Source organism: Onychomys torridus, chromosome 5 (genome assembly GCF_903995425.1).
Source record: "Onychomys torridus chromosome 5, mOncTor1.1, whole genome shotgun sequence".
NCBI lineage: Eukaryota > Metazoa > Chordata > Mammalia > Rodentia > Cricetidae > Onychomys > Onychomys torridus.
Window position 1 is genome coordinate 69,821,522 of NC_050447.1, and position 144,179 is coordinate 69,965,700.

Sequence of the window (144,179 nt, forward strand, 5' to 3'; positions counted from 1 at the left end):
TTAACCACCTGCACAGTTGTGCACCTTGAGCCATTTATTTCTGGAAACCTTGGATTCCTGCTAGAGAATAGGAATTGAGCTGTCTACTTCATCAAATTATTAAGAACATTAAATGGGACAATCTGTGAGAAAGAACTTAATACATGCTGGGGTGCTTTCATGTTTTTAGGAGTGAGATGTGGGTCATGGTCTTGCTACACAGCCCAGACTGGCCTCAAACTGATGATTCTCCTGCTTCTGCCTCCCAAGTGTAGGATTACAGGTGTGTGACACCATAGCAGTTAGGGTGCTTGATTTTGGTTAAAAAAAAAAACAAAACAAAAAAACAAAAAACAAAACAAACAAAAAAAAAAAACCACCATAGACTATGAATTGTTGTTGATCCTGCCATTTGAATGAAAGTCATTGTGATTTGACTTTATAATCTGTCTCTTCATAACTAGATAAGTCCTGTGCTCCAGATGCATGAATTCCAGTAATTTCTACCAAGTAGGGGTCATAATGTGTGTGCAATATAGCCTGGTGTTTAAAACAAGTGTTTTAAAAGGGAGTAAACAGTACAGCATAGTGTCCTGAATGGGAAGCCACCAAAGACGTTGACATTCAACATCCTGTGGGGCTAATGAAGCCTCATTCCTATACTCAACACTGTCCACACTTCATCAGTGGAACATTCCTGGGGACTGTCGTTTGAAGATTTGAGAGTCTACCTGCTTCTTGCTCACTGTGCCATTTTGCAACAGTTTGTCTCCTGGTGCCTTGAAGGGAAACAAGTAGCCTGAATTTCACAGAAGGTTCTAGAACAGACTGAAGAAAGTGTGTCATATCATGAGTGATGCTTGGAGTCAGCTCTTTATGGAACATTAAGCATGTCATTCATATGAGTGATAGGTGGCAAGATAACAAGGCAGAGGATGATGGGACCCAGGAATTCTCCTTTAGCAAGATTTCAGTAATGTCTGAAGACACTGATTAATGATACCTCCTGTCCCCCATGAGCGGAAGAGCAGGAGCACAGGTGTGCTGAGAGATGGGAACCCAGAAGGAGGGAGACTAGGGCCACATCCATCAGGGAATGGCAGGAGAGCAGGCTTGAACAGTCCTCAGGGTCCCAGGGTCACTCCCAGATGTCTCTCCAAAGGCTCTAAATCACTTTTCCAGGCTGAAGCTGGAAATCATGAAACCTCCCTGATTCAAAGACACACTTATTGTCTCACAGCTGTTGGAATCACTGCTCATGTTTATTGGAAAAGCAGAACAAAACGCATCTCGGCCTCCACATTTCTCTAAGTCCCAGCTCTGTCACCTCTAAGCCTGCCATTCTCTTGGGCGGTAACAAAACCACTCTAATTAAATGTTCCCAGGGAGAATTAACGAGAAGGCTCATCTATGTAGCAACTTAGGAATAGCTAAAGGGGCTGTGGGGTGAGAGTGGAGGAAAATTGGTCCCCGATAGAACTTCCCATCATCCCCAGCGCAGCGAAGGGCAGAATACTCACACATGATACTTCTCAGGGAGGTGCCTGGACTTCCTAAAAGCAGAAAGGTGGCAGCGTGACAGTAACGGCCATTTGATCAGCCTCGTGTGTCTGGTGTGGACTTTGGGTGGTTGACACTGCAAAGCCAAAGGATTCTTTCTATGGAAGGGACAGCATGGAAGGACGTTTGGTCTGGAGGGCCGTCTACAGGGGAGATGAAGCAGCAGACACACAGCTGACTTCTGAATACTAGAGCTGAGACGTGATCAACCTTGGCAGTAGTAAGGACAGTGAGAGCGCTCTATTGAACTGCCTTGAAGTTTTCTTTCCAAAGAAAACTTTTTGTTAAGGAATTGATTAAAGGAGCGTGCACTGTTATGCAAATATTTCTATCAGGCTATGCACAGACCTTTTGTAGGGAGCCTAGGCAGAGAGCATTGTATGTTTCTGGGATAGGAGTTTGGGTTATGTGTAGAAGCTTGGGTTGGAATACCTGGACAAAGCCCTTTGTGAGTCCGGGTGAGAACCCAGCCCTTACTGAATCCCACCAGGGAGGGAGATGTATTTGCAGAGCAGGTGATCTCAGTGTGTTGGGGTCATTGACCTTGAACTCGAAGATGTGATAGGCTGAGCAAACAGAGTTAAGACTCCACAGTGTCTGAGCTGAACTCCAAGTTGGGAACAAGGGTTGAAAACATCTTGAAATGTCCATCAAAAGAGATCTGGTTCAAAAGTATCGTAGGGCTGAGAGTGCAGCTCCGCGGCAGAGATTTGCCAAGCAAGCAGGGGACAGACACTAGTGTGACTCTCGGCCTCATGAAACAAGGTGTGTCCACAAAAACAATTACTCTCTAGATTAAAACAGCCTGTGAGTATCATGTCAGCCCTGGGGAGCTGGGGTTGGAAAACTGATATAATTTATCTTTACCTATTACCAGCTGCCTCAGCTCCCTGCTCAGTTCCTTTACCTGTGACGAACTCATTAAGTCTTAACATGCTTCGGCTGTGAGGGAAATACTGCCTTGACCTATGGGTGCCCTGCACATTTGCATGTAGGTGCCCTGCTTCTAAAACCATGGGCAAAAGCAGCGGAACATTCCAGAACGTTCTCTAGAACAGCGGCTCTCCCGAATGCCTGCTTGTTCCAGTTCTGGTTGCTGAGACTCCTGCTGACTCTCTTCTGAAATTAAAAACAGAGTCCCGTGATAACTTCGTGTATGATCTTTTCTAGAATGATCTCTCCACAATGAAGAGATCCCCTAGAGGCTGAGGACCAGACCTGGGATGGGCCAGAACCCAGGGATCCCACTGCCTCTGAGCTTTAAGGTATTTGGGTGGCACCAAGACAGAAAAAGGGCATGCCACTCATAGGGTCTGAAGCCGAGTGGCCAGTAAGGCCAGCACCCGATGGGAAAGCAACTAAGACTTGCCATTTTACCCTGTTAGACTACCAAATGTCTAATGGGTATCTCCTATAATGTTTGAAGTAAGTGCGTGTTACAGAACCCACTTTTATTCTCTCCTCCTCTGGGACAGCCAAGGCAGGCCTGCATCCACCTGCACCTGCTACCCGTGCAGGTAGGGGGCGCGCGCGGGCTCCCGGTCCAGGGCGTTGATGTGTTGTTGAGCACCTGTGCCCACCAGCTTCTCGTTGAGTTTTTGGTTCACCAGCTCCAGGTGGCGGCTGTTCTTCCGCGCCTGCCTCAGAGACCTCTTGACCTTCTTCATCCGCTCACGGAGCTGCCTGTTGCGCTTCTCCAGGGTGGCCACCTTCTGCTGCAGCTTCTTGACATGGTCCTCCTCCTCAAACAGGGCCTTCTGCACCGAGGAGCACATGAGCTGGGGGCAGAAACACCACAGAGGGAGAGGTAGGTGAATCTCAGAAGCTACAACACAGGCAATGGCCTTCATCATGACCTTCTCCCTTCAACCAGGAGTCCCACATGACCTCAGATACAAACCGAAGCCTCACTTGGCTCTTCCTTGTAAGATTTTACATTTAAAATATATTCTAAATATTTATCACTGGCGGCAGAAAGGAATGAACTTCCCGTAGCAAAGATAAAAGCAGTTTAAAGCCATGACAGGTTGTTAGTTTCTACATATCGGCGGATGGGAGGGAATAATAAGGATTATTAGGTCTAGGCAAGTGTTCTGCCTTCAAGCTGTATCCTAACCCAACACCCACCCCCCCTTTTCACATATTAGACTGGGTCAGGATTTGGGGCAACAGGACTCTACTGGACAATGTGCAGACCCCTGTGAAGAGCAGTTGGATTCTCTCAAATTAAAAACTGTGTATCCTTTGGCCTAGTAATTCTGAGACTTCATGTCACAGCAATGCACTCACATGTACAAACTGATAGGTATACAAACATATTCTAGCATTGTTTGTTATTTACCTCCTTTTGGGGGTGTTGAGAGTTAAACTCTATGGTCTCAGAGCATGCTAAACGTGTGCTTGGCCACTTGGCCATGTGGTTGCTGGGAATTGAACTCAGGATTTCTGGAAGAACTTCCGGTGCTCTTAACCTCTGAGCCATCTCTCCAGCCCCAAAAACAGCTGGGCAGAGTAACACAAGTCTGTGATCCCAGCATTTGGGAGGCTGAAACAGGAGGGATGTCATCAGTTTGAGGCAAAGACTGGGGCTATACAGGAGACTTTGTCTCCAAAATGTACCTTTTAAAATGTAGAATCAAATAAAAGTTCTTTCAGGGTTGAAAACATCTGAAAATGATCTGGTCTAAAGCATAGTACAGTTGAGCGTTTAACTTAATGATACTTGACTCGCAAGCACAAGATACCCAGTCTGACTCCCAGTGTTATGAAAAAGAACAAAAAGGTAAATCATTATATGATGGGAAAGCTTTGTATCTTGTGTCTTTAAGGGAATAATGTGGCTCCATAGGAACTTCGCTGCAGCAAGGTCTAAGGCATGGTGTTAATCTGGAAAGCACAGTGCAGAATAATGTGGATATTGTGATAATGAGAACCAGGGATCTGATCCCCGTGTGTGCCTATGCTTACACATGTGTATGCTCTCTCTGAGGTGACAATGGCTATATCCTGGGAGCAAAGGGGACAAGAGAGTGTGGAGATTGAGCTTTCTCTTTCTGTGTACTTCTTGAGTCTTATGCTCTAAGCTAGATTGCACTCTTACAAGGAAACAAGAGGTCTTCTTGCCACTCTGAGCTGTCTGCTCCCCCCTCCATTATCAAGAGCTGTGCTAGCAAACAGAGGTTTGAACATCACTGTCTTCTGATTAGAAACAGTCTCCCATATCTGCAGGATATGTGTCTGTGGGATCCCCCCATCAGATTCAACCAATCGTGTATCAAAAATAGAAAAAAAAAAAAATCCAGAAAGTTCCCAGAATAGAAATTTGCATTTGCCACATGCTAAGCACTCCCCTGGATCCACACGAATGGGGTACAAGCTTCCCCGGCTGTAGCCTGACACCCTCTCTCAGACCCTTAGTCTATCTCTAACAGCTGTCATGTAAGATGTGTTCCCCTTGCTCCATCTGTGTACTTTGTAAGGAGATTTCTGTAGGTGCTTCTGTACTGGAGCAGTACAGACTGTTTATCTGCTGTCACTCGAAACCAATGGAGTACAGCAACTATCTATACCTATTGTGTTCGGTATTCTACACAGATGTGGTCATATGCAAATACTGTGGCCATATGCAAACTACTGTGCCACTTTTCATTATACATAAGGAACTTGAGCATCTGCATATTTTGGGATCTGAGGAAGGATCTCAGGACCAGTGTCCTTTACATGCTGAGAGGGGACTGTGTTCATCTAGCACCAGCCACCTGCACTGCAGTACACCAATGCAGTTAAATGCATAGTCTTACAGCCAGCTGCCCTAGTTTCTAACCTTGCCTTTTCTGTTTCTAAGTGTTCTCACATTGGGCAAGCTTCCTGAACTCAGTGTAGTGGACTCTACATTGCACCAGCCACACTGGCTTTGGGACTGGAAGGTCTGTGCCCAGCTTCTTGGAGTGTTACAAGTGGATAGTCCTCAGCTGAGTTTTCTGGAACCTGCCCTGGTTTACCTCCCCTTTGCTGGGGCATTTGTAGTTAATGACTAGACATGACCCAGGATTAGTAAATCCAGGGCCCCTCATCCTATCTTGGAACATCTCTGAAGGGACATCTTAGCTTCATAGTGTCCCATGAGCAAGACTAGAACCCCAGTGAAGTTGGAATTATAGTTGGTTTCACCTTTGCCCGGTCCTCCATCCTCTCTGGCCCTCATGTGCCTACGTATGCCTTGAATGCCAGGAGCATTCTCTGAAAATTCTCTCAGATGTTCCTCTCCTCTCAGAGTCCCCCTTTCAGGAAGCCTGACTGGCCACACATAGTTTCCTCATGTGTAACATAAGATTGACCACAGGGTGGGAAGACGTAATGAGTTCTGTCCAGACATTTCTTAGACTCATGCTTAATACATAGTAAAAGTTCATCGACAGCCAGTAGTGCACGGTCAAACCCACCTACACATCTCCAGTCCTGCTTAGTTTATGCACCATAGGCTTGATCACAAAGTATGCTGGCTCCTGGTTCTTCCTCCAGCACATATCTCCTTCTCATCTCAAAGTCTGTGCCATGGTCTCTCTTCTACTAGAGTGTCATTCTCTCACAGCTCTCTCTGGACTTTTTTTTTTTAAGACATGTATCGTAAGCTGGCTTCAAATGTACAACGTAGCCCAGGCTGGCCTTGAATTCCTGATCTGCTGCCTCAGTGCCTGAGTGCTGGGATTCTAAGCATGTGTCACCATGTCCAGCAGTCTGGCAACCTCATAAGCCTTCTATGGGTCCACTTTCATGTTGCCAGCTATATCATACCCTCCTGTAGTTATTTATACATAGGGTAATAGGTTTGAGTGCCCTTGGCAGATCACAAGTTCTTCAAGACTTAACCCAACATTGGCCTTTGGCATTCTTGTTGCCTGGCAATTTTGGACATGTTAACAAAAAAAGAAGAAGAAGAAGAAGAAGAAGAAGAAGAAGAAGAAGAAGAAGAAGAAGAAATTGAACCAATGTTCAAAAATTACTTGTCATAGTTTGGGGCTCCTGGAATGTCACTGATTCATAGAGACCACATATGCCATTCTGCCCTCTTCTGGCCAAAATGAGACACACACACACACACACACACACACACACACACACACACACACAAGATAAAGATAAACAGTAGAGGAACTCCTTGAGGAACTCATTATTTCTATCATATATGTGTGAGTAAGTAAGAAAGATCTATGTATTTTGCCCTTTTCCAAGACTGCAGGCAGACCCTACAGTCCCAACACCCTGCCCCCACACCCATTTGCGTGAGACCCCAGCCACTTCCTGAGACTCAGAGAACAGCCCCCAGCTCCCATCCACCCCGGAACTCCCATCTGGACCAAAGCTTCCATCCTGTCCCGGAACTCCCATCTGGACAAGAGGAGCTCCCATCTGCACAAGATAAAAAAAACTCCAGGGACTTCCTGAGACTCAGAGTCCAGCCTCCCAGCTCCTATCCGGCCAGCACTCTCATCTGGACCAGAGCTCCCATCCAGCCCAGAGCTTCCATCTGGACCAGAAAGAGGCTCCCTAAATCTGTCAGTTCTGTCTGGACCAAGTACACTGATAAGACCAAGAATGAACACAAGAGGAGATGGGCAGACGTCAAGGCAGAAGTACATACAAAATAAAGAGCAATACAGCATCACCAGAACCTAGCCCTTCTCCAACAGCTAGACCTGAACATCACGGAATGGAAGAAGAAGAAGGAAACAACCTTATAAGTTACATCATGAAGAGGCTAGAGCATTATATAAAAGAAATCAAAAATAAAGTGGAGGAACAGACAAACAAAAAATGGGAAGAATGCTATAAAAAAAAACTAGAGGAAAGGACAATTAAAGCAGAAGAAAACAATAAGTCCCTGAAAGAAAATCATGAAAAAGCAAGGGAAACAGTCCAAGACCTGAAGAGGGAAATAGAAAAAATGAAGAAGACACTAGCAGAAGGAATGCTGGAAATAGAAAATCTGAGTAAACAAACAGAAACTTCAGATGCAAGTATAACCAACAGAATGCAAGAGATGGAAGAGAGGATCTCTGGTGTTGAAGACACGGTAGAAGAAATAGATTCATCAGTCAAAGAAAACACTAAAACCAACAAAGTCATGACCCAAAATTTCCAAGAAATTTGGGACACCATGAAAAGACCAAACCTATGAATAATAGGGATAGAGGAAGGAGAAGAATACCAACTCAAAGGCACAGAAAATATATTTAACAAGATCATAGAAGAAAACGTTCCCAACTTAAAGAAGGAAATGCCTATGAAGATACAGGAAGCCTATAGAACACCAAACAGACTAGACCCCCCCCAAAAAAAAGTCCCCTCACCACATAATAATTAAACAACTAAACATATAGAATAAAGAAAGAATATTAATGGCAGCAAAGGAAAAAGGCCAAGTGACTTATAAAGGCAAACCCATCAGAATAACACCTGATTTCTCAATGGAGACTTTGAAAGCCAGAAGGACCTGGACAGATATAATGCAGACACTAAGAGACCATGGATGCCAGCCTAGACTAATATACCCAGCAAAACTTTCAATCTTCATAGATGGAGTGAACAAGACCTTCCAAGACAAAACCAGATTTAAACAATACTTATCCACAAACCCAGCCCTACAGAAAGCACTAGAAGGAAAATTCCAACCTAAGGAAGGCAAATGCACCCATGAAAACACAGGCAATAGATAACATCACAGCAGTAAACCCCAAAGAAGAGAAGTACACACACACACTACCACCAAAAACTAAAAATAATAGGAATGAACAATCACTGGTCATTAATATCCTTTAATATCAATGGACTTAATTCACCTATAAAAAGACACAGACTAACAGAATGGATACGAAAACAGGACCCATCTTTCTGCTGCATACAAGAAACACACCTCAAATTCAAAGACGGATACCTCCTAAGAATAAAAGGCTGGGAAAAGATTTTCCAATCAAATGGTCTTAAGAAGCAAGCTGGTGTAGTCATCCTAATATCCAGCAAAATAGACTTCAAACTAAAATCAATCAAAAGAGACGATGAAGGACATTACATACTCATTGCAGGAAAGATCCACCAAGATGAAGTCTCAAATGTGAACAAGGGCACCAACATAGTAAAAGAAACATTACTAAAGCTTAAATCACATATAAAACCCCACACATTAATAGTGGAAGACTTCAACACCCCACTTTCACCTCTGGACAGATCGGCAAAATTGAAACTTAACAGAGACATAATGGTCTTAACTGATGTTATGGCTCAAATGGACTTAATCGATATCTACAGAACATTCCACCTGAACAAAAAAGAATATACCTTCTTCTCAGCACCCCATGGAACCTTCTCTAAAATCGACCACATACTTGGCCACAAAGCTAATCTCAACAGACACAAAACAATTGGAATAACCTCCTGTGTTCTATCGGACCACCATAGTTTAAAGTTAGATTTCAACTACAAAGAAAAAAAAAAAAACTACAGAAAACCTACAATCTCATGGAAACTGAATAATGCTCAACTGAATCAGCAATGGGTTAAGGAAGAAATAAAGAAATTAAAGACTTCCTAGAGATCAATGAAAATGAATACACCACATACCTGAACTTATGGAACACTATGAAAGCAGTGCTAAGAGGGAAATGCATAGCACTAAATGCCCACATAAAGAAGCTGGAGAAATCTCACACTAGTGACTTGACAGCACACCTGAAAGCCCTTGAACAGGAAGAAGCAAAGTCTCCCAGTAGGAACAGACGCCAGGAAATTATTAAATTGAGAGCTAAAATCAATAAAATAGAAATAAAGAGAACAATACAAAGGATTAATGAAACAAAGAGTTGGTTCTTTGAGAAGATCAACAAGATAGACAAGCCCTTATCCAAACTAACCAAAAGACAGAGAGAAAGCATCCAAATTAACAAAATCAGAAATGAAAAGGGGGACATAACAACAGACAATGAGGAAATCCAGAGAATTATCAGGTCATACTTCAAAAACTCTACTCCACAAAACTGGAAAATCTAAAAGAAATGGATAATTTTCTGGATAGGTACCACATACCTAAGTTAAATCAAGACTAGATAAACCATTTAAATAGTCCAATAACCCCTAAGGAAATAGAATCAGTCATTAAAAGTCTCCCAAACAAAAGAAAGCCCAGGACCAGATGGTTTCACTGCAGAATTCTACCAGATCTTCAAAGAAGACTTAATACCAATACTCTTTAAATTGTTCCACACAATAGAAGCAGAAGGTATATTACCAAATTCCTTCTATGAGGCTATAATCACCCTGATTCCTAAACCAAACAAAGATGCAACAAAGAAAGAGAACTATAGACCAATCTCCCTCATGAACATTGATGCAAAAATACTCAATAAAATACTGGCAAACAGACTCCAAGAGCACATCAAAACAATTATCCACCATGATCAAGTAGGCTTCATCCCAGGGATGCAAGGGTGGTTCAACATACAAAAGTCTGTCAATGTAATACACCATATAAACAAACTCAAAGAACAAAACCACATGATCATCTCACTAGATACGGAAAAGGCATTTGACAAAATCCAACACCCCTTCATGATAAAGGTCTTGGAGCGATCAGGAATACAGGGATAATACCTAAACATAATAAAGGCACTCTACAGTAAGCCAACAGCCAACATCAAATTAAATGGAGAGAAACTCAAAGCAATACCACTAAAATCAGGAACAAGGCAAGGCTGTCCCCTCTCCCCATACTTATCAGTATAGTACTTATCAGAGCTATAAGACAACATAAGGAGATTAAGGGGATACAAATTGGAAAGGAAGAAGTCAAGCTTTCCCTATTTGCAGATGACATGAAAGTATACATGAGTGACCCCAAAAATTCAACCAAGGAACTGATACAGCTAATAAAAACCTTCAGCAACATAGCACGATACAAGATCAACTCAAAAAAAATCAGTAGCCCTCCTATATACAATGGACAATCAGGCTGAGAAGGAAATCAGAGATACATCACCCTTTACAATAGCCACAAACGATATAAAATACCTTGGGGTTACTCTAACTATGTATGTGAAAGACCTATATGCCAAGAACTTTAAGTCCCTGAAAAAAGAAATTGAAGAAGATGTCAGAAAATGGAAAGATCTCCCATGCTCATGGATAGGCAGGATTAACATAGTTAAAATGGCGATCTTACCAAAAGCAATCTACAGATTCAACGCAATCCCCATCAAATTACCAACACAATTCTTCACAGATCTGGAAAGATCTCAACTTCATATGGAAAAACAAAAAACCCAGGATAGCCAAAAGATTCCTGTACAATAAAACAACCTCTGGAGGCATCATGATCCCCAACCTCAAGCTATACTGTAGAACTTCCATAATAAAAACAGCTTGGTACTGGTATAAAAACCGACATGTGGACCAATGGAATAGAATTGAAGCCCCTGACATTAACTAGCACACCTATGAACACATAATTTTTGACAAAGAAGCCAAAAATGTACAATGGAAAAAAGAAAGCATCTTCAATAAATGGTGCTGGCATAACTGGATGTCAATGTGTAGAAGGCTGCAAATAGATCCATATCTGTCACTGTGCACAAAACTTAAGTCCAAGTGGATCAAACACCTCAACATAAATCCAGTTACTCTGAACCTGATAGAAGAGAAAGTAGGAAGTAGTCTTGAATGCATTGACACCAGAGATCACTTTCTAAATATAACACCAGTAGCACAGACACTGAGAGAAACAATCAATCAATGGGACCTGTTGAAACTGAAAAGCTTTTGTAGAGCAAAAGACATGGTCAACAAGACAAAGTGACAGCCTACAGAATGAGAAAATGTCTTCACCAACCCTACATCTGACAGAGGGCTGATATCCAGAATATATAAAGAACTCAAGAAATTAGACATCAAAATGCCCAACCGTCCAATTAAGAAATGGGCAATAGACCTAAACAGAGAATTCTCAACAGAGGAAGTTCAAATGGCTGAAAGACATTTAAGGAATTGCTCAACATCCCTAATTATCCGGGAAATGCAAATCAAAACGACTCTGAGATACCACCTTACACCTGTCAGAATGGCTAAGATCAAAAACACAGAACACAGCTTATTCTGGAGAGGATGTGGAGCAAGGGGAACTCTCCTCCACTGCTGGTGGGAATGCAAGCTTGTACAGCCACTTTGGAAATCAATATGGCACTTCCTTAGAAAATTGGGAATCCATCTCCCCCAAGACCCAGCTGTAGCAGTCTTGGGCATACAAGGAATGCTCAATCATACCACAAGGGCATTTGCTCAGCTATGTTCACATCAGCATTGTTTGTAATAGCCAGAACCTGGAAACAACCTAGATGCCCTTCAACTGAAGAATGGATAAAGAAAATAGGGTACATATACACAATGGAGTACTACTCAGCAGAGAAAAACAATGACATCGTGAGGTTTGCAGGCAAATGGATGGATCTAGAAAAAATCATCCTGAGTGAGGTAACCCAGACTCAGAAGGACAAACATGGTATGTACTCACTCATAGGAGGATAATAGATGTAAAACAAAGATGACTAGACTGCTACACAACTCCAGGGAGGCTACCTAGAAAATGGGACCCTAGGAAAGACACAGGGATCACCCAATGACAGAGAAATGGATGAGATCTACATGAGCAACCTGGACGACAGTGTGAGTAATGAAGGGCAAGATTTGAGGGAAAGAAAGCTAAGGGGAGCAGGAGATCCCAGCTGGATCAAGAACAGAAAGGGAGAACAAGGAATAACAGACCATGATAAATGAAGACCACATGAGAACAGGAATAGGCAGAGTGCTGGAGAGGTCCCCAGAAATCCACAATGATACATCCTCTGTAGACTGCTGGCAGTGGTCCAGGGAGGGCCTGATCTGACCTAGTCTGGTGATCAGATGACTAAACACCCTAGCAGTCGTCTTGGAACTCTCACACAATAACTGATGGAAGTGGATGCAGAGATCCTCAGCCAGGCCCCAGGTGGAGCTCCAGGTGTCCAATTGATGAGAAAGAGGAGGGACTGTAAGAGCGTGAATTGTTGAGACCAAGATTGCAAAAAGCACAGGGACAAATAGCCAAATGAATGTAAGCACATGAATTATGAACCAAAGGCTGTGGAGGCCCCAGCTGGATCAGGCCCTCTGGATAAGTGAGACAATTGAATAGCTTGATCTGTTTGGGAGGCTCCCAGGCTGTGGGACCCAGACCTGTCCTTGGTGCATGAGCTGGCTGTTTGAAACCTTGGGCTTACACAGGGACACATGCTCAGCCTGGAAGGAGGGGACAGGACCTGCCTGTACTGAATCCACCAGGTTTAAAATAATCCCCAGGGGAGTCTTGGCGCTGGAGGAAATGGGAATGGATGGGAGGGGATGGGGGAAAGGTGGGGGTAGGGGCGGGAGGGGGGGAGGACAGGGGAACCCATGGCTGATGTGTAAAATTAAAACACAAATATAATAATAATAAAAAAGGGAAAAAAGATCTATGTATTTTGAAATTCCATATGTTCAAGTAGCTAGAATAAGCACTTTCGATCCACTCTCCTTATATCACAGTCTATGAGTTACGGTAGATTCTTCAAGAACAGAATAAAAGAAGATAAGCAACATATACCAAAACAAGAGACCCAAGTATTTCCTTTTAAATGGAATCCATTAGTACGTGCTTGACTATGACATCAGAAGGTGTTGGAGGAAAGGGGGTATGAACAATCACCATGGACAAAGCTTTTCCTAGGTCACCAACATTCCTGGTAGGCATCCCTGTGACCAAAGGGCAATGAACTCCCTGTTCTGGAGAATCCAGGGCAAGAAGAGCTACAGCTCTAGCAAAGTAACACAGCCACAGACGCCTTGACAATGGCCTGAAGAAACCAAGACGAGGCCAAGAGGCACCGAGACGTGGCCAGGGCAGTGGTGTATCATGAGATAGAAATGATACATTCCAAAAAAGGTTAAATGTGTTCCTTAGTGAGTGCATCACTGTGGTCCTCACAGCTTCTCCTTCCCCTGATAGGAACAAAGGAAGACATCACAGGACTCGCAGAACTTTTCCAGTGTCGCCAGTAGCAAAGCCATAATCCAAGGCTACTATCAAGGTCTCTCCTCTTCAGCAAAGATGCCATGTGCATCAGGACAGTACCATGAAACAATGAAGCTACTGCCCATAAAACCTAAAGTGGACCTTCTGGATTCTGACTATCACCCCCCCCCACACACACACACACACACACACACACACACACACACACACACACACACAGTGGTGCTTTTTTTTTCTCCCCCATTAAGAAATAAGAACTACTAGAGGAGAACTCTGCTTTTCAAACACATGTTTCTTTAAGAAACTCCTGTTTGGGAAATGCTTTCCAAATGAAATCAATCTCTTAAAATTTGCTGGAAAAAAAAAAAAAAAAAAAAGCTAAGCCATGCCATTTGCTCATTTAGCTTTGAGGTATTTTTCAGTAATCTGAGCTGCAGAGGGGAAAGGCTGGGCTGGGCGGCAGCAGGTACTGCACATTCTCTTGGAAGAACTAGAAAGAAGGATCTTAGGAGGAGCCCTGAAGCCACAGATTCCCCAGATCATCCGTGCAGAACTCCTGCACCTCCCCCAGGCTAACCTGGAGAAATGACTCTTTCGATGATGCCTAAGCAATTCCATTTGCCTGCAGCAGAGCTTTATCTGGAAGTTTCCATGTGGCAGAGAGGATGTCTGCTTCTGGGCAAATGGGCAAACTGCCATGAGATAGAGACTGCTTTCTTATGTTTATAACTTAGGCTGAGGTACTCAGGCTTCCTTATCTTTTAAGATGTCATTTTCTAAAGCTAAAGAAGCAACGAGTTGATTGTAGATCAAGTTTTTTAAAGATAAGCAAGGGACCAAGCCTGGGCAGACAGTTTAGTTGGCACATCTCAAGCATGAGGACCTGAGTTCAGGTCCTCAGACCCCACGTAAAAACCTAGGGGCAAGCACACTTATAACCTTGTCACTGGAGAGCCAGAGATAGGATCATCCCTGAGTCTGCTAGCCAGCTAGCCTAGTCTAATTGGCAAGCCCCAGGTCCCACTGAGAGATCCTGTCTCGAAAAAGGCATGGGACTGGCCAGATGGCTCAGCAGGTAAAGGTGCCTGCCACTGCAAGCCTGGCAACCTGAGTTCTATGTCCAGGACCCACATGGCAGAAGCAGAGAACCGATCCTGCAAATTGTCCTCTGAGCACTACATGTGCACTACAGTATGCACAGTGTGCACACACACACGTTGTACAAATGTAATAGACACAGAAAATACAGTAAGACAGAGAATAACTGAGAAAGGCACCTAATGTTGACCTCTGACCTCCACACACGTACACACTTGTGCACACACCTCCCTCAAAAAACATGTATACATATATACTCACACACACAAAGGAATAAAAATGTGGAACATTTCAATTATGTGTAATTGCATATAGAAAAAGTTCTGTTGATGTTTTACTGTATGTATTCCTAGGGTCAGGTTTATGGGTCTAGGTAAGTTCATAAGTACTTTAAACAAAATTGAAATCATGCTGTTATTAGACTGTCTATTGTAATTTTTCCCCTGGAATTTTATCAGGAGTATTTTATGGAGATTGGTCTGGATAATTTTTCATTGAACACCTCAACAAAAAACAATGTAGAAAGCATCACAAGGTCCCTAGGAACTAGTCAGGGACCCTTTCTCCTTGTAACCACAGGCTGAGCAGAGGACGATGCAATTGCTGTTGTTACATCCTTGAGGCCATGTGACCTTAACACGGCCATTTGGGTCACATGCCACCATTGACAAGGCAAACACAGAAGGGTTCCTTGTCTGTACCTTAGTCAGGTGTCTTCCTGTCTGATTGCCTCTCCCCCAGGAAGCTCAGGTTCTGTGAGAAGGTTTCACAGCCAAGATCTTGAGAGGTTAAGGCAATATATTCATGTTATAGCTAGAAGTACCCATCATTTCCAAAGTTGTTCAGCTTAATTACATTCTTCTTCCCTCTCCTTCCCTCTCTCCTCCAGTCCCCCCTTTTCTTCTTTCTCTCCCTCCTTCCCCTCACCTCTTTCTTTTTTATCTCCAGCAAAAAACACTTGCCATTCTGTGTCTGGTCAGTGTGAGGTGCAGAACATTTTCCTGAGTTACTTGGCAGCACACCGGTAAGCTTTATGTCTAGCTAAACAAAAACAGTACATTTAAAAATCACTACTTCATACTAGTGGGCATAACAAATGTGCCCCGAGAGTTCTTTTCTTCACAGCTGCTTTCAATTTAAGTAACCACCTACAAGGACAAGACAACATGTACTTTCTGAAGTATAAAAAAAAAAAAAAACAAGAGTGCTATCCAAAAGTAACAAGACAAATAGCTTGCCTTTTAAACACCTCATTCATATTCTTGGGATTCAAAATGAAAAGGAAGTAGGGGAGGATTTTTTTAAAAAAGTGGAGAGTAGTGGTAATCCAACTATGGCCTATCACAAAATCTGGCCCCACATCAATAAAGTTTTTTTTACCACACAGCTACAATGGTATGTTTGCATATTATCAGTGGCATGTATTGTGCTACAATGACAAAGTTGAGTAGTTGCCACAAAGACCTTATAGTCCACAGGCTTAAGATGTTTACTATCTGACTCTTCATAAGGCAGATGACAGGGGACATCTGAAACTTGACCTCAGGAGAGACAAATGGAGGTGAAAATGTGATAGTTAACTACTGGATGGGGTTGGAGGGAAGGTGGTCCTCAGCCAAGGCACAAGGGAAGGACAAAGAACAGATGAACATCTGAATCAGAGCCTGCCACAGACCCTGTATGCCCACATCTCACCTCACGGTCATTTTCATACTGCTCTGGAACACTGACGCAAGATATCAGCAGTCTTTGTCAAAAAGGTCATTTCATTCCATCCCAACGGATTGTGGCCAATTTTCAAAGTCCAGATGGAAAAGTAAACTTTATATGACTTTAAACTGTAGAAGGTCTAGAAACAGTAGACAGTAAAGGCCAGGATTGCTTCACCATGTGTGATCCAGGACCTCAGGTGCCTCAGCCCAAATGCCCACAGTTCTCTTTGGCCCTTTGGAAATTCAGTTGGAAATTTAGCCTTGTTGTAGTATCAGTCAACTCCCTTTAGAAAGAGAGAGAGGTGTGTGGAGGCAAGCAGGAGAGTCACATTAGTACAGAGTGGTCCCCAAGCTGGGTGAACCCACAGCTACTAGGGAAACACCCAAACCTCAGAAGTAACAAGCAGGGACGATCTGAGATGCCGATGGAAGCATTTGACTTGGCTGCTGTGAGATGTTCTGTATGTCAAATGTGTTGCTCTGATTGGTTAATAAATAAAACACTGACTGGCCAGTAGCCAGGCAGGAAGTATAGGTAGGACAAGCAGAGAAGAGAATTCTGGGAAGTGGAAGGCTGACACAGAGAGATACTCCCAGCCGCCGCCATGACAAGCGAGATGTAAGGTACCAGTAAGCCACGAGCTACGTGGCAACATATAGACTAATAGAAATGGGTTAATCTAAGATATAAGAACTAGATAACAAGAAGCCTGAGCCATTAGGCCAAACAGTTTAAATAATATAAGCATCTGAGTGATTATTTTATAAGTGGGCTGTCGGACTGCCAGGCATGGTAGAACCCAGAGAGAAAACTCTAGTTACACTTGGCAGTGGGTCCTTTTCTCTTTTTCTGATCCCTGCACCCTCCCTCTTACTTGGCTGGATTATTTGTACATCCTCATGTCAAATCCTATAGAAGTGGAGCATGTTGGAAATGAGAAAAGTGTTTCAGGGGAAGATGCTGGATTGCACAAGACTCAATGTACTAGTTAGCTTCAGCAGGCAACTTGACATATACAAGGGTCTTCTGAAGGAGCCTTCCATTGAGGAACTGGCCAGATCACACTGGCTTCTGGCCATGTCTGTGAAGGATTATCTTGACTGGTGATTGATGTGGAAGGGTCTAGCCCACTGTGTGAGGCACCATCCCTAGGCATCTCTAGGGCTTGCTCTGTATAAGGAACCTAGCTGAGCATGAGTGAGCAAGTCAATAAGTGAGCTAGTAAACAGCATCCCTCCATGGTTCCTGCTTGAATTCCTGCCCTGATTTCCCTCAGTGGTGGACTATGATCTGGAAATATGAGCTGAAAGAAACCATTTCCTCCATTAAGTTGCTTTTGGGCACAGTGTTTATCATAGCAACAGAAATCAAACCATTCAGGATCATGTTGGGGAAGATAGGGCCTATAGCCAGCCCTGCCATGAACTAGGCAACAGGAGTGCCTGGGAATGAAGAGGATGGGGACAAACCCTTAAATGGTCAGGGCTTGAATGTAGAATTGCTGAGACGAAGAGAGGCTGGGCTGCCACGGGTGAATTCTCTGTCGGAAGAGGCACAGGCCTACTAGCTATGGCAATTATGGGGACATTAGAGCAGTGTCTTTGTTCATATAAATCCACTATGAAGTTTTTCCCAAAACAGAGTCCACAGAATCCTCATGGGGAGGCTGCATGGTCAAATACAGTTCAGACATGACGTATCGCATGTCTTCCTCTTCGATACAATAGTTATGCACTATCTGTAGCTTTGTTTTATGACAAGGGTAAGCAACCTTCTATGTGTTCCCCAGGGAGGTGAGTATATTTTCTCTTGGCTGTGATACAAAGAGGACTGGGAAGTCCTGGGTTGTGGAATGCTGCTTTTGACCCCAGCTCCTTTTCTAGACCCAGAAGGGGAAGGAAGTGCTGAAATCACAATTCTTGGGAAAGAAAGCCACTGGGCTCTTGGTGCTGACCCCTTTCCACTGTGAGTGCAGAGAAGGATCCCACCTGAACTGAGAAGGGGAGGGATTTTACATTGTTAATCTCTTTCCAAGAATTCACTCCAAAAATTCAGCATTACAGTAGATGGGACATGAACTTAGTTACAGGAAGCCATCTAGATGACGGCCTGGGGCATTTGTGGTCTTCTCAGTGACAGTTTCAGAAAGACATCTTCCAATTCTTGTTGCCTCCTGAAGTATCATAATCCGCTCTTAACCAGTCATGCCAGCTAATGCTCCTTTCTGTGGCAGCTACAGAGAGTGCTCTGTGCTACAGACTGGCTGATGTGGTGCACCCTTGAGAGGCATAGTGTCATCCACAGTCCTGGAATCTCAGGTTTGTAAAGACTTGATGGTGGTTCTAGTGTACATGCATGTGTGCGTGCATGCATGCTCGCACTATGCTACCTTGCATTGCATGGGTGAATGGATGTGATGTAGCTTCTTTAAGACCACCAGATGACCTTGCTGCTATTGGTGTAAGAGAGTCTTCGTTCATTCCTGCCCTGAACTTTGGTGTACAGACCCTGCATGAATACACTACACTGAACCACCAGTGGACTCTTTAAGCTCCACATCTTGAACCACTGTTGATGCCCCAAATGATGCTCATGCTCCGATCTCAGTGCAGAAAACACTCATGGCAGACCTCCCTGATGCCAGGGTGTAGCAACAAGGCTATGGAGAGAGTCAGGCCAACTACATGCAGACCAAGTGTCTGTAGCACCAGCTCCACTGAGGAGGAGATCCCCAGGGCAGAACCACTACTCCTGCTCCCTCCCACTAATGCCATTGACCCAACCCACCTTTGATCTGACACTGGTAGCTAGCATTCAGTCTCCAGCTCTTCCACTGAGAGAGGCAGCAGACTCTGCTTTTCCTCCTGTGGCTCCTGTATTTGCCTGGCATCCTCCTGGTTGGCTGGAAACCCCAAGAGCTCCTGCCACCCTCCCTACTGGGGAATGTGATGAGAATGTATGAGCTAAGAGCCTGATTGTGTTTACTTCTCAGAGAACGATGACTTTGTCCACATGGCCACATCCAGGGCCAGACTCAGCTGAGACTGTTTATCTGGGAGAATTTATCAACTTAGATGCAAGTTTTTATGCTCCTGAATTAAGACAGGTGGCCCTGGAGCTGAAAGGGGCAAAGAGCTATGTCTGCTTTGGTTGGAAAGAGCAGGGGGTGGAATTTGTAAGACTTAGCTTCAAATGTCGCTTGGGTACTTGCTGACTTCCTTAGTGTTTTTCCTTTTCCCCTTTCCTCTCCTCCCCCGCCCCTTTCTGTCTTCCCTTCCCCTTCCTCCTTCCCTCCTTTACCCCTCCCTCTCCTCCTACCTCTCTCTAGCATATGCATGCATTTTGAGGGGTTGGTATTTCCCCATATGTGGGCATATAGACGTCAAAGGTCAATATTGCTCTCTACCTTACATTTGAGACAGGCTCTCTCATTGAACTGAAGCTCAATGATTCAGCTAGACTGGCTGCCAGCAAATCTCAGAGATCCTCCTGTCTTCAGCTCCCCAGTGCTAGGATCAGAGTGTGCCCATCATGCTAGGTGTCCTCATGCCTGCATGACAGTTTACAGATGGAGTTATTACCCAGCCTTCCCTGCCTTTCTTAAGTCTGAGACTGTTGTGTGTGGGGGGGGGGGGGTGCAGAGCTGCATCTGGAGGCCTCAAGGTCACTACATGTTGATGTGGCTATTGTAACACACTGCCAGATTCAGTCAATAATTTTATATCCCAGAATGAAATCTCAATTGATAATTTAGTAAAAATGTGATTGGAAAAGTTACAAATAACAGATGACTGAGGGAGAGTGATAAATACCACTGCCAATTCAAGGGTTGTCTTTCCTGGCATGTGTTGGAGTCAGTCTTGGTAAATTGGAAAGCTTTAATAACAGGGCAAAATTTCCATGTGGAAAGCATTAGATAAAAGGATTTTATAACCAGTGCACAGCTTTGGACAGATCCTATGATGTGTAAAAAGTGGGTATTGTCTGTCAGAGAAAAGTTAAAATGTAAATAAGTTTTAAAATGCCTTAGTTCACCTTCCTTTACATAAAAATTCTAAGTTATTCCGTGTACGTCTTTAAGTTGCTGTTGTATCTTCCTTACTGGATAAAAAGATCAATTATCAAAGTATTGGAAACTACTAGAAAACAGGGGGAATAACTCACCTTACCATTCAAAGACACCTTCCATTTCTCTTTTAGTGTGATTTTTTTTAAAAACCTGGTTATAAATCAATTAGTATTTAATTTTTTATTTTTTTAAAAGGATCAAGGGTATATCTCAGTCATAAATAACTTGCCCAGAATATGAAAAACCCTGGGTATGATCCCCAGCACTGCCAAAAATATAAACTTTTATTACCAAACAAAACCATAAATATTTATGAATATTTGAAATATGTACATATTATAGAATGGCTATTGAGTTAATTAACATGCACGATCTCACTTAATTTTAGTAATGACACCATAAAACTTTGCAGCAATTTTTTCTTTAAAGATTTCTTCTAGTTGTTTTCAATTATGTGTACATATGTGGGTATGTAGCCATGAGTGCAGGTGCCCACAAAGGCTAAAGGCATTAGACTGATTTGGAGCTAGAGTTATGGGTGGTTGTGAGCCACCCAATGTGGGTGCTGGGAACCAAACTCAGATCATCCAGGAAGAGCAGTAGAAGGTCTTACTCTTAACTTCTGATTCCAGTCCCACTTGTAGCAATTTTCAAATATTTAATATACATTTATAACTTATATAACATATGTGGTATATTGTGATTAGGCGTATTATATAATGTTTAGTAGAATCACTAAACGTATTCTTCCTATGTAGCTGAAATTTTGTATCCTCTGAACAAAGATCCCACCTTCCTCACTACTCGGCCACCATCCTAGTCTCTGTTTCCATGAGATCACTCTTTTTTATTTTATTTTATGTGTCACATGGTCTCTCCACATAGCCCTGGCTATCCTGGGACTTACCATGTAGATCAGACTCACCTTGAACTCACAGAGATTCACCCACCTCTGCCTCCCACGTGCTGGAATTAAAGGCATGTGCCACCACATCCAGTGAGATTATTCCTTTTAGATTTTGCTTATAAGTAAGGCCACATGCCTGTTTTATTTCACTTTACATACTGTCCTTAGGCACTTAGCTTGATTTCATAGCTTGGTGATTATAACTAATGGATCAGTGAACATGGCATAGAGATCCTCATTGACACATTTATTCCACGTCCTTCATATTCATACCCATTTCATTTCAGATATTTTTCTTTCTTTCCTTTTTATTTATTTATTTGCTTGCTTGTTTGAATCTCCACATACTTTTCTACAACCTCGGTATTAATTTATAGCTAATTCTCACTAAGGGCACAAGGGCTCTTTTCCCACCAACACTTACTACAGTACTTAAGCTTCATTATTAACTTGACTGAGTTTCAAATTCTCTAGGAGACACACATGTGACTTTGTCTGTAAGGGCATGTCCAGATCCAGCGTATTAACTGAGGAAGGACTATTCTCCCTGATTGCCCGGCACCCCCTAACAAGAATATCACCATCCCATGGGATGGAGGCCCAGCCCAAAGCAAAGGAGCAAGCCAGATGAGTGATAGTATTCCCAGTTCTCTGATTCCTGGTCCATCCTGATGTGAGCAAGTGGACTTTCACTCCTGCTCTCCCTAACCACCATGACTTCCACACCATGGTGGACTGTACCCCAAACTATCAGCCAAAATAAACTCTCCCTCCTTTAACTTGCTTTCTGTTGGGTATTTGGTCATAATAATGAGCTTATCATCCACCTTTTAAATTGTAGCCATTCTAGGAGGTACAAGGTAATATAATCATGGTGGCTCTAATTAGCATTTCTCTGATGACTAGTGCTGAGATTTTTTTTTTTTTTTGACAATGAGAGAGGTGCCTCAGCTTTTACCAATCTATTCCTCATTCCCTTGGGATGGAATTTCTGTAGAAACAATTCCTGGAATTTTGCTAAGGCTTGCCTTGAATCTGCAGGTCACCTCAGGTAGTGGGAACATTTTAATGGTGTCCTTCCTTCTACTGTATGAGCCTGGGATATCTCTATTTACCTGCACCATCTTCAATTTCTTTTATCAGTGCTGTAAGTAGTTTTCATAGTAGAGAACTTTTACGTCTTTGGTAAATTTATTCCTCAGAATTTTATTATTTCTTGTAGCTTTTTTAAATGGGATTATTTTTTTCAATTTATTTTCAGGTAAGTTGTTGGTGTATAGAGACACTACTGATTTATATAGAGTGACTTCAGACCCTCCAGCTTCATTGAATTTACTTATTAGTTCAAATAGACTTTTTTTGGTGCCTTCAGGGCTTTATATATCTGAAATGTTATTGCAACACAGACAATTTAATGTCTTCCTGTAGACAAATTTCTAAACAGTCTTATTAAATAAGAAACACATAGCCAAATACAGAGGTGCAAGCCATAGAGATCAGAGCAATAGCCTCAACTAACCATAGCTTACCACCTCGCTGTAGCTTCCCAAAAGAGCCTCTTCCTGTCTAACCTGTACCTTTATGGCCTTCCTGTTCTGCCTTCTCATTGGCTCTAAACCCAGCCATATGACTTCCTTATCACTGCCTGTCTATACAGACCTCCAGGTCTCTATGGTTGGTACTGGGATTAAAGGCGTGTGTCACGGTCAACAAGACAAAGCGACAGCCTACAGAATGAGAAAAGGTCTTCACCAACCCCACATCTGACAGAGGGCTGATATCCAGAATATATAAAGAACTCAAGAAATTAGACATCAAAATGCCCAACAGTCCAATTAAGAAATGGGCTATAGAACTAAACAGAGATTTCTCCACAGAGAAAGTTCAAATGGCTGAAAGACATTTAAGGAATTGTTCAACATCCCTAATTATCCAGGAAATGCAAATCAAAACGACTCTGAGATACCACCTTACACCTGTCAGAATGGCTAAGATCAAAAATACAGAACACAGCTTATTCTGGAGAGGATGTGGAGCAAGGGGAACTCTCCTCCACTGCTGGTGGGAATGCAAGCTTGTACAGCTTCTTTGGAAATCAATATGGCACTTCCTTAGAAAATTGGGAATCCATCTCCCCCAAGACCCAGCTATAGCACTCTTGGGCATATACCCAAGGAATGCTCAATCATACCACAAGGGCATTTGCTCAGCTATGTTCATATCAGCATTGTTTGTAATAGCCAGATCCTGGAAACAACCTAGATGCCCTTCAACTGAAGAATGGATAAAGAAAATAGGGTATATATACACAATGGAGTACTACTCAGCAGAGAAAAACAATGACATCGTGAGGTTTGCAGGCAAATGGATGGATCTAGAAAAAATCATCCTGAGTGAGGTAACCCAGACTCAGAAGGACAAGCATGGTATGTACTCACTCATAGGAGGATACTAGATGTAAAACAAAGATGACTAGACTGCTACACAACTCCAGGGAGGCTACCTAGAAAATGGGACCCTAGGAAAGACACAGGGATCACCCAATGACAGAGAGGTGGATGGGATCTACATGAACAACCTGGACGACAGTGTGAGTAATGAAGGGCAAGATTTGAGGGAAAGAAAGCTAAGGGGAGCAGGAGATCCCAGCTGGATCAAGAACAGAAAGGGAGAACAAGGAATAACAGACCATGATAAATGAAGACCACATGAGAACAGGAATAGGCAGAGTGCTGGAGAGGTCCCCAGAAATCCACAATGATACATCCTCTGTAGACTGCTGGCAGTGGTCGAGGGAGGGCCTGATCTGACCTAGTCTGGTGATCAGATGACTAAACACCCTAGCAGTCGTCTTGGAACTCTCACACAATAACTGATGGAAGTGGATGCAGAGATCCTCAACCAGGCCCCAGGTGGAGCTCCAGGTGTCCAACTGTCGAGGAGGAGGAGGGACTGCAAGAGCATGAATTGTTGAAACCAAGATTGCAAAAAGCACAGGGACAAATAGCCAAATGAATGTAAGCACATGAATTATGAACCAAAGGCTGTGGAGGCCCCAGCTGGATCAGGCCCTCTGGATAAGTGAGACAATTGAATAGCTTGATCTGTTTGGGAGGCTCCCAGGCTGTGGGACCCAGACCTGTCCTTGGTGCATGAGCTGGCTGTTTGGAAACTTGGGCTTACACAGGGACACATGCTCATCCTGGAAGGAGGGGACTGGACCTGCCTGTACTGAATCCACCAGGTTTAAATGAGTCCCTGGGGTGTCTTGGTCCTGGAGGACATGGGAATGGAGGGGAGGGGCTGGGGAGAAGGTGGGGGTGGAGGCAGGAGGGGGGAGGACAGGGGAATCCATGGCTGATGTGTAAAATTAAAACACAAAATAATAATAATAATAAAAAAAGAAAGACAACCTAAGAAATAAAACATAAAAAAAAAGGCATGTGTCACTATGCTTGGCTGTGTCCTTGAATACACAGAGACTCTGACTGCCATGTGATCAGATTAAGGGTTTGTGCTACCACCTCCTGACTTCTGTTTATGACTGACTACGACCTCTGATCTCCAGGCAAACTTTATTTATTAACATACAAATAAAATATCACATTTCAGCACAAATAAAATATCACCACATCTTCATTTCCTGTGTCTTTTATTTCTTCTTTTGCCTGACTGTTGTAGCTGTGACTTCAGTTCTATGCTGAATAGAAGTGGTGAGAATTATTTTTGTATATCTTTATTGGTCTCAAAGGAAAAGCTTTGACCATTTCACCAATGAGTGTAGCAGGAATCTTAACAGGTCTTATTAATAAGAGCAAACCTGAGGCTAGTTATTGGGGTGAACACTGGAAGATCAGAGACACAGAACAAGCCACAGTTTCCTCACCTCGCCAGTTCCTCAGCTGGTCTTGTTTCCTTAGACTGGATGCCTCTGTGTCCTCATCCAGAATAGATCTCAGCTGAACTGTGCTGTTCCAAAGCCTGAATGCTAAGCCAGCCAAATGCCTAACTAACTTAGTTCCTGGTCCTTAGGCCTTTCTGTTTTCTGCTATCTCTCCCTGGGATTAAAGGCTGTGTCACCATGCCTAGCTGTTTCTAAAGTGGCCTTGACCTCAGAGATCCGGCTAGCTCTGCCTCCCAAGTACTGGGATTAAAGGTGTAAGGTGTGTACCACACCACCCAACTTCTGCTATGGCTTGCTCTGACCAATTTTCTAGCCACCATTTCTGGCTCTGTTCTAGTGGCTGTCTGTTCTCTGACCCCAGATAAATTTATTAGGGCACACAATATATTGGGGAATACAATACCACCACAAATGAGCATTTGATGTTAGCTGTGGGTATGTTGTACAGACACACAGAAACACACACACACACACACACTTATATGTAATGTAGCATGCAAAATAGTAGGTTTTCAAACATACTTGTTATGGCTGACTCTCCCCACTCCCACATAAATACATATGTAAAAACTAGAAGCTATTATCCCCATATACAAGAGAGAAACATACCATGTTTGTCTTTCTGAGCCTAAGTTAACTCACTGAATATTTTTTCTAGTTCCATCCATTTTTCTGCAAATTGCACAGTTTCATTTTTTATGATTAAATAAAATTTCATTGTATCTATATACAACATTTTCATTCTCCATCTGTTGATGGACATCTAGGCTGGTTCCATTTCTTTCCTCTAGTATGAGACCTTTTTTGTGTTGGGGTATGTTCTTACTTTGCTGATTTGTTGAAAATTTTCATCATGAAAAGATACTGATCTTGTCAAATTCCTTTCTGTACCTACTGAGATGCCTTTCACTGTTTTAACGTCCTATATCTTGCTTATGGATTTTGATATGTTAAACCATAATTGCATCTCTGTGGCAAATCATACTTGATCATGGTCAGTTTCTTCCTGGACATTTTGCATATTCAAGAGCATCCAAATTTGATTTTATGTTCTTACAATTGGTTGGAAATTATTCCTGATCGATACCATTGTGGACAGAAACAAATTACTTGCTATTATTTCAGTCTTCCAGAACAGTTAAACTTTTTACTTAGCTTATTAGTTCTACAGAATATGCTACGGGTAGTTGTCACATTCTATATGTATTTAGCTGCTTTTAGGTAGAATTTTCTATATATTTCAGTTTGGCCCCTTTGGTCTCAAATGAACTTTAAGTCTGTTTCCTTATTGGCTTCCTGTGGTGGTGGTGGGGCAGTTCCTAATTTATAGAATGATTTGCTATTTTTATCTGGAAAAGCCCTTCATCAGCCAGTCCAGAGATTCTGGGAAAGCGCATCATGTCTGGATCTACTAGGGTAAATCAGTTAATTAGGTCCTTTGGAGATGATCTGAAGCCTAAGTCCGTATGCGCTAAACTGCCCCTGTGGTAGCAGTAAGCCTGGGTCTGTAGAGGCCAGTGTGGTGCTGAGATAGAGGCCTGCCTGGTGTGCTGGACATAGCTGGGACCCAAGTTCATGGAGGTGGATCCTTTAACCATGAAGACTGTCATGGAGCCTGAGTCTTCAGGTATACTGCATCCACATCCATAAGGGCTGGCTTGGCACCTACAGCCTAAGGCTTTAAGGGATGGCCTAGCAGTGGGACATTCTAGTGTGTGAGTTACTTCCTCATTGCTGTAGCAGAACACCTGGCAGCACCTCCAGGGAGGAAGGTTTTATTTGGCTCACAGTTTTGAGAACACGGTCCATTGTGGCAGGACTATCTTCTGACTGGAGTGACAGGGGTTTGGGGGTGGTTGGTATAGCACCACAGCAGCCAGGAGATGAGTCTGGCCTAGAACTCTTGAGATATGTTGCACAGCCTCCTAAAACAACGCCACCAGCTGGGGACCAAGTATTCAAACACACACCTGTGGGAGACATTTCACATTCAAATCAGAACAACTTGGATGAGCCGAGGTGTGGTGGACGTGCCAGTAGGCACCCCTTCCCAGTGTTTACAAGTGTCACACTGCACTAGGGCAGGCTTGAAGCCTGGGGCTGTGTAGGCTGAGCCTCAGGTCTGATATGAAACCGAGGCAGGGTCCCAAGGACTAGCCTGATGGTTGAATTTACAGGTAATAGCTACTGGGAACACAACAGTGGTACTGGGCCTGGTGACAAGATCGGCTCTAGGAGACTGGGGCTTCAGGGCTTTTCACGAACTGGCTCTTGTTGTGGAAGGCCTCTTGTCAGGGTCTGAGGCAACACTCATTTCCCTCATCTTGCCCCAAGTAGAAAGGGGTCCCTCTTGTGTGTGCCTCAGGCTGGGGAAGTAACATTGAGAAGAGTCTAAAAACATACTTTCTTCCCCATTCAGAATGCCTCTTCTTGTTTCTATACCATGCCCAAGCATCCTTGGTTTGGTCTGCTTTTTGTTTCCTGGAGATGGTGTCTCAAATAGTAGACCATGCTGGCCTCATAGTCATGGCAATCCCCTTGCCTCAGCTTCCCAAATGTTATAATTAGACACATGAGCCACCATGTCTGACTCCATTTAGGTACTGTTATCTCTCAGTAGGTTTCCTTGGCTCTTGTGAAATTATGTATTTTTGTTTGTTTTTGAGGCTGTGTTTCTCTATAGAAGCCAGTCTAACTCTGACTGTCCTGGAACTCTTTGTAGACCAGGCTGGCCTTGAACTCAGAGATCCACCTGCCTCTGCCTCCCATGTGCTGGGATTAAAGGCGTGCACCACTACACCCAGTGTGAAATTATATTTTGTACACAAAGAGTTATTCAAATTGATAATTCTATGAGAAAGTCATATTTTTCTGTCTTATTTTTAACATGCTCACCTCTCTGTCTCTCTTTCTGTGTGTGGGGGGAGAGGGGTACCTACCATTGTCTGGATACTGGTCCTTGCCTCACAGTTTGTTTGAGGCAAAGTCTCTCCTATTTGTTTTAGCACTGTGCACTCCAGGCTACCTGGCCCATGAGCTTTTATATGGGTTCTAAGAATCCAAACTCAGGTTATCAGGCTTGGGTGGCAAGCACTTTGTTCACACTAAGCCATAACCCTAAAAACACATATATTCCTAAAAATACAATGATGTCTTATTTGGGGAGTGGTAATTTTGCTTTTTGGAGCTTTTGTGTGAAAACATTATAACCCAATAGTTTGGATAGCCAAATGGCTATAATTATTTTATTTAAGATTAAGATTCCTTAATTTACTTAATCATATTATCTATACTAGATTCTCAAGTTGTTTCTGCCTTCTTTATTGTTTTAAGTGGTGTGAAAAAATTTAACCTACTACATTTTTCTTTATGAGAATTATGTCTTTAAAACTGATACTTGAGTTTAGACGTAGTGGCACACACTTTTAATCACAGCACTTGGGAGGCAGAAGCAAGTGGATCTCTGTGAGTTTCAGGAAAGTCTGGACTGCATAATGAGATCATATCTCCAAAAATCCAAAAGTTGGTGAACCAATTAAAAAAAAATAACATTAGTTTTTCAAGTGAAATGACTAGAAATAAAGGGCATTTCTTCAAGTTTTGTTTTATGTTACCAAAGTGTTTCCAGCAAATGTCATTCTCATAAAAGGTTGAGTTTGTGTGTGCTTACTTCTTTGTGTGTTTGTTGGGCTATGGGGGTGAAGCACATCTACAAGGAAATAGCAAACCAGTTACTTGCCTTCATTTTTTTTTCAACCTGCATAGTTTCCCTGCCACCTTGCATTGCCTCCTTCTTTAGGATTTCCACTTGCATGTTCCTACTAAGGCCTGATTGGACCTACTTTGTCCTATGTAGCTATGGGTTCATCTGCCAACACCATGTGGCTTTTATTAGTTATATAATATATCTTGTGATAGGAATTTCCGAAAGTTTTTTGGCGAAAAGACTTTAAATACAGAAGGATTCTATAAAGATCTTAAAATATAATATGAAACTTACATGGTTCCACTCATATTTTGAATGATATGGTTCCACACATATTTTGAATGTATGAAAACCCACAGACTAATATTTGACTAGTACAAAGTTTTGCTCGGGAATTTAATTCATAGTATATGCAACCTCACTCAGTCCCCCTGATCATAATGTTTTCCTAAATATTCTTTTGATTCTGTCTTTCTCTTAACACCAGTTAGGGACTAAAAGCATGGCATTTTATGTTCCATTGTGGATTTCACCTAAAGATGTTGTGGTTTCATTCTTCTTGTTATCTTTATAGAAAATATGCACAGATGTTTATAAAAGTGATAGTCAAGGATGAGCCCTGCAAATTGGAAAAGGGAAAAATTTAATTCTCATCGATATGGAGACAGATGAATCATATGTACCAGGCTGCATAATACCTTGTTCAGTTTAAAAGATGAAGGAGAAAATAGCTCCATGTGTCTTACCAAGTGAACAAAAAAAGCCCTTATCAATTTTCAGAATCATTCATGCGATATGCCATTCATAAAAATAAAATACATATGTAACTATATTGGGGTGAGTGGGTGTGGGTGTCCAGAGTGGTATAGTAATTTCTTTCCTTTCAATATGGCTCTCTCAGTGGAGGGGACCCAGACTGCAGAAGGAACTATTGAGAAGGGTCTTAGGACTTAGTCTCGGAGCTAACAACACTGTGATTTCACTTGTAAAGCTTACATCTTAATATACATGGTACGTTCACCCCGGCCTCACTCGTGTAGGTAGAAATGAGTATTATTTTCAGAGTTGTGGTCTTGTGAGGGGTGCTGTCCCTTGGGTTACACTTCTGTTGCATTCACCCTGATGCCTTAGTGCCTCTTGATTCCTTAAGTGCGTGCACAGGAAAGACTTGCCACTCTTGCATTGTGCCAGGGCACACGCATGAGACAGCATTCAGCCCAGAGGGACAGGCACTGTGGCCAAGTCCTCACCCAGCAGGGATAACAAACTTTGCTGTTGTCATTTTTTGTTAGAAAAGCCATGCTCAAGTAAGAGAGGAGGCTTGACCAGAAATGGACAGTGACTGATTGATCAAGAAATGAGGTCTAGGTTTCCTAACCACAAGTCACAAGCTCTATCCAGCAGGTTAGGTTGGGTCCAGAACAGTATGTCTTCTCAAGTGATAAAGGATCATTTTGCTAAGCAAGCTGGGACTTTTGGACAGCAAATGCACACAGTTCAAAGCCAGCTGGAGAAGTAGGAGGATGTATTAATAGTTATTGAGAACTGGCAAGATGAATCAGTGCTTAAGAGGGCATTCTGTTCTTGTGAAGGATCCAGGTTCAATTCCTAGCCGCACATTGGGCAGCTCAGAACTACCTGTAACTCCAGCTCCAGGGTTTCCGACAACCTCTTCTAGATTCCTTAGACACTTGCATACACACACACACACACACACACACACACACACACACACACACACATTATCTTTAAAAACAAACAAGCAAACAAAGTTACTGGCCTGGGGCAGGAAGCTCCCCAGACTTGGGGCTTTCTCTTCACAACCTTCTAATGCCAGAGATGTAATTTAATGAACATAAACTATGCCCCAGGCACTGTGCAAGAAATTTGGGTAATATTTTTTCATTAAATTTTGACATCAAACCACACCACAGTTTGGGCTATGTTTCCTTATTTCATGGGTTAGACAGATACAGCTCTGAGAGCTTCTAGCACTTACATAGTGGGGTCCTGTGATGTGGGAGGGAACTCGAACTTGAATTCAGACCATCTGTCATAGAAAGATTGTGTCCTCATGCTTGTAAACTCCACAGGAGGCTGACTATCTGAGAATACTCAGGATAATAAATACAATTTCATTTCTAAACCAGGGACTGGGGGAGGGGGCAGTCCTAGTGACCTCAGCACTCCCTGGCCCTCAGCAGTGCACACAAACATTCTCCTTGGGAACCAACTCCCCTTCCAACTACTCTCAAGAAAAACACTCGGAAACTACACATTGTGAACTTGGCCGGGGACGTAGTGGTTTTACTCTCCCAACATAAAAACTGAAAACCATCATTCCAGATGACTGACTTCTCATCTATTTGTATAATCCCACTTGCAAGCAGTCTGGGTTTTGAGTTTAAAATGAATTAAGGAAGCAACTTAAGTGTGGAAGGATGTCAGTCAGGGCTTTTAAAACCTCAGAGTTAATGAACATCAAATTCCACTGCAGTCTGACTGAGGGTGACCTTTTGACTCCAAAATGTGTATGTCCTCTGGCTGGAGCCTGCCTCTGTGTTGTGTTTCTGCCCCCAAGGTTGCCTAAGCATGACTGCAGGAAGGGGCGGCTCCAGCCCCAGACTCCTCTGAATTTGAACTAGGAAGCCCTGCCCAAAGCCAGGCTCCACTGACTGATGGGAAAGCCCGAGTTTATCTTTTTGTTGTTACTATTGTTGGTTGTTTTTACCACGAGAAAGCATCCATAGTAGAAAGTTTATCTTCTTAAGCATATAGTGTTAAATACATCCATCCTGCTTGTATAATCAACCTCTGTAACTCTTCACCTTGCAAACCTTCACTGATTTTATGTGGTAAAATAAGCAGGCCAGAAAGTGGACTGTCTTAACCATGCTTAAGTGGACAATTAAATGGCATTCAGGACTCTGTGCTGTCTGTCACACAGCCGTAGTTGCCATCCACCTCCCAGGCTTCGTTTTTTACTTCCCGAGTATTACCACACTGTTCTAATGAGTCCTAGTGCCTGCTCAGCTTCTCCTTTCTTACAAACTGACTTTTTCCTCCAGACTTGCTTTCTTATAAAAGTGCTGGGCTGTCCACTGGAGTTTGACCTCTGTCCACGGAGCAAGCATAGGCTCCCAAGTTGCCTCAGTCCTCCTGGTCTCCTTTGAGACTTAGGTGAGATCTTCCTCCCCAGCAGGATCATGAACTACCCACCCATGCTGGCTAGCAAGCCTCTTCCTACCTTTGATTTCTTAGTGCCAGGACCCCATGCCAGGGTTAGAACTCCCTTTGTACCCTTCTTAGTAGCTGTGTGTCCTTGGGCAGCTGACTTCCTGAAGCCTATTCTGTTTGCCACAGAATGGAGTCACCAATAATCTTCAGTGTGATTGCAAGAACCAAATAATTTGTGGACTGCAAAGATGGCTCAGTTAATAAAGATTTGCCTCACCAGCATGAGGAATCTTGTTCTGACCCCCAGAACCCATGCAAAAAGCCAGGCAAGTTAGGAGGCAAGATAGAGGGATCTCTGGAGTTCACAAGCCAGTTAGCAAAGTTCAGGGCCAGTGAGAGACCCTGTATGAACAGAAGGCAGAAGGCACCTGAGAACTCATACTGGACATTGTCTGTGACCTCCACATTTACCCACACCCACATGTATACACACAAATGAACATGCATGCACACACGTGTGCGCGTGCACACACACACACACACACACACACACACACACACACACACACACACACCACATGCATATACACATAGGCACACAATGGTTTACAAAACCATTGCTCCGCATTCTGGAAGCTGTCCTGGCCTGAGGCCCTCCCTGCCAGGTCCTTATTTTCTCAGTTCCTTTGCTCTCTAACGACCTCTTCTACCCTTCCCCAGCCCCTGTAAGCATTGCCTTCGGTGGGAAACTGGAATGCTTAAGTTATCCCAGGATGTGGTACAAAGCTGGAGCCAGGCTCGCTGCTGTCTGAGTCCTAATGAGCTTTGGTGTCTACCCTCTTCCCTGTGGCTGGATCTGGCAGAAAGTGCTGACTTCGCTGTCATGTCTCATAGTTTGGAATGTGCAGAAGATGCTTCCCCAAATGCCAATTTACAGGATGGAAAGCAGCCTGGGGCCTTCAGGACTTGCGAAAACAGTCTCTTGTTCAAAGATTTGCCAAGTAAGTCAGTTTACAAACTTACAACAACAGCCTTTTCCTTCCCTCTCCACTTGTGTGTGATTTTAAAAAAAGAAAAAGAAAGAGAAGAAAAAATACAATCCCTTGATGGATTTGAAGAATAAGTCCCTCATTTTCAAAAGTTGGTCATGGAGGGAAGCAAACCATGTGTATGCTCTGAAAGCCTCACAATACAGGAAAGCCGCTGGGTAGACAAAACCAAGCTGGGCTAACCTTCTCCAGACTCCTCAGGGCTTACTGTCTGTAAGGTTAATGTTCCGGAAGGGAAAATTGTATCCACGATGCTCCCTGCCTGGGAACACATGCCAGTATCCTCACATGACATCATGTCTCTGTCAGATCCTCAAAGGGAACTGGAGATGTCCCCACTTTGCTCTGTCACTTCTGTGTCATCACTTTGTCCAAAGCACCTAAGTTACAGCCAGACGGAACTGTTGTCACATTCCAGCACATGTCTGCCTCTTTATTCAGATGCTTCTTCCTAGCAAGTCTTCCTCACTACCATTAGCCAAGTGATCCCCTCTCTAAGGCCAGCACGATGCCACCTTCATATAGCTATACCCAGATCCCTTGATGACATGTGACACACCGCCTCTAGCCTCCTCTACCCCACTCCATGGTTCATAGACCCTCCTTTCTTGAATCTATCCAGCAGGAGAAAAATGGAAACCACCTGTGTTATATTTTGCTGTAGGCAGCACATGGGGTTCCCTTTGGGATATGCACTGTGGCCATTGGCATCTTATTTTCACCTCCATGTACCACCGACAGTTCTGTGAAGGCAGCAACTGTGAGTAATGGCCATCATTAGCACCTTACCTCTATGTCTGAAGCTTTCTGGGTGCTCAGTGAGCTTAGTTTGTGCTTTACAAGCCAACAGTGCCATTCCAAGCATACAGTCTTGGGATGGACATTACCGCCCCTGCTCTATCCCCACAAAAGTTGATGAAGATACTTCAGTTCAGCAATCCTCCAACCGCTGCTCTGTGCAGTGGATGCACTTGGCAGTAATTCCAGGAGGAAAAGAATTAATGAACCACCAGGGTGAACATTTATACACTCAGTTTTACACATTGAAAGACACAGTTTTGATGCTTAGAATCACCATGGCCTCTATTTATGCGTTAAGCACTAGTATCATTAGCATAAGCTATATATGCAACCTTCTGGTTGAAGACCTAAGATTTTAAGTTTTGAATTTCCTGGTAAGTTGTAAAGAAGATAAAGAATGGGACATTTCACATTCCCAAGTCTGTCTTTACACTGCCACATGCAATGGTTTAAGACTCACAGTGCATAGTGCTGGTATGGATGCCATTTGCTGCTTTTGAGGAGCAATGAACTTGCTATATTCTTCTGTTAGGTTCTGGGAAACGCTGTGTCCCTGCATTGAAGGAAAAATCCTAGAAAGCTCTGATGTGAAAACTCACTGCCAGAACAGAATTTATAACTGTGTTGCCGTGGCAACCAATCTGTCACATTTCACTTACCCTAAGAATATCAAAACCCTGGTGAGTCTGAGAATAGCCAAAGTGAAGTAACCAGGTGCAGACTCCATGAGGGGCCTGGGTTTTACACTGTCAGCTCCCGAGCCACTGCCTGTCTGTGGAGCTCTCCAAATCCCCAACTTCTCCTCCTGGGAGCATGAGCTTTCATACGATAGCACCCTCACCACAGCTTCTGCTGGGCAAGAATATGTATTTGGTGCTCCAGAATATGCGGTCATTGCAAGTCTAAGAGCTATGGGGATGGTGAAGACTTCGGGAACCTAACATGAGAGCAGCTGGAATTTTTCAGTGATGACTTGTAGTGCTTCAGTGGTGAGCATCCCTTGGGTCATAAAGCTGAAATTAGTCTAAAGTTATAGAAAAATCTTTGTGCTGAGGAGAGGGACCACAGTTGCTATTCATGGGTAAACACAGCTTTGTAAGGCAGAGGGATTCAAAGTGAAGCACAAGGTGCCAGGAGAATCCAGGTGGAGACAGAAAGCCTGGGTATTTTAGAGAGGAATGTGAAGCCAAGAACTTTACAAAATAAGGTTCTGGCCAATAAGTCTCTGATTTTCCTGTATTTAGCAATTAAAAAACACAAAAGGACTAGGGAGCTAGCTCAGCTGGTAAAATGCATGTCCTGCAAGCATGTGGCCTGCGTTTGGATCCCTAGCCCTCCTGTCGAAAGCAGGGCATGGCAGCACAATTGCTTGTAATCCCAGCACTGGGGAGGTGGAGACAAGGGGATCTCCAGGGGCTCACTGAGCAGCCAGAGTAGCTGAAATGGGGAGCTGCTGGCCCCAGTGAGGGACCATGACTCAAAAAGTAAGGTTAATCACTAGCTTCTACATACATATGAACCCACATGCTTGCACAGAAGTGTGATCACACAAAAATAAAAACAAAAACATAATGAAGATCTCATTATCCCTCTTTACAAACTTGTGGTCCATTATTAAGAGCAATTTCAAACTCAGAACCATGGACTTCATTCAACATTGTGGGAATTAGCATGATGAGCAAAACAGTCACCATACCCAAACAATACCTATCTTGTGAAAAGGGTATTGTATGATTTTTAGAAGCTACCACAACTGGCAAACCAAACTGTGGGAACTCATGAAAGTTGGATCAATGGCTGTGGAGCCTGCATGGGACTGGACTAGGTCCTCTGCATGGCGAGACAACTGTGTAGTTTGATCTTTTGAAGCAGGGGGGGGGGGGGGGCAGTAGAATCAGAATCCATCCCTGGTGCATGAGGGGGCGTTTTGGAGCCCACTACCTATGATGGGACACTTCATGTAGCCTTGAGGCAGGGGGAAAGGCTTGGACTTGCCTCTACTGGATGTGCCTCCCCATGGGAGGCCTATGCCTTCTTGTTGTGGGGAGAGAGTGGTGAATTGGAAGGTGGCTGGGGGAGCGGGAAGGGGGGTATCTTTGATGTGTAAAATGAATGAAAAATTTTTCTTAACAAAAAAGATTTTTAGAAGCAAAGAATCCACAAGGTTCTGTTGCTCATATCAGCGGATATGAGATGTTCTCAGTCCTGTTTTCTACTTTGACCAAGAAAATTAGTCTCTCATTTATTTGTTTGCTTAGTGTATGTGCATGCACCCATGGTGCACATGTGGAGATCAAAATACAGCTTTCGGAATTGGTTCTGTCTTTCTAATACACACTCAGATGGGCACCAAGTGCCCTTATCCATTGAGCCTTCTTGCTGACCCAGGTAGACTCTTTACAAAAACCTTGCAAGTTAGTAAAATTAACTTCTTATAGTCACCACTATGATCTTTAAGAACTCTCAGCAGTTAGCCTTTCTTGCTTTGTCTAAGAACTGGCATATTTTTTGCTATGGTATTCCAAGGAAATCCCAGCTATCATCTGTAAGTACTTTACTGTGCATCTCTAGGCAATACATTTTTAAGGCATAACCACCATACTGGTCTCACATACAAATTAATAATCACTCAATATTAGCTAATACCCAAACAGTTGTTCCACAGATGTTTTAATGCAGTTACCCTTTGGAATCCATTGGTTCTGAACCAGTCCCCTATAGATGCCTAAGTCTGCAGATGTTCAAATCCCTTAGGTAAAATGTTGAAGTATTTGCATATAACCTATGTATGTCCTCATGTGTCCAGTCAGTCATCTACAATACATTACTTATGATACAATGGCACAACATAAGTGCTATGTAAATAGTGGTGTTGTTTAGGGAATCATAAACATAATCAAAAGAGCCTGCCCATGTTCAGTCCAGACTGGGTATTATATTTCTGATCTGCGAGGGATGAATCTGCAGATGTATAGCCCTGTCATCATAGTGTGGGTCCTGCACATGGTTTATTGAAATCATGATTGAAGTCATGCCATGGCTTGTACTCATACCTCAGCTCCCAAGTCTCCTTCTTCCTTTTTTAAAATTTCAACTGACTGCTTAGGAGAAACTGGGTCTTTCATGCTACAAGATGACCAAAAAAAAAAAAGAAAAGCGAGCCCGTTTTTTGACTCAGAACAGATCTCTCCACAAATGATTATAACTTGCACACAAGTAAAGAACAATAACTTAGAAGCTTAGGAGTGGATTCTCTAATACACACTCTTGTTTCAAAAATGCTCTGAAGGGATTCAAAATCACTTTGAAGGGATTTCTAATGAATACATGGAACCTGTTCAGGCCAACTTGAACCACACAGAACCCATGGGGCCTGTTAGAATCATCTTGAGCAGAAACTTTTTTTTTTTTCAATTTCAAGTGAAATTCAATCTACATTTCAAAAGCACTAACAAGATGTGTAGGTTTTATCCATCTCAGACTGCAGGGCCCAATCCACAAAACTAACTACAATGGAGAAGGGACTTCAGAGCCCCTTCCTAGGTCTCTGAGAGATGAACATTGCCAAGTCATAAGCAACTCATGCAACTTTCTTCTAACCTGGAGGCATGTTAGGGCATATGGGAGATGTTAAGGAATGCAGGTGTGTACACACAGGGCTTCGGTGTGTTGAGACACAGCCAAGCAGATGGCATAGCAACATTGTCCAAACAGAAGTGAATGTAGATGTGCTGCATGTTTTGAGAAGGTACTTGTGACAGCTATGGTTGAGGACTTGGAAGCCTAGTCAGATGGCAGCACATGGAACTCTTGATAAGAAACACAAACTCTGATCTCTCAGAGCTTAGAAAGCCCAAGCTGTGGAAAGGAAAAGTCTACAAGGGCCCAGGCACAGGAGAGATCACCATGGAGAGTGTGAAATAAGTGAAGCAAGGATGAGGTGCTTTTTCTTAGTAGTTTTCTATTAAGTCCTTCCCAGCCCTCTTTCTGAATTGTAGCTCTTGATATCTTGAGGTGTACCTCAGTGTGTGGTCCTAGTTTGCTTTCTGTTGCTATGAGACGCACCACACCTGAAAGCAGTTTGGGGTAGCAAGGTTTATTTGGCTTACAGGTTACAGTCCAGCATTGAAGGAAGTCAGGGCAGGAACCCCGAGACAGGAATTGAAGCTGAGACTGGCAAGGGATGCTCCTTACTGGCTTGTTCTCAGGCTCATGTTGAGCTGCCTTCTTAAATAGGCCAGGCCCACCTTCCTAGGGATAGTACCATCCAAAGTAGGTTTGGCATCAATCAACTATGAAGAAAATACCCCCACAGACGTGCCCCCGGGCCAGTCTGATGTTCCCCTTTCCAGGTGTTCAAGTTGACAACCAAGATTAGCTATCACATGCACTGAAGGAATGAACACAAACCAGTTCATCACTAGTGAGCCATCCCATCTCTTGACAGAGCTGCATTCAGCTATTAAAGCCATGATCTCAGGAACCTCCTTTCTATGACTTTCTGTAGAGATGACTATTTCAGCATCTAAGTTATCACCTGTCCTAGGTGCCAGCCTGACTGAGACCTTGCAACGATAGGGTTTTGCAGAGGCCTCTGTTGAAGTAAGATGTGAAGTGCCCAGGTCTTCTGTTCTCATTATTCCATCCCCCCAGCAACTGTGAAGTGCTAGAGTGGGTCATTCTGCCAAGAGGATCTTGCCCCATGGAAGACACAAAATCTTCCAGAACCCACAGTGATGGGACAAACATATTTCAATCCCATGACCACTACTGTGAAAGGGGTACTCCCAGGGGAGTATAGCTCTGCCAGTCCTGGAGGAGAAGATTGAAGCCCATTGGGACCGTCTGGCAGAAAGACAATTCTGAAGGACAATAGCAGATTTGGCTTTCTGCTGAATTTTACCTTTGTCCCTGACACGTTAGCACCTGTGCTCTGACAGCCTGCCTCTGACTTTTCCTTAAGGTCAAAACGACTTTAAAGAGCCAAGGACTGCTGTCTCTGAGGAGCTGTGGGGATTCTGTAACACTCCCCATGAAGTCCTGGCATTGATGGATGACAACACTCTTTGAAGACACCAGCTAAGGCTCCTGGGGAACGGAGTCCTTTCTGCCCCCTCTCTGCCATAGATTTTCTTTAACTCTCAGCCATATGTTACTGATCCCCAGAGTGGCTCCCTAGATCCAGTTTTTATGCCTTCTCTAGTGGTCCATCAGGGTCCAAGTTGCTTAAGGTTAAGTTCTTATAAAATAACCTAACACTATTGGGTACCAAGCAATCCTTAACTTCTTGGTCATGCTTCTTATATTTATATGCAGTGATGTCAGTCTAATAGAATGAGAATATTATATGTGGAAATATAAAGGTCAGGCCTTTGAAACTTGTAAAATGCCATGAAAGTAAATGAAGAGGCTGATGCTATGGCTCTGCCGTTAAGAACACTTGCTGCTCTTACAAAGGACCCAGGTTCAGTTTCCACATGGCAGCTCACAACCACCAGCAACTGTATCTTCAGGGGATCTGACACCCTCTTCTGCCTTCCTCAGGCACTCACACACACGGCATACACTCACAGACACTCATACATACACATGAGTACAATTAAATTAGAAATGAGGAAATTAAGTGGCTGTGGGGAGAAGTAGTATTCTCAGGGATACAATGAGAAAGAGGTTTCTAGTTTTGAAGTGGACAGTGGAAAAAATAGAATCAGGGTCTTAGATTCCATTCCAGGTATCCTAGAACAGGCCTCAAGCTCTCTATGTAGCTGAAGATGACCATGGTTTTGAACTTCTGATCCTCCTGCCTCTACCTCTCTAGGTATTGGAAATTGAGCATGTGTCACAGTATCCAGGGCTAGGAATGGAACTCCGGGTGCTGACATGCTACACAAGCACTCTACCAACCAAGCTACATTTCCAATTCTGAAATTCCTGTGGCTGGATGAATGAACATGAGAAAGCAGCTGGCAAGCAGAATGTGGGAAATGACATTATTCATACTTACCTTGCATACTGAAATGACAGCTCTTGAACTAATATAATAATAGAAGAGAACTTCAGATTTTCCCAGTTTCCCCTTGTAGCAGAAGTCAAATCTGATGTCAGCCAGTCCTCACACTACACTTAATTTCCGCCAACCCATTCTTACCACATAGGTCTCTAATTGTTTTAGGAAGCAGCTCAGGGCAAGAAATTATAAGGGTTTTCTGTGGAATGATGTAACATTTTTCAGTTTCTCTTCTGTTTGGTGATAAGAGGTCATTGACTTTCAATGGATGTTGCTCAGAAATCTCATATGTGTTTTCTAAGAGCAATTTGTAGGCATTTAACAGAGTAATGAGTACAACCACATAGTGTTTTTCAGGGAGGTGTTATCTGATTTCTATTGAGGAACATTGTGAACTCGGAGAAATGCTCTTCTCTGATCATTGGCATGCAAGTTCTCTGTTAACGGTTCTCTGCATTAGTAGTAGGATGCTAATATGGCATTTGGGGATGGGATGTGTGCAGTTGACATCTTCTTGTGCATTTGACAACTGCCATGGCAGAGGGTGGTTGCTACTGCTTAACTCATACTATGTGCTAGAGCAATGGCTCCCAGTTGGTGGATTCTGTTCCCCAGGGGACATCTGACAGTCTGGAGATTGCTAGGCATGTCTTGGAGATTATGTTCCTGGCATCAGAAGGTAAAGGTGTTGTTTACCTTATGAAGTGCCAGGCAGCCTCCCACAACAAAGAATCCTCCATCCTGAGATCTTACTAGTTTTACTTTTTCTTTTAAGCCAGTGTCTCATGTAAGCCAGGTTACTCTGGACCTTGATTTGTAGCCAAGACTGGCCTTTAATTCTCAATCCTCCTGCCTCCACCTTGCAGTACAAGGATTACCACATCTACTACCAAACTGGGCTCATCTTTCTTGAGATATCAATAGTCCTGAGGGTGAGAAACCTATTCTGAAGAACAAAGCAAGGCAGAGAGAGGCCTTGAGGATGATGCATGCATCAGTAACAGGACTTGTGTAAGATGTATCTAGCTCATTCATGGAGAATCATAAATCCACATTCTAAGAGTTAGGTCCTATGTGAGTGTTTTCTCTATGCAAGAATCCTTAATATGGAATCTTTATCACTCAAGAGATTTGTAGACAGCTTTCAGAGGCTGTTATTGAGCTACTATATATTTTTAAAATATCAGTAAACTTTCTTTTCTAGAGCAGTTTCTGGGTTCATAGAAAAACTGAACAAAAACAAGTAGAGACAATTCTCATATATGCCTTCTGCATGTATGCACAAAGTCCCCCTCCATAGACCTCCACTGACTCAGCATCACCCAACATCCATCACTTGTGTTTGGGTTCACTCTGGGTTTTGTATGTTGTGTGAGTTTTGGCAGATGTATAGGGATGGCTACCTAACCATTGAGGATCATGCTGCATATTTTTACTGACCTGAAAATCCTCCATACACTACCTATTCAACCCTCCTCCCCACTAATCCTGGAAACTAATAACCTTTGGTCTTTTCTAAGGTGTCAAATAGGATGGCTCAGGTTTTAACAGTTATGAATATTAGATACCAAGGAGCATGTTGCTAGATCATCCAGCAAGAGTATGTTGATTTTTATAATTAACAGCTGCCAAAGCAGTTGTACCATTTTGTGTTCCCACCAACAATCATTTAGAGTGTGTGTTGCTCACTACCTTCACCAGCTGTCCATGATAACAAGATGCTGACCGTCTTTATACAGGTTTATTGTCTCTGGTATGTTTTCTTGATATGTTGTACCCTCAGGTCTTCTATTTTTAAATCAGATCATTTTCTTGTTAATGTTTCAAGGGTTGTGTCTTCTAGAAAATTCTTTCTCAGGTATGTGGCACAAGTATTTCCTGTCAGTTTGTGGCTCATCTTATTTTTTTGACATCTTTTGAAAATAACTTATTTTAATTTTAAAGAAGTCCAGCTTATCAACTGTTTCTTTCATGAATCACTTATCTGTGTATCTTTTATTTCCTTTTCTTATGGCATCAGCTAGCCCTTTATTATTTTAGTGTATATCATGGTGCAAAATAATGGGTTTCATTTTAACCCAACACTGTGTACTTTTATTCTGTCTCCTGTTATGCCATCACACTGGTCCTGTTTTTCCTCCCTCTGATCTTTAAGTCTTATCTTTTTAAAGGGTAGATTCCGCATATGAGGGGAAATACATTGTTTGTGGTTTTGAGCCTGGTTTAATTCATTTAACATGATGATCTGTTATCCCATCCATTTTCCTGAAAATGAATGAGAAATACCTTGGGGTGTGTGTGTGTGTGTGTGTGTGTGTGTGTGTGTGTGTGTGTGTGTGTGTTTATGTATTTCTCTCATATATATGAGAAATAACAAGGTATTTCTCACCCATAAATATATGTATACACATATACACCATATATATGTGTGTATGTATGTATATATATAATATTTTCTTTATCTTTTACTGGTATCCATTAGCTAATTCAAAACTTGCCTACTGTGGGAAACTGCTACAATAAATATGGATGTACATCTGTTATGTGCTGCTGCCTAGGTTCCTTCAGATATATAGGAATGTCATGGCTACACCAGTTTGTTTTTACTAGCAGTATGTAAAGGTTCTTCCCTATCATGCAGTACTCCCACATGCTTATGAACATTTGTTGTTGTTCTCTTGATGATTTCTTGGTGCTCATCATTCATTCTGACTGGGATAAGATGTAATTTTGATTTACAATTACTTCATTGATGACTAAGGACACTGAACATTTTCATATGTTTATTGGCCATATGTATTTTTAATAACTGCCTGATTCATGTACCTACTTATTGGGTTATTTGGGGGCTGTGGTGTTTTGACTAGGAATGACTCTCGTAGGCTCATAGACTTGAATGTTTGGTTGTTAGGGAGTGGCGCTACTTGACAGGGTTGAGGAGGTGTGGCCTTGTTGGAGGAAGTGTGTCACTGGGGTTGGGCTTTGAGGTTTCAGAAGTCCAAGTCAGGCCCAGTGGCTCACACTCTGCCCCGGCTCCAAATTTGGAACTCTCAGCTGCCTCTCCAGGCCCATGTCTGCCTGCACGCTACCATGCTTCCTGCCATGATGATAATGGACTAAACCTCTAAACTGTAAGCCAGCCCTAATGAAATGTTTTCCTTTGTAAGAGTTGCCATGGACATGGTGTCCCTTCACAGCAATAGAAACCCTAAGTAAGACACAGGGGCTGGGATTAAAGACATCTACCACCAGGCCAGGTCCTATGTGTCACTTCCATTCTTTTATTCAGCTTAATCTGAGCATGTGATATGATTTCATTTTCTTTCTTCACATGTCAATTTTAAGTTCACAGGTATGAGGCCTTCAGAACAAAATAATGTGCAGATCCATATCTTGTATTATTGCCATTATTAATTTCACTATACATAGCGTGTGTGTGTGTGTGTGTGTGTGTGTGTGTGTGTGTGTGTGTGTGTCCCTGTCCATCCACGTAACAGAGCACATTAAGAACAGGACCAAAGCTTTTATTTTACCCCCACTTACTTGTTCTCTGATATGGGTCCTTACTTCATCAAGATGCAAGTTTCTTCCCTACGTATGCTGAGAAAGCCTATTTCTCCTTCATTTTTGAAGGCTGATTCCACAAGGTAGAGAATTCTAACTTGGTTATTTCTTTCATCTCTTTAATATTTCACCCCACCCTCTTCTTCCTTGCTCCCATATTGATAAGGCGATGTCCTTTGTGGGGAGAGAGAAAGTCTGGCTAGCTTTAAGATATCTTACTTGATTTTCTAAAAGGTGAATATGATATGCCCAGGTGTGGTGTTTTGGCATTCATCTGATCTGATTCTGCCCACACTTCCAGTGTCTGTGGCTTGCTGGTTAATTTGGTAAATTCTCTGTGGTAATTGCTTCAACTATTTCTCTGGATTCCTTCTGATGTCCCCTTGCTTACTACGTTACACATATTGTAGTAGTTCATGGGAACTGTGCTTCTCTACAACCTCCAGTCTCCTTTCTCTTTGCTTTTCGGTTTTGGGAGAACCTATTGTCTTCTTTCCTTACTTGTGAACAGTCTACCAATGATTGCATAAAAGACATCCTTTATTTCCATTAGTGATCTTCATCTCTTTTGTTTTGAGACAGGTTGCATTCTGTGCCTTTAGCTGACCTGGAGCTCACAACACTCCTACCTCATCCTGGGAACACACTTCATCTGCCTTAGTTGCTTACAATTTAATGTTTCTCTCCCTCTGTTTACATTATTCATCTATTCATATGTACCATCTGATTTTCCACTAAAGCATTAATTATAGTTATTAAAAATGCCTGTTCTCGCTGGGTGGTGGTGGCGCACGCCTTTAATCCCAGCACTCAGGAGGCAGAGGCAGGTGGATCTCTGTGAGTTCGAGGCCAGCCTGGGCTACCAAGTGAGTTCCAGGAAAGGCACAAAGCTACACAGAGAATCCCTGTCTCAAAAAACAAAAAATAAAACAAAAAAACAAAAACAACAACAACAAATTCCTGTTCTGAAGTCAACGTTCCTGCCATATCAGATCCCCCTTGTGATGTATGCTGACCTTTTCAAATTGTATTTTTTTTAGCTTTTGTTAGGCTAGGCAGGCTGGCATAAGTTAAAGAAACTGTGGCACTACATTGGCCTTACTAACTGGAGCAGGTCAGGTGACACCTTATGAGAAGCAATATTGGGCCTCAGGCTTTTAGAGAGCTTGTGACCTTCACACATACTCCTTAGTGGCTCCTTCCCCTTAGATGGACCAGGATATCTTGAATGAGATAGAACTAGATATTTTATGTAGAATATACAGAATATTATAGCCCAGTGGATTTTTTTTTCTTTTCTCCTAGGTTGGCTAGGCTCTGGTTATATAATTTCTCCTGATTGAAGACATTCTGGTCTTTTTCAAAATGTTGCCTTTGGGGCTGGAGAGATGGCTGAGTGGTTATGAGTTCTTGTTGCTCTCCCAGAGGACCCAGGTTTGTTTCCAAGCTTCTATGTTGAGCAGACTTGTGTGTTCTGAATCCATGGCACTTCGCCAACCAGAGTGCAGTCATTCTGACCCCAATGCTGGCTTCTGTGGACATCTGTGCTCTAGTGAGTTATGAATCTTGCACCCAGCTTATCACTTTCACCAACTGGGGATGCAATAGTTTGGCCTGTGATCTTCTCAAGCAGATTTCAGAAGAGTTCTTGAATTTAAGGCTTTCCCCCCAGTCCGTTATTTGTTGTTTGAATGTGATTTCTATGTAAAGATGCATGGTAACTAAGTGTGGGTTACCTCCCAATTAAACTCTTAAGTTGAAGATGTGTTTTATAGACATCCTAGAATGCTCACATTGTCTTTGGAGACATTTTCTCATTTGAGATTCCCTCTTCTCAGGGGACTTTAGATTGTGTCAAGTAGACATAAAATTAGCCAGCACATAATCTATAATTATTCTGAAAAGGGACCCATAGTTTCACCAGACTCTGGAAGAGCTCCAGTGTAGAGGAAATGGTAAAAAGCCAATGTGATGGGGACAGAGCATGGTACCCATCTGACAGGTGGCCGCCATGCTGAGGGAGGACATGTTTATTTTCCTTATGCGAATGAAGGACCACCTCTGTCCCCTTGGATTGGGTACCTTTCTGAGATCCTTGCAACTTTGCCTCCAGGATTTCAGGGAAGCTGTGGCATCAGTAGTTCATCATCTGTGGTTATTATTCACATGGTCGCTCCTGCGGCTCATCCTTTTCCTTCCTTCCCATCCAGATATTCTCTTATGTTCTCATACTTTTACTCGGTCTCCCCAAATTCCTGGAACTCTGTAGTACACAAAGTGAGTCTCCAAACATCTTCAACTTTGTGTGGCACATGCTCCTTCCATCTACCTCCTTGAGGTATGCTGGCTCTTTGCCAAGAACAAAACCCATCAGGATTAGGGCTGGGAGGAAGAGTTAACAGTTTCTTTCTCCAACAACAGCATTTTCACTTCAATCCTCCTCCACCCACATAAGCTTGAGCTTTGGGACCTAGTCCATCTGCTTGCATGACAAGCTACACCTCTTCATTTTGTCACGTACTGGCTTTCTGATTAGTAGCCCACACTTGTGAATTTTCTTATCACCCAGGCCCCATGTTTTTCTCCCAAGCCTTTTTGTCCTGCTGACCCTGACATAGCAACCATATGGATGGTGTTCCCAGAAATCTCATCTCCAGGACCTCCATGCACATCTTGCTTTAGGTCCTTTCTTCAGATAATACCATTACTGTTTAAGATGGAGTAGCCACAGGCAATGAAACATTTTATCCACTCTACCAATGGCCTTCTAGAGGCAGTGTGGTATAAAATGAAGAGCTGGGGTTATGATGCCAAAACACTTAGGTACAAAAATCCAAGCTCTATCATGGACCAGCTAGAAAACCATGAATAGGTTTACTTGGTTGTTCTATGCCCCTAAATTTTGAGTCTCCACATTGTCCTAAGAGTTAGTTGAGCTGATATGTGCAAAGCATTCAGCAGAGTGTTTGAACATAAAGCTAGTCAATATTCCAATACCATCTTTCCATATCTCTTTCATTGCTGCATTAATGTCTGATGATTCTAGTCTCCTGATGATAGGTTTTCTCTAGAAGTCTCCATGTGCTCATGTCTTCACCTCCTTCTATGTTCAGCCAAAATGTCTTTTATGGTGTCTGTTAGGAGAATGAATCGATGATATGTTTTCAATTACTCTATCTTCTTGCCTTCTTGTTCTGCTAATATGCCAAGCCACACCTAACTAGAGCTCTATCTCTGCCCTACACTCCGGTGTTCATTGCTGCCACTGCTCAGTCAGCATTTCTGGTGTTACCTCTGCCCAGGCATCCCTTTGCTTATCTCAAGTCAATTCTTCATCCCCTTCCTTACAACAGTGGTGTCTGCCCTTTAACATACCCCTCTCCTACTACCATCTTTCTTATAAGATGACCTTGATTCTTATAGTATACAAAAATAAAGAGGCTCCCAAGTAGAAATGTCCAACTTCACTTTCTATTCCTTAGATAGATCTGCACTCTGCATTCTGATGGAAAAGAAGTCCCTCTTTTGAGTTAGGGAGATCCTTGCTCTGTGCTCTGACTTAAATCCAACTTGAAGCTGCATGAAAAGGAAGCCCTGTGTTTTGTAATAGGTATTGCATTTAATCATTGGTAGAGGTGGGTTGAGGTTGCCTAGATGTCAGCTGACCTGTATGATTAAAGTAGGTACTCGGAGAAGGTCAGTCCCACTCCCATGAGGACTGGATAGAAGCCGGGCACAGTGATTCTGAAACAGTCATCGAAACATCTTAAAGGGTGATGAAGTCAAAGCCTAGTCAGTCCTTTCAAGACAAAAAAACAAACCACCCAAGCCTGCTGATGCACCCCTTGACCCCAGCTCTAGAGTGGCTGAAGCAGGATACCTCCTGTGAGTTCAAAGCTAGCCTCAGCTACATAGCAAGATCTTCATTTTTAAAATCCTTTTTATAACCAAGTATCTACTAGAAATAATTTCTTGACTAGTTCTAAAATTTTCCTAGACATAAAATTGTTAAGTATTTATTCATCAAGGTGGTTAGAGGACTGTAAAGGAGGCACAGTTGGCCAAATGGATGGATGGAATGGCCACTCCAGGGCCTTTACCATTCCTAATTTGTTAATAGATCTGAATGCCTGAGACAGGCTGATTTTCCTGACAAAGCATAGAAAGCTGACAATGGATATTTTAGAAAAGAAAATAGTTCTAAGAATATCAGACTATTCCAACTATGGAGTCACCCCCCCTCCCTCCCCCACACACCAATCCTCAAAAAGAAAAGGCATCTAGAAAAGGATAGTTGAAATGAATCTTTTTCCTCTATGCCAAGTTTACCTTTTCTCCTGGGAATGTGACTTTATCATTGGGAAATGCAAAGTGGGGTCAGCTGCTGCAGGAGTCTACAATGGGAGGATCTGGAAGGATGTCCACTTCATGACCCTGTGAGAGTTACCCTAAATAAAGATCCTACAGTGGAAGAGCTTAGATATTGCACCAGTGAAGTCCGGGTGATGAAGGAGTTGTCTATAGGAGCTGCCTTGGGTTATGATGGCCCCCTAGTCAAAGGGAAATGAGGGTGGGTCTCTGTTAGAAACTCAGATGCCACATCTAAACCCAGGACCTCAACTGTGAACTAGTTCCTGACTGCCTAGCCTCTTAACCTCTTAGAGCCTTGCCTTTGAGTGCAGCCAGATTCACCTTCTGTATTGGTTGTAAGGGATGTGCTAAATGATAAATAAATAAAAGGGGGGCTGTTTTCTTCTCCCCTTGCCTTCTGCCTGAAAGACTTTCAAAGACGTTTACAGGTTCTCTTGTTGAAGAAATTGGCCATAATAACTAGGTCTTTTATGACTTAAGGAAACTGAGCCCTCTCTATTAAAGATCTAAGATTTTTCTACAACTAAATAGCTGAATGTATTTGCCTATGAACTTTATCACTCAGATTAAGGATTATCTCACAGTGGCCAGTGACCCTATTTTAATCAAATGTCTAAAAGCATTCAGCACTTTGGAGTTTGATTTGGGGAAGTTGTCAAATTCAAACCTTTGTAGCTCATTGTTAGCTTTGAGAATTTCCAAATGGTTATTTAAATGATTATGTTCTCTTTTTTATAAGTGACACATGCCTATAATCTTAGCACTCAGGAGGCGGTAACTGGAGAATCAGGAGTTCAAGTTTATTCTTGGCTAAACAAAGTTGGAGGCTAAGCTGGGGCACATCAGACTTTGTCTCAAAAAACAAAACAAGGATGTTAATTAAGTTATTCAAACTTTAATAGTAAGATTAGTAAACTTTAAGTCATTATGAGCATGTTATTGATGTCTTCTGTACACTGCATAAAATTCCTGGAACAATGCTAACACTCATGGTTTAATTATTGTCTTAGAGTTTCAGCTGTTATGATAAAACATCATGACCAAAAGCAACTAGGGAAGGAAAGGGTTTGTTTCATCTTACAGCTTGTAGTCTATCATCTAGAGCAGTCAGGCAAGAACTGATACAGAGCAGAGGAACACTGCTTACAGCTTGTTCAGCCTGCCTTTTTTCTAATACCCAGGACCACCAGCCCATGTGTGGCACTGCCAGCGGTGAGCTGGACCTTCCTACATCCATCAAGAAAATGTACCACAAGCTCGCCCAAAAGCCAATATGGTGGAGACATTTTGTCAGTTGAGGTCCCCCCTTTCCAAATGGCTCTAGCTTGTGTCAAGTTGACATAAAGCTAGCCAGGCATTATCTTAAAAATATTGTCTTACAGATAATGAGATTGCCATTTCATTTGCATTATAATGGTTTTTCTAATCAATGCAATTTTAAATGCTATCTTTTACTATTGTGCTTTTCTGACAGACACTGCCTGCAATCATACAACACATATCATATGTCATGTTCATAGGAGGGACTATGAAAAATATAAGCTACTGGGAACTTGAAGATCAGACCACTGGACTGTTTCCAGAACTCTAATGAAGAATACCAGTACGATAAATGACTCTGAGCATGTCATCTTAAGCCAGCTGATGGTAAACCCATTTTATAATCAACCCTGTGCATCTACCTGGTTTAGAGCAGCAAATCGACACTTGGCATGGCATAAGTGCTGTGGTGAGCATAGACTCATAAAGGGCCACCAACCGACGACTGCCAGCCTTTTCATGACATTGAACATGGAGGTCAGGTCTCTCAGAAACCAGAGAAAGATGGCCCTTCCAGCAGGGCTTAAAGCGGCCCATACCAAATTCTTCACACCAATTACACTGATGCAAAGCTACAGAAAAGCTTTAAGTCCTGAGTGAACCTCATCTCTCAAGAAAGCCCTGTCCAAATTCTTGGAAGTGTGCCTCCATTGGAGGACTCAAGGTAAAGCCGAGGAGGAGGAAGATTCTCCAGAAAAAACACCATCCCATCTCACCTGAAACACTGAGTCTGGCCCTTTCCCACTACGCTGTACTTTTGCTTATGTGTGGCAAGATAATAGCATTGTTAGGATTCCTAGCTAGCATTCAGTTGGGTTTCCTTAGAAGTTGTGTTACACTTAAATCTTAACTATGGGTCATGAACACACAGGTTGTCCCATAACTGAGTGAGGGAAGTGTGAAAACTTTGGCAAAAGGCTTTTGCAAACACAGTGAATCCAGGGGGTTCTCACAGTACTGGCCCATGCTGCATTGTCTGACTTCACTGCAGCCATGCACATGAGGCACTGTGTGTGCTGTCACAACATGAACGAACACTGCTAAAACACCTTGGTTCAGATTTGAGACAACCTTACAGTTTGAGGCATAATTTAACTTAGTATTTTTAATATATAAATTTTTCTATTCTTATACAAGCATAATGGTTGGATTATGAGAAATAAAGACCAATGGTTTCCTGTAGTCATTCCTGTAGTATGTAAGGATCAAAGTAGTTTATCTGTAGTTTGTATTATTTTAGGATGTTTAAGTTTAAAAACTGCTACTTGAGTTTTACAAACAAAAACTGTTCATTGAATTTTGGCTCAAGATTAGGAAAAAATTCCCAGTGGTTTCTGAAATGGCCCCAAACATACTTCTGCTATTTTGTATGACACATTTTATATAAAGTGCATTGATGGTTAGAAAATCAACATTTTGATCAACCCTGAAAATTGTTGAAGAGTCTGTACATCCAGCAAGTACAACCATCTTGTTAGTATAAAAGTGTCTTTCATCTTTAACAAACGGTAAAATCTACATGTTTGCCAAAGAATTGGGTGTTAGTGGGTTATTTGTTTTGAGGGTCTCACTCTATAGTCTTGGCTTGTCTGGAACTTGTGGAGATCTGCTTGCCTCCACCTCTTGAGTGCTGAAATTAAATAACTGTTTTAAAAGAAATTTCACTGTGGGTGTGTTTAAGGAAATGTCTGACTTGTGCCCATCTTTATATATCTGTATATTCAGAGTCATAATAAGAAAAATGCAAGAAGGCCTGCCACTTATTTCACTGATAGTCCAAGTGTGACTCAAATTCCTCATCTAGGTCTCTTTACTGAGTTAGTCTCCTGGATTTATACACTGATTCCTTGTTTAAATTTAACAGTAGCAAAAGCTATACTGAAGACTTTACAGTTAAATTGTGCTCCAAACTGATGAAGAAAACAACAGAAAAAGTAATTCAGCAGTCTGTAGCCAAATTCATTATCTTCAGTCTCTGCTGTCCATAGCCTCCAGCCATCCAATAATTTGATAGTGAATGTTGGGTAGATACTTATTGGGTTGCCTTACTGGTGACTCCTAACATATAAAGCATCCCAACGAGATTGTTTATAGTGCCCATTTAGGATATACTTGTATCTATGCAAAGTTTATCAACCAACCATCCATGCTGGCAACTCTTTCTCAGTAAATGAGGGGGAAAGAGGTCAATGTGGATGAAGGATCGTAATGGCATTAGCCCTCCTAGCAGCCCTTGGAATAATCTCCCTGCTGCATCACCTCTTCTCACATGTCTCCAGGGCTTGTACACAGGCATTTACTGTGAACCAAATGTTGTTAGAAAACACAAGAGAAGACTGTCAGAACATTCAGCTGACATTATATCATGACTTGTAGGATCTGTACTGAATCAAACAAGTCCATTAGGATGGGGATGGAAAAGCCCAAATGGCCAAGATCTCAGTCAATCTCTCAAGATGGAGAGACATACCAAAAGACTTTTACCAGTCACTGAAGGTCAGAGAACAGAACAGCCACTAGACAGAGGCCAGAAAATGGTGGCACTCACACCTTAAATCCTAGCATTCCAGAGGCATAAATCCCTCTGGATCTTTGAGTTCAAGGCCACATTAGAAACAGCCAGGCATGGTGACACATGTCTTTAATTCCAAGAAATTAGCCTTTAATCCCAGGGAGTGATGGCAGAAAGTAGAAAGATATATAAGGCGTGAAGACCAGAAACTAGCAGCATTTGGCTGGTTAAGCTTTTAGGCTTTGGAGCAGCACAGTTCAGCTGAGATTCATTCTGGATGAGGACACAGAGACTTCCAATCTGAGGAAACAAGACCAGCTGAGGAACTGGCGAGGTGAGGAAGCTGTGGCTTGTTCTGCTTCTCTGATCTTCCAGCATTCACCCCAATAATTGGCCTCAGGTTTGACTTTATTAATAAGAACTTTTAAGATTCCTGCTATAAGTCACTGCATTTTAAGTTCTTAAGTAACAAACTATAGACTTTGGCAGAGTAAAAACTTAGTGACAAATAGATTAGTTTCAGCCAGCTACAGCCAGCCAACCAATCATATGATGCCCAAATAAGCCAAACGCCTAAAAGCAGCCAATCGGGTGACTTTCCTACTTTGCTTCCTGCTCTATTAAAGCTCACTGCTAACATCTGGGTGGAGGGCTGTCGACCTCCTCTGGTCCTGAGTGCTGCTCTAATCAGCAATCATTCCTTACTCAAATCAAATTGCTCAATCTGTGTACAGTTTTTCTTTCAAGAAGTATTACACATCACCGTGGCCTCAAGACTCAGTCTCCCTCTGTTATGCTAGGAGGGTAAGATTTTTCCCTCTTCCATTCTGTCAGCCTTTTTCCCCTCAGCATACACCCTGCCTGGGCTGCATCAATTTATTTCATCTAACACTACCACAAAGCTCCACTTTCCAGGAGTCCATGTATCGCCATCACCCCACCACTACATTCCTCCACCACCCCCTCTTCACCCATTAGATATGAGAGGACAGAAGCCACATAAAGAAAGCAGATGACATAGCCCAACAGAAAACCAAAGCTAGAGGCCACGTCTCTTGCGTTGATTCCCCTCTGATTTCTACTTCCAACGCCTATTTTTAATCAACCAGCAATTCTGCCTCTTGTCCGGTTTCTGGTGTGCCTGATGTAAGGTTAAAGACATGCCTCATTCCAGGTGTTTGGAGGGACTGTTTAGCTTGTGAAAGTAGTTTATCAGGTGTTTGGTAAATAGAATTTAGAATCATCTCCAATATGCAGGATGTATGATGCTCTGCCCCACGTTTATGCTTGCGCTGACAACATTATTTATCATCTGCTTGTACCTCTACAACAAACATTCTATGAACACCTGCCACTGGATGCTAGAAACCCACCGGGTGCTGTGTCTGACATCAGTATCCTCCTCTATAACTCAGCACATCACTTAGCCTTATCACCTATGCTATCTTATGTTCTTCAATAAACTAAATATAATGTCCTTATGAGCAAGAGCCCCAGTTTGTGATTTATTATGAGATTGGCAAAGAACTCAGAACATGACTGAGCAGGTTATTAAGACTCAAGTTTATGGATAAATAATTAATTACCTCTTGCATGAAGAGGTAGGAGGAAAGTATGGCTTGTATATTTATAATATTGTTTGTTTGATTTTGAAACAGGATCTTGCAATATAGCAAAGGCTGGCCTTGAATTCAAAATTTTCCTGCCTCAGCTATCTCAGTCCTGGATTACAGCCAAGTACCTCATGCCACCAAATCGGGCAATAACGACTAAATCTCTAGCATTCCTACTAGAATCCAGACATTGTGCTAAGACAGCTTCCTGACAGCGCTGTAGTGTGCCTGCTGTGACCGCTGCTGTCACCACACCCTCCATTCACTAGAGGAGGAAACACAGTATTAGAAGACAGAGTTAAGCTGTTCTAGCTACAAAGTGGCAGATCCAGCATAGGAACCCATTCGTTCTGGCTTCAGGGCCCAACTTTCCAACACTAGGCTATACTGGTACTCTGGACTTGGGGTAGACCAGGGCCTTACATGCATGAGAGATTCCATAGATAGATGTGCCCCATAGGGGGAAAAGGACAATATATACACATCATAGGGAGGGGCTATGTTTAATTCCACAATACTTTCTCCTGCTCTCAAGACTTCTAGAGCAATGTGTCTTTACCGCCATTGTGAGTACCATTGTCAGGTAGGTTTTTGTCCTTCCAGGACCCTGGGTCTGATGCTTTAAGTTTCTAGAATGCTGACCAACCAACTAGTGACCCTGTGAAGCCCAAAAGGAATGAAAATATAAGCCCTTGCTCTTTCTGATTTCCTCTGGCAGTGCTGGGGATTGAACCTAGGGTACCATGCATGTGAGGCAGGTGCTCTACCACTGAGCTACACCCCAGGCCTTAAGTCCTTACTCTTAAGCTATAGGGGTAACTGCAAAGCATCTAACATGTTAATGGATTGTGGTGGTATTGTGTTCCCCAAAATATTGTGCACCCTAATAAACTTCTCTGGGGTCAGAGAACAGAACAGCCACTAGATACAGAAGCCAGAAAATGATGGCACACACACCTTTAATCCCAAGAAGTGATGGCAGAAAGCAGAAAGGTATATAAGGCATAAAAACCATGAACTAAAGCCTGGTTAAGCTTTCAGGCTTTTGAGCAGCAGTTCAGCTCAGATTCATTCTGGATGAGGACTCAGAGGCTTCCAATCTGAGGAAACAGTATCAGCTGAGGAAATGGCAAGGTGGGGTGGCTGTGGCTTGTTCTGCTTCTCTGATCTTTCACTGTTCATCCAATACCTGGCTCTGAGTTTGTTTTTATTAATAAGACTTTTAAGATTTGTACTACAATGGATCTTAGCTCCTAAGAAGTACTGCTTAGCTAAATAACTAAAAAGCCTAACACTGATGCCTGTGATACCTGAATGAGCTCTCCCCTGCTTCTCAGGGCAATCCTAAGAGAGCTATGTAACAACATGGCTGACAAGAATAAAGACTTGCCTTGAGAAGATGGCCACAGATGTTACGGCCAGAGGATATAAAGCGGAAGTAGCATGGGCAGTTTCTGGGAAGTGCTTCATAAAGGCAAAGTGCAGGCTGGGGATATGGCCCGTGATGGAGCATGAGGCCCTGGGTTCAACACCAGCATGATAAAAGTAAAATTCGAACAAATGACTGTGCCAGAAGGAGGTAAGACCAAAAACATACAAGCTTGTGTGGGTCTTCTCGAGCGTTCTGTGTCAGCAAAAAAAAATGAGCTGCCACAAGTGTCTAGGGGGCAACCAGCTGGAATGTGAGCTCAGAAGGAAGGCAGTGTGTTTGCTCCAGTGTTCCCTTCTCAGTTTCTAGACTATTCTCTGTCAGAAAGTAGGTCCTCATGAAGATTAAATGAATAACTGTATAAAGGAATGAATCAGGATAACCCTCACTTTAAAAAATAATTATTTCTTGTATTGTTTAACAAAAGATGATACATTCTGAGAAATGCATTCTTAGGCAATTTCACTGTGGTGTCAACATTACAGAGCAGACTTATTCAAGGCTAGAAGAGCTAGCCTTCTCTACAGCAAGCTATATGGTGTATAACATCATACCTGTGATCCTTCATGGACCACAGTATCATTATGTAGCATATGACCTTAATACAGACAAGGACAAGTTATCTAACCCTACAAAGAAATCCCATTTCATCAAGGTGCAGTTCATGTATTCACCAAAACTTACAGAACTAGTTACAAATGAGATTAAGAATGCATCTGCCTTTAGCTGGAAATGTCTTGATGGTATATCAGCTAAAGAGTTGTCTTAGTTGGGGTTTCCATTGCTGTAACAAAACATCATGATCCAAAAGCAAGTTGGGAAGGAAAGGGTTTGTTTGGCTTATACTTTGGCATTGCTGTTCATCACTGAAGAAGTCAGGACAGGAATTCAAAAAGGGCAGGATCCTGGAAATAGGAGCTGATGATGTAGAGGCCATGGAGGAGTGTTGCTTACTGGCTTGCTTCCCATGGCTTGCTCAGCCTGCTTTCTTATGGAACCCAGGACCACCAGCCCAGGGATGGCACCTCCCACCATGGGTTGGGCCCTCCCTCATTGATCACTAAATGAGAAAATGTCTTACAATAGGATCTTATCAAGGCATTTCCTCAACTGAGGCTCCTTCCTCTGATGACTCTAACTTGTGTCAAGTTGACACACAGAACCAGCCAGTGCAGGAGTAGACGCTGGACAGGTCTAGGGCATCTTTCCCGATCCGAGTTCCCTCCTTCCCTTCTACCAATACTTTCCTCTTCATTTTCACATTTCCAGTTTGTTGGTCTCAGTCTGGCCTCAGACTCACCATGTAGCTGAGATTGGCCTTGTCTCCTAACCCTTTTGTCTCTACCTGCAAATACTGGAATTCTAATGGAATACAACTTAGATTCCTGTCTGGTAAGTTTTAATATGAAATGTCCAGCCTGGGCTCATTTATTAAATGCCTGCCCTCCTTCTGACAGCAATGGAGTTCTGGAAACTTTAGTGTGTAGGACCAACTTGAAGGGAGAAGGCCATGTATTGAGTCGGGGAGTCCATGTGGATACCTTGACCTGGCCCCTTCCTGTTATGGCCTCTGCTTCCAGTCCTCCATGAAGTTAACAGCTGTTCTTGGCCATCTGCTTCCACAGCTATCACAGGGTTAGGGCCAAGTGAGCCTGAATGGAACCCTTTAAAACCATAAACCAGTAACTCCAGCCCCTTAAGCTATGTCAGGTATTTTGTTACACAAACAGGAAAAGAAACTAGCACACTCTCAGAAAATGTACCTGCCCAAGCTTCTCACCATGATGATAGGACAGGTTGGAGGACGTAAGGAGTATGCAAGTTCAAAGTGAGTGCTCACATTTGTGTGTTTATAACCACATCCCAGATGTATTCACTTCTTCCATGCTTCAGGGACTCAAGATCAACTGTCTTGCATTTTTGCCAAACCACCATCCCCACAGTAAAAAAAAAAAAAAAAAAAAAAAAAAAAAAAAAAAAACCTTTCATAACCCATCACTGATGCCTTTCAAAATATACCAGATGGTTGCTAAGGCAGCTAAACATAAATTCTTCCCACCTCTTCTATGGATCAGGAATATGATTCAGATGAAAGTTAAAGACCTCTCCCAGTCCCACTGGGGAAGGCAAACACAGAGCCTAGTTGTCAACCCCAGTGGCCACTCCATGCCATAGAACTCTGGTTTTGTTTTCTCAGATGGAAATGGGGTGCGGTTAGACTAGAGAAAGAGAGGTCTCATGCTCATGAGAGGCCCTTCCCCACCTCCAAGATAAGAGTGTGGTTCATCTAAGGTTAAATTGTATGCTAAGATAGAATTGCTATTTCTTTTGCCAGGATCAACTCCCCTAGGACCAGAGTTCCTCTTTGCCTCAATTCCAGCAAAGACTCGCTGGCCTGGCTCAGGTCTCTACCACGGTAGGACCCTACTCACCATGGCCAGGGAGTATGAGAAGTTCTAACTGGCCAGGCCTGGATTCCAGGGTGCAATTAACCCAATAAGAATGATCTAAAAAAAGAGAGAGAGAGAGAAAGAAGAGTGCCACTGAGAAAGGGTGACTAAGAAAGGCCGGGGTACTATAGCCAAAAACATAAGGTGGACAAGCAGCCAGTGTTCCTAAGTGAGGGAAAGAATTAAATCTTAGACTGAGACCATGAGCACTGGATTACTGGCTGCAGCTGCCTTCATCCCTGGGTTAGAGCAAGCCATCCCTCCTCATCCTCACCCTCCCCTATTTCACAAGACATTAGAGTAGGAGTATGGGCTGGCAAAGTGGCTAGGCTGGCAAAAGGGCTTGCCACGCAACCCTGGCAACCTGAGTTCAATCCCAAGAAGCCACAGTGGAGGGGAGAAGCAATCAGTAAACTTGAGTTGTCTTCTAACCTTCACACAGGCGCCATGGTACATGCAAAACACAAAGTACAGTCTTTAAATGGGAGGATTAGGCCTTCTTATTCCTTAGCACAGAGCCTGACTTAGAGTTGACCCAATACTAATTACCAAATGTTCCACCAATTCTTGCAGACAGGGTCATGGCCAGCCAAACAAGATAAAAGATGGAGCAGAGTCCCGAGATCATAAAGAGCTCTGTAAACACAAGGGCATCATAGTAACCTTGGACTTTCCTTCCCTTGCAGCCTGGGCTGGGATTCTTAATGTATAATATCTCTTACAGTGGGTGAGAAAGGAGGCAAGATGTAGAACAGATGTACCTAACAATGGGCAAGATGCCTGGGAAGACTCCCTTAGCAACCTGGGCATCCTTAGAAGTGCTTGCAGAACACCTATATCCAGAAATGTCTCTCTACACAACTGCTTAGGAATGAACTTAAGAGTCTCACAGATGCCAACCCAGACTCAGCCTGATCTTGGACACGTTGTTCAACCTATACCAAGCCTCAGTTTCCTTATGTATGAGGGGAGAGTGCTAACAGCATGCATGCCACGGGGTCCTGAGAAGATCTCACATCTCAAGGCACCATGGCCTGCTACCAGATGGCCACTGCCCAAGTCTCCTGGGAAAGGAAAAAGCAGGTGGACCAGCTGATTAGCCAACAGTTATTTTTTCTAAAACCAAATGCAAATGGGACCCAAATAGCCTTGAAGTGAACAAGAAACCAGCTCCACCAGTCTCACTGTATTCTAGACACAGTGCAATGTTGCCCGAGCATTTATAGAAATAGTCATCATGCATCTTAAAAGGAGTTTGCATGAACACTTTTGAGTGTTTTTTTTTTTTTCTGTGCCTTATTCCCTGGGGCCATTGACCACTGTACAAATGAATCCTATCTCTATATGTCTTCAGCCTGGAGAAGTGGAGACAGTGAGATCTGTCAAGATTGGTTTCCAAAGGCAGGCTTTGCAAGGAAGAGAAAGTCAGCAGAGCTTGGGCCCGTCTAGAGCTCGAGCGTGTCTAGGGGAATCAGAAAGGAACAGCCATGATTAAGCAAGAAGATGAAATAGGCACTTCCCATCCACCACAATCCTCCTTTGCCAATTCAGGTTTGTGATCATCAACTGCTTCATGAAGCTTCCAAACAGCCTGCTGCAATCTGAACTTCAAAGAAAACTCTGGAAATGTCAGGAAATCCCCTTTGAGCCATTCCCCAAAGGGTATGAGTGGGAGGAAATCTAAACCTCAGATAACGAGATCAGTATTTAGATGTGTGTATCCCAAGGGCCAAACAGGTTGATACACGTTAAGTTTTATAAGAGTGGTTATAAATAACAGAACATCACCCTGAGAAGATGCAAAGTCAAAACTGAGCAACAACAATAACAACAAAAATGCCAAACGGCTTGAGGGCTGTCTCAGGGGTTAAAGAGCACTTGCTGCTCTTGCAAAGGGCCCAAGCTCAGTTCCCAGAACCCACATCAGATGGGAGGTGGCTTCCAACTTCTTGGAACTTCAGTTCCAGGGGCTCTGATACCCTCTTCTGTCCTTCATGGCCTCTGCACACACACAGACATCTACACATAACATAGATCTTTTAAAAAGACAGAGAAAGTAGGACAAGAAGAGTGGAAAGAGATGCTGCTGTTTTCACTGCCAGGGCGAGAGTGTCACTATTTCTCCATTCCTTCTTTAGTTTCCCCCAACTGGGAAGACTTGATATAACAAATTCCACTCTCAAATGTGCAGCCTCCCAAAATCAAATCTTTAAAAAACACATAGAAATCAGGAACCCCCAGAAGTCTCTTTGGCTGATTCATTCTGTGAAATGGCTTTTTGCTTAGAACTGCAATTCCTTCTTTTCTTTCGAGGACTTGAATGCTACTGATTTTAAGATGCAACATGAAGTGCCCAGGATAAGAAAAAAATCTAAATCCCAACTTTATAAAAGTATATCAGCTACTACAGGACCTCACTTCAAGAGACAGACAGTGAAGGAAAAACTCAAAATTCATTCACGATTTACCGTGCATGGTTTCTCTTGAGTATCAGACACAGACTGGGAAGGTTATTTTTAGTTGAAGCTAAAAGCTTTTAAAAAGCCAACATTCATCTTTTCCTTTTATGGCTGGGGACTGCCGCTATCCTTGTGTGGTTTCTGACAAGTGTTATGTGAGCACTTTGCATGAAGACACACGGTAAGGAACAAACCTGTCCACAGCACACCGTTTCCCATCCCCTTCTTCCCTAGCCCAAAGTCACAGACTCTAAACTTTGCATTTGATTAAAAGATTTTGGCTGCTTTACAAATGACCTCTGCAACCAATCACTGCTTTTAGCTAGTGGGAGAAAATGGCTGAGAGAAAGCAGAGGCCACTGGGTAGCCAACCCTTCTCGTTCCTTCCTGTGTATGCAGCAGGTACATATACGTACACACATGCTTATGGAAGCCAGAAGACAACAGCAGATGTCACTCCTCAAATGCCAGCTCCTTTTTGGGTTTTTCTGAGCCTGGGTCTTTAATAAGCCTGGAACTTGCCATGGAGCCTAGGCTGGTGGCCAGGCAGCCACCTGTCTCCACCTCTTCTGGGGCTTGGGTGCCTGCCACCTGGCTCAGATTTTTCGCATGGGGTCTGGGGATCCAAATCCAGTCCTGCACTGTCAGGGCAATCTGTTTACCAACTGAGGCACCTTTACAACCTTTCTTTTAACCTAGCTGGGAACTCAGCATGCTAGGCAAGAGCCACTCCTGGGTTTCACTGGGCAGTCCCATTTCCCATCTACTTAGGCTGATCTGAGTATCTCCCATGTAAGTAGGACACCCAAACATAGGCCAGCTGTTCACTCCATCCTCCCTGTCTGAGTACCAACCAGATTTTCTCCTTTTGCTGACCTTTAACATTCATCTTTCTTCCTCTTGTGTCCAATCAAGTTGCCCTAACTGGATTGTTTCCTTTGTGTTGGCTACTGAAACTCACCACACCCACCTTTGGTCTTGATAATAAATAATAGCCAATAACAGCAAACACACTTACACGGCACCTCCCAAGTCTTAAGTGCTGTTGAAGGGTTATGTGAGTGAACTCATTAACTTATGCTTTATGTCATCTACCCAAATAATCCTATGGGGCTTAATATGTTGGTGATTGATCCCAAACTGAGTTCCACCCTCTTAACGCTGTTACTTGCAAATGGGCTATCTTTGCAGATGGGTCTTTACTAGCTTAAGAAAACCAAGAAGGATCTTTAGGGTCAAAGACAATAACAGATTTTTAGAAGGGCTACACTTTATGAAAAGACAGGTTGCTCAAGGGGAGTTTTCACTTGTTGTTCTCCATAAAACTTACAAAGAAGAGAGAATGTCATTCTTCTTCAGGTCTTGTTGAGTGTAGAATCAATGCCTGGAACTGCGACAGCCCTTTTGCAACCATGAGGAAAGCTGGCTTGATGACAAAACCCCACAGGAAACACCAAGCCAAGTGGGGCAGCAATCAGTTATCTCTCAAGGCATGAGTCTCCTAGACCTGGAACTGCTGGGATTTTCATTTTCTTTTCTCATGTGATGGTTCACTCCCCAGTTGTTCTAAATTAGCTGATTCTGGATCTCTCTACTTGCTGGTAAGAGCATCTTCAATAATACAATTAGCTCATCGCTAAGAAAAAAAGACCTTTTCATTGCGTCTCTCCAGTTTCCCTTCTTAGTCCTGCCGTGTGCCTGCAGGAACCCCTCTTCCCATCCCATTTCTATTCCCTGGAGACTTGCCTCTTGGTGCAGACCCAGCGTCCCCCTAGCTCTCTCCCCTCTCCATTCCTCTGTGTCATCTGCTGGTCCTGCAGAAATGTTTTCTGCCAGGCTGAGACATGGGCCAGTGCCTCACTCAGCCCTCGTCAGAGAAGCTGCTTCTTGCACTAGATGGGAATTAACAGACCCACAACTGGACCATGTGCAGAGAGGGAGAGATTTTGGAGCACTCAGTCCTAAATGGGATGTCAAACCCCTCTACGTAAGTATCTAAGCAGAAGAGGTGGAAAGATTTTAAGAGCCTGAGGTGATTGATGACTCCAAGGAAAGATTGTCCTCTGGACACAATAGGAATGATGTACAAATGAACACAGCCTGTGGCAGGATGCACAAGACCCGCACAAGTTCGAGGTAGACTGGGTCCCAACACCAAGAGGAGGAAATAGTCCCAACCCTAACTGAGAAGCTATTGCAATTGATACCTGTTGGCAAAGGGAAAATCAATTCTCTTCAATGGAGTATCATCCACATTCCCGGGCAGGCTCCATAACCAGGAAGAGCTGGCCAACACAAAACAAAATCAGTGATATTTTGGAAGACTTTTTGTTTCATTTTGTTTTGTTTGGGAATATTTTTGTCTTATTGGTCTTTTGCTTGTTTGTTTTGATTTTCATTTTTATGGGGTTTGTTTTTTGGTTCTGTTTGTTTTGAAAGAGAAAGAAAGAATAAAGTTACATGGGTATGAAAGATTTGGGAGGTGTTGGGGATGGGAATAACATGATCAAAATACATTGTATGAAAAATTAAATACAAAATATTCTGAATCAAAAAAAATAGCTAGGTGGTGGCACAAGCCTTTAATCCCAACATTTGGAGGCAGAGGCAAGTAGATCACTGTGAATTTGAAGCACACCTGGTCTACAGAGCGAGTTCCAGGACAGCCACGTGTACACAAAGAAACCCTATCTTGAAAAAAAATGAAATCAATTAATAAACAAATTATTCTTTGGTAACCAAAAAGAAAAACAAAGATGAAGAAGAATCTAAAAGGGCAAGTAGCTTATTTAAAATCTTCCCAGTGCGCCAGTAAGCATAGAGAGATCACGCCAACATGAAGGACTAACGTTTGCACATAAAATTATAAAAGTGGGTAAGGAAGGACAGGATACCCCATCAAACCCACAGATAAGCTAGTTTGGCGTAGTGGTCACTCCAGGCCAAAAGCACTTGAAAAGCACCCATGGGCATTCTTTAGCTCTGCTTTATGAATACAAAAACCCAGCCTCACAAAGGCCCACTGTGCTCAGTTCCCACTAGGGGCTGGAAACTAAGGCCAGTTTGCTCTTAGGAAGACACTAGAAGTTGAACTCCAGGGGGGTATTCGTTTATTCCTCCTGTGATGCTCCATGCATGTGACATGTTTGCAAAGTTTTTCTCCTGTTAATTTGCATGGTGTGGCTTTATTTAATAGCCCCAACTACTGAACCTCAGAGGGGAGAAGGAAAATCTCCCTCTCACCCAACCAGCAACTCCTAAAATAAACATGTACATACACACATACCACATATGCACACATACTCTCATACACATACACATATGCACACAAACCACACATGCACATATACTCCAATACACACATATGCACACAAACTCTCACACATATGCACACAAACCACACATACACACATACTCACATATACCACATACATACACTTCCATGTAATGGTTTTTGTTTTATATTCTTATATTTTATTTTGTTTTATCTTATTGTTTTATTGTATTTTTGTATTTATTGTATTACATTGTTTTGTTTGTCTTAGAAGCCTGTTCTTTTCTAATGAGAGGCAGAAAGGGAGTGGATTTGGATGGGAGAGGAGGTGGGGAGGAACTGGGAGGAGTAGAGGGAGGGAAAACTGTAATGATGCTATATTGTATGAGAAAATAACCTATTTTCAATAAAAGGGGGATAAAAAAGACATGTGCCCAACATTTTAGCCCCTGAATATATAAAGCAACTGTTTGGAGATACACCATAATCATTGCCATTGGACAACCAAAGGGACCAGAACCATATTTCAAACCAAATGCACCTGACAGACACATGCAGAATATTTCTTCCAACAGCATCATTAAATAAATGTGTGATCAAGCTGGGGAGGTGACTTGATGGTAAATTATTTGCCACAGAAGCATGAGAACCTAGACCCCACATCAAGCCAGTCATTGTAGTAGGCACCAGTCTTCCAAGTGTTCCTCTGGACAAAGTAGGAGGAGAGATAGAACCCTCAAGGTCCGAGGCCACCTTCCACAACAGCAAGGACCAAGAAGGCCTGTGTAAAGGCAGAAGGTAAGGACCAACACCTCAGCTTGTTCTCTGACCTTCACACACGCGTGCGCGCGCGCGCGCGCGCGCACACACACACACACACACACAAATAAAAATTTTTGTCCACATGAAGAAAAGTTAAATTAGACCTGCATACTATTTTTAAATTAAAATCAACTCAAAATTTGTTACAACCTTGACCATAAGACCTGAAATTGTGGACTTCAGATGAAGCTGAGTAGTAGAGTACCCACCTAGTGCATGCAAGATCTATACTACAGAAACAAAAGATGTAAAATGGTAAAACAAACAAATAAAAACCTACCAGCATAAAACATAACAGGAGTTTTCAACACTGGTCCAGGCAATAACTGGTTAGATATGTCTCCCCCAGCATAGACAGCAGAAGAAATAGACAAATGGGATTCCATCAAAGTCCACAGAACCAAGAGAGATAGTCAACAGCATCAAGAGGCATCTCACAGGAGAGAATTTGCAAGCCATGCACCTGAAGCAAGGGTGATACTCAAACTATGTGATGAGAAAGAAAGCAAGACCTGAACAATCATCTCTCAGTGGAGGACACAGACATGGGCAACATTTAAGAAAAATGCTCCCCATCACTAATCATGAAGGGAATGGAATTAAACTAATATGAGAGCTCTCCTCACACTTGGTTGTTACCAAGGAGACAGGAGGTACATGTGTCAATGGGGGAAAAGGGAGCCTGAGCACACTGTTAGGATAGTAACCCTGACGATGACAGTGACTTGTGGCAACATGATGTACTTAACATATTGTCCTCCAAGTACAATAAGCCAGTCAGAGACAAATGTCACATGATCACAGTTACATGGAATATAAGAAGTAGAATTCACTGAAACAGACTAGAATAGCAGCAATCAAAGACTGAGGGTTACAGAGACCGAGGGTGCGCTGTTCAACAGCCATGAAATTCAGTTAGAAAAGGATAGAGTCTATGGTACACCACAGTGACTACAGTTCATCACAATATATTATACCATCTGAAAAGTTTCAGAAAGAGGCCAAGTATAGTGGTGCACACCATTAACCCCAGCACTCGGGAGGCAGAGGCAGGTAGAACTGAGTCTGAGGCCAGCCTGGTCTACAGAGTGAGTTCCAGGATAGCCAGAGCTACACAGAGAAACCTTGTCTTGAAAAAAAAAAAAAAGCAACTACCAAAAAAATTGCAGAAAGAATAGGTTTTAAGTGTTCTCACCACAAAAAAGGAATATGAAGCAATATATATTAATTACTGATTTAGATATTCTATAATATATACACACATATATAAAGATAAGTTATAAACAATAAATATAAATTTTAGTAGTCAATTCAATTACAAAGCCATCTATTAACAAACAACTAATCCAAACAATTCTATAGCACTTGGAGAAGTCAAGGCTATCATTAAAACTATTGTGCATCTAATTGTCCATCATTTACTGGGGCATCTATCTGCTTACAGGTACAATGTCAAGGCTAACTACTACATAAGCTACAGAATTACAGAATTTGAAGGGCAGAAGAGTGGTTTTCCACACACTGTCTGGTGTGGTGGTTCATGACTGTAATTGCAATGCTCAGGGGGCTGAGGCAAGAACATCATGTGTATGAGGTCAGCCCGGGCTTCATAGCAGGATGCTGTCACAGAAAAACACAGGCGGGAGGGGTGGAGAGAGGGAGAGGTGAAGGCGGGAAACAGAGAGGAGAAAAGAGAGGCAGGAAGGATGCAAGGGCCAAAATCGCTGTCCTAAGTACTGTCCCTAGTCATGTGTTCATGCGTCTTGGTATGGCACCAACAGCAGTCGGAGCCACAGGGTAAGTCCAGGGTGAATAGAGGGGGCAGCAGCTGTACAGAAAGGTCACCCAACGGGAGAAAGTCTAAGCAATGGAAAAAAGGCCAGACAACGTACTCTGCTTAGCCCTGAACAGCTGCGTTAGGAATGCCACTGGTAGAGGTACTGTGTGCTCAGAGAAATGTGTGGGAGTCAATATGCTCTTCCTTATATGGAGGCCTCCAATATGACTAGGGTAGGGTCAGTTCCCAGGGTCACCAGGGGGTGTTATTTTCTCCATATTCATGACAAGGAGTAAGTTTCCTTTGCTCACTATACATGTTTCCCAATTTCTAGTTGACTTGGGCTTTCAGAGGACCCTGACCAAGGCCTATTACCCTCTAGCTCCACACTCCCCGCCCCCAAGTTGTGTGATACGGTACAAAGGGCAGTAGAGCATAGAATCTCTGTGACCATGAGTGGGTAAATGAGGAACGTGGCCTCTGTGGTGGTGTCGGCAGGCTAAGGAAGAAAATCAAAAAACCCCAGAAAGTAGAGAGTGTTTCAGGAAGATGGCCAAGTGTGATTAATAGCCCCCTTAGTGGTGGTAGATAAGGGGTGACGGCCAGAGCATCACCCAAAATAGTCCAGCTACCATAACGAAGAGCTCATCCCAGACCAACAATACAGCTCAGGAAAAGGTGCTTGCAGCCAAGCCTGATGAGCTGAGTTCAATCCCCAGGATCCGCGTGGTAGAATGATCTCCATGTGTGCACCATGGCATGTGACCCCATGTTCACGCCCCACCCTGCTAGATAGGCAGGTAGGTAGATAGATAGATAGACAAATAGATAGATAAGTAGATAAGTAGATAAATATAAAAAACCATATCTTTTTTTTTTTCAAGCTCATCCCATTAAGAACATAGGACCAGTTTCATGAGCTTCCTGTCTGGAGTTTCCATTTATAAGACTGGGCTCTTTCTGAGCCCGGTCCAGCTGGTTGGCGCATCCCAAGTGAGACATAACTCACAGAGCAGAACACGGGTCAGAGGTTTCCACTGCCCTGCTGGCAGGAGCTGCCCACATCCCTCCCCTCCTGTTTTTCCTCTTAGAATATTTTCACTGTTGTTATCTCCAGGAGCAGAGGGAATGGCGCCAACTGAAGGTAGGCTGACCTAGGTGGAATATGGAAATCATACATGGGGCTGTTTTCTCCACCTAAATTCAGCTTCACAGCACACATCAAAAGGCAGGGGCTGGGTGAGGAGGCATGGAAAGAGAATTACTCTGCAGTGGGAACATGAGGTACTGGGAAGCTGAGGGTGTGGATCAGAGGTCTGGTGGAGTTCATGGTATGAGTCACAGTGGAGACAGGAGCTGAGCTCACATCCAGGAAGACCCAGATGCGGCTGTACCCCCAGGCCAAAATGACACCCCGTTATTTGATAGAGAATGAAGGGATGAAAGAATCAAGTCCTGAATCTAGAAAAGGGAATAAACACAGTGATTTGCAACTGTTCTCCATTGCAGCCCAGCAAGGCCCATACATGCCAACTACATCCTTGTCCCAGATGTCCATCACTCAAGGTCCAAGGAGAACACTCTGTTGCCTGCTGCTGAAATGGTAGGGCTATTCTTAGGGAGTGAGATCTTATTTCTGCCCAGCATGTACCCCATTCAATATTTTGGTATCAAGGTGAGTGGGTGAGCAAGGGTTGGGTGAATACAGCTCCATCCTGTCCTCTCTTTGTGGATAAGGAAGCCTCTTGGAGGGGTGGAAGAGGAGGGTGGCATAGTAGAGTAGATAAGGTCCACCAGTGGATAAATAAAAAAAAATGTGGTCTGTGTATTCCGTGATTAGTCAGCCTTACAAAAGGAAATCTTGTCACCTGTAATACACAGGTGGATCTTGCAGACATATGCTGAGTGACATAAGTCAATCAATCACAAAAGACAATGACTGGGCTGGGTGGTCACCACCACATGCCCTTAATCCCACCACTTGGGAGGCAGAGCCAGGCAGATCTCTGTGAGTTCAAGACCAGCCTGGTCTACAGAGCGAGATCCAGGACAGGCTATACAGAGAAACCTTGTCTTGAAAAACCAAAACAAAACAAAACAAAAAGACTGGGTTGGTGACCTGACTTGGTGGGAAAAGGCACTTGGTACCAAGACTAAGGACCTGAGTTTGGTCCCTAAAATTCACACACCATCTCATGAAGTCACAATCTCTTAGAAACAGTGTTACTTCCTTGCATGTCATGAAACAAATGAGTCTAAGGTGCCTGAGATGGAAGAATTTCCAGAAGTCAGAAACCTGGCAAGGCCAGGTACATCAGTCAACACACTGAAGATAAGCTGGGGAGGAGGGTTCCAAAATGTGTCACTGTCACCTTAACGAATGAAAACAAAGCAACTTTTTCTTGGATTAGTTTGAACAAAAGCAAACACAGATTTAAATTCTTCATTTCTCTCCCTGTGCCTTCTGCCTACCTGTAGGTTATAGGCCTATCTATATCCTCTGTTTCTAATCTGCCTGTCCCTGATGCATGTGTCTTGTGCCTGATGCCTGGGGTGTTCCCAGGTGTGTGTGTGTGTGTGTGTGTGTGTGTGTGTGTGTGTGTGTGTGTGGCGCCTGTACCTAACAAAGGGCTTTGCTCAGTATTTCTTGAACAATACAAATCACGGGATTGAAAAGAAATAAGGATTCTTAGAAATCTTTAACAGAGTTTTATGAGGGAAGACGTTACTTTGCTGACCTGGAGCAGCAAACAAAACCACAACCAGATGCTATTATCCTATATCCACATGTTGCATCCACCACATATGGGAGAGTTGCTGTATAAGGTGTCTTTTAACCTGTTGACCATTTCAGCAAATACAACACACATATACACATATGCATTGTTCTGACAAGGGCATGGAAGAGTACATAATTTAAGATGGAAGCTATGCATTTAGCTTAGGTTGTAAAAGCAGACAGAACACATGCAAAGTCCACGGCATAATAAGGTTTGTTACATTGTTTTCTTAAAGGCAAGCTGAACTTAAACATGAGAAGTTCACAGTCTTAAGTGATCTCCAGGCATGTTACTAACTGAGTTGCAAAGTCTAGGGAAAGCTTAGTCTCTTTAGACTCAAGAGATATTTTCAGGAAACTATCACCACAGCCAAAACCTCTTTGTGGCTCCTCTTCCATTGCTGTGTGTGCACACGAGCGCAGGTGCGCATGCTGGGGGTGGAGGTGGGAGAGTCCTCTGGTCTGTCCCTTTCCTAAGTTTACATTAGGTTTGTGGGTTTTAAAAACACTCATCCTTTCTTCCCAAGGCCCCTGATCCAATAGCAAGCAAGGGCCACTCCTCTAACAAATGTTCTCCCAACAGGATCTTCTCAACCTCTTTCCACCCCTCACCCTTCCCAAAAGCACACCTCAGGTCTACACACTATTCTCCCATGAAAACGAGCCCAAGGTTCATCTCCAGGCTTGCCCCAAGCCCAAGCTCTGAATGGATGGAACATTCTAGAGTTCTGCTCAGCCCTACCTCTACCTGCCAGGCGTTAATTTAGCCTCTTGAGTTTCAGAAGTCCTCTAGGACATGGGATTTTCAAAAACAGAAACCAATCCACCCCGGCTGATTTTTCAGCTAGAGGAGGGACAGACAAATCAATATGGAGCCAATCCTTCTATGGTCTCAGAACTTGCAAGCTCCCCTTCCCACAGATGGGCAATCTTGCAGAAGTGACCCTCAATAGTCTAGTGTCCAGCAGCCAGAAATCAAGTGGACGAGTCCTGCTAATAGTTTTTCTTATCTGGGAAACCCTTCCCACACATTAGCAGGGAAGCTTGCCACAGAAGCATATACAGTATACAATTAACTAGTAATTTTTACAGAAAGGGCTCAATGCTTATAACTTTTACCACCCTTCAGCCATGTTAGGAAAAATGAGCTAACTCACTCCCAGTTTGTAGGTGTAAGATCTAGTTTCAGTGAGTTGGAACTAATGAGGCTAGGATTCAGATCATGACTCAGGCACCTAAGGTATCCCCTCTCAGACCATCACACCATCTTCAGGACAGGAGTGGCCAATCCCAGCAGTTACATTTTTGTATTTGCCCTCTAACTTCTGTGACTCCTTGGATCAGAATCATATTCTTTGGCAATGTCAGTTTGTTCTGCTCATAGATGGAGCTTGGCACAGCAGCCCAGGTATGGTAGGAAGCAATCTCTGCATCTTTGGGCATCTGGCTTCTGCAGTATTTGCCCTGGAGTTGTAGGTAGGGAGTGGGGTAGGGGATGGGCAGCAGCAGACACAGGGAAGGTCAGCCTGTGCACAGATAATCCTAAGAACAGCAAGAATGAACCAAAGCAGATTTTCAGGAGGTAGTCGGGAATGGAGTAGTCACTCACTCATTCACAGAGCATTTACTGAATACTTACTATGTGCACATCTCATGGAAAACAGGTATGAAAAAAAAAGATGTTCTTTTCTTTCAAAGGGCACAGCAGTCAGGCCTGGAAAGATGGCTCTGCAGGTAAAGGATCTGGCTGCCAAGCCCAATGACCTGAGTTTGATCCACAAATTGTCCTAATATCCTAGTATGCAGGTGCACATTCTCACACACAAAGTAAATGTAGTAGAGTCTTTACAAGGAGCACTGGAGTCATGGAGGAGAGCGTGAGCTGGCAAAGGAAGGGGCTGGTATGGGGAATGGGATGGTCCAGAGTTCTAAGGTACAGAATTCAGTTGCGGAGACTTATCAAAGCAAAAATCCAGTCACCAGGGACATCATCTGGTAGAGTGTGTTCTCTACATCTGGTCCCTGGGTTTGCCTTCCTGCATAGCATTACAACACAAATAGATGAAAACAGACACATGGGCCTGTGCAGAGTCCTGTCTCATAGACAAAATAATTCAATCCTTGCTGACAAGACTAGAGAAGAGGAGGAATGAATCAGCGGGATGAAGAGATGCTTAGGGCAGAGGGACTGTTCTGAAAGACACAGTAATTGTAGATACTGAACTGATACAAGCCATTCTGTGCTTGCCCCACACAAAACACCACCAAACATGGGCCCTAATGCAAGGGGTGGAGCCTGAGTGATAATGGCATGTGTGAGTGTAGGCTAACAGATCCTAAACTGATGTCTCACCCCGGTGGGGATGCTGACAGTCAGGGAGGCCGGCCATATGTAAAGACAGGAGGCATGTGGGAGTTGCCTGTATTCCATTTCACCATGCTATAATAAGCAAAATCTATTTTTTAGTGTGGTGTATGTGTGTGTGCAGGTGTGCTTGCAAGTATGTGCAGGTGCCTGTGGAGGGTAGAGGTCAATGTCTGATGTTTTCCTTAATTGCTCTTCAATTTTGTTTCATTAGAGGGACACACACACACACACACACACACACACACACACACACACATTCCCCCTACCCCCAAGCCTGAAACTCATTGGTTTGGCTAAACTGGTGAGTTTCAGGGATCCTCTTATCTCCACCTCCTCAGCAGTGGAACTAAGAGAGCACACCACCACATCTGGCTTTTTACATGGGTCATAGGATCCTTCTCAGGCTCTGAAGGGAATAAGCAGAAGCACCTTGGCCTAAGAACTGCCATTTTGACTTCAGATTCCATTTACCTGCAGGATGAAATAAAGATCAGGTTCCCAAGCTCTAGGGGAGCTGATGAATCTCCTCCCTACGCCATAGAAGTAGTTGTTATAACATCTTAAGTTCTCTAGAAACGTTATGGCTGTTTCTACCTGCAGAAGGAACAAATGAACCTGATTGGCTGGACTAAAGGGCTTGCATTGCATGCTAGTTGACAATGATAAAACACACAAGGAAAGCCCCTGATCTTTGATTCCTGATTGGTGAAAATTATAACTGTAACTTGGCAACAAATATTGTGATTTTTATGCTTATAACCCCCACTTCTGCCCCTGCTTGGGGCTGTCAGGAGAAACAAGGCTCCCAAGTCTTGTCCTGCAGCCCTGATTGATCAGTGACCTGCTTATGTGGTGAATTACTAAAATCTTTGAAACCCATAACTGTTGTCTCTCTCCTTCCTCGTGGTACACAACAGCTAGTTTAACAGTTCCATGGTCAGCACATCACTAAGCCCTTGACTGAGCCATCTCCCCAGCCCCAAATCTAATCCCCCCTTTTTTGAGACAATGTCTCATGTAGCCCAGGCTGGCCTCAAATTGCTATGTAGCCAAGGATGACCTTGAACTTCTGGACCTCTCAAGTGCTAATTGTGTAGCTCTGTCATCAGTTTATGCAGCTCTGGGGTCAGACTCGGAACCTTGATCGTGCTAGGCAAGCACTCAACTAGATGCATCTTCAGCCTCCAGAGCTATTGTTTACAAAACCACCAATACCACTCAACCACAGAATGAGGAAGAGGTGTGAGCTCTGAGTCACTCACCCTACACTCCCCCTGCACCAAAGCATCGCCACAGCAGCCATCATCCCTGTGCTCTGATCTGGACAAAGACTTTCTCACACCAACCCAGGTCACTGCACTGCATGACAGACTTTTGAGCCCCCATGCCTGCCACCGTCTGGGTCCATACTTTGAAGAGGCATCCACTTAGAAGTTCAAATTCCGCCCTCAGCGAACTCTACCCCACTCTGCAATGGTAGGTAAGGCCATAAGTCAGGCCTTTTGGTACTCACCAAACCCAAGAGCCTTTTACTCCTGTGGGCAACTTCCTCTTCTATGCATCAATGTCTAGGTAAAGGTCTGTACGGAAATCTCACTTAGGTCTCAAAACTCAGAAAAGGGCTCATTGTTGTAGCCGATAGATAAAGTTAAGGCTCAGCGAAGCTGAAGGACATGAGCATATTTGCAGAGTTCATAACAAACGCAGGTAAGATGCCGCCCCCGGTCTGTCCCAGTCTAATACTTGAGATGTCATCCACCTTGAGAGAATAAGGAGCTGTCACTTCTGAATGTTTCCTTGGTGTCTGTGATGCTCACTCACACTGGTATAATGAAGATCTCTTTACTGTTTATATATTGTGTGCATGTATATGCACATGCACATGTGAGAGTACACACATGCCACAGCATGCATGTGAAGGTCAGATGATAACTTGTCAGAATCCGTTCTCTCATTCCACCATAGGAATCCAACCCCGGCCGGTCATCAGGTTGTCTTGCCAGCCAGCCATACAGATCTTAAAGGAAGAGCGCAGACCGCCACCACTGTAGACCTAGACACTGGTTATAAAGCAGGGCATCTAAAGCCACTTTCGTCAGCAAGTCCTTCCAGGAAGTGCTACGCCCCGGGGCAAGAGAGAAATCCATTTGTAACATAGATTGTCTAGAGGCTCAAGAAGTGACCTCCACAGAAGGCTTCAATTAATTAGTGTTTCTTATGACATAAACTCCAGGCTCCCCTGGGGGCTCTCCAGTAAGACTTCACAAGCAGTTTTTAAACACTGGACAACGTATTGCTGTGCTAACATCAGCAGTGTTAATATTTCATCATAAACAGATATACACTAAGTGCCTGTTGTTCATATACAGAACTGGATGTAAAAAGATGAAAGTCTTGTTCATTAGCCACTTGAGTTAAATACTCATTGGGGACATGCCTGAAAGAAATATGGATTTAGTCTTCTTCTGAAGCCACAGTGCAGATGAACAAGTTAGGACCTGGGCTTCTGCATAGTGGGGTCTGGATGGTGTCAACTATGCGGTTTAAGAAACCCAATACATCATCCAGACAAAGGCCATCTCCAGCTTCTTGCCTAAAATATACATCCCACTCTCAACTCAAGATGAAAGGTTCAAGGTTTTAAAGTTGTGTTCAGGGAAGTAATGCATTTTTTCACTACTTCCCTTAAACACATACCTTGAATGATTCTAAACAAGCAGCTATGTGGCCGAGCCTCAGTAATGCGAAAGTAAGGATGACGCAGTGAAGGGACAGAAAGAAACTGTAGGGTCTGGCCAGGGTGGGGTGTGTGTGTGTGTGTGTGTGTGTGTGTGTGTGTGTGTGTTAGTTGGTGTTCTGTTGCTGTGAAGAGACACCATGACCACAGCAACTCTTATAAAGGAAAACATTTAACTGGGGCTGGCTTACAGTTTCAGAGGTTTCGTCCTTTGACATCATGGCAGGAAGCATGGCAGCATGCAGGCAGACATCGCATGTGAAAACCAGCTTGAGTCCTACATCCAGATCCATAGGCAGTAGGCAGAAAGACACACTGGGCCTGGCTTGAGCGTTGAAAAACCCCAAAACCCACCCCCAGTGACAGGCTACTCCAACAAGGCCACACCTCCTAACCCCTGTCAAGTATCGGCACACCCTAATGACCAAGCATTCAAGTCTATGAGTCTATGTGGACCACTCTTATTCAAACCACCACAGGGAGCAGCATGCAGGGAGCAGGAGAGACTCTGAGGAGAGAGAGAAAGCCAGTCCACAGAAAGGGAGGAATCTGAGAGCTGGGACAAGCAACCTGGGGTCTGAGGGAGGGAAAGAATGGATGGAGGGAGGAGGGGTGGAGGGAAAGAATGGATGGAGGGATGGAGGGAAAGAATGGATGGAGAGGGGAGGGATGGAGGGAAAGAATGGGTGGAGGAGGGAAGGTGGAAGGGAGGGAGAAAGGGAGAGAATCAAGAAGTCACCATACTTGATCTCTGGGCCCACTACAGCCATTTCCCTGAAAACTAGGGACCCACCCTCCTCTCCCACTCTCTCTCCAGCCCGATGACCAGGGCAGGGAAGGGAGGCCTTTCCCAGAGCAGCCCCAAAAACGACTCTGAGCACATCAACAGTCCCCATCTCATCTTGCACCATTTCAGGTGTATTTTGGTTCATTACCATTTGTTTATTTCTCTTTGTTACCTGCATATAGACATGTACGAACGTGTGCTTGTTCATGTGGGGGTTGGGGGCAAAGGGGCCATGTAGGCTCCTCACTCAGGTGCCATTCCCTTTGTGGGTTCGTTTGTTTATTTGTTTGTTTTGAGAGAAGGTCTCTCACTGACCTGGAACTCACAAAGTCTGGGCTAGCTGGCCAATGGGCCCCAGGCAGTCACCTGTCTCCGCCTCCTCAGCACTCTGCTTACAAGAATGTTATTACCTCAACTGGCCTACTCTGAGGTGGTTCCTGGAGTTCAAAGCCTGGTCATCTGGTTGTGAGGTAAGCATCTTGTCTACTGAGCCATTTCCCTTTCAACATGACTTTCAACATGACTGCTTTGCTTGACCACAAAGCCATGGCAAAAACAAACAACAACAGCAAAACCTTTTACACTTTTGGAACCCCATGGCAGTCTCTGTGGATACTGCTTACAGTCAGCACAGCTAGATCACATACTAACAATGTAGCTGCAGAGTGAGCCGTTATCTTGGGTCCTACCTTACTGTCTTCCCTGACCTTCCTTCTCTTTGTCTCTCTCCTCACAGAATCCTTTTGTGATGTTGTATGATGGAGTTGGGACAAACAGCCTTCTGTCCCTGGAAGTCTTTGTGCCACATCTGTGCAAAATTAACAGACTAGCCTCAAGAGTTCCAGGTCATCACTAGGACTCTGAGGCCCCGGAACATGCCTGCCAACAGCATCTAGGCTTTGTTTACCCCCTCTCCCTCGAGGGGATGCATGGCTTTGCCGGGTGTCACAGCTGATTTAACTAAAAGCAAGATGAGACACAGCCAGGGGATCTGAAGCCTGGCAGCATCCCAGAGAGTCTAGCAAGCCAGAGCCAAGACTGCCTGGGGGGACTGAAGGAGATCTCCCTGAGCACCAGGTTCACAGACAGCATTTGTAACCACTGTCATCCAGCTACCTCAGAAATGTCCCTGCAGACCTATGATAAAAGCAATGTATGCTGGGAGAGCAGATTGCCCTGGGTAAAATGGTATCAGCTCAAAAAGCCTCTAAGGAGGAAGGGACCTGGAAGAAAGATAAAATCATGACCTTGAGCCAGAAAGGTGGCTCAGTGGGTTAAACACACTCACCACCCAGCAATGGAAACCTGGAGCCCCTAATTTGATCCCTAAAACTCATAAAGTAGCAGGAGAGTAGTGATACCACAGAGTTGTCCTCTGACCTCCACTTACACAATAGTAATAACTGTTTTTAAAACTTTAAAGAAGGTCCTTGGGGCTGGAGGGATGACTCAGTTTATAGTCAAGAGTGTGTACCACTACTCTTCCAGAGGACCAGAGTGGGGCTCCCAGCTAGGGCCTGGAACTCCAGCTCCAAGTACTGTGACACCTTCTTCTGGCCACACTGGACACCTGCACTCATGTGCACACACACACAGAGAAACGTGTGTGTGTGTGTGTGTGTGTGTGTGTGTGTGTGTGTGTGTGCGCGCGCGCACTTGGGTTTTGTCAACCTGACACAAACATAGACATATCTTGGAAGAGGGAATCTTAATTAAGGAATTGCCTCCATCAGATTAGCCTGTAGGCAAGTCCACGGGGCATTTTCTTGATTGATAATTGATGAGGGCCCTGCTCACTTAGGTAATGCCACCCTTGGGCAGGTGATCCTGTATCGAAGGAAAAAACGGGCTGGGCAAGTCATGGAGAGCAATCCAGTAGGCAGCATTCCTCACAGACTCCACTTCCATTCCTGCCTCCAGATTTCCATCTTGACTACAAACCCTTGCCTCCTCATGTTGCTTCTGGTCATGATGTTTTATCATAGCAATAGAAAGCAAACTCAGACAGCATATTAAAAATAAAATAATAAACAAACAAATAAATACAAGTCCTTGTCACTGTCTCCAGAGAAACTAGCTAAGCCAAGACATCCCCAGGAGGGCTCAGATTTTGACCTATTTTCTGCTCCCCAAACAGAGCACAGATCAATGATTATTTCTCATTTAAAAACAGAGCTGAGTTATTGTCTGAGACTTGCATTCTCCCTGTACAGCCCCAGACAAGATAATCAACACATCCAGCACCTGTGTCCCTGCAGGGACGATGAACACTGAGAGAGAGCTGGAGTCAGATGCTGAGGAAGGAGACTTTGGAAAGACAGACGGAACTTCTATTCCAAGCCTACAAGACTCTGGGACCGTTCCTGTCAACCTGCCTTTGCTTCTATGACCTTAGCACATTTCCACAGGAGTGATTTTGGAGTGTGGTGCTTGGAGCGGGAGTACACAGGACCCCTCTTGAGGAGTACCTATCCAAAGGAAAGTCCTCCATGGAGGATTACACTCCTCTCTGATTCCCTCCTCTTTCATCCAAGTATGTCATGCACAGACGTACTCAGAAAGCCTTGGGGGACTGAAGAGTCAACTTCGTCATTCAACAATAGAAAGAAAACCCAAGGAAGAAATGGGGCTACTTAGGAGTGTCTCTTCAGGCACCCAGGGTGGGAGCATCTCCTGGGATTCCTTAGTGTGCACACCATGTGTCAGAACTGAGGGCATCTCTAGGCAGAAGTAAGACTCGATGACTTTTTTTTTTTTTATTAAATCTAATTTTCCCCAATTTTATTACCTACTATTAACTATTTTGCTGATGGAGAAACTGAGTCAGGCAAGAATGCCAAATGACACACAGATACACATAAGTAAACATTTTAAACAAATCTTGCTAGGTGGGGTGGCATGTGCCTTGAATCCCAGCAATCAGGAGGCTGAGGTAGGCAGAGTTCTGAGTTTGAAACCAGCCTGGTCTACATAGTGAGCTCCAGACCAACCAAACCTGCATAGTGAAATAATAGTAAGTAATCAATAATAATTAACAATAATAAGTAATTCTTTAAAACACTGACTATTCATAGCAGCTGTAATCTTAATAGCTGAAACTAGCACAGTTGTCCTTTAGTTCACAGGTTAAACAAAAGTGACGCATCCATACCTTGGGATGTCACTTAGCAATGAAGAAACCTAACAACTTGGATAAATCTCTAGGTTAGTGAAGGGCTGAGTAAACATATATGATGCCTCAAAGTGTGTACTACCTGCACCATCTGAAATAAACCTACAAGCATGAGGGGTGGGTTAGGTGGCTTGTTGTGCATGTGTGAGGATCTGAGTTCAAATCCCCAGAACCCATGTCAAAATCCAGGTATGGTGCTGGGCGAAGGAGAAGGTGTGGGTAGCATGAAGAAGTTGTGTAGAAATAGATATTTCCACATTCTGATTGTGGTGGTGGTGCAGTGGGAGCTACACATGTGACAAAATTAAGCACACATGCACACACCTTTATAACTAGGAGCATGTGAATAAACTCTGTGGATGTGACCAATGTCATTCCTAGGATTGATATTGTATTACCATGATACTAAACAACACTGGGACACCTGTGAGGGGTACCCAGAACCTGTCTCTGCAACTGCCTCTGAATCTATACTTACTTTAAAAACTGTTTTGAAGTAATTAGCCAAAGCATTAGTCAGTACTTAGAAGTCATAGCTGTATTACAACAAAACACTGAAGGCAAAGGAAAAGGGGAGGGTGGGCGATGGAGGTACAGTGGGCTGGAATGGGACTCAGTGGTAGAGCACTTCCCTAATATATGTGAGGCCCTGGATTCCATCACCAGCACCACAGGGGGGTTAAGAAAAAGAGGAGGGAAGAGGGAGGAGAGCCTACTCAATGCAGTGACCTGCCCTCACCTCTGCATGCTGGAAGCCACGCCCCTTTTAGTGTAAACTAGCTCTCCTTCCTGCAGGCCCACTCACCTGGATTATACCCCCTACCCAGCATGCAGTTCTCCCACCCCACCCTCCATGTGCACTGGGGCTCCCTGCCTGCATTCACGCTCCTCTCTGCCCTAATTCTCCATCAACGCCTTCCCATCTCACAAGGCTCTTCAAGACTCGCCCTCTGTCCTTATGGAACTCTGTCCATACGGAACGCTTGTACCTACTCAAATTCAGAGACCAGACTCTAACGCCTCTACTGTATTTTCTAAATACCTGACACTGTGGCTAACACCATAGGGAAGTACTCAAAATTCCTCATGGGTAGACTGAAGGCCTGGCTGCCCTGAAGTGTATCGTTAATATCCATAAGTGACTCTATCAGAACCTTGACCTACTGTTTCACACATAACCAGTACAGATAGCCCTCGATGACAGCTCAATTTATGACCTGACTTTATGGTAGCACATGGGTGATATGAAACCACACTTTGGTTTTTGTTTTTTGTTTTCCATTCCCATGCTAGTGCCACACTGTCTGATAATCTCTTCTTACAATGTCAGCCACAGCTGGAGCCAGCTGCAGCTCCCAGCCAGTCACATGATCACAAGGGGGACAGCCTATACTCCACAGCAAACTAAGACTAAGCTATGATGTCGGGCTAGTGTGCTGGCTAGTTTTTATGTCAACTTGACATAAGCTAGTGTCTTTGAGGAAACAGGAATCTTAATTGAGAAAGTGCCTCCACAGGATTGGCCTGTAGACAAGTCTATGGGCATTTTCTCAATTTTGATTAATGTGGGAGGGCATAGTTCACTATGGGTGGTACCATCCCTGGGCAGATGATCCTGGTTGATATAAGCTGAGCAAGTCATGAGGAGCAAGCCAGTAAGCAGCATTCATCCATTGCTTCTGCTTCAGTTCCTGCCTCAACTTCCTTCAACGATGGACTGTCATATGAAACTGTAAGCATGAGATACACCCTTTCTACCCCAAGCTGATTTTGGTCATAGTGATTTATCACAATAGAAACCCTAACTAAGACTGTTGGTTAGATATTTTTCAAGATTTATTGGAATGCTGGTGCCCATGGAAGTTAGGGATATCCAATTCCCTGTGAAGTGGAGATACAGACAGTGTGGGTGGCCAGGAACCAAACCCCAATCCTCTGCAAGGGCAGCATCCATACTTAACTACTGAGCCATCTTTCCAGCCCCTAAATGCATTGTGATTTAAGATATTTTCAACTTGATGAATTGTAGTATAACCACATCATAAACTGAGAAGCATTTGATCTCAAACGTTTTAATCTGTTACCTTATATTAAACCTATTTTATAGTTTAAAAACTGAGTCCAGGGGCATCAAGTACTACTCAAATACAAAGTTAGTGATAAGTCAAAAGTATAAGCCATAACTCTACTACAAAGCCTAATCTGATACAAATTGCTGCCCGTAAAACTTTATTGTCAACAAAGCGATTTATGAAGATCATACCCGCCCCCCAATAGTGAAACAATTTGTAACACAAAATGTGGTGTTGGCCAGTACCCTAAGGGTAACTGAGGCCCTACAGGAATATCTGAATATCTCATAAAGTGGGAGCAAAGACTGGAAGAGGGTGAAAGGTCACTCAGGAGAGCAATGGAATGAATGGCTGGAGAAATGGCTTAGTAGTCAAGAGCACTCGATGCTATAGATGAAGAAGATCACTGGAGGCATGTCCTTGGGGGCTGTGTCTTGTCCCAGGCCTCTGTCTCTCGACTTCCTGTCCTCCATGAAGTGAGCTGCTTTGTCCCACCTCACACCCCTGCCATCATGACTCAGCATCACGGAACTGAGTGATCACTGACTGACGCCTCTGAGACCAGGGCCCCAGGAATCATTCCTCTTCAAATCCTTCCTCTCAGATGTTTGTCATGGTGACGGAAAAACTCACAGTGCCTAGCTGGTTTTATCCCGTCAGCAGTTAGCATGGCCTTTTCTTCTATCGAGTTTCCTTTCTGCCTAATTTTTGTATGACTGTCCATGAGTCACTCAGATTTCAATTTTATCTTTAAAAAAACAACAACATGTATTTGTGTGGGGGAGGATGTGCACACCCCACAGCCTGTGTGGAGGTCAGAAGACAGCTCATAAGAGTTGGTTCTTTTCTACCTTGTGGGTTCTAGGAATCAAGGCTTGACAGCTAGCTCCTTTATTTACCGTCAGCACTCAGGAGGCTGAGGCAGGAGGATAGCTACAAGTGTGAGGCCACCCTGAGCTACATAGTGAGTTCCCAGCCACCCTGGGTTACAGGGTTAAACTCGGACTCAAAATGACAAAAGTCATTTGTCAGGTTAAAAACAAAAATAAAGAAAATAAAAACATCCTAAGCACAAGATAAGCAGATGGTTTTCCACATAGAACTAGTAAGAGTTTGTTGAAAGGATCTCAGATTTCACACTGAACAGAACTTTGTATTTTATAAAGAAAAATATATTTTCTAAATAATACCAATGTATCATTTGCCACTTTCACTATGTTGGCTTTTTAGGATTTATTTTTATTGAGAGAGAGAGAGAGAGAGAAAGAGAGAGAGAGAGAGAGAGAGAGAATATTAATGAATGTGTGTCAATGTGAATGTGTTTGTGTGCCACATACACAAGTACACATACCCAAGGACCCCAGAAGAGGGCATCATGTCCTCTGCAGCTGGAGCTACAAGCGACTGTGACCAGACATGGGTACTGGGAACCAAACTTGGATCCCCAAGAACCACAGCACTCTTAACCACAGAGCCACCTCTCCAGCCCCTACATAGCGGCTTTCTGAGCACTGGTGCCACAGCACGGGTGAGCCAAACTCTTTCCCACTTAGTCCAAATCAAGTCACATCAAGTTCGACTAATGATCTTTGTATTTCCCCCCACACTGTGACAGTAGGAAAGTGAGCCAGTTTTACTTAAAGTCCTTGATGAAAGAGTAAAAACTGCTAATTTTTCTAAAGACCTGACTACACTTTTTTAGTATTGTATGAAGAAGTAGAATTTACACATAGCCCCTCTGCTGCTTCTCAACACAGTGTGGTCTCAAGATGAAGGGCTCCCACGATGAAGTTTTGAGCCAAGGCAGAGACATTGTTTCATAAAACACTCTTTTTACTTGAAAGAACGAGTGGCGGACTGTATTTGCTCCACTGAACGACATTTCCTTAAAGAATGACTACAGTAAGCCTGCTACTGTAAGGAAAACAATGACTGCATTTGCTGCTGCCAGGAATAACATCTGAGCCGTCCACCAAAACCCAGAATTTTAAGAATACTGCCACTGTAAGCTGGAGGGCTTCCCAACACTTAGGACTTGCCAGATGAAATTGGCAATGGTAATTAACAAATAGTTTCTTAAATAGTGTGATCAAGTATCTGTGCATCTATACAGATCTGACCTAATACTTTCTGCATGTCATGTTACAAATTCATATATATTTTGTTTGAAAAATAATTCTAGGGCTGGGGAGATGGTTCATTGAGTCAGAGCATTTGATATACAAGCATGAGGACCTGAGTTCGAATCCTTAGCACTCACATAAAAATCTGGGTGTAGCCACACATGCATCTGTAACTCTACCATTGAGATAGCTGGGGCCTGCTGGCTGCCAACTTGGTTCCAGAGTCAGTAAAAGACCTTGTCATGAGGGAATAAGGTAGCAAGTGATAGAATAAGACACTTAGTATCCTCCTCTGGCCTCCAAGTGCTCTGAAGGACACACACACACAAGACACAAGAGAAAGAGAGCAAAGGGGTGGAGAGAAAGAAAGAGAAGAAAAATATCCCAAACACAAGATAAACTGATAGATTTTCATGCAAGAGTAGTAAAAGCTCATTAAAAACACCTCCGGCTTTTTAGGGAGTTTGCTGGGTGACTGTCTCCTAGGAATGTCAGAAGCTACAGCCATAAAGTTTCACCAACCTGACTGCCTAAACATGAGCTGAACAAGGACAACAGACACACCAGAGTGATGGAGAAAGCCCCAGAAGTCTCCACCCAATGCAAAGAAGTACAGGTCACTTAGAAATGCTGAGAAAGGGAAAAACAGTCTGCCCCAGGGAAGAGCACACCAGTTGGTTAGCCACTACCAAATGGTCAATCCTGAAAGCATACATACAAGTAACTTTATATGGACTCAACAAGTCATATTTAGGAATACATATGCATATACACATATGCATGCAATAACAATTAATGAACAAAGAGGCCATGAATTAGAAAGAGAGGAAAGAGGGAAAGATTTGGAGGAAAGAAAAGGAAGGGAGATATGATATATTATTATATTATAATCTCAAATTTTATTAAATGTAAATATATATGAAGTATATATTAAATTTACATTTATATATATTAAGTGTATATATTTAATATATATGAAGTAATATATAAAGAATATGTTAAATATATTTACATTTAATAAAATTTGAGATTTTATAAAACATCATGAGAAAGAACAAGAAAACATTTCATATTTCACATTGAAAAATAACTTTTAGGTAGGCCAGTCACCAGCGAACCTTCCCCATTCTTTTGGTTCATTGGGCAGAAACCTCCTACCAGCCACCGGCCACACTGGCCAGAAGACCAGGTTAGCTGCTCACCTGGAGACCTCCTCCACTCTCTCAGTGGTTCCCCCTCCAACACTATCCCCAATCCTCCTCCCCTCATCCTCTGCCAAATCCCAGCCCGAACTCAGGCAGAGACTCCCTGCTGAACCAGAGGACACACTGACCACCAGAACTCCTGGTAGACTGCCTACTGATAGACCGCCTTCACTCTCTCAGTGCCCCTCGCCTGTCTCCAACACTATCCCCAATCCCACCTCCCATCGTCATTGCTGTGTACCAGCCTCTGCTGGATCACAGGTCAGGCAGTCTGCCAGAACTCTAGGTAGGCTGCCCCTACATACACTCTCAGTGGTCCCCACACATTATCCCTAATACTCCCTCTCCTCTTCTTTGCCATTTCCCAGCCCCCTGCTCAGACAGAGACCTCCTGATTGACAAGAGAACACACTGGCTACCAGAAGTCCGGCCCCAACTCAGATGGAGACTCCTGCTCAACCACAGGTCACACAGACCAGAAGACCAGAGAGGAAACAAACCAAGGAACAAAGCACTCATACAACAAAGACAAACCCAGAAATGGGCACCTAGACCTATAATCACCCCAAACCCAGATACCTAGATGCCAGTGTAAGAACACAATCGACAACAGCCAGGACAATATGTCACCACAGAGTCCAGCCATCCTACTACAGCAGTCACTGAATATTCCAACACAGCTGAAGCACAAGAAAAAGGCCTCAAAACCAACTTTATGAAGATGATATAGGCCCTTCAAGAAGTAGTGAATAAATCCCTTAAAGAAATCAAGGAAAAGACAAAAAAAATGGATGGAAATTAATAAATCCCTTTAAGAAAGCCAGGAAAAAACAGATGGTTGAAGGAAACCATAAAATTCTTTAGCTGGGCAGTGGTGGTGCACGCCTATGATCCTAGCACTTGGGAGGCAGAGGCAGGTGGATTTCTGTGAGTTCAAGGCCAGCCTGGTCTACAAAGCGAGTTCCAGGAAAGGCGCAAAGCTACACAGAGAAACCCTGTCTCGAAAAAAAAAAAAAAAAAAAAAAAAAAAGGAAGTAGAAGCAATAAAGAAAATATAAACTGGGGGATTCTGGGAATGGGAAGTCTAGATAAGTGAACAGGAACTACACAGGCAAGCATCATCAACAGAATATAAGAGATGGAAGAGAGAATCTCAGCTGTTGAAGACACAATAAAAAAAACAGATATATTAGTCAAAGAAAATATTAGATCTAAAAAATTCCTGACATAAAACATCCATGAAATACAGGACACTATGAAAAGATCAACCCTAATAATAATAGGAATAGAAGGAGAAGAAGAATCCCAGGTCAAAAACTCAGAAAATATTTTCAACAAAATCATAGAAGAAAATTTCCCTAACCTAAGTTAGGATATACCTATAAAGGTACAAAATACACACAGAACACCAAATAGATTGGAGTAGAAATTAAAGTCCCCTTGTCACATAATAATCAAAATATTAAACATACAGAACAAAGAAAGAATATTAAAAGCTGCAAGGAAAAAAAACAAGTAACATATAAAGGTAGACTTATTAGAATTACACCTGACTTCTCAATAGCTACTCTAAAAGCCAGAAGGGACTGGACAGATATCCTGAAGATTCTAAGAGACTACATAGTGTCATCCCAGATTACTATAGCCAGAAAAACTTTCAATCACCATAGATGGAGAAGACAAGATATTCCACAATAAAGTCAACAAACAGTATCTATCTACAAATCCAACCTTACAGAAGATACTAGAAAGAAAACACCAACCCAAGGAGGTTAACTATACCTGAAAACACAGAAAATAAATAATTTCACACCAGAAAAACCAAAAGAATGGAAATATATATGTGTGTTTGCACGCGCGCGCGCGCGCGCGCGCGCGCACACACACACACACACACACACACACACACATCCCATCATCAACACACACCCCATCATCATCATCAACAACAACAACAACAAAATAACTGGGATTAACAATCATTGGTCATTGATATCTCTCAATATCAATGGACTCAATTCCTCAATAAAAAGACACAGATTAACAGAATAGATCTAAAAACAGGATCCATTTTTCTGCAGCGTACAAAAAACATCAAAGATAGACATTACCTCAGAGTAAAAGGTTGGAAAAAGGCTTTCCAAGCAAATGGGCCTAAGAAGCAAGTTGGTATAGTCATTCTAGTGTCTCACAAAATAGACTTCAAACCAAAATTAAAAGAAATGGGGAAGGACACTCCATGCTCAAAGGAAAAGTCCACCAAGCTTATGTTTAAATTCTTAATATCTATGCACTGAACACAAGGGTACCCACATTTGTAAAAGAAACATTATGAAAGCTTAAATCACACATCAACCCTCACACATGGGTAGTGGGAGACTTCAATACCCAACTCTCACCAATGGACAGGTGATCCAGACAAAAATTGAACAGATAAATACTGGTGCTAACAGAAGTTATAAACCAAATGGACCTAACATACATTAACAGAATATTTCACCCAAACACAAAAGATACCTTCTCAGTATTTTATGGAACTTTCTCCAAAACTGACCCCACATTTGCTCACAAAGCAAGTCTCAACAGATACAAGAAAACTGAAATAACCCCCTGAATCCCATCAAACCACCATGGATTAAAGCTGGATATCAGTAACAAAAGAAACAACAGAAAGCCTATAAACTCATGGGAACTGAACAACTCTACTGAATGAATACTAGATCAAGACAGAAATAAAGAAAGAAATTAAATACTTCAATAAAATAGAAACAAAGAGAACACTACAAGGAATCAATGAAACAAAGAGTTGGTTCTTTGAGAAAAATCAGTAAGATAGACAAACCCTTATCTAAACTAAGTAAAAGACAGAGCATATCCAAATTAACAAAATCAGAAATGAAAAGGGGGACATAACAATAGACACTGAGGACATCCAAAGAACCTTTATGTCATATTTTAAAAACCTGTACTGTGCCAAATTGGGAAATATAAAAGAAATGGAAATTTTTCTTGATAAATACCACTTGCCAAAGTTAAATTAAGATCAGATAAACAACTTTGGACTGCTAACCTCTAGAATGTGAAAAATAAATTTCTCTTATTTAACCCACCTAGACACCAGTACTTTGCTATAGCAAAGCAGATGTGATGGTTTAAAAGAAAATGGCCCCCATAGGGAGTGGCGCTATTAGGAGGTGTGGTCTTGTTGGAGTAGGTATGGCCTTGTTGAAAGAAGTGCACACTAGGAGTGGACTTGGAGTTCTCATATACGCTCAAGCTATACCCAGTACACAGACTCCTTCTGCTACATGCTGATCAAGATGTAGAACTCACAGCTTCTTCTCCAGAACCATGTCTACCTGCATATCACCATGTCCTGCCATGATGATAATGGTCTTAGCTTGTGAAACTGTAAGCCACCAATTAAAGGTTTTCCTTTATAAGAGTTGCCATGGTCATGGTGTCTCTTCACAGCAATAAAAACCCTAACTAAGACAGCAGATGAATGCATATGCATCTAATGAGGAGAAAATTTCCAATTCTACGCAATCTCATCCAGAAAATGAAAGAGGAAGAAATACTTTCTAACCATTTTGTGAGGCAATGCTACTCTGATATTCTTTTTTTTTTTGAGCTGAGGATCGAACCCAGGGCCTTGTACCACTGAGCTAAATTCCCAACCCATCTTCTTTCTTAATTATAAGAAAATAAATCTATGGACCAGATTCCTTAGATAAATAGCAGTAAAAACAAGTGGATGGATACAGCTCAATGACAGTAAGCAAGCTTGAGGTCCTTGACTATCTTCAGCTTGTTCACATGCATGTTCATGAGTAAGTGCGCATGTGCACACACACACACACACACACACACACACACACACACACACACACAATCCCCAACAGAATGTTAGTGAACTAAATCAAACAATATATAAAAACCATGGTTTATTCTGCAAGTGTGTGCATTAGCATTTACTTTATGAACAAGCTGAAGGGAATGAATCTCATAACCCGTAAGCAGACGCTGGGAGAGCCTCTGACAAAATTCAACACATTGTTACAACTCTCACCAACTATATATACCTCATGGAATTCCCTTAGCCATAACAAAGAATAAAATCACGTTATTTGCAGGAAAATGAGTGCATCTGAAGATCATGCTGTTAATGAACTAAGCCAATCTCGGGAAGATGAATATGTTTTCTCTCATTTGTGGTTCCCAGATTTTTATACAAGTGTGTGTGTGTGTGTGTGTGTGTGTGTGTGTGTATGTGTGTGACAAGAAAGTAGAAATGGGACTGTCTGGGGGAAGGGGAGACAAACGGAAGGGAAAGTGTAGAGAGACGGAGGCAGACGACAGACGAGTGAAATGTGCTCAACCATGTGCTTGTGAGTGTCCTTACATAACCCAGGTCCATGTACAGCGCATACATGCACAGTGAATATATTTTTAAGGCTATTTTCAAAACTGTTCACAAACTAATAAAAGCTAACTTCTCTAATCCGACCACGGGAATCTACAAAAATGCAGCTAACATATTTAAAATATACTATCCATTCTCATCATTCCCATGCATGCTCATACTGGAGGTCTTAGTTGGTGCAGTAAAAATAAAAAAGTAAAAGGCATATATTTTGATGGAAGAATTAAAACTGTACTCCATTGACAACATGATTATACTTTTAAAAGGCATGGAATCTACAAAATCTTTTAGAACTAGGTATATTCAATGAGTTGTCAGTTATAAGATTAATATATAAAACTGAGTTGTCTTCCTATAGGTTATCAATAAAAGTTTAAAATGGTACCTGTCTTAGCTAGGGTTTCTATTGCTGTGAAGAGACACCATAACCATGGCAACTCTTATAAATGAAAACATTTAATTGTGGTGGCTCACTTACAGTTTCAGTGATTCAGTCCATTATTATCATGACAGGGAGTATGGTGGCATGCAGGCAGACATGGTGCTGAAGAAGTAGCTGAGAGTCCTCCAGCTTGCAGGCAACAGGAAGTCAACCAACAGTCACATTGAGGAAAGCTTGAGCAAAAGAGACCTCAAGGCCCACCCCCACAGTGATACATTTCCTCCAACAAAGCCACACCTCCTAATAGTGCCATTCCCTATGAGATTATGGGGGCAATTACATTCAAACTACCACAGCACCTCCTGGGCTGATTAGATGGCTCAGTGGGTAAGGCACTTGCTACACATGCCTGAGGACCTGAATTGTAATCCTCAGAACCCACATCAAGCCAAATATGGTGAGGTGTACTTGTAATCCCATGCTCCTACAGTGAGAAAGGCAGAAGAAACAGAAGAAATGATGGGAACTCATGAGCCAGCCTGGTGTGCATGGCAGTAAACAATAGAGAGACCCTGTCTCAGACAAGATGGATAGTGAGGACTGACACTCAAGGTTGTCCACATGTGTATATGTGCTCATGGTTGTGCATGTGTAAGTGCACACACACAGAGATGTTTAAAGGTACCTGTTCTTGCTGTGGTGATGCACACCTGTAACCCCAGCACATGGGAGGAAGAAGCAGAAGGACTGTGGGTTGGAGGCCAGCCTTGACTACACAGAAAAATTATCTAAAACAAAACAAAGCAAAAATAGTCCATATTATGGTTTGTATGTAAAAGGTGATTGAACATTTGTTGCCCAGATCAGGAGGAGGGGAGTTGTAGGAGACTGTAAAACCTTGTCTGTTTATCTCCCATTACTCTTTACTTCAAAGGGTCAAAGGCTACTGGACAAAGTCTGGATCCTCCTAAGGTCTAATAAGCCTGGTATAGTCCAGCCGTTACCGGAACTCAGGCCTCATCCTCCTCACCCACATCCTTCACTGCTCCACAAGGCTCTTCTTCACCTGCATGTCCTGCTGCCACTGGGCTGTTTCACACCTTCTGTCTCTGAACTGCTGGCACCCACTTTAACTGGAATGCCTATTTACACACTATACCTTATCTCAGGATCAGTTCATTTGAGAAGGGTTTCTTCTCTTTCAAGTCTGGGTAAGGACTGTTAGTTGCTTAATTTCTTAAGTTGAAACAATTATTTCCATTTTAAATCATGCGATGATATTTGATTGTGACATTTTGATCATTGTGGTCTTTTGATTGCCTCTGTTGCCAATTAAGGCTTTATGACAATCAGGGCCTTCAGAGTTTGCTAAACATTGAAACTGTAGGATCTCACACAGTAGGTACCCAAATATTTGCTAAAGATTAGACACAGTAATGAGTTATGTAACTTAGTTATATGTAATGATGTCAGCATTTGTAATGATGTTGGATTAGAACGACCCAAAAATCCAGCAATAGGAGGCATCATTAAATATGATATATCATGATACATCCATACAATGGAATATTGTGCAGCTGTTTAAGGCATCTTCAGAATCATTGATATAGAAAGAGTCTCGACGTCTATATGAGAATGAAGCACAGCACAGCTGTAGTTGCCGTATCAACATACTCATTGAATATTTGCACAAGAAACCAATAACTGTGGGTGTCTGGGGGTAGGTAGAAACAGGGGAATGAGTGTCGAAGAGAAAGATTTCCTGCTGGTACCACTGTCTACTTTCAGATTTGGACTTACAAGAACATGTTATCTGCTTACAGTTCAGTTAATATACTTTTTCAAGGTACTCCTGCCCGGAAGTTATTAAATGCTGCTGAATGGGAAAAAAATGCGTACGGTTGCGTCCCCTTTATCATTCCCATCTCCAATGTGCATCCCCTTTAATGTTCTCACCAATCAAGGGAGTTGGGTGGGATTAGCAGTCACCAATCCCAGCAAGCCTTAGGAGTTACAGTTCCCTGGGGAAGTGACAGAAAGCTTTTTTTTTTTTTTAGTTATATGTCTGTGTGTGTTGGAGGGGAGATTTGAACATGAACACAGGTGCCCATGAAGGCTAGAAGAAGGCACTGAATCCCCTGGAGCTGGAGTTACAGGTGGTTGTGAGCCACCTGACATGGATTCTGGGAAATGAGCTCTGGTCCTCTGAAAGAGAAGTATGTGCTTTTAACCACTGAGCCATCTCTCCAGCCCCAGAAAGTTTGTTTATTAATTTGTTTTTTTAAAAAGCCATGTTTGAAGACTTTGAAATGACTACAGTCATGATGAACCTCTTAACTGTTCTTCATAGTTTACAAAGTGTAACAGATGCGCACTCTGGTGTAGTTAGCTTCTGTAGCCTTAGTTTCTGTGGGCCTCATTTTCTAGATGAGCAAACTTCAGCAATGAGAAATGAAAGGACCTGCCCAAGGCCATTCCTCCCGGCACAGCAGAGCCATCCAGATCTGATGATGAGTTTACATTCCTTCTGAAGCAGCTGAGACTGAGACAGCTCCTTCCCAACTCCAAACAAGGAAAGGAGACCGTGGGGGCAGCCTGACCTTCACAGGTTTTATTTTAATCCCATGACATTTGATGTCAGACATCAGTAAGTCAGGTCAGGCTATGTCTTAGTCCTAGGGGATAGAACTGGCAGGAAAGAGAAAATATCCAACTTCTGTTTTGACTGTTACACTTGCCCAAGCAGGAGGGAAAAAAAGGAAAATGTTCTTGGCTGGAGTGCAGAGAATCCTGCCAGTAAAGACTCTGATTGCCAAAGACATCCCCTCAAGTCCCATTAGCACCATGTCACCAATGGGGAGGTGAGGAACACAGTGTCACTACTGATGTCTTGGCAACTTTTGAAAGCAAGACTGTGTTTCTATGAACTAAGGAGTGGGTGGGATATCTAAAAGCAGAGTACTGGAAAGGAACCAGAGTGTGGGAGGGTTTTGCTCCCATGGATTGAGTTGAATGGCACCCTGGGTGTGCCACACAAAAGCATCCCCATGTCAGATTTTCCTACTGTCCCAGTCCTTAGCCTTCAGATCACCTCCCCAAGTCATCTGATGCTCCAAGAAAAAGACCTATTGGTGAAGAAGATGACATATATCCTTCATGACAGGAATCTAGGCCACATATCCAGGCTACAAGGAAGCATGGCAAGAAACAGCATCATCAACAAAAGCATAAGAGCTTGCTACACACCTGCAAATTTGTTCCCTAAGACACTGTGAGAAAAGCGAAGTCCAGGGCCATGAACAACTTCTCTGGGAACCTAGGAGGGAGGGATTAGTGAATTCTCATTAACAAAAGCCTCCCCTCCCTCTGCCAGCACTTATTCCTACTTGGGGGGAAAGTGACCTGAACAGCAAATTGAATCTTCATTCGGTTGAGGGGAAACAGGTAATGTTTCTGAGATCATAGGCATCCTTATCCTGGGAGGAAGAGATAACTGGAGGCTCGCTGCCCATAGAAAAAGGTAGGTGCTATAGCTTGTTTTCTTGTCTTTTTGTTTTTGTTGTTTGCTTTGGTTGGTTTTTGAAGAAGGATGGAAGGAACTGCCAATAAGTCTTCCTGTAACTCTCTGTCCACAGGCAACCATTTGAATCACTTCATGTTATAGACAAAGACTGCAAGGTTTACAACAGAATTTTTCAAAGTAAATATAGTCAGTTAAGTTAAACTTTGTGTGTATGCATGTATGTGTGTGTGTGTGTGTGTGTGTGTGTGTGTACATGTGTTACAGTATGCTTATGAAGGTCTGAAGATGAAAGTCGTGAGATATTTGTATACTGTGTGAAGAAGTTTCACTATGATTGGTTTAATAAAGAACTAAATGGTCAATAGCTAGGCAGGAAGAGGTTAGGTGGGGACAAAGAGGACTCTAGGAAAAAGAAAGGTGGAGTCACCAGCTAGACATGGAGAGGAAACAGTCTTTGTGTCATTATTTGGGAGCTGGCTAGTAAACAGAAAAAGACTCATTATATATGGCATCCAACATGGAGGCTTGAATATCCATGTGGGGCCTGAAAAAGCAGTTTCTCAAGTAGTTTCAGCCTATAGAGGCAGGACTCTTTTAAGAGGCCCTGTGTATAGCTGAGCACCCAAGCAGCAGGCACTAGGTACAAACTCCTGCTTCAGGCAGACACAACAAATTCTCAGAGGTGGGGTGGGTAAATGTGGCTCCAGGTCGGTGCCCACCAACATGAGATAGGGCGTCATGGAACCAAGGGGAGCAGAGCCAGGCACCAGAATGCCATATGCTAAGCAGAGCCATGTGACAGTAACCTATTGGTTTAATATTTGGCTCACACGCTCAGAGGAAGCTGCAGACTTGCACACACATTAAAAAAAAAAAAATGCCAGGTCCAGGTGGACAAAATCTCTGAACAGGTTACAGTGTGTTTTAAAATGTATTTAGATGCTAAATAAAGAAAAAGAAAATGGGTGTAGAAAGTCATAGAAAAATAGTTCAAAAATAATAAAGTTTTTAAAGAAAAGTAATATAAAAATTAAGCCATGTATAGTTGGGAAATACACAGGGCATCCAGAAACTGTTGTGTTATGTTGTGTTGACTTTGAGTTTTTTGAATGCTGATGAGCCAATGGCAGCTGCTGAGAAACATTGCATTATGAAAGGCACTGCTGAATTAAACCAGCCTATATACGTTAGAGATGTCTTGGCTTCAAAATGGAAGTTGGGAAATGTGTTGCATTGGGGGAGAGGTTGTGCCTTTGTTTTCACAGGAAACAAAAAGCTAAAGGTCCCTTCAAAGTTAAAAGAGATCAGATTTGACCAGGGGAGACCTCCTGAGGATCTTGACTACAGACTTGAGGGGGGGAAAAAAACAGGAAAGACTGCAAGACAGGTGACATATATGCTGATTTCTATTCATGGGAATAGCTCTGAGACTGAATGAGACATGATAGATCTTGTTGGCTACAGAGTCCTCATGGCTTATTATTTCATGCAATCCTTTTATATGGCATGGAAAGAGATTTGGCTATACAGTCCAAGTGGACTTATAAAGTTGACAGATGCCTTTTATCTGCTCAAATATAAAACAGAAAATCATCTTTAGCTAACTTGTATACTCTGCACATTCCATACTTATGTTAATGCAGCTTTAAAAGTTTCATGTGTTTTCAGAACAAAAAGGCCAGACACCAATGAAGACAAAAAGTCCAGCTAATCCAGCTTCTCAGAGTGCCTCTATTGCAGTTTCCTCAAAATTCTGCATCTAAAACAACTTCAAAGCTGCTAGCTGAGATGGTCCAGCTTCATAGACTACTCCAGCAAAAACCTCAGGTAAGCTCTACACTTTCGTATCACACAGAAATTAAACAAAAAAATACAGTTAGCTCTCCCAAGACCTGATCATCAACCCTATTTTCTCAGGGTCCCCTAAAGATGTCATTGCCATCAGACAGCCTAGCAGTCTAGAGAACATGATGCCCTCATCTCAAGAGGTGGGGTGGGTGATTTTGGTCATTCAGTGGGTTATGGATGTTTGTCATCATTGGGGGGCAGGTTGGTTGTAAGTTGTTTTGTTATTGGTCATAGTCAACGAGGAAACTAAACAAAGGAAATTAGATTCAAGGATCTCATTATGGAAAAAAAGGGATGACATAGAATGATAGGATAAAAGGGTGGATTGTTGAGTCCACTTTTCAGCAACCACTAGTCTCAAATATTTTACATTGGTATGGATTTTCATATATTGATACAAATTTAAGGCTATTTTTGTTAGAACATACTATATATACATTTCTACTCTTGTTTTAGGTATTGTACCCTATGCAGCTCATTTTTTTAAAAAAAAAAAAGTAATATAAAGTTCTAGTCATTAAAAGCCATTATTATAAACCATTTAGTATAATTAAGAAACAAAGGTTCATAATTAGTTATCTATAACAAACTTGTAGTCATGTAAGGTATGTTTTCAAGGTCATACAGAAATATATTTTAGATAGAGAGATGGTCTTCAAACACTTCAAATACCTACAGAATATGGCACTTAAAATGTTTTAATAATGTAAGGTTTTCAAGACAATGAGGCACATCTGCTCCTGGCAGCAGAAATTTACCTCAAAAAAGGATGATGGGCATCAAAGAACCACCATATGGAGTTTGCTTTCAATATGGCAAAGCTAGCCATTTGGGCAAGAAACTGCCCTTGCCTCAACTGCTGACAGTATGCCATCCAAACTGGGCAAGCAGGACACAGAAGGTGACTGCTGAACTTTGCCAAGACAAGGTAGGACAGTCCTTCAAAATTCCTGCTTCACAGAAAAGTCTATCAGATATTCTAGGCCTGTAAGATGAAGGTGGATGCCCCAATGCTGCAGAGCAACCTTGGCCAGCTGTCTTTGTAGTTTCTACAGTTTTGGAAGTTGTGTGCTCTGCATTTCCTGTTTACTTAGTAATATTATATTCTTCTTTGGTCTTTGATGGGGCTGAAGATGAGATAGTTACAGTTAGTTTTCCTTGTTACCAAATTCAGGAAAAAAACTCACAAAAGAGGTATAAAGTGTCTAAGATTGGGAGACATAAAAGCTTAAATAGTTTAGCTAAGAAAATGTTTTGAGTTCTAAATAGGTAGTTTTAGGATGGTAATACAAGTTAGGATAGAAAGTGAAATTAGGTATAAAACCTTGGACTCATGAAGATGAAATAGATAATAGAATAATTTCTCCAAATTTGCCAAATATAAATGGACTGGACATTGTGAATGTAATTCTTAGTTGACAATTGCTCTTATTGTATATAATTTTACTCTATTAGAGTTAAAACATTTCCTTTATATTTAGACAAAAGGGGTGAAATGTTGTGGAATATTCCTTTACACTGTGAGAAGATGTGTCACTGTGATTGGTTTAATAAAGAGTTGAATGTCCAATAGCTAGGCAGGAAGAAGTTAGGCAGGATTTGCAGGGACAGAGAGGACTCTGGGAAAAAGAACAGTAGTTTCATCAGACAGACATGGAGAGGAAACAGGAAGTGCAAGATGGAAGAGAGTTAATGCCATATGGCAGAACATAGATTAATATAAATGGGCTAATTTAAGTTATAAGAGCTACTTAGAAACAAGCCTAATTAATAAGAAGTCTCTGTGTCATTTGGGCGCTGACTAGAGGGACAGAAAAAGACCTTCAGATGTCAGTTCTCCCCTCCCACCATGTTTGAGACAGGATCTATTTGTACTGAGCATGCAGACTAGCTGACGGAAGAGTGTGTAAAATGTCTCCTGTCTCTGTCTCCCATTTCTCAGTAGGAGTGTGCTGGGTTTACAGATACCTGACCTACTGCATCCAGCTTGTGTGCAGGTTCTGGGGATCCCAACTCAGGTCATCAGGTTTGTGTGATACTGAGATGAGGCTATGCCCTACTCTAAGTTACTCCATGTGATATAAAACATTGGTTTATCAATCTGTGTGTTGCCCTAAGAGACTCCATTGTCAAGCAGATTTTTATTCTGTTTTGAGAAAGGATAACTGCAACTCCTGTTAGACTCACAAACCATACATCTGCCAGGTACCATCCACCTAACACTGACTGATAATGACTGGAAGTAAAGGGGGAGCCACCTTACACATTTTTTGGAGTGAATTGAGAGTGTGGAAGCACATGAGTGTATTAAAATCCTATCAGGGAGCCAGGCGGTGGTGGCGCATGCCTTTAATCTCAGCACTCAGGAGGCAGAGCCAGGTGGATCTCTATGAGTTCAAGGCCAGCCTGGTCTACAGAGAGAGAGATCCAGGACAGGCACCAAAACTACATAGAGAAACCCTGTCTCAAAAAACAAAAAAAATAAAATAATAAAATCCTATCAGGGAAACCAGACCTATGAACTTATTAAACACATCAGACAAAACCAGAAAGTTATACCAGAGTATAACTCCCTAGAATGAATGCCATAAAATGGTGGACACCTAGGATTGTATGTTGTCACACCAACCTATCACCTAATGACTACTATGTACATGGAAGATCAACAAGCAGAGAATTCCCCAACTGCCCCTGGAGCTCCAGCTCCACTAGGGACCCCTCTGCTAACTCAGCCTACTCACCTGCCTGCCCAGCCACCATGAGAACACGGACCTGAAATATCCCATGCTGGTGTTTGTCAACTTGCCACAAATTAGAGTCCTTTAGGAAGAAGGAACCTTCATTGAGAATATGCCACCAACAGACGGCCTGGAGGCAGATCTGTAAGGTGTTCTCTTGCTTAGTGATTGATGAAGGAGGGCCCAGCCCACTGTGGGGGGGAAGCCACTCTGGAGCAGGTGGTCTTAAGTGGTAAAAGAAACCAGGCTGGGAAAGCCATAGGGAGCATGGCAGTGAGCAGTGTTCCTCCTCTGTGGTCTCTTCTGCAGTTCCTGCCTCCAAGTTCCTGCCCTGACATCTCTTCATGATGAACTACAAGCTATAAGATAAAGTAAATCCTCCCATCTCCACATTGCTTTTGGTCATAGTCTTTGCCACAGCAATGGAAACCAAATTACAGATTGGGATACTGCAGTTTTCTGCTCCTGGTTCTGGATTCAGACTGTCATCACACAGCTGAACTCTGTAGCCTTCCTCTCAAACCCTGACTTCAGCCACCTCTCAGCATGGATCTGGCTTGCATCTTAGCAATATAGACTCTCCCAGCCGGCTTCTCAAACTTTTTATACTCTCCTGCAGCCTTTTTAATTTGTATTCGTTCTGTAAACTACATCTATGCATATATATTTACTATGTGTGGTGTGTGATAAGAGAGTTAATTAAGATAGAATAAAAGAACTTACATTTACCTCAGCCAGATTGGATAATCTTTGAAGTTCCTGTCATTGAAATCTCTGGGCCTTGAGAATGCATTGCTCTTCAATAGACTGTGATATTGTAGAAAGACACAAATGTGTTTCTCTGTGTCTCTGGCTAGCATGCTCACACACGCAGCAAGTGCTTTTACCCACACAGCCATCTCCATCATCCAGCACTTAGGAGGCTAACCTGGGAGAAGTAAGAATTTGAGACTGGCCTGGGCTATTCAGCAAGTTCAAGACCAGCAAGGGGATCAACATCAACACACAAACACACACACACACACACACACACACACACACACACACACACACACACACGGGAGGGGAGGGAGGGAGGGAGGGGAGATGGATGGATGGATGGATGGATGGATGGATGGATGGATGGATGGATGGATAGATAGGTAGGTGGTAGATAAAATACTTTCACTGAATCTGATAGGATCCCTCTCCCAGAGGGCAGGGAGTAAGAATGGAATGAAGGAAAGAAAGGGTCTGGGAAACTGACAGTGGCCCCAGTCAAACCTTTAAGTTTACTGCCCATCAGAACAGCATCCTGGAATGATTATCACCCCCGACTTCAGATTTTGACACTTCATCTATGTGTCCAGTACTCCCACACTCCATTATCCAACAGGCCACAGTGACTAAAGGGGAAAATCAGTCTCCCCAAGATTAGCATCTGATCCACAAAAATAGGCTTGCCTCCACGCTGGAACTATTCCCCATGGTCCTATTGTTCTAGTCTGCCTTTTCTGATGTTGGAAAATCTAATTCCAAACAAATGTGAGCAAAAGACTAATAAGTTATGCAGCTGCAGGGTTTTAGGGCTAAGCCCCTTAAGCTTTTTTTGGAGTAATATTTGATCTCTTGACATAAATCTATTGCTATTGTGGGTTATATACATATGCAAAGCTCCCACAAAATAAGCCAAAACTAAACTGATTACATTCCCGGTAGACTAGATGTGACTCAGTTTTGGAATTCTGGGGCTTTGATGTACTGCATCCAATGCGGTATGGAGTATTGAACAATAAAGATAAGGAGGGAGAAACAGGGGCTGGGCGATGGCTTCATGGATGAAAGAATTTGTTGCACAGGCATAAAGACCTGATCTCCAATACCAGTGTGAGCAGCTAGTGGGGTCAGGCAAATCCATAACTCCCAGTGCTGTGGGAGGCAGATATAGAAAGATCATTCAGGCTTGCTGGCTGCCAGTCTAGTTCCAAGTTCAATGAGAGAGAGATGCTGTCTCAAGCGAATAATGCAGAGGACAAAGCAAGACATTCAAGTATACAGACGTACACACGCACTCATGTACACACAGGAAAACGGGACTAGAGAGAAGTCAGTTGGTAACGCGTTTATGAACTCAGGAAGACCTGAATTTGATCCCCTACAACCCACACTTAAAAAGCTAGGCCTGGTGGCACACCCCTCTAGTCCCAGCACAGCAGAGGCAGAGACGGCAGGAACCCCTGGGGCTGGATGGCCGGCCAGCCTGGCCTGCTGGGCGAGTTCTGGTCAGTAAAAGACTCCTGGTGCCTGCAGTTGCTTAAATGAGAATGATTCCCCAGAGGCTCGTGTGCTTGAATACTTGGTTTCCAGCTAATGGAAATGTTTAAAAAGGATTAAGAGGTGTGGCTTTGTTGGAGAGAATGTATCACTATGGGTAAGCTTTGAGGACTCAAAAGACTGGCACCATTTCCAGTTCTCTTGGCCTCCTTACATCAAGATAACTATCAGGTGTTCTTCCCACCATGCCTTTGCCTCACTGCCATAGACTCTGATTGTTGGGAAACTTCAACTGAATTAAATGCTTTCTTTTGTAAGTTGCCTCGGTCATGGTGTTTTGTCACAGCAACAGAAACCTAATACTGGGCCTGAGGAGCAAAACCAGAAGTCTTCTGACCTTCACATAGTAGCATACATGCATCAGCGCGCGCACACACATATCTGCATCTGCACACACAGACAGGGAGAAGGGGAAGAGGAGAGGACAAAGCAGGTTCTCAGAACAGTGATATAAATGAAACACAGGACAAAGTCTCAGAAAGTGGGGAAGACAGGCAAGGAGACCCGAGACTGCTGTCAGCGGGTAGATCTAAGGCAGGAAGCTCTTGATGTAAAAGAACAAATGAATAACTTCTTTTGTCTGGACAGCCTTGCCCATCACAGGAGCAGCTTCTCTGTGAGAGTAAGAGAACGGTTCTGGAGGCCAGGGGTCCCGGGGCTGAAGATAGTGATGTTTATAGAACAGGGCAGCTACCCTAGACCAGCAAAGACAGTGACAGAAAGGATGGAGTCACCAGATAAAATAGGGTCACTACTTGACTTGATATCCACCTCGGATCTGTAAGTCGGTCACTTAACTTCAAGTCTATTTTGGGTAGAAAGTGACGGGCCAGCACCTGGTGTGACTTACTCTCCATCCCTTCAGTGTCATCCTGACACTGCCATTGTTTGGGGAAGTTGGCAACCCCTAAAATTTCCCGCTAACTGACGTGTGACTCAGATTGGAAGATTTCTTTATATTTCCACAATCACAGTAACCTTAGCCTTTCCTACAGCCGCTTGGTCTACCCTGCAAGTTTTAAGAAGAGTTATCACTTTAAAAATCATGGAATGGGGCTGGAGAGGCAGCTCAGCAGGGAAGAGCCCTTGCTGCTCTTCCAGAAGACCTGGTTTTGATCCCGGGGACCCACATGGCAGCTAACAACCATCCATAACTCTAGTTCCTGGGGATCAAATCCCTCTCCTAACTTCCCCAGGCATGCACATGGTGTACATACATACATGTAGGGAAAAACAATCCACACACATAAAATAAATCTGAAAGAAAAATTTAAGTATGGAATGCTAGCTCTGAGAGTTCTCTTACTTCATTTCCCTTTCTTCCAAGACAATTCCTGAGAGTAGTATTTCTCAACTTCCCTTTAATACAGTTCCTCATGTTGTGGTGACCTCCCAAACCATAAAATTATTAACCATAAAAATTATTAAAACCATAAAAACTCCTCCATAACTGTATTTTTCTACTGTGATTAATCACAATGTAAATATCTGATATACAGGATATCTGATATGCGATCCCCACAGGGGTCGTGACCCACAGGTTGACAACCACTGCCCTAGAGCCATAATGACTTACTGGCATTAAACACTCTGAGCACTATGCCAAGAGATTTATGTATTTAAATCAAATGATGCAATATGGGTGTGACTTTCATCTCCCTTTTGCAGAAGGGGAACCTGAGACACATTTACCTTCCTCCCATCATGCTCCTACTTTGTGAAGAACTCCTTATCAAACACTAAACCTCAGGCATCCAAAGCCTGTAAGCAGCATTCTCTCTCAGCTGGGAGGGAGATGGGAGGATACATAATTTGGAAGAGGACTCTTGACACCTTTGATCATGACGTTCCTAGAAGACATGGCTGCACTCCTATATTGCCAAGGCACAGGCTCTAGCCAGCTCTTACCCTGTTGTCCTCCTGAATCTCCCAGTCACTCGAGAAGGTCATCAGCTGCTGCCCTTGGGAACAGTTAGCAAACTGGAAGAGGCTGGAAAACATCCTTCTGTTTTCTTGTGTGTCAGGAAAGATGGCATCTTGGAAATTGACTCCATGGGGCAAGAGATTGTAATTTTCATCCATCCTAAGGGGGAGGTGTCAAAGCAGAGATGTAGGTGAGGTTATTGGAGGTGGGCCAACTTCAGTCTAGCTTACAAAGGATGGAGATGATCTCGCTAACTTCATCATGAAGTCTGCAGTGGTCTCAGGAAGAGACCCCTACAATTGGTACTTCTATCATTTTCCAGTTTACATTACTTGAGGCTAACCTTAATCTTAAGGATGAAGTCTAGACAAGGGGGAAGGAAGATGTGTGCACCCACGCCTGTCTATTTTCTTCCTGGTGAGAAGGCAGCCAGTTGTTATGTGACCTGGATTCAAGTCTCACTACAACATTCAAGTCTTAAAGCTTCTTCTCTAAGCTTCGCCATCTTCCAGTCTGCTACAAGAGGGTTATAGTAGAACCAACTTTCTTGGTGTTATCATGGGGACTGCATTAGAAAAATATAATGGGTAAGGGCACTTCCTGATCAAGTGTGAGGACCCAAATTTGAATTCCTAGCACTCATGTAAAAAGCCAGCTGTGCATGCCGGGAACACCAGCAATGGAGGGCAGAGACAGATCCTGAGAGCCTGCTGGCCCAGCCTAGCCCAAACAGTGAGCTTCCAGGTCAATGAGAGACCCTGTCTCAAGGCAATAAAGTGGAGGGCGATAGAGGAAGACACCAACATCTTCCTCTGGCCTCTGCATGTGCACACACTCCTATGTATGCACCACATACACATATACACCCATCCAACACATACAAATGTAACAAAGCAGTTGGCACAGAGTGAATGCAAGTATACAAATATTAGTGAACGTTTTTACATACTCTGGTGTAAAGTGCTTGTTAGAAATAGAAGTCAGGGGCTGGTGAGGTGGCTCAGAGGTTAAGAGGTCCTGAGTTGAATTCCCAGCAACCACATGGTGGCTCACAACCATCGATAATGAGATCTGGTGCACTCTTCTGGCCTGCAGGCAACATGCAGGAGGAATATTGTATACATAATAAATAAATCTTTAAAAAAATAGTTTTAAAAAAAGAAATAGAAGTCAGAAAAAAAGAGGTGAGAATTTTAACCCAAGTGTTCCAGTTTGAATTTGGAACGTTCCCCCTCCACTCAGTTTCATGGATTCAACCTTGGTACCCAACTAGGGTGGGAAGCTGTCAAAGTTTCAGAAGGTCGGACCTAGCTAGAAGAAATAAGTCGCTGGGAGTATGCCTTTGGGTCTATATCCTGTCATGGCCCCTTTCTGTACTCCTTCTCTGCTTCCTGTTTGCCATGAGGCGAACAGTCTCTGCCCAATGCACCACCATAATCATCTGCCCAAGTGTACAGAACCACACAGCAATGGAATGAGTCCTCTGAAATGAGCTGAAATAAACCCTCCCCTCCTTGCCATGTATCAGTCACAGTGAGTGAGCAAGAGACAGGGTAAGAGGCCAGAAGAAGAGAGGAGAAATGCATTGTATGCAGTTGTTAACCTACTCCAAGGCATAGCAGCCCTATGAAAAGACACCTGTCACGGTATCGTGTGTCTGTCTTAACTTTCCGTAATTATGTCATCGCAAAAGATGAAAACTTTGGCTGACCACTGTACAGTCACTGGACCATTTCATGATTAAAAAAGAAAAAAGCAAAAATCCAACACTGTCTGCCCAGATCTTGCGCTTTTATCCGGTGGAAAATAAAGCACTGTCAAGTTGTTTTATAGCTGGGCTCTCAGTGTTTTCCCTAAATAAAAACATGAAAAGGCTGAGTTAGATTCTCTGTATCAAGAAAGGCACTCTCACAGTCCTGGCTGACTTTATTTAGAAAACCATACTTTCCAGACAATTAAAAAAAAAAAAAAAATCAACCTAATCTGGCTAAGCCACTCAAGCCAACACAAAGCAGAACATGCATTCTAAACTTAGCCTGCCTTCAATATGGAAAGCACATGTGGCCCTGAGCTTCAGGACGCCCCTCAGTGGAACTTACTGTATTCATTCTCAGAGATTCCAAAACGAATGTACAGCCCCTGCAAAGAGTCCTTCCCAAGAGCCTTGGCGCTCTTTTACCATTGGTAAGACGGGGACTGTCCATGACAGTAAAGCTTTGCATTAAATCACTGACTGTTTTAAAACCTGGCTAAGGTTCTATGTGCATGTCTCTCCCCATTGTTCTATATCCATCTTAACAATTAGAATTAGAATTAGAAACAGCCCATGAACTTGAGAAGCCACCTGCCGTTTTCTACCTGTGCTTTGGGTAGAATTCAGTTGTCAACAAAAATGAACTGAATTTGGGGACAGATACATTCCCTGCCGATCATAGGCCAACCTCCGTGGAAGCTCACAAGATTGATATGGTCTACAGGGACCACCTGTCTGACAAGCAGTGACCTGGACTTTTTACCTTTCCCCCAAAGCTCTGCTGATCGGAAGTACCCTGGCAGCTGATATGAGAGAGTGGGACAAGCAGATAGCTGGGCTGCTTTCTGGCACTGAGGTGGGTAGGAAAGGAGAGAGTGAGTGCACGTTAACCGCCGGGACTTTCCCAGGTGCTTCTTGTGTTGGGTATTTGCTTCTCACTTTTAACCAGACAGGAATTGGTGCAGGGGAGAGGTGTGAGAGTTGGACTCTGGGAGAAGCAATTGGCTCAAAACTTACACTTGGGAAGTTCAAAACCCAACAACTGATTCCAAAGGTCATCTCTCTCAGGACATCAACTGGGTGCTTGGAAAGCACTTTGATAGCTGCCTGTGGTCGCCTGAGCCTGTATGTAATCCCAGCACTCAGAGGCTGAAGCAGGAGGATCGCCCGGTAAAACAGCAATACCTGGCCTCATAAACAAAAGCACCTTAACCTAAAAAGGCCCGTAGCACCCTTCTGTGCGCACGACTCCAAAATCATCTCTACATCTTATCCTCAGCCAAGGGTGGTTAGGGTCTTGTAGAGGACAGAGCAAGAGAGAATGCAAAGAGCCTAAGGCGTGTTCTACTTTGGGGGGAAAAAACCAAAACGGGGCCCCGGCGCTCCTGACCTGCTGCAGGTAGCCCGCAGAGGGGCCAGGCTCACCTGACAAAGAAGAAATAAGAGTAGTCCTGGACCACCGTGTGGGAGTGACAGGAGAAGTAGCCCAGACCCGTAAGATTGAGCCGGGAGCCGGCGGGCACCTCCAGCATGCTGCCCCACGCCTGGTCACACAGCATCTCCACCTCGGCAGAATAGAAGAGCCCTCCCTCTCCAGCTTGGTACTGCCAAGGCAGGTAGTTGTAGAGGCCCGGCACCTCGGGGTGCAGCGCCAGAACCTTGGCATACACGATGGTCTCGGCCAGCTCTGCGCGGCAGCCCTCGCTCAGCGGTCGCCACTCCGAGGGCAGCTGGCAGGCGTGCGCGGGCGCCGGGCGGGCGGCAAGGCAGAGCGCGGCGAGCAGCAGCGGGAGCAGCATGCTGGCGGCTACGCTCTAGCCCCAGTGCATGGTCCGCCCGGGTGCCGGGGAAGACGTGGAACCCGGGATCCCGCAGCGCCTGCACGCCCGCCCGGGAACCACAGCCTAGGCGCTCGGCTGCGCGAGCTCCGGGACTCTGGGTTGCGCGGCTAATTCTGTGGCCAGGATCACCACGGCCCGGCCTTCGCCCCTCCAGCTTAAGAAGGGTCGCGAAGACGGGACGGGACGGGCGGGGACTGGGGCGTGGACGGCGGCAGGGGCGGGGAGTCGGCTTGGCAGCCCGGCCTTGCAAGGCTCCCGGAGGAGGGAACCGGCCTGGGCGCCCGCACTACCCAGTCGGTTTGTAGCGCACCGCTACCAGGTTAGATCAGGTTAGATCAGAGCTTGCCAGGTGTAAAGAGTGGTTCCCTGCGCAGGTATCCCGAAGTTACTGTTCTCAATTTTCTGCGTTAAGGCTTTATGTTTTCTCTGCAAGTGATTTAGAATCAAAGTACTTAGAAATCAAATCTGATTTTGACCTCCTCAAACTTCGTGTGGAATAGTATCTCCACCTCTCTCCTCTTTCTCTGTCTCCCCACTCCCATCCTCTCCTCCCCTCTCCCCCTCATCTCTCCATCCTCTCTTCTCCCCTCCTTCTCTCCCTCCTCTTCTCTCTTCTACTCCCCTCATCCCTGATCCTCTCACCTTTCTCTAACACACACACACACACACACACACACACACACACACACACGCACACACACGCGCACACACACACACAAACACACACACACACACACACACACACACACACACACACAAACACACACACACTCTAAATTTCTGTAACAAAAGTGTTCAAAGAGTCCCCATAAAGATTTGAAAAGCCATTGTTCTAGGATTTTTTTTTTTTTTTTTAAGTTAACCGATTTATACAGGCCCAGATTCTGAAAGTCCTACACCTGGGAAGCAAATTCATCAGTAAATTGAAAACAACTTTTCACTGGTTAGTGGGTGAAATGGAAGAGAACAAAACCCTCAAAAACTCTCAATCACCATTTCCATTACTATTCTTAGTGTAATAAAAATAAATCACAAAAGGGCTAAGTGTATAGCCCAGTTAGAAAAGTGCTCGCTGGGCATGCCTCCTGTCCTGGGTTTGAATCCCCAGCACCTAATTAATTGGGCGTGGTGATACACACTCAGTAGCTGGGAGATGGAGGCAGGAGGATCAAGAGTTCAGAGCTGTTCAGGAGGCTTCATACGGAATTTGAATTCAGGGCGGGCTAAAGAAACTGTCTCAAAAGAAAAGAAATAAGAATACCTATTTGTAAATCAACATGATCATATAGTCATGCTATGGATGTTATCCATATAGCATTATTAAAATATTCACATTGTATCTAATGCATTTTAAGAACAGATTTATAAGCAAAATTGCCCTGATAATGGAATTTGTGTAGCACTTCATTTGGGTGTTTGCAGGTCTGGAGGTGGGAACCTAGCTGATCAAGGACCTAGAGAGAAGAGAATTCCCAAGAAAATCTAGAATAGTGTACAGATTGGGAAAGAAAAATTGAAGGCTGGGCCTCACCTTGCTAGGCCCCCAGATCGTCCAGGGAGTCCTGAAACTTTGGTTGGATAGTTCCTTTTGTGGATGCTTAAAATGGATGCAGGTTTTGGCAGCAGCTCTTACAAACAAAGCCAGCCCATGTAGAAGGCACTTAAAAGGAAGAAATCTGAGGGAGGGCTTTGGGCATTTCCAGACAATAAAAGGGACTCCAGGCATCATTTATCCAGCCGAAGGACTTGGAGGGCTTCAGACGACATGAGGGTCACATTAGCTCAGAGTCCTGTCTGTGAGCCAATTGGGCTTGATTTTCACAAACCTTGTGGAGCCCCAAAGCAGAAGGAAGTGTAAGAAAGAGGCCCTTCACAGGCTGTGGATGTTCATGTGTCAAGTATTTAGCCTGAGACCTCAACCAATTTCCATTTTTGAGAAAGAGAGCAGAGAAAGAGAGAGAGAAAGTCTTGCCATGTGGCCCTCAAATGCCTTCAGGCAAGAATTTCAAGTGCGTGCCCCTGTGCTCAGTGACAGCTCAACAAATTCTGCAGGAAAACCTTACAGTCAAAGTAAGGTAATCCAGAGGACAGCAGTGCCAAGTATACAGTGAAGACAAATGCCTTGCCTCCACAGTTACCTGCCATGGGAAACACCAGACTTTCACACAATGAGTGGAGGAAGTGATGTCATGCCTAACATCAGAGGTTGCTTATCAGTGCAGTCCCATTGTCTCTTCTTGGACATTTAAACCATGAACTTTCACAGGGTTACTGTATGACTCTGCTCCAACTGTCATAATGAAATACCACAGGCTGGAGTCTTTCCCAATGGAGATTTATTTCTCCTAGTTCTGGAAACTAAAAGTTCAGTATCCAGATGCCAAGACTGGTGTCTGGTAAGACCTTTGTCCCTGAGATGCGTGTGAATGGCCATCTTGTATTCTTACAGCAAAGGTGGCCTTTTCTTTGTGTTCTTCTGTCTTCCTCTTGCAAGTCCAGTGGCCTGGAACCTCACCTTTATCAACTCATTTATCCTTAGTTACCCCCATAAAGGCTTTGTTTCCAAATACAGTCACCCAGAGGGGCGGGATAGAGCTCTGACATATGAATATTGAGTTAGGAGGGAAACAGATAGTGTAGACACAACAGTTGTTCAGCAGGTGCTCAGCAGGTTTGCTTGAGAAAGAAGGAGAGTGTGACATAATTTATATTCCTGGCAAACAGAGCAAGCATCGTCAGATCACAGTGTTAAGAGTCGCTAACTATGAGCCAAGTACTATTGGACAGGGTTTGCATATTTTATCTTAACTCAATTGCCAGACAACATTCCAGAGTAGATATTACTATTGTTGTCCTTGTTTTTAAAAGTCTTTGTGTGTATATGATTGTATGTGTAGTGTGTGTGTGTGTGTGTGTGTGTGTGTGTGTGTGTGTGTGTGTGTGTGTGTGAGCATGGGTGCTGTCCTGCACATTTGAGCATGGGATTATGAGCACAAGTGCCATGATAGATGCCTATGTGGAGGTCATAGGATAGCTTTAGGTGTTGGACCTCACCTTCCACCTTGTTTAAGACAGGATCCTTGCTGGGTGGTGGTGGCGCATGCCTTTAATACCAGCACTCGGGAGGCAGAGGCAGGCGGATCTCTGTGAGTTCGAGGCCAGCCTGGTCTACAGAGAGAGATCCAGGAAAGGCGCAAAGCTACACAGAGAAACCCTGTCTCAAAAAAAAAAAAAAAAAGACAGGCTCCTTTTGCTGTAGGTCACTGTGTTTACCAGGCTAGCTGGCCCATGAGCTCCCAGCATTCTCCGGTCTACATCCCATCTCACCAGAGGACCATTGGGATTACAGGTTTGATGTGGGTCCTGGGATCCAAACTCAAGTTCACACATTTGTACAGCAAGTGCTTTTCTCACTGAGCTGCCTCCCTAGATCTGTGTCTTTCTTTTTTATAGATAAGGACATTTAGGCACAGGGAGGTTAATTGACTTACCAAATACACAAGAGCTGGAAAATAACTGAGCCAGGAGTCAAACTCTGCGAATCAGTCTCCCGAAGTCCACTCACTTAAAGTCAGTGCTAGAATAGGGGCAAAAACAGAAGGTGATTTTAAGGCACAAGTGGCCCTTTACTTAGCATCTTTGTCAAGTATATGTATTGGTGAAATTATTAAGGCCTCTCCACGTAGTTAAAAGGGAGGTTTATTTTGTGGGCTAACTTACAAATGAAGGGATCGGTTGTAGGGTCTGGCAAAGGTATAGCGCAGTCTGGTGGTGTTCTCTGGAGAACTCTGCTCGGTCTACCTCCAGCGTCCAGGGTCCCGGAACCAAGAGAGTGACCTCCTCCCGATCCTTGGTCTTCCGCTTCCTCCTCCGCCCTGCCTTGTGGGCATGACCATTACTGAAGCCTCAATGGGGGTTGGAACTTCCAGGCCAATGCTGGGATGGCTATCCACTACGTATATGATTACTGCTATGGTTTGCATATGAAATGCCCCCACCACCACCACCACAAGCTCACGCGTTGACTGCTTTGTCCCCAGCTGGCAGTACCATTTGGGGAGGTTATAGAAACTTTAGGAGGTAGGAATTCCCTGGAGAAAGTAGGATCCTGGGGGTGGGGGGCCGTGCCTTGGGGATGCATTTCATCCCAGGCCCATTCCTGTATCCCTCTCTCTATTTCCTGCCCTCTATGAGGTAAACAGCCCCTCTACCACGATGATGCTCTGCCGCACCATGGACTGTAGGCTGCAATCTCTAAAACCGTGAGCCAGAACAATTCTTCCTGTAAGTCACTTTTCTCAGGGCTTTGGACACAGCTACTCAGAAGCATTGGTAGAGTTAGGCAGAACTCAACCTCAATCCCAAGAAGGATTTGGTGAGTGTGACATTGGCCCAGCGTTCACGCCGTTCAGTCCTGAAGCCCCATTCTATTTTAGTCCTATGTCATAACTTATGCAGACATGATAATTTGAAGGTTTTTCATTTAAATTTCATCATCCAGTGCCTCCGGGGTCTGGCTGGAAAAGATTTGTCTACTTCTACTAACCTTAGAGCCTTGACTTTTCTTTCCATTTCAACAAGTCAGTAAATAAGCAGCCGGAACCTGGCTATTTCCTCTCTTCTTGTAGAAGCTTCACAGAATCAAAGCTTCTCCATTATTCCCCCGAAATGGATTTTCCTGAAGCCCCTTCCAGAGGTTGTCCTTCTTGTGGGTTCTCCAGGCAGGTCAGTTCCATTGTTTCTTCTCTGTAGGATCTGGCAGAAAGCCTCACTCATTTGGTTTCCCTTCCTGGTGGGGCTGCTGCTATGTTCCCTGGTGATCTGGTGATCTGTAGAAAGAGCAAGACCCTCAAAATAAGCAGAGATCAAGACAGAAAGAAACAAAATTCCATGAATTATTGGGTTTCATGGTGCAGTAAGCCATCTTTGCCCTTGGTTCCAAAACCCATCAATTGGGGCTCTGAGGCAGACGACACTCCACCATTTCAGGGCCTTGACTGCCAACTGACCCGAGAACTGAGTCTTTCTCAGTCCACCACACCTTTCAGAGTTTGCCCGGCTGCTTCCAGGTAATGGCACACATGGTAAGGCCAATTGATTTTGTGGCCATGGGCCCATCGCTATGAAGGGAGCTGTAGGACTCATTGATCTAAAACGGTGTTCTGGGAAATACCATCATAACAGACAGGGTGTTGTGGGAGGCTGTTGATGCTACTGCTGGCAGAAACATGGACAGGGAAAGCAAATTCATAGCTCATCTCCTGAATGAGCTTCTAAGATGGAAAAAGTTCAGTATAATCAGCCAGGTGGCTGACTGGTTCCCCGGGTGAACGATGCATAATCATGGGGTCAGTATTGGTCTCTTTTTGACGTGTTAAGCTCTCAACACTTCACCAGGCCAGCCTTTGATGAGGGGACTGCTGAGCCAATAAATAGCCTGCCTCCTTTCCACGTGGCCACTCTGTTCGTGGGCTCATGAGCAAGTACTAGGTAACAAAACAAAATGACATCTCTAGAGGATGGGTTTGCCCATGTAATTGTGAAGACTCCCTTCTGGATCATCATCACTTACATGAGAAATAGAAACCCTCACAATCTGGGACCATTCTGAGACATCCATTCATCTCTCTTCCCTGGTTATCCTTCTTACCTGTTTTCTGGCGCTATTCTTTCAAGTCTCCACCCATCCAAACAAACAATTAGTCACTGCTCATGAATTCATGTCATCTGAACTAATGACCGTCTCAGGGTTCATTTCAGCCTACACCTCTCAGGCCACACTCCATCACTGAGGGAAGTCAGAATAGGAACTCAAAGCAGGAATCTGGAGGCAGGAAGTGAAGCAGAGGCCATGGAGGAGCACTGCTCACTGGCTTGCTCAGCCTGCTTTCTTATATCATCCAGGACCATCTATCTACCCAGGGGTGGCACCATCCCCAGTGAGCTGGACCCACCCACATCAACAATTAATCAAGAAAATGCACTATAGCCTGGCCTACAGGCAGATCTTATGGTGACCTTTTCTCAATTAAGAGTCCCTCTTCCCAAATGACTCTGTCTTGTGTCAGGTTGTCAGAGAAGTAGCCAGCACATTGCCCTTTCATACTTAAAAATATATATTGTCTAGATACAACACGTAAAACTGTGGTGATAGTGAAAACTCAACAGCCAAGCCAGGAGAACAAAACAGACATTTAGTCAAGAACTTAAACATATAGTATGCAAGAACTCCAATTGCCATCATGTAGGGAGTGGTATATAAGTTGATATACACTTGTGTGTTTGAACAGCATGTCACATTTTCAAACATTCTAAATGGCATGGGACAGTGCATTTGTGAAGGGAGAATATGGATAATCTGGGGGCACATAGGAGACTGGAATGTTCCATGCCATGGTCTTGGTGGTAGTTACATGGTTATTCATTTTGTTTCATAAATATATTTTTACATATTTTCTTCATATAATTACAATAAAAGATCTTTAAAGGATATAGGCTCTTTGTCACACTGAATTACAGTCAATAGATTGATCTGGCAAGTAGGTTCAGCTCTGTCACTTTCTCAGACAGATGAGGGGCCAAGTGCAGAAGGGTTACATCATTGCTCTCCAGAATATCACACATGACAAAGCTCAGTGCTCTGGTGTCAGCACTGTCCTGGGTCCCCTCAGGTTGTGATAGAGGAACTAAAGCCATTATAGTAGTCACTGAGATTGGCATGCCCCATGAGCAGAACAATATATGTGCATCACTTTGGGAACAAACATAATAGCCCTGCAGCTGTGCTCCTGCCCCATGGTTCAGTAAAGGAAAGAAACCCACAACTACTAAATAATGGAGGTAAAATTTGTTTTATTGTGTGCATGTATGTGTATGTTTATATGCATGTGTATGTGGTTGCACATGCATACATGCTTATATGCATGCATGTGGAAGCCGGAGGACAATCTCAGGTGTCATTCTCTCTCTCTCTCTCTCTCTCTCTCTCTCTCTCTCTCTCTCTCTCTCTCTCTCTCTCTCTGTGTGTCTGTGTGTCTGTGTGTCTGTGTGTCTGTGTGTCTGTGTCTGTGTGTGTCTGTGTGTGTCTGTGTGTATCTGTGTGTCTGTGTATGTGTGTTAGGTTTCTTACTGGCCTGGGATTCACCTAATAGCCTAGGCTTGTAGGCTACCCAGCTCCAAGGATCTGCCTGTTTCTGCTTCCTCCCCAGCACTGGATTTACAAGCATGCACTGCCACATCCAGCTTTTCACATTTGACATGGGAACTGAGGTCCTTGTGCTTGTGAGGCAAGCACTTTTCTGACTGAGCTCTCTCCAGTCTTATAGCTGCAACTGTGACCTGAGCCCATTCATTCATTAAATAGACCAAACTCAGTAGTGCTGTGTGTCTGTCCTTAGAAAGATACTGATGATGTGATGACCCATCCAGCACCATCCCTACCCTACAGAACCTTTCCATCCTGATTGATAAACTCCAACTTCAGATAACTCCCACTCTGCCTCCTGCTGTTTTCAACACAGAAGTCTATCTGCTACTATCTAAATGCAGAGCAGAGCCACAGACTTTTCCTGGTAGCAACCAAGTTGTCTACTTCCAAATCCCCTCCCCTCAGAGTGAACAAGAGAACACATAAATAAAACCTAGTAGTTATGTGTGAGAATGATCCTACTTGGTCTAAGCTCAGAACATTCTTTTCTGGTTTTCTGCTATCTTAATCTGTGTACAGAATGGCAGCTCATAGAGCCAAAACAGAGATAAACAACCCACAATGAGGGAAAGTCTTCCTATTTCATTGAATCCTATTTCCTAGCCCTGCAGGGCCTTTCTGGAAGGCTCCCTGTATGCAATGTAAACCTCCACTCATTCTTCCTTCTGGTATCCTTGGGAGGCAGGAAGCCAGAGTTATTTCACAGATAAACTAGAATCCCCAGAGGTCAAATGCCTGCCTGGGTCACATAACTGTAGACAGTGGGGATGCTGGGAACAGGACTCGAGGTTAGGACTCCCTGCCTGAGGTCTCTCAGCTCCCAAATGGGGCCTCCTTCCTAAGGAGGTAACTTCATATGCGAAGCTTCCAATGGAGGCTTGTTCTCCAAAAGGAATGTTATGGGAATGCAGATCAACCCATGCATATTTCTTCTCCTTCTTATTATTAATACATTTTCAGGAGGTGGTTATGTGCATATAATGATTGTCTGTTGTCATTACAAATTCATCTAATGGTTAAGTGAACATTCACTGTTGACTCCACAAGTCTGTACTTTCAAGAGAGGAAAACGACAGAAATATCTTGGATAACATCATCTTATTTTTCTTTTTTTTTTCATGGGACTAAGGATTGAGCCTGCAACCTTATGCACGCCAGGCAAGCACTGCACCACTGAGCTATAGCTCCAGCCACTAATACCAAAAATCTTTGCCATTTAAGCATCTGCATTTGAGACAAAGAATGGTCAAGGTTTGGGCTGACAAGCACCTGGTAACTGTTCTGTTAGCCACTGTCAGCACTTTGGAGTTTACACTCACCAGTCGGGACACCAATACTGTCAAAGCCTTTTCACTTTGGCAAATGGAAACAAGAATGGCTGGTTTTTCAGGAGGTGAGAATGAAGAATGCCTGCTATCATCTTAAGCCCATCAAACCAAATTCCTAACATCTCCTTGTTCAAAGTTTTGAATACCAAATGGAATCAGTTGGCACAGGCTGAGCACTTTGACCCTCCCATTCATCATTCAACATTTCTATTTCAAACAAATAACTTTTAGTTTTCATCTCTCAACTTGTAGATGCAGGGCTTGGTTCCAGGCCCTGGAGATATAATTAAGAATAATATAGAGATGCTTTCCTCATTAGTCAAACTGATATGGCTAAAAAATAGGCGATGAAACCTTAACCTTTACTTGGTAATGTCTTGAAAAACTGATCAATAGCCTCTAATAATGCAGTCATTGAAATGGCTGCATAACTGGACAAAGGGACCCCTTGGGTGCTGCTAATGGGAAAGTAACCCAGTCAAGCCACTATGGAAGTCAATACAGAGTTTCCTGGGGGGGGGGGACTAAAATTAATTTATGACCCATATGACCCAGCTCACGACTCTTGGGTACTTACATGAGGGACTCCAAATCACTCTATCACAGAGACACTTGCACATCAGTGCTTACTACAGGACTGACCAAAGGAACTGAGCTATGGAACCAGCCTAGGTATCCCTCAATAGAGGTCTGCATAACAAAAATGTGAGATAGATAGGTAGGTAAATAATAGATTGGTTGATAGATAGATGATAGATAGATTGATAGATAGATAGATGTTAGATAGATAGATAGATAGATAGATAGATAGATAGATGATAGGTAGATAGATAGATAGATAGATAGATAGATAGATAGATAGATAGAAAGAAGATAGACAGACAGACAGATAGGGCAGACTTCAACCTCAAAGAACAAAGTTATATCATTTTCAGGAAAATGGTTATAACTGGGGATTATCATGTTAAGTAAATGTAGTCATTATCAAAAAGACAAGTATGTGTTTCCTCCCACTTGCAGTTCCTAGACTTTGTGCAGGCTCATGCAATCGTATGTATATATAACATGCAAGTAGGAGCAATACAGCCTGGGACTAACAAGGGAATGGGGCGGGGGGGGGGGGGGGGGTAGAAGAGGCTGAAGTAAATGGTACACTTGCATTAAAATGTCCTTATATGCCGGGAGGTGGTGGCACACACTTTTAGTCCCAGCACTCGGGAGGCAGAGCCAGGCGGATCTCTGTGAGTTTGAGGCCAGCCTGGTCTACAGAGCGAGATCCAGGACAGGCACCAAAACGACACAGAGAAACCCCATCTTGAAAAACAACAACAACAACAGTCCTCATATAACCTAGTATCATGTACAATGAGTATTTGCCAATGAAAAGAACTTCAGAGAAAAAAATTATTTAAAAAAAAAAAAGGATAATTGACTAGTGCTACTCTCAACCTTAACTAGAAGAGCTTCTCTCTGAAGTGGGCAACAGTTAATGCAGAGTCCTGAGTGGTCAAAATGCTGAGAATATGTGAATTTTGGGTACTCAGCCGTAAATGGGACATTTATATCAATCTCCTCCCCAGACTTAGGGACTATTATGGAAAAGGAGACAGAATAAAATGTAAGAAGACAGAGATGGGTGCTACAAAATGCTGTCTTCTGCACATGGTAGGACCAACACAGTCATGAACTCACTACAATTATGGTTACCTCACATGATAAAGTCAGCCCACTAGTTAGGGTTCCAGCAATGGCAGTAATGGGGTTACCAAAAAGAAAAAGGAAAAAAGGAAAAAGAGAAAAAGAAAGCAAGCCAGATGCAGCGGCACAAGACTTCATCCAGCACTCAGGAAGCAGAATAGAGTAGCTCTCTGAGTATAGGGCCAGCCTTGTCTACACAGTAAATTCCAGGACAGCCAGGGTGACAACCTGAGATCCTGCCTTTCAAAACCCTGCCCACATAACTGGCAAAGCTAAAGGCAAGCAGGCAAGGGTTGCAGCCGGGTCTTTGGGAAGGGGACTTCCCTAGTAAGAGCATAAACAAACCCTCAAGCCCAGAGGAAGGTGGGTCTCATTAACCTTGTCACATCCTGGTCTTTTCAATGAAATGAAAAAGGAAGTTAAGGTTCAAGAGGGCTGGAGAGAGGAGAACATGGTTATCACAGAGCTGCTCTGCCCAGACGTGTTGTCCACAAATGTCTCTTTCCCAGAGGAAGCAGAGTCTCCTGGGGGATCTGACAGAGGCCAAGGCCAGTGGAAGAGAAAGGTGAAGTTCTCAACTGGTACAGTCTTCCTCCTTGAGGGATGATCCCCTGCTGGGACCACTTAGCCAACTGTCAATACACAAACTATGCTTGGGAGACAGTGTACACCCCGACAGCTGCCTCACAGCTCAGGATCAGGGTCAAGCTGCTCAGGAAGTGAGTAAGGCTGGCAGCTTGAATAGCACACAGGACGTTTCCAAAGACTGAGCAAACGTGGCAAAGCCTCCACCAACAGCTTCCCTGTTATTTTCCCAGCTGTACAAGGACTTAAGAGCCGCAGAAAAGCTTAATGGAGGGAGTTTCTCTGGTTGTAGAAAGGATCACCGGGATTATTAGCTTAGTAGGATGTAAGAAAATCATAGAAATAAACAGAAAACATGAATGAATTAATTAATATTAACTAAAAGGCCGCTGAGATGGCTCAGTTGGTAAAGGTGCTTCCCACCAAACCTGACTATGGAGTTCAATACCTGGAACACACATGATATAAGAACATACACCACCACTACCCCCTTTACACACACACACACACACACACACACACACACACACACACACACACACACACAAATGTAAAAAGTAAAGAATGAAGTGAACTGTGTAAGAAGCTTGGGTGTCCCTAGTTTAATGCATTAAAAGGGTTAATAAAGATTTCACTGGTACATAAATAAAACTAAAGTTGCTTTTTCTTTTTTTTTTTTCTCAAATACAGAAAAAATCCAACTGGTTCATTCATCACAAAGCCCCAAAGGGATCATAATTAAAGTGCCTCTTTTCCCTAAGTGACTTTTCTCTTTCATTCTGCATTTACTGGCCTCTCAATCTGTGTTCAAATTACATGATAAGGATTTCTGCAACTTCTACACTTAGAGAAAATTAATTTGTAGAAGACTACCTAGATCTTGCAAAAATGCTATTACATAGATTTGTCTGTTTACAAATAAGCTGGGCATAGTGGTGCACGCCTTTAATCCCAATACCCGAGACACAGAGGCAGGCTGATCTCTGTAAGTTCAAGGCCAGGCTGGTCTACATAGTGAGTTCCAGGTGAGCCAGGACTACATTGTAAAACACCCATACACATAAAATAAAAATTAATTTTTAAGTAGACTTGCTTTCTTGTTCCCTTAAGATTAACCAATTTCAAGAACCACCTTTTTACACATTGCAGATTAATTTACACTTTACAAATGAATCTCTTTTGTCGGGGCAGAGAGCCCAGGGCCTCATGCATGCTAAGCTGGTGCTCCACCACTGGGCTTAACTCCCACTTGTCCTGTTACCCTGAGCTGCCCATCTTCACACTAAGGCTTTTCTCAGGGCTTTGGTCCTCTCTGGGAGTTAAACCCCTCTTCCTTTCAATAATGCCTTGGAGGGAGCTTAGCTTCATAGAATCTTGCAGCTTTTTTCTTCTGATTTTGTGACCCAATGGGCTCCACCAGGACCTCCCTTGTGGGAACTCACCGGTGGCTACATCACTGAAGACAATGATTTCCCCTCCTCCAGCAGCCCTAGACTGACATCAGCTCTCCTGGGTAGGCCTGGGCCCCATAAGCCCCTCACCCATCAACGACAGAAGTTCTAAAAGTCTTAGCTCAGACCCCAGCTCACTCCTCTTACCTGCTTTTCTTCACCTGATGCTAAAGCAATTGTGTCAAGGGCTTGGCTAGTGTGTGCTCTGTTTCTTCTTTCCAGAGGGTGGAATGAAGAAAGAAATGTGGGATGGCCTGCCTTGGGGCCCAGCCTACCTCCATGCTCAGGGTGGGGGTAGGAGGATGGGGGTCTCTCCAGCCTCCCACACGCAGTGGGTAAGTTCTTTGCAGTAAGGCAGGAATGGTGGAGGCACAGAGCTAGCACCCTTCTTGGCTGTGTACTGTCTGTTTTCTATTTTTCCTAGGGTGAGTTTGGTATCATTTCCTTTGTTCAGGTTTGCGGAGTTGTTCTGGAACAGTATCTCATGTAGCACAGACTGTCTTCAAATTCACTGTGTAGCTGAAGATAACCTTGAACTTCCCATCTTCCTGTCTCTGCTTTTCCATGTGCTGAGATTACAGGTGTGCACTTCCAGACCCTGTTTTATGTAGGGCTGGGGACTGAAACCGGGGCTTCATGTATGCTAGGCAAGTGCTCTACCAACTACACCCAAGACATTCACTAGGTCACTTTGCCACTGGACAGGCTCACTGTCCAGAAACATGCAGGCAGGCCGTCCTCCCTGCAGCCTGCCCCCCATAGACTGTGCGGTAGCTTCAGTGGGTCACAGGGCCATCCTCTTTCTTTTTCACCCTTGACACACCTACAGTGACATGCCGAAACAGGCCAGGACCAGATCTAAGAATTCAGACTTCTCCCAGGCTCCTTCCTTCCAATACAGAGCTGAAGGGTCTGGTACCAAGGTTTACAGAGTGAAAAACAGGAAGTCTGTCTCTCTTAGACTAAGACCCTAAGTCACTTGCTTCAACCCAGCTCTTGCTGGAAAGCCTGGCACCAGCTGGTGTTGAGACTGCTCAGCAGAAACCAAGTGTTGCCACTCAGGACTGTTCAGAAATGGACTCCTTCTAAATTAATCAAATCCTCTTCCTCTCAGAACCATCTCAACAATAATAAGGTTATCATTGATAATAAAGTTCCCGACAGAGAAGTCTGCTGCTGCATGAGACTTCCGGTACTGAGAAAGACCCAAGGGTTTATGACATTAACACAAGCAATACCATAGAAGTATGTGGAGTATAGGCCACAACATTGAGAAGTAAGGTCACTCTTGACTAGCTAATTGAGGAGAGCAACAAGAATACAGCAGGAAGCATCCTTAAACAGAAAGCAGTCCCAGTATCTAAGGATTCACAAAGCACAGAGAAAAAATTCAATGAAATCCTTAAATACTTACTGTTTTTTAAAAAAAACGATAGCTTTGTCAGAGCTGGAGAGATGGCCTAACAGATATGAGCACTTACTGCTCTTCCAGAGGACCTAGGTTCGATTCCCAGCATCCACAGATGAGTTCATACCCAATTTTAACTCCAATTTGAGGTATCTGGTGCCCTCTACTGGCCTCTGATCACTGCATGCCCATGGTGCACATATGTACATGAGGCAAACACTCATGCACATAAAATAAATTTAAAAAAAAAAAAGTCCAAGACATCAAAATGGCCCAGCAAGCAAAGCCACTTGCTACCAAGTCTGACAATGTAAGTTTGATACTCATGGTATCAGGAAAGAACAAACTCCAGCCAGCTGTCCTCTAGCCTCTATTATGTGTCCCACTTAACGCACATACAATAGGTGGATAAAATGTAGTAAAAGTTTTAAATAGCCTTTTGTGTCTGTATTTGAACATTCAGATGCAACACAAAACATTTTATCCTGATGGCACATACCCACCCACACATATACACTTCCTCTTTCTCACACACATACAGAAAAAATATAATCTTTCTTTAAGTATTTAAACCCATCGTGTCTAGGAGAGATGAAAATCAGGGTAAATACTCTTAAGATCTTTACAAGTCTTTTGCCCAAAAGGATCTTGATACCGTCCTTAGGTCTTCATTATATCTTAATAACAGAGATTTTGACACTGGAGCTATATTTTGCTGCCAGCATCCTGGTCTGTCTACTGTTCAATCAATCAACTGATTCATCAATCCACTATTTGTGGTGCTGGGGACAAACTCTAGGCCTTGTGAATGCTCAGCAAGTGCTCTGCCACTGACCACACCCTCAGCCCATCAGTACTATGATTCCATTTTCAAACCAGAGTCATTTATCTTTTTGTTGTTATTTTTTGGGGTTTTTTATTTGTTGATTTTTTGTTTTTTTTTTTGTTTGAGGTTTTGGGGGGTCTTGTTGCTGCTGCTGTTTTTGAGAAAGGGTCCTACTGCCTAGCCCTGGCTGACCTGAACTGTATATGTAGACCAGGCTGCCCTCCAACTCACAGAGATCTGCCTGCCTCTGCCTACCAAGGGCTAGGATTGAAAGAGCATGCCACCACAATGATCTCAAAGTCATTTCTTATTTTACAAATATTTTCTTAAAAGACTGAACACTTTAGCTCCTTCTTAGTTCTAAATTCTCTTTGAAGTGTAAACAGTTCTGACTTTACTTGTTTCTTCTATATCTTTCCAATGTGTTTCCCCATCCTGCTGGGAGATCTCCTGATCTCCACATTCACTGAGCTTTCTGTTCCCATGGTAGCAAAGGGACAGTCATGCAAACTGTGTTAATGCACAGCTTTGGTTCTTTCTCCAGCTGCCAGTGGAATCTCCTGGTTGCTCCCTAAAAGAGTCCCTTCCTATTTCTCTAAGCTATTTCTCTGCCACACACAAAGCCAATGCCACATCCTGTGGCAGGATGCTACTCTTTTCTATTGCTGCATAAGCCTCGCTTGATAGCTTATAACAATTAATTGCCTCCTATATCCCTGTGGGTTGGTTGATAGGTTATGGTACTTCACATACTGTTTGTTGACTTAAAGTTGGGATATCTATACTGTCCCAAATGGGCTCACATGTATGACTGGACATTAAGGTATGCTGATAAAGAGGGGTTCTTCTCCAAGGAGGACTCTCTACATGGTTTACTGAGCTTTCTTATAACGAGGAAGACGGATTTCCTGAAGAACCATTCTGAGTCAGACATGGAGGCATACATCTGTAATCAGAGTGCTTCGGAAGCTAAGGATAAAGGACCTTGAATTTGCAGCCAGCCTGGGATATGTAGCAAGACTATATTGAAGGAGAAAGAAAAGTAGAAGAGGAAGGAGTTAAAGACAGAATGAAGAGGAGGAATCTGGGTGTGGAAGCTCCTTTAATTCCATCACTCAGAAAACAGGAGCAGGATGACCTCTAGGATCAAAGCCAGCCTAGTCTACATAGTGAGCTCCAAGCCAGCCAGGACTACATAGCAAAACCCCGTCTCAAGCACTATCAACAACAACAAAATGATAAAGAGGAGGAGGAGAAGGCTGAACATGAGGAGGAAGGGGGAAGAGGAGGAGGAGGAAAAGAAAAGCATTTCCAGAAGAGAAGCCTCGATGTGCAAGGACTGTACATGCATCACTGGAATTCCTGTTCTTCTGTCAATGTTAGCCACATGGCCAAGCCCAGGGTCAGAGTGTGAAAGGCCCCCCAGGTGCCAATACCAAGGAGTAAGGTTCACTGAGGACCACCAGAGGCTTCCATGTCCTTCAAATAAAGCCTGATTGTTTTTTTTTTGATAGTACAAATTATCTAGAATACAACTGTCATTTTAAAAACCCTGTTATTGGGACTGGAGAAATGGTTCAGCAGTTAAGAGTGCTTGTTGCCCAGTTCCCAGCATCCTAGAACCACCTGTAACTCCAGGTGTAGAGGATCCAACGTGGTCTTCTGGATTCTGTCGGCATCCACATGCCAGAGGATATACAGACAAACACGCATATACACAAAATTAAAAATAAAGGGTTTTTGTTAAAAGTAAGACGAGTAATAAATTCATTCACTTTTTTTTTCATTTTGGCAAGTAGAAACTATACCTATCAAATGTGTTTTATTTTGTTTACCATGACTTGTTGATCCCACATTGAGTGAATTCCAAATGAGTGGTCTTTTCCTAGTATCAATTATCTTCAGGCCTGAGGAGATCCGGAGCTCTGTTTTCCACTCTGAGTCTTACTGTTGGGTCAAGAGCCTTTTGCAGAGGAGGAATGAGTCATAAAACAGAATTTGGGCTCAGCTAGTTACTGGAAACAACACCATCATAATAACCCCGAGCAGTAACCCATCTTGATGGGTATTGCATTCTGTTTTATTCTCCTCTTAATCTTCAAGAAGAATTAAGGTCACTCTCCCACTAGCTCTGTAACTAGACAGTGACAATTAGGTGTGTCTTGAAATTATATACAACAGCACTTTCCTTGTCAAGCCTTAATAACCTACAGTTTCTTACAAATTGCTTTTTGCCAGAGTTTCTACAGAAATTAATTCTAAAGGCCTCTAGTCTTTACCCAGAACATTTTGAACAAAAGCCTGGTTTTCAGATGGAGTTTAATTTTGTTCTCTGCCAAATGTTTAAGCTTTAAATCAGTGTTAAGGAATAAAGGTGCTTCGGGTGTTAGAATACCATGGGGTTTGTGCTGTGGTTGGATACCTGGTGTTTTTCAACAGCAAGAGGGGGACATAAACATGAACCGACTACGTTCTCTAAAAGTTAGGAAACACTCTACATTCTGACCTAATCCTCGATGAAACTACAGGTAATACATTTAAAGAGATTTAAAATGGAGCCAAGAAGTATATACACTGACCATTCTGTGTACCCCGTCACCCACCCAGAGGCCTCGTTTAATCTCCTAATACTCACTGTAACCTGAGCTTTTTCCTGACTCTAGCAGGAATCTGACAGTCCTGTTCATTAAACTCTATCGTCAAAATGCATCCAAAGAACCAGTGATTGCAGCAGTGGTGTCTGGGGTCCTCCCCTCCTGGGTGTCGTTCCTAGCCTTCTATTTCCTCTTTGTGAATAGATCTCTCATGTTCCCAGACCTGAAATTTCCTTTCCACTCACATATCTTCATCAGCAATTAAGCAAAGGACAGTTCCTCTGGGTTCTACCGCTTCCCCGTTTGTTTCCATGGCAATCTGGGCGATTTATAAGGAACTTACAAAGGCTACTTTGGTATTAGCTGTACTTCTGGCAGACTTGGAAATGAAGCTGCTGGAAGACAATGACCAGTGACTAGTGTAGCATGGAGCTGGAAGGCAATGGTGGGGCGGGGGGAGTGGGAGGTACCAGGGATGACCTTAGGAGAAGGCTCGGTGTCTATGTTCATCAATTCCTATGCCAGTAGACATTTCCCAGAACCCAACATGCACTTCCGGAGGCAATCCCTCCACAGCAAACTCTTCCAACAAGCAGGCGCTGTCACATTCTGAAGAGTCTAATTAGAACCAGACTCAACCATCAGGAATAGTTTCCATGTGTCACGATTTATCAGGATTTTCTGTGCAGCCTTCAGCATTGGGGCATCTTCCATTGTGTCCCTTTCTCTGTGTCTCCTCATTGCCTTAAGATCCTAAGATACTAATCATGCATTCATTGGTAGCTAGCATTCCCCCCAGCAATCGCCAGTATCCTTTGTACAGCAGCAGCCTGATAGGTCCTTTCTCTCCCTGAGGGCATTTAATCACCACAGTCCTCCAAGGGAGCTGGTACTGGCCCCATTTTATTGATAAGGAACTAAGTGTCCCCATGCCAAAAGCTCAGAAATAACTGAGGACAGAGTCTAGTGTGAGTGAACCAGAGCACTTGGGGAGCTGAGCCGCTTGCGGCTCGCTCACCCACTTCCCCAACTCTCTAGTCACAGGGAAAGCTGTTTCCACGGGGCTTTAGAGATGTTTCCTTTTACCCAGTTCAGTTAGAGAAACTACCCAGGGGAGATCTACAAAATTCAGCTTGGAGTCTGGGGAGACAGCTTAATTGGCAAAGAGCCTGCCTTGCGACCATGGGGACCTGAGCTTGATCTCAAGAGTCCCTGAATGTTCTGCTTTTAAGCCAGAATCAGGTGTGGTGGCACATACATGTAATCCTGAACTGGGGAAGCAGAGGCAGGGGGATCTCTGGGACTCACTTGCCAGGCAGCCTGGTCTCCTTGGCAAGTTCTAGTTTACTGAGAGACTTTGTCTCAAAAAGAAGGTGGGGCCAGTAAGATGGGGAAAGGCACTTGCCTCCAACTCTGATGACCTAAATTCAATCCCTGGGCTCCTCGGACCTCTACACCTGTGTGCTGTGCCATGTGCACACTCAGGCATGTGCGCTCCCAAACACACTAAATATAAATAAGCAAACTAATAATTTTAAAAATGTGATGACAAAAGAAAGAGATTGACACCCGAGACCATCTGCTGGCCTGCACCCGGGCACAAAAGCCAGAGTTGTTGTCATTTCAGAGCACCTGACTAGAGGGCACTGTTGCCCCTGGCATTCAGGCGGCAGTGTTCCAGAGGCTTTGGGCAGAAGTGTCCTCTTCCCAGCCTCACCGCAATTTTCCGCTGCCTTTGCTCTCACATGTCTTACATTATTTTTTCTACTAACTTCCTGAAAGAAACACAAAGGAACTCTGCTTTTTTGGTATCATGATGACAGGTCTTACAGCTCAGCAGTTACATAATAGATATCAGGTCACAAACCTAAATAAAGAAATAAGTCTCAACTTGATTCTGAACTCAATGACAAAATGCTTCATCTCATCCTTCAAAAACATTCTACCATCTCTCCCACCCTTTGTGACCCTTTCAAAACTTTCTGTGGCCCCACCTAGCCTTTTTAGCTAAATCCATGAGCCAATTAAAGTCAGGAACCACACCATGCTTATACATGTTCCACTGAACCAAACATGTTCTGTTTGGTTGATTTGTATTAGAGAAAAAAATATATTGCCCCAAGTTATTTTTTCTAATGTCAAGAAGATCCAGGTTTTATGGGCACCATTCATATAACAATTCATAATTCCTAGACCTTCAGGTTCCTGGGGTTGGTGCCACTCACCATTTGAAAGAACAAAAGCATGTTGCTTGTTTGCAGGAAGATGGATGGAACTGGAGATCTTCATACTAAGCAAAATATGTCAGACTCAGAAAGACATGTGTCACATGTTTGTGTCGTATGTAGACTCCAAAAATAAAATAAAAAGATATGAAGTAGAAGAAGAAACAGCAGGAGGTGGTGGGGATAAGTATGGTGTGGTGATTATGGCCAGTACATCTTATATACGTGTATTAACATGTTATATTGTACTCTTTTGTACAATATAGCCTAATTAAAAAAAAAGAAAGGTAAGTAAACACTGAGAGACAGAGAATGAGCCAGGCATGATGGCACATGCCTGTAATCCTAGAACTTAGGAAGCTGAGGCAAAAGGATCATAAGTCTGAGGCCAGAATGGATTATATGGTGAGACCTTGTCTGTGGCAGGGGGAAAAGAACCTGACTACAGGCAGACCATTTTCTTCTAACATAAGAAGCTGGGAAGAGCTGGGGTGTCTAATAACACAAAAAAGTAATTGTTCACCACCTATAATAAGAAAGGGGGAACATGGAAGAAATAATTGCCTTGGCAGTAAGAGATACTGTAACTCTCCCCATCCCCTGTGTGTGTGTGTGTGTGTGTGTGTCTGTCTGTCTGTCTGTCTGTCTGTCTGTCTGTCTGTGTCTGTGTGTCTATCTGTGTCTGTGTCTGTCTATGCATGTCTATGTGTGTGTCTGTGTTTGTGTCTATGTGTGTCTATGTGTGTGTCTGTGTTTATGTCTGTGTGTGTCTGTGTTTGTGTGTGTGTCTATGTGTGTCTATGTGTGTGTCTGTGTTTATGTCTGTGTGTGTCTGTGTTTGTGTGTGTGTCTATGTGTGTGTGTGTGTGTGTGTGTGTGTGTGTGTTTCTCTGTGTATGTCTATGTATGTCTGTGACTGTGTGTGTGTGTGTGTGTGTGTGTGTGTGTGTGTTTGGTGCATCCATGTGAGTGAGCATGTGCCCATGCACATCAATCACATGTATACAGAGGGCAAAGGAAGACATCAGTTGTCTTCTCTCACCCCTCACAGTGAGACAAGGTCTCTCTCTGAAGTAGGAGCCTGTCATTTCTGCTGGGCTGGCTGACCAGCAAGCTCCCAGGCCCTCTCCATCCTCAGATGCTAGGGTTACACAAACAGCCATGCACAGCTTTCTACTTGGTGCTGTGGATTTGACCTCGGGTCCTTGTGCTTGCAAAACGGGTGCTCTTATCCACTAGACCATCTCTCCAGCCCTGAGCTATTATAAATCTTTCCCATCTCTTTTAGCTTGCTGGTATCACTGAGATTTTTTTTCAAGACCTTTTAAAAGTCCCTAAAACATACCTATCTTAAACTTCAGATAAAACATGCTGAACTTTGCAAATAGAGACTCTTTTCCAATGAGACTAAATCAAATAACTCCAAGAAAACTGTTTTTCCTTGACTCTACAGAAAGCAAAGACCTTATGTGCTCTGAGTACATTTATCACAAACTATTTCCCATGCCTTAAAATTAAAGTATATAGTTGTCTTCAATGTTAACTTTTTAAATTAAATTAAAAGTTTCCAAATTCCTAAATATAGAGTACAACAAACCTTGAGAGACCAATTATCCAGGTTCAATAACCACCAACATTTTTCCACACCTTTTAATCTACATCCACCTTTTTCAAGTTGGAATATTTTAAAACAATGAAGTCTCAAATCATTTTACCATTAAATACTTCATCGGGCATCTCAAAAGGAACTAGCTTATTATTTAACCACAATGACATCAAGACACCAACAGAATTAATCATCTGGTATCCAATGTTTCAGAAAAGTTCTCCAAATATCTAAAATAATATTTTGCATAGGTTTATTTGAAACATTAATGCCATTATTATGTTTCTTATGTTTTCTTTGTTTTTCTTTCACTCTAGAATTATTGGAACATTCCATTCCCTCCTCCTTTCCATGTTACCAAGTAGTTAAAGACATTGAGTCTGTTTATTGTTTGTTGTTGTTTGGGTTTTTGTTTTTATTGTTTAGGGGACAAGATTTTATCCTATAGCCAGTCTACTTTGGAACTCATTGTGTAACTCTGGATTCCCTCAAACTCATGATCCTCCTGCCTCATCCTCCCAAATGTTAGGATTACAAGGTATGTGTCACCACAGCTAATTTTGAATCTGTTGATCTTGAAAAACCATTGTCTACCATAGTTTGCTTGGTGTTTGTTTGTGTAGTGATGTGGGCAATATTTTTTCAATGTATAGTCATGTTATTATATTATAATCTAGTTGTTTTTTATTGCTGTGATACACACCATGAACAAAAGCAACTTGGGAAGGAAAGGGTTTATTTGGCTTACAAGTTGCTTGCTCAGTTGCTTCCTTATACACCCCAGGACCTGCCTAGGGATGGCACCACCCACAGTGTCCTGGACCCTCTCACATCAATCATCAATCATCAATCAAGGGAGCCAATCCTCAGCTGAGGCTCCCTCTTCCCAATGGCTCTAGTTTGTATCTAGTTGGAAAAAGAAAAGAAGAAGAAGAAGAAGAAGAAGAAGAAGAAGAAGAAGAAGAAGAAGAAGAAGAAGAAGAAGAAGAAGAAAGAGGAGAAGGAGGAGGAGGAGGAGGAGGAGGAGAGGAGCACAATCACACTGCAAAGCCTGCCCTTAAGCTGACACCCTCATCAACTGAGATTTTCAGAGCAGTGTCCTTTGACCTCGTAGAACTCTGTTCAGCCTCAACTGTGAAAGCAGAGAGTAGACAGTCTGAGTGTGCACACTGCCCTGGTCTTCTTTGGATCCACAGATGAAGGATGAAGTAAGGACTCAGCCCTAAGAAGTCATCTCTGCAGGGGAGTCCCAGACAGAGTTCCAAGAAGATCTGGAGAGCCTAGATAGCAGGCTCAGCAAAAAGGAGAAGGCCAGGGCTGTGACAGAGAGCTCTGCTGGGAAAGAACAAAAGCCGATTGTTTAAGGGAAAAGATCAAAATAGCATTCACAGTTCCAGGAGAGGAAGCTCCTATCAGAGGCACATCGGACTTGTTGAGGCTTAACTGCAGAGGTTTAGACCTTCTCCTCCATAAGGCATGTAGCAAGAAACAGCCTGGGGTGCTCCCAGGTCCTGACTCCTTACTCCCCAGCCCCATTCCTTTCTTTGTGTTTACAGACAGAGAGCCCAGGATCTGCAGATTAGAAGCAATAATAAGGATGGTGTTTATGTAGTACCTTGTTCCAGGCAGCTCAGAGCACTTGGCAGCCAGTTTCGTTGGCACTGCCTGCACTCTTAGACTTTCTGCGGCAAGGTCTCCTATGTCACCCAGGCTGGCCTCATGATCTTCCTGCCTATTTCTGCCTGCCCAGAAAGCTAGGAGTAACAGGCATATCCCATCACTCTGGACTACTTTTGGAAATCCAAACTGTCTACCTCAATGCAGAAGACCCTGTCCTGGTTTGCTTTCCATTGCTGTGATGACATCATAACCAAAACCAACCTGGAGAAGAAAGGGCTTATTTCATCTTACAATTTACAATCCAATAAGAAGAAAAGTCCCGACAGGAATTCAAGACAGGAACTGAAGAAGAGACCTTGGAGGGATGCTTCTTACTGGCTTGCTCCTTTCTTACAGACCCAGGACCACCTTCCCAGGGGCAGCACCAGCAACAGTGGTCTGGGCCCTTCCATATTCATTATCAGTGAAGAAAATGCCCCCATAGACTTGTCTATAGGCAATCTAATGAAGGCATTTTCTTGATTGAGGTTGCCCCTCCCAGATGACTCCAGGTTGTGTCAAGTTGACAAAAAGCTAAACAGAACAAACCCAAACATGAAGGAGTCACTGGAGTAGTTGAAAGTGAAACTCCAAGGAAGGCCACTTGGAGAAATATATGAGATTGCTGCTCAAAGCCAGGGGGTACATGCTTCAGTTCCAAAGGGCGGGCGAACATCAGCTGGAACTGCTTGGCACACAAAGAGAATACTGGTGCCCAGAAGCTTCGAGAAGGGGCACGGCTGTGTTATTTCAGCCATCCCTAATCCACCTTTTAAAAAAGTATATCCAGGACTGGAGATGTAACTTAGTTGGCAGAGTAATAGTCTAGCATACACGAACCCTTTGATTCTATTTCTAGAATTGCATAGTATATCGGAGTGTACACTGTAAAGCCAGCGCTGGAGTGGCAGAGGCAGAAAATTAAACTTCAAGGAAGTCCTTGCGTACATCCATACCAAGTTCAAGGTCATTTTAGGAGTTCATGAGATCTGTCCAAAAGAAAAGGAAGAAGGAAAGGGAGAATGGGTAAGAGGAAGAAAGGGAGGGAGCGAGGGAGGGTGAAGAAAAAATAAAGGAAAGAACAAGGCAGTGGTGGTGTACATTTTTAATCCCAGCATTTGAGAGGCAGAGGCAGGAGGATCTCTGTGAGTTTGAGGCCAGCCTGGTCTACAGAGTGAGTTCCAGGATAGTCAGGGCTACACAAAGAAAATCCTGCTTTGGAAAAACAAACCAAAAACAGCAACAAAAAGAAAGAAGAAGAAAAAGAAAAAGAGGAAGAGGAGGAGGAAGAGAAGTCAGGACATCTCAAATTTGGCATGGTAGCTCACACCTATAATCCTAACACTTGAGAGGTTGAGGCAGGAGGTTTACCATGAGTTCAAGACCAGTTTGAACTATAGAGTAGGACTCTGTCTCCAAAACAAAGATGGATTCAGGTGGATTATACCTTAAGAATTGATCATTTACATTTATATTGATAGCACCTTGAGTTTTCAACAAATATAAATAATTCAAGATGTTATTTGGTATCTTTTGTCTAAATCTTTAAAGCATTTTACAGATACTGGCTATGCACAATTACATTTCCTGCTTTCCAGATGGAAGGAGCACCCAGACTGCAGGGTGAAATTCTGACTTCATTGCCAATTTTCATAATGGCTTTGGGCAAGTGACTCTTCCTCCCTGGATCTATTTCCCGGTTGTACACAACTGTCAACTGAAAGTTTTAGGACCCTTCTCCCTCTCCCATAACTATCTTCCAGATAGGTGGATTTCAGTTGTCAAGGTAACTAACTGTAGCAAACTGATAAATGGTGGCAAGAATGAGTATGCTATTTTTCATGCACAGAAAGGCTTCTTGCTGACTGAGTGCCAGTGGCCTCTGTGACGTTGGCAAAGGCCCCACATCATCTCCCTGCTTGACAGTCTAGTGATACCATCGTCTACAAGTCCAGGCAAAGCAAGACCAAGTTCAAAGTTCAGGTTGTTTGGTCTGTGGGTGACGGGTATAATGAGGACATTTCAGAACCATGGATGGCCAGAGAGAAAGAGGACACCGTGAACCATGTTTCAGCTTTTCAGGATGCCCAGGTACTGCTTAGTTTCCTTCTCTTCACCATTTCCACCGAGATTTGGTTTTAAGTGCCATATAGGATTTACTGTGGTTCTGTTTTGGTTTACAATGCCATGACTTTACGGTGATGGAAAACTGGAATTTTGATCTTTTCCCCGGCTACATTTTGCATTACAACCCTCTTGCTTCATGGGGCAGCTGTAGCACACCAGAGGCTGAGTCTCCATAGAGACATTAGCAGGATCAGCTGATGCTGCCCAGTGTATTGCATTGCTAAGCCCTGCTGTCTAGTGAGTTGCACGATGATTTGAACTCCTGGTCCCTAGCTCAGGACACTGTTTGGGGGTGTTATAGAACCTTTAGGAGGTAAATGAGTCACTGGCCTTGGGCCTTAGGGTTTGATAGCCTGGCCCCACTTCCTGTTCACTGTCACCTGTTCCTGGGTGTGTATGAAAGGGGACCCACCAACCCCTTCCTTTGGTTGTTGCTGTACTTTCCTTATCTGCTCCGAACCTTCCCCCCTACCACGGACTATGAGACTCTGGAACAGTGAACCAAAATAAATTCTGTCTCCCTTAGGTTGCTTTAGTCGGGTGTTGTTGTTGTTAACGAGACAGGGTTTCTCTGTGTAACAGCCCTGGCTGTCCTGGAACTCACTCTGTAGACCAGGCTGGCCTCGAACTCACAGAGATCCACCTGCCTCTGCCTCCTGAGTGCTGGGATTACAGGCGTGCACCACCACCCAGCTAGTCAGCGTATTTTAACACAGCATGAGAAGAAAAATTAAGACACTTTGGACATAGTAAACACATCTTTGACTTATGACATTTTCCACCAATGATGGGTTCCTTGGGGCATTAATCTATCATAATCCTAGGATTACATGTACTTATAATGCTTTCTACTTATGAAAACTTGTTCACCACCCCAAGATAGACTCTGGTCCATGTAAGTGGGTCCCAACTATAAACAGAGACTGACTACCCAGCTATGTGAGTAAGATTGGAAGTAAATAACCGGAGCCAACCACTGAGGGCATGTGAGGTAAGCTCCAGGTCACTAAGCTCCTAGCCATCTCCAACCTCAAACATCAGGTGGTCTCTCAGGGTGACTTTGCACTGTACACACTGCTGCTGTCCTTTCTATCATATGTTATTTCCTGTATGTACTAACTGTACTAACTATATGAAACTCACTTACTATGAACCTGATCTACAGAGTCATTACCCTAAAGCTTAGAAAACCCATCTTTTTTGGAAATCGCAATTGACATTATAATGTTCTCAAGCACCCACTCTCAAATGATACATACCTCACACTTGGGAACAAAACTCAAAGCCCCAAAGACCAAGGAATTATTTTTCCCATTTGTATGTTTTGTAGCCTTTAAAAAATTCAAATTTTTCAAAATATAGCATATAACTCATATAGTCAAGTTGCTCAGCCATAAACACCTATTCATTTGAACCCTTCAAACTGAGTTAAAACACAGTTTTCAAAAGTTGTTCTTAGGTTGGGGTGAAGTTCAATGATAAGAGGGCTTGCTCGGCATGCATGAGACCCTGGGTTCCATCCTCAGTCATACACAGACACACACACAGACACACAGACACACAGACACACACACACACACACACATACACACACACACACACACACACACACACACACACACACACACACACACGGGCACACCCATTCTAGAAAACATCAGGTGTCTTTACTCTCAGCCTTATTTCCTGGAAACAGGATGTCTCACTGAACTTGAAGCTTACTGGTTCCACTGGGCTGGCTAATAAATGATCTTCAAAGATCCACCTGTCTCTATCCCACAGCAACAGGGTTACGGACACACAAGGCCATGTCTACTTTTATGTGGGTAGTGAGGATCTGAACTTAGATCCTCACACCTGTGCAGCAAGCACTCTTACCCACTGAGCCATCTCCCCAGCCTGGCACAAACGCCTTGTCTAGTTAAATACTAATACTAAAAATTAATACAAGATGAATGGTATTTTGACATCTAACCAAGTCTTAATTCTAGTATAACTAACTACACAGACTAAAACACCACTCACGGCAGATCCTGCACATTTTTATGTGACTGTTTATTTATACTTTTCCTCTCTTGGCTCCACAGAATGATATCTTGTTCCACATTAAGTATCCTTGCATGTTTATTTCTCTTTCACTGTCTGGGAGTCTATTCCAAGTGTCTGGCAGAAAACCTTGATAGAGGACTTCAGAGAGTGGTCTGGCCATCAGACAAAGAGACTAGGAACACCCGTCACCATCCCAGAGGCTGAGCTCACTAGGTGTTGAGTGGGCCACCCAGACTATAAGATACTAGCTGGTTTCTTTAGGCTTTGGACTATTGCAGATTCCTTGGAAGCAAAGCAATGTTGTGGTTGAAGTTGAGTTTGAACACCAGTGACCTGGATCTGAACATTAACTCAGCCATTTCTTGCTGTGCAATAATAGGCAAATCACCTGCATTCCCTGAGCTCCAAGTTTTTTTCATCTCTCACATCAGGTTGAGGTGAGAAATGCATCCAATAAAAACTACAGTTTATGAGTCACTGCTCAAGGCAGTACATAGATTAGTGCTTGGGAACCAGGACTAACTGGGAGCTTTCTACTAAAGCCTTCTAAGATTTGAGGAAGGAAGTGGAGCCCAGTATCCTATCCTCAGGATAATTTCCAGGATATGGTATGTTCAAATCAATAGTGCGTTGCTATAGCAAAATGCCTGAGGCTTAGTAACTTCTAATGCATAGAAATGTGTTGGTTTGTAGTTCTAGAGACTGGGAAGTCCCAGGTCAAGGGGCTACCACTCCAGTGATGTCTCACTTGCTTGTTAAATCATCCTATGGCAGAAAGGCAAAGAATGGGTGGGAATGAGAAGGGGAGTTAGCTCTTTCTTGGGGAAATTTGTAGTCTAATACTTCTCATTAACATTCATCTCCATGTATTGTTGCATTGGGGATGACGTTTCTAACACATGTTTTTGGGGGGCACATTCAAACCAGAAAATTGTCCCAGGGCTCAGTCTAAAAGGTTGATTATCAAATATGAAAAACATGTAAGAACAACCCAATGCCCAATTAGGGTCAAACCTTGCAAACCTGACAGACCTCTGCTGTTTTATGTCCTTGTGTTTTGATTCTCCTTGTGTGCTGTTAGAGGCATACACCTTCAACTTCTTGTTTGGTTTCCTCTCAAAACAACATTTTAAAATTACATGGTTTTTCATATTCTTTTATGTTAATAACTAAAATATTTCTCCATAACTTTATGGTTACCAAGGAGATAACTTCTAGTGAGCTAGAAACACATAATATTTAAAAATAAAACTCTCTGGGCTGGAGCAATGTCTCAGTGGGTAAAATGATTGCCATATAAGGCTTGAGTTCAGATTTCCCCAGGACCACATAAAATATGCTTGTGCCTATAATCCTACTGTGCCATAATCCTGCTGTGCCATAATCCTACTATGCCTGTAATCCTACTGTGTCTGTAATCATACTACTGGGTAGGCAGAGAAAAAAGGATCCCTGGAGGATGCTAGCCAGCTAACTTTCTGCAGTTGGTAAGCTTGGAGTTCAGTGAAAGATCCTTCCTCAAAAGCTATGGTAAAGAGCAGTAGAGGAAGACACCTGCTTTGATCTTTCTCTACTACATGCATGCACACACTCATTCACTACACGCACAAAATCCTAAAAATAAATTAAATAAAGCAAATATAATTTTTCAAATGTTCCCTGTAAGAACCAGGTGTGATGGTACATGATTGGGAGATAGAGGCAGGAGGCTTAGGAGGTTAAGATCACCCTCAATTATACCATTCAAAGGCAGCCTAGGCTATATCATGATATACTGTCTCAAGTAAGTAAACAAATAAATATCTCCTTTGGACATTAAATGCCCTATCAATTTGATGTTAAGCATAAGTCATTTATATATACAGACACAAGCTCATCTTTAACAGACCAAAAATTATTCTGTTAACTTGATTTTTTTCCTCCTTTTTGTTGTTGTTTTGTTTTGTTTTTTGAGACAGGGCTTCTCTATGTAGCCCTGCTGCTTGCTGTCTTGGATCTCATTATGTAAACTACTCTGGCCTCAATCTCACAGAGAGCTTACTGCCTCTGACTCCTAGGTGCGGGGATTAAAGGTGGTCACCACCCTAAAAGTTCTTTTATTGGTCTCCTATATGTATCAAATAAAATATGGATATAAACGGAATTAATTTTTAATTTCCTATGGCCTTGGGGGATGAAGGTGGCAGAGAAATATTTCTGGGCTGAAGTGTTATGAGTTACTGTTAATAAACAATTTCTCAAGACAACATAAACACACAATTTTGTAAGTAATCATTAAACATAAAATGTAGACTCCTACTGGAGAAAAACACACCCCCTAAGACCTCTTCCCAAAATAGACCATTCCTTCATGACCTTCTCCCTACTTTGCAAATATTGTTGTCATCTCTGTTACAAGTACTAGGAGACCCTCTTCATGGAAATAAGCAAATTATAATGGCAAGGATCCCAGCATCGAAGCACTAATTAGTCAAGCTACTTCTGATGTGGTAATCTATCATCAAAATTACTTAATGATCGAATTCTCTAGCAACTCAATTAAGTCTTTTCTCAATTTTCATGAAAGTGAAGAATCAGAAATCTCATGGGTTACAAAAAGATTTATTACTCCATCAGTAGATCATTCATTTTCTTTATTTAAAAAAAAAATGGTTTGGGTCTGGCTTCCCAGAGAGCTAGTCCCCTGAGGCAATACTGGCTAGTGAGATGAGGGATGGTGAGGGCTGTCTATGTCTAAGACTTTATGTCTATGATATAGTTATTAAAAGGGGACATTAGAAAAGAGAGCCCTCAATTCAGCCTAGAAGCTCCCTGCCATCCAGTGCTCAGGAGAACTATTTTAGGAAAGAGTAAAATTATAAAAATCAAATCCCTGAACCTGTGTGCCCTTAGGAGGTCATCACACATCCCTAAGGATCCAGGTACCCAAACTGGAAGTCCCCTGCCTTGGGATCCATGCTAGGACCTGAGTCTCTGTGGAGTGAATGGCTCCTTTAACATCTGCAAAGGGCGTTCTCCAGGCCACACTAAGGCCCTCACAGCACCCTTCCAAATGTCAGAGTCCCAGTACCAGGAACTCTCATAGCCAAGGGGTTTGGAAGAACACTCTATTGTTTTCCTTTCTTTTAGAGGCTCACAATAAATTTGCATGTTTAAGGCTAAACATAACAACTTAGCTTTGTTTTATACAAATGTCAAATTACCTCAATCCCTTCCTCCACTTTCCATGGAGAACACCTGGTTCCGCTTAGATGGGCATAGGTAATCTGCTGTGAAGCTCCAAGCTGAATCTCTTGTGCCTTGCATATAGGATTACTCATGGCAAGAGAGGCTGTCTCTCAGTTACCAGAGGGACTAAGACCTGAGTGAGTTTGTCCTTGGTCTTCTCTCTGGGGACTGCTACATTTCCAGAGAGCTCTCCTTTCTGATCTTGCTTTCCTGCTTCCATGCCTTGTTGGAAGTGCTAACAGATAAGGAGAGTTCCTAAACAACCATGAACATAAAGATGCTGCCTAAGCGTTTCTATTAATTCTCAAGTGCAAGGTTAACATGGTGTTTCCCTGGCTATCCTTGAGCATTTCCTTGCCATTTGCCAGTATGGCACCAACCAAGAGGGTAAAATTGAATTTAAAATATATGTGAGTGGAATGTGCATATGTAGAGGTGTGTGTGTGTGTGTGTGTGTGTGTGTGAGTGAGAGAGAGAGAGAGAGAGAGAGAGAGAGAGAGAGAGAGAGAGAGATTGCATCTAAAGTATATGCCTGTCTTTCATTATACCCATAGCTGCATGAGTTTTGTAATCATCTGGTTTGAATTTTCCATTTTTCATTGCAAAACTCAAAGAGTTAGCTGCATAATAATGAAGATGAGCGTACAAATTTCAAATACCACAGTTGGGGAGCAAGGCCTCCTAAGTTGTTTACTGCATGGGAATGAGGGTCAAGTCTCCTGAGTTGGTGTATGATCACAGACATCTTAGGCATCCTGTGATTTCTCTAATCCTCAGAAGATATGCAAAAATAAGCCCCTGCAGGTTAGAGAAATAGTTCAGTAGGTAATGTGCTTGCTGTACAAGTGTGGGGACCTGAGTTGGATCATCAAATCTCACATTAGAAAACCGGTCATTGTCGGGTGCAAACACCGGTAAACCCAGTGTTGAGTCCTAGGGGCTTGCTGGCCAGCAGGAATAGCCTGCTGGGTCAATAGGGAAACCCTGTCTCAAGAAAACAAGGTGAATGACACCTGAAGACCACCCAAGGTTAACCTACCGCCTCCATGCCCATGTGCACGCGCACACACACACACACACACACACACACACACACACACACACTTCTCTTCTTTCCCTTTATTCACCAGCAAGACTGTAAATTAGAAGTTAGCCAATTGTCTAAGCATTCTTCATGTACATTTTGGTCAGCAAATAAATGAAATTAGACTCTCTGTACATGGCTAGTACTTAAAATTCAGACAAATCAGTTGGTACCTGTTAGGGGAAAGGTTGGGGAGAGAGTCTACAAGGGCCTGGTTTTTTGTTTTGTTTGTTTGGTTTTGCATACAGAAAGTTTGAAGCATGGCTGCCTGGGCCTCTCTTTCCACCTATTCAAAGCTATAGCATTGACAGGCCCTCTGTGGAAGCTTCTGTCCTCACCTGTGAAGTTAGAATATAACTAATGAATATTTATAAGCCTCCCTCAGCCAAGCAGGGCAAACGAGAACAGTTGGAAGAAATAAGATAAAGAATCAAATCTAGCTTTAAAAACAAAAACAAAAACAGTTGGGCTGTCTCGGATATTGTTTTGTAAACCCTTTTGCAGGGGAAACCAAACCAAGGGAAAGGGAATACAATGCAATTAAGTCCTTATAGTTGAAAAGGGAATTTAGCAGGGCCAGGCCCTTAGCACCCCAGGTCATGGAGAAAGCAGCCTAAAATCTATACCACAGACATGGCAGAGCATCTGTTGGGAGAGCAGATGCATTAAAGCCGTGATTAAAAGTGATCCCAGGTGTGAAGAACAGCGAGCTGCAGCTGATTTCCCAGCATGCCTCTGCTGACTGATGCCCTGGGAGAAAGAAGCCACACTCTTCTCTCCTTGCTCTTTAAGGAGGAAGGAGTTGAGAGAAGCAGCAGGCAAAGCAAGTGTGGCCCATGGGTATTTCTGATCCAGCCACATAGTGTTGCATAAATCTGTCCTGGGTATTCCCCAGGGAAGCATCTGCAACCCTGAGTAACGGAAATGCCTGGTGTTCGCCTGGGTTGTAGGGGCAGGATGCCTCCTTTGTCACGGCCATAGGTACGGATTTGCAGATTTCTAGTCTCCAGCCTGTGAATGCAGCTGTGTTGATGGAAGTCTTATGACTGCACAGCATAGGGAAGGAACCCTTTTGCCTGTTAGTCTGTGAAGCTGTCAGGCTGCAGGAAATCAAGCTGTAGGGCAGTGGTTCTCAACCTCTGGATCGAAACCATCAGAAAACACATATTTCTGATAGTCTTAGGAACCCCCAACCACAAATTTATTTTCGTTGCTACTTCATAACTGTAATTTTGCTACTGCTCTGGTGTCTCGGACCTAACACCACCGGAAATATGTTTTCTGAATGGTTGCAACCCACATGTTGAGAACCACTGCTGTAGGGGCAAAGCCCTGGTGCTTAAATGTTTAAATGGGCTATATATGTGGAAGGACTGGATTCAGGGGTCGTGACTGGGCTTTAAGAACAGTGACCACAGTAACCTGTGAATTTGACAACAATCTAGAATCAAATTTAGACATGTCCAGCCTGTGGTCCATGGGCCACACATGTCCCAGATGCTATGAATGTGACCCGGCACATTTGTAGATAACAATATTATATTGCAATGTGAAAAGGTTATATAGTACTGCAAGACATTAGGGGGGTTTTTGTATTGGTTTTGTTTTGGGGTTTTTTTGTTTTTGTTTTTTGTTTTTTTGAGTTATCATTCCAATTCTACCTTAAATGAGATCCAAGTCTTTATTTCCCTCTCTTTTCTGTATATTTTGATCACATCCTGGCTTGCTGTAGAAAAGGATCATGTCTTACCCAGCAGGGGCTTTTCAGGGATGACTTGACATTGATGTACCTTTGGGCCCTGTGTGTTGTTAAAAGGGGCTAGAAGGGGGTAGTCAAGGATGTAGCTCAGCTGGTAGAATGCTTGCCTGGCATACATGAAGCCCTGAGTTTGATGCCCAGCATCACACAGGCCAGCTATGATGGCACATGCCTGTCAGGCCAGCACTGGAGATGTAAAGATAGAAGGATCAATAGTTGAAGATCATCCTTGTCAATATAGTAAGTTCAAGGTCAGCCTAGGTTACAAGAGATCCTGCCTCAAAACAAACAAAAAGCAGGCAGGGGAGCAGCCAGGCGGGGCAGAAAAATCCAAGCACTAGAGGCTGGTGGGCCCTTGTGGGTAGTTCCCAGGTCAGATACGAAACTTCAACCTTTGGTCTCAATTATCTTGCCTCTGAAATCATAAACTCACCTCACAAGACCACTGAGAACCTCTAACATAACATTGTAAAGTACGGGGCACACTGGGTTAGTCTTCCTTCAAAATCAAGGTAACAGTCATTTTTGGGGTGGGCACACTGGTCTATAAGATGAGTTTTCAGATTCTGAAGCTCCTTTGTGGGGTGAGGCTGAGATCAGGAGGGGGAGGTTGCTGGGAAGAGTGAGCAGACAGAGTGTATGGAGTGGGTGCCCCAAACTGAGACATGAAGGGACAAGGTGAGGAGGGTGGCAGATTGGTCATGAATCTGGGAGAGTCAGTTCTCAATGGGAAAGGGAACTGACTTCAGGACAGGTTAAAGTAGAATGGTCTGGCATCAATAATCTGTGCTGCTCAGCAGGGAATGGGATGGGACTCGTGTCTCTGGATGCCTCCTGCAGAACATGTATATGGAGCTATTCACCTAAGCATGAGGATCCCCTCTCTGAGGGGACCTCAGAGAGAGCCTGAAGATGCAGGCTACTGGAGCAATATAATGCTCAACTTTTATCTATGGCTTTCCTTACTAGATTGTGCCTTTCCTGTGTATCCATTCTTTGTTCTGGTGGTGGTCCTAGTTATGAATCCCAAGGTCCTGAGTATGTACTGTACCACTGAACCACATCCTTAGCATTGTGTGTATTTGTATATGGCTCACTTATGTGTACTGATAATATGCTAAGTGCAGCTTGGATTTAAAAACAAAAAGAGATCTGGGGTATGGCATTGTGCCTGTAGTTAATACTGTATTCTGCACTTAGAAATTTCTTAAGAATTTGCTGGACATGATTGGCCGTGTCTGGAATCTCAGGGCTTGAGATGCTGAAGCAGGGGGATTACAAATTTGAGGCCAATGAGATACTGCTGGGGGGGGGGGGGGATAGTTACAGCTTCTTAGTGAAAGTAAACGAAACACAAATGAAGGTTGATTTTTTTTTTTCCCCTTTAGCCTCGCATTCAGGCATCCCTGACTTCCTAAACAGGATATGGGGTTAGAGAAAAGGCTTTTTCCTCAAACCCCAAAGGGATAATAAAACTGGAGGCTGCATATTCAGGTTCATGATAGAGTACTTTCCTAGCAAACTGGAGGCCCTGTGTTCAATTCTCACCGTATGTGTTGGGGAGGGAGGGTTAAAAGGCAATCAAACTCCTCTCTTTCTCTAACATGAGACATTGGAAAACAGTACCAGGCTAGTCACAGTTTTGTTGGTTTTTTTTTTAACTGATGTTAAAAAAAAAAGATAAAAATCTTTATTCCAAGCTAGTTGTTTCATGCAGTGGTTTCCCCCTCAATAGAATCTGGATAACCACATCTTTTAAACCAGTAAATAATGTTATCAAAATAAACATAATCTTTGAAATCACACAAAAATTTCTATTTTACAGTTTGCCCTGAATATCAAGACTGCAAAAATAACATTTCATATATTCAAATGGTTTACAGCTGTACTCCCTCCCCTACCCTGAAGAGAAAAAGAAAACAAAATCACATGTGCTTGGTTAAGGGTTAAGTTATCCAAGAAGCCAAAAATAAAATAACAAAATTGTTAGCATTCGTGTAATACAATTACAACTTCGACAGTCACTTTGTCGTTGACTAGGATTGTCACGACACAAGGGTGAGTGCCTGAGGGCTGGTGGTAGCTGATCAGCAAACCAGTGTTCCCCTTCTCCAGCTGTGCTGCCAGCCCCCACTGTGCACTGCCAGCCCCCACTGTGCACTGCCAGCCCCCACTGTGCACTGCCAGCCCCCACTGTGCACTGCCAGCTCCCACTATGCATTACCAGCCCCCACTGTGCACTGCCAGCCCCCACTGTGCACTGCCAGCTCCCACTATGCATTACCAGCCCCCACTGTGCACTGCCAGCCCCCACTGTGCACTGCCAGCCCCCACTGTGCACTGCCAGCCCCCACTGTGCACTACCAGCCCCCACTGTGCACTGCCAGCTCCCACTATGCATTACCAGCCCCCACTATGCACTGCCAGCCCCCACTGTGCACTGCCAGCTCCCACTATGCATTACCAGCCCCCACTGTGCACTGCCAGCTCCCACTATGCATTACCAGCCCCCACTGTGCACTGCCAGCTCCCACTATGCATTACCAGCTCCCACTGTGCATTGCCAGCCCCCACTGTGCACTGCCAGCCCTCACTGTGCACTGCCAGCCCCCACTGTGCACTGCCAGCCCCCACTGTGCACTGCCCCACATGTACTGGGCATGTCTTTTTAAAATCCCAGTAAACTCACCTTTGTGTTTAGAGAATATAAAACTTGCTCTCTGTGGTGGCTTGAAGAAGAATGGCCTCCATAGGCTCATATGTTTGAATACTTGGTCTCTCCTCGAAAGAACTATTCGGAAAGGATTAAGAGGTGTGGCCTTATTGGAGGTGTGTCACTGAGAGTGAGCTTTAAAGTTTCAAAAGACTCTTGCCACCCACTCCATGTGCGCTCACTCTCTCTCTCTCTGTGTCTCTCTCTGTCTCTCTGTCTCTCTCTGCCTTTCTGTCTCTCTCTCTGTGTATCTCTTCGTCTCTGTCTCTGTTTCTCTCTCTCTCTGTTTCTCTCTCTCTCTCTCTCTCTCTCTCTCTCTCTCTCTCTCTCTCTCTCTCTCTCTGTGTGTGTGTGTGTGTCTCTGCCTTTCTGTCTCTCTCTGTATATCTCTTTGTCTCTGTCTCTGTTTCTCTCTCTGTCTCTCTGTCTCTCTCTCGGTCTCTGTCTCTCTGTCTCTCTCTGCCTTCTACTTTCTGAACAAATTGTGAGCTCTCAGCTGTGCGTGCTCCCATGCCCATGCTCCGGCATCATAGACTCTAACCCTCTGAAACTGTAAGCCCAATTACATGCTTGCTTTTATAAGATGCTTTGGTTGTGGTGTTTTGTCACAGAAAGAGAAAAGTAACTTTTCTTTTCTTCTGTCATTGAATACTTCATGAACAAGGGACATAATCATACCTCCAAAGAGAGCTCAATCATCTGCCTTAAACATCCGGTTGGTCTTCCCCAGTATCTGCTGAAGAGAGAGGAATTGGTGACTGTATGGGTAGGAGAGTTAAAGTTTGGAAATGGAAACTGTTGGGAATCGTTGATTTATAGAATAATATATGAATAGCTCAAATTAAAGCTTTTTGCAAAAATCAGAAGTTACAAAAATGTGATGATTGCCACTTCTCCAAGTGAGAGATGCTGATTCGCCTGAAGGACACTTGGGGTTCATTTGTCACTTGCAAACCTAAACTGACAACCCATTTGTATCCACTCAGCCTAAAATGGCAGCTGCCTCTCTTGGTCCAGGTACAGCCAGCATGGGCAGTCATGAAGGTCACGAAGGTCACAGTGTTATTCTGCATCGTGTGGTGCAGAGTGGGAAAGGGCTGTGTTGGGGAGGACTGCGGAGTTCTGCTGCTCTCTACCCAGCTATTGCACACTGCCTTGGATGGTCCACTCACCTCCTTCCTTCCCTGCTGCCTACCTGCCTGCGCACTCTCCAGCCTCCAGGAAGTCATTCACTTCCTTTCCTGCAATCCCTCAAGCTTTGAATCAAGCAACACTCATCTTGTGTGTGCTGTGTCAGCATGCACACGATGTGTTCACATGTGTGCACATGCTTATAGAAGCCAGAGTTCAACATCTGGTATCTTCCTCAATCACTAACTATCACCACCTTTTTTTTATTTTTAAGCAAGAGTCTCTTTGAACCTGGAGCTCACCGGTTAGCAAGCCTCAGGGATGCTCCTGTCTGTGCCTCATCAGAGCGAGAATTAAGAGTGCACACTTGATGCCCAGCTCTTCACTGGGGTCTGCATTTTTACTCACTGAGTCATCTCCACATCCCTACTCATAAACTCTTCTATCCCTTGTGTCTGCCACTCAGTAACAATTCCAGTAACTATTTGTTCTCCGTTCCATTTAAGATTTGTTTGTAATTATGTACATGCGTCTGTATCTGTGGGGTGATGTATGCATGTGAATACAGGTACCTGCAGAGACCAGAGGGGTGTTAGAGCCCCTGGAGCTGGAGTTACAGGAGGTTGGAACTCACCAGATGTGGGTTCTGGGAACTGAATTCAGGTCTTCGGGAAGAGGAGGAAGCCCCCTTGCTTTTCCATCTTCTTCTGCCTTGCTTTGACTTCCTTGAGGGCAGGAACTTACCTTGATGATTCTTGAGTCTTCCTGGCTTAACTGACTCAGTCAAGGGAATTCAGTAATTGCCTATTGAATGATTGTCTTCTCTGGCTCACTGTCTGATGTCTCATGCCCCACCTGACCCTTGAGGCATTCCCATCTTGTTCAAAAGTACTTATGAGCCATCCTGTTTCAATTATCCTTTATTACAGAATACCCACAAAAAAAATTCAGTGGCTTTTTTGAGACAGGGTCTCAATTTAGCCCAGGCTGGCCTTGAATTTTAATGTGCAGCTGAGAATGAACCTCAACTCCTGATCCTTCTCCCTCTCTCCGTGCTGGCTAGCGTTAACACACATGAGCCACCTGGCTTATCCAGTGCTGGGGATCAAACCCAGGACCCCATGCATACAAGGCAAACACTCAACCAACTGAGCCACACACAGAGCTCTGTTTCAGTACTACGATTCTGTGAGTTAATTGGCCTTCGCTCACCAGTTGGTTCTTCTGGATCGTGGTCACAAACGCTGCTGCTGAATTCTACTGAGAGCTCAGCTGGGCAGAACACCCACAGAGAATCACTCAGAAGACAAACAGCTGGGGTTAGCCTTTGCTTGGGCCTCTGGGTTCTCCCCACCATGACCTCTGTCCTCCACAAACTAAACAGGCTTTTGTGATGTGGCGGCTGGGCTCCAAGAGAGCAGAAGTTGTGTAGACACGGGGGTTCTGGTCACGCTGCCTCCGCTCCATTCTGTTAACTGATGCAAGTCATGAGAAGGCCCCAGCTCCACGGAGGGAGATGGAACGAACCCCCCTGTCAGCAGAGAAACATGTACAGCAAAGGGAGAAGTCACTGAGCCACTTGTGGTAGCTTATACCACAATCCCAGCATTGGGAAACTGAGGCACGAGAACTGACAGAGTTCGAGACCAACTTGGGCACTCTAGTGAGTTACAGGTCAGCATGGGTGCCAGAGTGAGACCCTATCTCAAAAAAACAAAAAGGTAACTTCCCATTTTGCTAATTATAGTACTTTTGTTTTCGTTGAAGGATTCACTCTATTCCGAAACACTCGCCAACGTATTGGCTTTCCTAATAAACAAACTTGACCACTTGATATTCTCTCTCTCTCTCTCTCTCTCTCTCTCTCTCTCTCTCTCTCTCTCTCTCTCTCTCTGTGTGTGTGTGTGTGTGTGTGTGTGTGTGTGTGTGTGTGTGTGTGTCTTTATCCTGAGCTAATTTGCATTCCTCTGCCAGCCTCCTGCTTTCTAATCTACAGATGGGTTTATAGATCCAACCCTTTGCCTGCTAGGCAACTGGGGAGATAAGGTCTTTAAAATCTGCCCTGACAGAGGGCTGGGGTGCAGCTAAGCAGTAGAACATTTTCCCAGCATGAACAAGGCCTAAGTTCCAGCACTGCAAAATGAATAAATAAAAATGAAACATCTTTTTAAAAGGAAATGGTGTGTAGTGTGTAGCTCAATTGGTGACAGGTTCAAGGCCATTTAGGGCTACATAGACCCCTTTTTAAAAGAAACAACTAATGTATGGCACACACCTATAATCCCAGCACTCAGAGGACTGAGGCAAGAGGTCTGGAGTTAAGACCAACTGAACTATACAGAAAACTGCTCTCTTGGAAAACAAACAAAACCTTTTAAAATTCCTTGCCAGAGGTGGTCTCTTCTTGTGTAGAGTCTAATGTCAGAATTCCCTGTTGCACAAAACTTGGGTATTTCCTACGAATGTCTCCAACAGGCTTGCCCTGTGGGAAGTTATGAGAGTTTTATCAGCGAATGTTTGTATCCTTTAGGGTTGAGTAATTACTGTAACAAACCTTAAATTTTCAGCCTAATATGTTGGGCTTTAATTCTTACATCTCTGACAGCCCAGTGTACATTCAAGTCTATGTGGACACTAGGCCCCAGGTGGCCTTCTAGGACTCAGGGTAGTGACATCTCCCCCCTCTTCAGTATTTGACTTCCTTGTAAGGCTTATAGAGGAATAAACTGAGAATTTCTTTTTTGTTTTTTGGAGGGTTGTTGTTGTTGTTTTAAGGCCAAGTCTAGAAATTGCATATGTCTCTTTGCATTTCATGGCCACAGCTTGGCCATGTAGCCAAGTCTAATGTTGAAAACCCTGAAATATGCTCGGTCTGTGGACCTAGGAAAAAGAGGAAGCCAATTCCATGATAACCCAGTGGCCTGTGCCACATAAATTGCACACTGTGCCTGCTGCACACAGCTCAGATCTTCAGAAGTCAGCCCTGGGAAGAGCATGGTGAATGGATAGATGACTTAGGCCATTTAGGCTTGTGCACAGCGCCATCTGCTGCTCAGAAAAAGGAACAGGCAGTGGGTTGCACTGGGTCTGGGGATTAGAAGACTCAGAAGGCAGTGGTTGGTACTCTCAAATTTTAACTGGTTTGGTAACCACAGACATGCATACAGCTGCTATTTTTTTTTTTTAACAGACACAGCTATTCTGTTTAGTTTTCGTCAACCTGACACAAGCTAGAGTTATTTATAAAGAGGAACCTCAATTAAGAAAATGCCTCCATCGGATTGCCTGTAGACTAGTCTGTGGGGGCATTTTCTTAATTAATTGATTGATGTGGCAGGCCCAAGCCACGGAAGTGTGCCATCTCTGGGCAGGTGGTCCTGGAAGGTAGAAGAAGAAGGAGGAGGAGGAGGAGGAGGAGGAGGAGGAGGAGGAGGAGGCGGCAGCGGCTGAACAAGCCATAGGGAGCAAGCCAGTAAGCAGCACCCCTCTGTGGTGTCTGCTTCAGTTCCTGCCTCCAGGTTCCTGCACACTCCAGTTCCCGCCCTGACTTCCCTCAATAATAGACTGCTCCATGGGGATGTATAAGGTAAAAATAAATGCTTTCCTCTCCAAGTTGCTTTGGGTCTTGGTGTTTTATCATAGCAATGGAAACCCTAAGACACCAACAAACTACCGAGAAGACAGCAGACAGGAGTTGCTCGTTTACCTTTCTGTGAAATTAAACTAGAAACCAAACACAGGAATGAGAATCCTGAGGACTGTATGAAGAATCGTATGTAGGAACACAACTACATCACTCTGTTAGATAACAGAATGCTTGACTAGGGTGGAAGCCTAGGACACCTCAGTTTTAGGGTG

General features: G+C 43.5%; 1 protein-coding gene across 1 annotated transcript; it reads right to left on the minus strand.

The window, feature by feature from the left end:
* Positions 1–1,235: 1,235 nt before the first annotated feature.
* Ccdc3 (coiled-coil domain containing 3) lies at positions 1,236–103,825 on the minus strand. Its single transcript, XM_036188032.1, has 3 exons — positions 103,228–103,825; positions 100,034–100,208; positions 1,236–3,317 (listed from the first exon to the last, which is right to left on the minus strand). The coding sequence occupies exons 1-3, from the start codon at positions 103,599–103,601 to the stop codon at positions 3,045–3,047; spliced, it is 822 nt and encodes a 273-aa protein (XP_036043925.1). The 5' UTR covers positions 103,602–103,825; the 3' UTR covers positions 1,236–3,044.
* Positions 103,826–144,179: the final 40,354 nt, after the last annotated feature.

What these genes read in the sequence shown, in the direction of transcription:
- Ccdc3 (XM_036188032.1), bottom strand. Translation starts at nt 103,601, where the DNA reads ATGCTGCTCCCGCTGCTGCTCGCCGCGCTCTGCCTTGCCGCCCGCCCG. An exon ending in TCTTATTTCTTCTTTGTCAG is followed by an intron (nt 100,209 to 103,227) that starts GTGAGCCTGGCC and finishes CCTCCCCCTTAG; the next exon opens with GATGGATGAAAATTACAATC. An exon ending in AGATTCAGGAGGACAACAGG is followed by an intron (nt 3,318 to 100,033) that starts GTAAGAGCTGGC and finishes TTCTGCCCCCAG; the next exon opens with CTCATGTGCTCCTCGGTGCA.